Source organism: Diadema antillarum, unplaced genomic scaffold, assembly GCF_040938485.1.
Source record: "Diadema antillarum isolate AM-2024a unplaced genomic scaffold, OU_Dant_1.0 scf00000147, whole genome shotgun sequence".
In the NCBI taxonomy this organism is placed as follows: Eukaryota; Metazoa; Echinodermata; class Echinoidea; order Diadematoida; family Diadematidae; genus Diadema; species Diadema antillarum.
In genome coordinates, this window is record NW_027271036.1 from 549,166 (window position 1) to 693,344 (window position 144,179).

Here is a 144,179-nt window from a genome sequence, read left to right on the forward strand (position 1 = left end):
ATAGGTCAAACTGTGAGGTGCATTGTGGGATATTGGAAGTTATAAACAGAAATCTGGGCCCTGTTGATAAAAGCTGAGAACAAAATGTACAGTTGTAAGTCAGAAAATCAAACATAAGTCTCTGAATATTCAAATCTGATTGCCTGATACCCGACTTACAAATGTACATTTGACTTTCTGATTTATGTTTGATTGCCTTGTTTGATACAAGTAGGGGACCCTGGTCTCACCATCCTTGGTATTTTTGTGTCACAAAGAATCTATGTCAATACAATGAGCACTTCATGAAGTTCAATAAACAAAAAGAAGAAAAGATTAAAGAAGAAAATCATGGTTTATCCTTTGTTAACCCGTTCCATACGGGAACCTGGTGGCCTGTGTATTAAGTCTATGGGGATTTCAGATTTTAGAATGGAACAGGTTAAGCTTACACGATGTCCCTGTTTATCTGAGCTGGAAAATTGTCTAACAAGACCTCATGCATGCACATGAACAATAATAGGATGGACTACTTTAGGAATGATATTATCAAGATGTGGAATGTAGGATTGTACAATGTACATCACTTCTTGACAAATCTCACGCTTCACTCTCTTGCATAATGATGCTACACATAAAGAACTATGAATCACATTTTGACACTCACAAACCACTGCTACCGAAAGTTGCAGTTTTTGTGCTGTTTTTTGTTTAACCTGTTCAGTGCATGACTGTCAACTAGAGGCAAAACTTTAGCTTTCCAAATGTAATTCACTTCACAAGGCAAAACTAATATGATATGATTACCTCATTAAATTCTTTTTTGAATGCTACAATTTGTACAAGTGTTAATGTTGCAAAACGATAAAATGTCTCATTTTTTTTAATGAAAACAAAAAGATCATAGGTTTTTGGACTCTTACTGAAATGCTCATATACAGTACTACGAAACACAAAGCTGTGTTACAATGTGTAGAGTCAGTTCACACACTTCCCCCGAAAATGGTGTGATGTATACACCACCTCTACTGACTACCTGAAATTCTACACACAGAAATTAAACCAGTTTGGGAAAATTCAGGTAATGCTGGACAATATGTATAGTTAAAAGAAATGGTGAGCTAGAACATGAAATTGTTTAATTCCAGCCAAGATTTGAGAGTGCAAGTGCCAAATGTGAGTTTATTAAGTTTTAATGAGCACATGAATACAAACTCCTCTCATAGAGCAGCTGTCTTGTACAGTTTGTCTTTTTGTGCTTGTTCACATTGTCCACTCATCAAAAAAAAAAAAAAGTTGACAAGACCGTACGAGCAACAATCATGCCATTCCAGCTGTTTGGTCTTTTGAGGAGTGCCTAAGTCTGTCTTTGGTGCCCTGGTATTCCACCACCTGTTCTTGGGCCCAATTGGCCCACAGCAGCAGGTGTCCAATCTGGCCAGTCTGGCCCATGCTGCCCTCGGCAGAGTGGCATGCAACCACCCTGTCGCGCCCAACCCGATGCAGTTCTCGGACCTTGCCAAAGTCTTTGTTGACCATGGAGCTGGAGTTTAGCACCGTCACCACCTCGCCAAAGTCGAAGCGTGAAGCATCGCTCGGAGTGCCAGCTCCATTTTCAATGTTCACCAGCAGGATGTCACCACTTGACCTCCCCACCCACAGAAGCCGGTCCACGGCCAGCAGTGATGTCATTTGGACACCCTGGGACTTGGCGCATGGGTGTGAATACACAATGCTCTGGATGTTGCGACGATTTCTCCTCGTGTTTTTGCTCCTCTGCATGCTAAGAGTTGTCTGTGAGGGTGATGCGAGGATAGAAGCCTTGAAGTGATCATCCACAATACTGAGTTCCTCCTGAAACTCCTTCTCACCCTTTGTAATGAACCTTCCATCCCTGTTGCTATTGGCCTCGCAGACAGCCGTAGCATGGGCCAGCTCCTGCGCCTTCTCCTTCTCCTCCCAGCTCTTACGTAGCTCCTGCCTCTCCTCTGCCTCCAGAGTGAGAAGAGCCCTGGGGCTGATGATCTTCTCACGCACGTCGAGGATGGCCATGCAGTGCCTGGTCTCGACGTCGTACTGGTATATGTGGTGCGCACTGGACGTGGAGCACCAGATGCTTCCGTGGCCCAGCACCAACTTCTCCACTGACCCGTCCACCCCTGCCGCAACGCGGATGACATCGGGTTCAAGCGACAGGCTTGGCAGGGAGATGATGCAGATGGTGGGACCGCATCCCACCCAGATCTCTTGTCTGTGTCCTTCTCTCCTATTGCATTCTGATCTCTCCCCATTGGGTTGTCCATTTGTTTCATCGATAGACCTATGTCCTTCCGTCACCTCCTTCTCCTCAGTGTCAGACCCCATGCCGGGGACGCTGCTCTCAAACTGCCCCCTCAGCCGGGAGACGGAACGACCTCTTCGCTTGGTTACCACCTCCACCAGACTGGTGGTCGGGAGAACATGCTTGGTGAGTTGCAATCTCGCCAACAGTCTCAGTTTGTCTACCTCGTGGTTTTGGGTTTCCTCTTTTTGGTGGCTGAAGATGGTCACCATCCCATTGACCTGACCCACTAGAAGGATGGGGTCCTCTTGGCCGGTGGGCTTTGGGTATAAGCAGAGAATAAAAACATAAGACAGGACATTACGGGGATTTTTTTTCATAGCATTTATGACATGTTTGCACTCTACCGTTTTCTCTTAAACAAGCCCTGTACAATTTAGATTACACATGAAAGTTTCTCATAATTTCTCTGCCATATACAAAACGTATTAGTCTATTAATTAGGACACATTTTGTGAGGTAATATAACTTGTCCTCATGTCGGCACTCTTTCCTGACAAGTACCAATACGGTATTCCAAATCTGGTAATCTAATCTTGTGATTATAGGAAAGTTCATGACTGTGGTAATGCTCCAAATCTACTTGGGTTGTGTGTCTATTCTCCGTAAGTTTTGGGAATGTGTACTTTTTTCAAAAAATGAAAGTTCATGGATTTCTCTTCACATTTTCCTTACATCATTCGAAGCATGTACTGTAGTAGTCTTCTCATCCAGCCGTGACAGCACAGAAAATTCATAACTTTTGAATGGATTGTGCGATTTTCCACAAACTTTCACTGATGTGTTCTACTGATATTGCTACATTCACTTGCACCACATGTACAGTGTATGTTAAGGTGAAGTCGTCCTAAAGATCAGAAAATGAAAAGATAAGTACAATGCAATTTGTCTGTAGTCCAGACTAGTGTAACCCACCTGTTGAAGATAGAGTAAAGATGTTGGTTGGGCGGAGACTTTGCACTCTTGAAGGAGGCTGGGGTAGGATGATTGAGACCTGGGGAGGTGGTACAGCTGGACAAAGTCACCCTGTGGGTATATTCAAGAGATGTTCAGAATGTGACACATTTAAAGCTCATCAACTGGCACAGAAAGAGATGAACACATAACACGACAATTATCTTTATTAATCTATCAAAATTTGATGACTGCATTTTTTTTTCTATTGCTAAGAGACATAATGATAATACCATATCATGTCACTGGAAAAAGAGGTCACAATTTTGTGCTTGCTGCAACAGCTAGACTGGCTCAGCTGACATCATTCTCCCTGGTTTATGCAATATGTGGCCGATCTGCAAATCTACCTAAATGAGCAATCTGTAGGTGAATGAGTTCGCTCTTCCCATCACATTTGGATAGAAAAAAGCATTGTTTAATGTCTAAATTTACAGATCATTCATTGGCTTGCATTATTTCTGTAAATATGTAGGGTTGCTGAGCAATGTACAGTGAGACATGCAGAATTTTGCTACAAAATGCAATCACTCACTGGCAATAACATGTACAGCATGTACCACAGTATATACAAATGGGGGACGCATATATACGTTTGGTCATAAAAAAAGCCACTCTTTTATTCAACCAATTATCTTAAAATAACCCCATGTATATGTATTCAATAATATGTCATATATTCTTCATATGAAGTTATGTTCATATACCAAATGCAAAAAAAAAAAAGAAAAAAAAATCAATATATCAAAATGTTCAGATACTCTAGGGGACGATGACAGAATGAAACTCTGGTGTTTCTGGAAAATGCACAGCAAACATATCTTCTTCAAACAGATTTGAACCAAATGGACACACCATTTAATACAATCCAGAAATTATCATCATCAGCACAACTGCCTGCTGGCAGAGTAAATACAGACACTATTATACATCAGAATATGAGAATGGGCAACAGACTGAAATATAGTGATACAGGAATGGAGCATAGGAATATATAAAATTAGACAAAAGAACCAATTCTAGATCCTGTAGGAGACTTAATTCTCACCATTGTTCCAACTATGAGATTTGTGCCGCACGGAGTTGAAGTGGCAGTCGTAATTATGGGGCACCGAAGGTCGTTTTGGCAGCTGGACTTGTATGACCCATCCTCATTGACATAGAATGACCTCAGTGAGGTACCTTGACCAGTCTCTGCTATCAGATGTATGACATTCTCCTAGAGGGAGGGAGATAGGGTAACCACAAATTATTTGGCTAAAAATCATGAACTTTTAATGATGTGTGTTATCCATTTTCAAATACTGTAAAAGTAGTTATCTTCGCGCCACTTATTTTTCGTGCTCAGACGGGTAAGAAGAGTTTTGCATGTTTTTAATTCCACAGAATCAAGACATCACGTACTGGAACGTATGGCAAGCAAAAATATCTGCATTCTTTTATCGCAAAATGCACGAAAATTTCAACACTGCGAAAATTTCCACTTTTGCAGTACGATGAAATACCTTTGATTTGATTTGATTTGATTTAAACTTTGTGTTCACAGGAACAAAAAACAAGCATAACTGAGTTAATACAATGATCATAAAATAACAATTTGTCTATTTGACATACATGTACAAGAAATAATCAGGACACATATTTTGATAACATATTCAGTACATTTGCAACGATTGATAAATAAACAGTAATCATAAGAACCAAAGTGGGGGAGCCTAAATCAAAAGCACAGCTTGTATTACTTACAACAACAACAAAAAATAAAAAATAAATCACATCGTAACAAACCATCAATCAAATATACAACAACAACAATATATATACCAAAATGGTATAAAAAACTTACAACTGAAACTGAAGTTCCACATGATGACAGAAAGATGGGATGAGAGGATACGAAACAGAAGGAATAGAGGAAGCAAGTTGAGAGGGGAAAGAAGTGTTGTACACAGTACACTCCTCATCGAGTCCAAGCTGTGTATCAGTACACTGTTGATTGTAACAGTGCACACACAAAGACAGATCTCACATGAGAGAACTATGGTGCTGCTTGGTAGAACAATGTCAAGGGATGCATCCAATCTGCGTCTGTAACAATTCACCTTCTAATCATCTTAATGTATCTCATCTTTGGAAGCCACGATGTATGCAATAATGTTTCCCACTTCACTAGATGAAATGGGTTGATCAATTCAAGCCCAAATTTTCACTCTGACATATTCTGTATAATGCAGGGTAACTCTCAATAAGATCTTCACATCTTGTGACCACATAAAGCCCAGAAATTTTGAGCATGACTGAACTCAACAGTAATCTCAAGCCAGTGCAAATCTGCAGATGGACTTTTGTGAAAAAAAAAAAAAGATGGAGAATTTGGCTGGGGAAGAATTCAAACATGAAAATATCAGATGTCATAATAGCAGGATTTACAGCCCGTTTACCTCATCCCTCTCCCCAACACTAACGGCAGTGGTGACCTCACTGTCCTCCACCTCCACCACCCTGCGCAGGCACAGGAAACTGGGCTCGTGCAGGAGGTACTCGATGGTCCTGCCGTGAGGGCGCTTTCCGGGGTGGTCCTGCCAGCACGCCTCCATCAGTGCGCCCATGGCGGGGAACACCTGCTGAGGGGGCATGGAGTAGTCCTGGAAGTGGAAGGCGGGCTTGCGCCCCTCGTTGACGGCCAGTTGGATCTCCAGGCGGCTGTGCTTGTCGTAGTAGGGGCACAGGCCAGTTAGTAGGTGGTACAGGAACATCCCGTACGAGAACCAGTCAACCTAATATGATATGTACAAAGAGTTCATCAGTGTCACTAGAGGTATTAACCCATTGAGGAGGAGTCCCGAGTATACTCGGGCAGGGGTCCATGGGAAATGCACGTTGTAGCAAAATTAGCCCATCCGCAGTGGGTTTAAACCATCAAAAGTATGACTGACACTCTACACAACATCTCTGTTCTTCCTGTTTTCTTGCTATTTTTTTTTTCTTTGTTTTACCCTGATCATCCTGCAGAAAGCCGAGTTGGAATGGATAGGAGCAGGAAACCCTTAAGATACCTTCAACTATTATGTGAACATTCATCGTTTACCCACATCTTATATTTCATGAACAGACAGTGATGAATCAAACTAAGCATTTGGTAATTTGAAGAGTGAAAAGAAAAATGCATATAATATCATTATAGTGCATCCACAGAAAGCCCTCTCTAGTACCTTCTCATCAAACACCAGCCCCTGGAGGATTTCTGGAGCACAGAATCCGGGTGGTCCTGCTAGTCCCATGGCCCCCATGAGGTCATACGTCCTGGAGATGCCATAATCTGTCAGCTTAATGTTGACATCTGCATTCTCGTCCACAGAAAAGAGGAGAATGTTGTCAGTCTTGAGGTCGCAGTAAATGATGTCCTTGCCGTGCAGATATCGGATGGCCGAGGCGACTTGCTGTGCAATCCTGTGCGTGAGAGTCCTGCTCAGTACTGGCTCCAGGGCAATCTTGCTCTTCAGGAAGAAGGGGAGGGCATTGCGCTGCTCAGAATACAAGTAGCTCTGGAGGTCCCCAAGCGGGGCGAAGTCCATCGCGAAGCACAAGTGCTGTATCGACACCCCTACCAGTCGCACGATGCAGGGGTGGTTCAACCTGGACATGATGGCAACCTCACTGCGCAGCTTGTGGAAGCTGTCCATCAGCATGGACGCCTCTGTGTCGGGGTAGAGGTTGTCGTGTGACGACGTGGAATCATTGCGCTCCAGCGACAACGTAGAAACTGACGATGCGCCCGATCCGTATCCTTCGCTCTGGAAGGAGATGGAGCTGAGGAACCGCGATGACAGCGTTGTCTTGGCAGCCACCGTTTCTTTGAGATACTTGGCCTTGAAGACTTCACCGAAGCCACCCTGGCCAAGAGAGTGTTTGGACACCATGTGCAGCTCAAAGTCTTCCTCTCTGAGGTGCCTCACAGGGAGGTCTTTCATGAACATGTCCGGGATCAGCATGTCAATGGGAATCAGCTTCTCCTGTGAGTTGGCGCAGGCCGGGAGCTGAGTTTCGCCACGGACCAAGCGGTGCACCAGTTCCTCCACCGTGTAGCAGTGGGGCAGTGTTTCAGTGGCTGCTTCGCACAGCACATCGTCCATGCCATGACTGAGACATACGGGACATGGTACAAGCCTCTGGATCCTGGGAACGTTGGTGTCACAGGACGACGAGCACAGTCCTGGCATAATCATGTGAGAAGAAGTATTGTTGTTAAAATGTGGGGAACTCACTGTGATCTTTAATAAGGCATTAGCACTACTTCACAAAAAGCTCATAATACTTGCATTTGTAGATATAAGAAATACATTTGCATTCTCCTCCAGAGCAGATATAGGGCAACAAGTTACAGTATTTAGCATATCATTAGAATGAGCACATTTATGTCATTCTTCAGAGGAAAATTGTGATTGAAAATTGATTTCAGAAATGGCTTGGAGCTTTACGCTGCCATCAGACAGATTCTTTAACATCAGTTTCTGCTACTACTGCGCAGTCTTTATCACAAACCAAACTGGAAACAGAAATTATAATGCATCTTGTTTTACCAGATTATACTTCGCTGACCAAAAGAATTCATAAACTGGTAGTATGTGAAGATACAATGGAAAGATTCAAATGTTAATCAAACTGATTACGCACATACATTGTACACACAAACATATACAAGTGTACCTACACATACAACACACAGATGTAGGGCCCATGGACGGTCATGAATACATGAGCACAATAAGGGAGTTCATGGTTAGCGCGTGTCTCATTTGACCCCTACACCGCAGACTCTCAAACATGGACATGTGTTGTGATCAAGAATTCCTTGTTGAAGTGTTGATGAATGAATTACTTACACCTGTACGTTCTAATTCAGTCTAAAACACATACATTGTAATGACATAATTCAGATTCCCAGTTGCCCAAGGATTCTATTCATTTTAAAGTCAGTGGCAAATACACAGACAGTCTCATTTGACCTTTGTTTTGCACATGCGCAAATCACAACCGATAACTCCCTTATATCAGACGAACATGCTGACATGTATATATGATACAGGGATTGTGGAACTGGTCAGATACCCCATAAGAACAAACACCAGAGTGACCCCCCTCAAAAAAAAAATAAAGTTATCAATTCCTGGCTAAGAATATGTTCTCTGACTTTAATATCAATGGTTTTTGCCAATAGCTTTCCTCCCACCATTAATCCTTCGTAGAGTTTGACATCCTATCAATATCCTACCTGGATACCAGTCCTTGATGAGTCCCTCGATGTGGTCCACCACACACCCCATGGCAGCGAAATGGCCTTCTTGGCAGCTGATGGAGATGTCGACGCCCGGCGACGGCTCCGACGGCGGGAAAACGGCCGAGCGCACCAGGATGTGACCAGTTCGGTGGCGGAAGGAGACCCCCTCCCGCCAGTATGACAGCACTGTGTCGTGGAACTTGATGCCCCGGTCTACGCTCTTTCTCACCCTTGACGATTATGGAGCGGAGAAGAAAGACGTTTAAAGAGTCCTTTGATCAGAGGTGATAATCTAACACAGAATTGTGACACAAGATATTGGTACTGCCATAATGATGTATAATAATCTTTCTTCTAATGTATGAATAGCGACTGGGAATAAACAAATGGAACAGGTATCGAAATCTCAAAAGTAGAACTGTCGAGATTACTCCATTGTGTCATCAGATGAAACATTTTGTTGGAATTGCTATTTAAGCTTATCCTGTAATAGATGGTACTCAGGTTATGGGTAGGACTCAATGCCTCGGTGATAAGCATGCATTGATATTCAGTGAAACAGACAAAACATAAAAGCACTGTAGATGAAGTATTATAAAATTTAACATAAAGGTTGTATCCTTGAATCATTGACAAATTCACCAATGATACCGATCAGATTGTCCAGTTTATTTGGTCTGTCAGTGGTACTTCTGAAGTGTTTTTGTTTGTTTGCTTTTTGCTTTTTGAAATGAGAATTCACATCTCAATATTTCTCTATTCTAGAGACCTCTCTGAAAACCCCAGCAGTTCTCACGTGTGTCCATGGTGCCTTCTGCTGGTGAGTCGTCTCGGGCTGAGCTTGACCCTGCTGTCGTGCATGTGAAGGTCCGCCATGAGGCGCGAGACCAGTCGGATCCAGAACCCCGGAGGCAGGTAGGGCATCTTGTACACTCTGCGCAGGGAGTGGAATGGGGCGGTGGACGATGCCGGCTTGGTGGACATGATGCCCGGCTTGTCCCTTGGCAACCGGGATGGAACTAGGAACCTTTTGAAATGGGAGGAACAATTACAGACATAAGCAAAGCCAACAAAAACTTGCAATTTAAAGCAACTCATAAAACTAATCAGAATAATTGTACAGCATATTTCTCAGGATTATCAAACAGAATATGATGCAGTTCAAGATTCTTTAGTATGCAAGGAAGCAGTTAATTGTAGTGCTAGAGCAGGTAAGCCATCCTCATGATTGAACTTGTAAATATGTATAATTTGTTTTGTATAATTATGTGTATGTACCTTTCATGCCTCAACTTTAACATACAGTGGTAGAGCAGCCAACTTGTAAATGAATTCTATAGTTTTTGACATAACATATCATTCATGTATATAATTTAATCCAAAATTCTATACTTGTATCATATGTTCTGTTAGCATTGTGTACTTTAGTTTTAGTTTTTTTTTAACTGATTATATCAAAGTCGATGCATTTTATCTCATTTTATGTTACATGTTACTCTGTATATGATTTAAATATGATTTTGTCCATATTCTCATACCCCTAGAGGGAGTAGAAAGAGTAAATAAATAAAGTGAACTCAACCATGAAGAAGGAATTACATTGATTCATATTTCTTACATGTTTCAGCACCATATCATTTCGAGAGGGAGCACACACTTATTGGGTGTGACACTGCTTTGAATTTAAGAGCATTCGGGTTTTGTGTAGGAATTAATGTTTATTAAAGGAAAATGTCATTACTATAAAAACTTTGATGTACCTCCTTTTGGCATTAAGGAGAGTGTGTGTACTTGAGAGGACTTTCATTGTGGTATCTCTATAAGGACTGATATATATTATTGAGACAATGCTTTAACCTGCTGAGGATGAGTCCAGAGTGTACTCAGGCAGGTGTCTACGGGAAATGCGTGTTGTAGCAATATCAGTCCGTCCTCAATGGGTTAAAGTCCTTCAACTCATCACATAATGATCTGATGTACTTCCTTTCTATAGAGGACTATGTAACTTCCTAAGAAAACTTTCATAGCGGTTATGCTCTCATGGTTGATGTTTTGTTGGCACAGTGCTTAAGGATACTTCAACCCTTCTAAAACACTTTTGCTTGACCAAGTTAACTCACATCGATTTGTATTGACAGTATAAATACACTTTACTGACACACAGTGCCAAAGGGTAAGAGATGAGACTGAGATAAGCTAGGGAAAAGAGAAGTGTGGCCAGGCCAATGAATTATCACATCAATGGCATTTAATTCATTTTTACTGCAAGAAACAACATCAGACTTGGGGTTTGGTCAGACCCCAAGCAGCACAGACCGAACATATTAGAAACTCATCGAAAGTCCTCGCACATAGACTGTCAGTCTGCAGACAACACAACAGAGACTTCAATGGAGAGGCAACTGATCCAGAACCGTGATTCAAAGCCACTTCACAATGATTTAATCCAAGTGAGAGAGATAAGGAGAGAAAGAGAGTTTTGCCACGGAAACAGAATGAAAGCTACAAAACTCTATTCTATCCACTGCTCCCATAGTCTGCGCGGATACCAAGGGCAAGTTTTCATGATGCTGCCATTCATTCACCATTGCTAATATACACTCACCAGAACTGAGAGATGGGCACCACGATCTCAAAGCGGGCTAGGAGCTGGAGGTATTGGTCGAAGCGGTTGTCGTGGATGTCGCTCTCACGACTCAGCTCCCGCAGAGTGTCCAGGTGCACCTTGCCATCCTTCATGCGATTGGTGCTGACCATGCTGACCCTCTGCAATGTTCCTGCTAGCCACACGGGGTCTATGAAGTACAGGTCACTCAGACTGCTCATGTGGTCAGTGAAGTGGACGATGCAGCCAATCTCATGCAGAAAGTCCACGGCTTTGGGGTCAGAAAAGGAAACAGGTAGGTCAAAGGAAATAGATGACATAATCACTTCTGACCCACCATCATGTTACTTTAACAAACTTGCAGACTTTAAAGCCAAGAAATGAAGAGGTAACTTGACATATTTTTTTTTTATTCACATTTGCTCACAAGTCAAAATCATGATATCACAATAACAAGCTGTTAAAATTTAAAAGTTTAGAAACAATTTGAACTCAAACATTTTGCTTTCCAAAGAATGCTGCTATTTTGGTGTTAAGAAAACAGAAAGCCATGACTTCCAAGAGTGCTCTGCATTTAGAAAGAGAGAAAAAATCCTGTAGGAAATCAAACTCTCCTTGAAGTATTCCAACAATGCAACAAAAGGCACAAAGCCCCACCTCCTTGTAAGTCTTCAGGCGAATCCAGGAAGCTGTGTGGGATGAGCTGCACAATCTTGGCCAGCTCTGTGGCAGTCATGATGGGCAGGAGAGGTGGGACAGATCGGCGACACACCTCCACCTCCTTCAAGATGCGCTTCTTGAGGTTAAAGTATGACAGCGGGACCTGTTGAGCGACAAGGCAAAAGAGAGAGAGAGAGAGCAAAAAGTCAGGGCAAATTAGGAGAGTGAAATGCAAGTGAGAAGCAATAGTGGGCTTGATAGACCTGGACCCTGTTTCTTGAAGAGTTATCAGTGATTATGTAGTTAATTTCTATGTTAAGTCTATGGCAGCCTGTATAACTGTAGTAAGGAAATTTATAGTCGATTATATCTTTTGATAAAATGAGGCCCTGAGATATTAGATACAGTTAAATGTCAATTAAGTGTCAATCCTCAGACCGCACTCACTACAAAGGATGAGAAATATATTTCTGAGAAAAATCACTAAAAATGCTTGATTTAAAAACAGCATAACCAAAGGAGGCCATGGTTGTTATATCATACAACAGCAGCATGGACACATTGGACACGTTTATCTCTCTCACCTTTCTCCCAATCAGTGGCTCGGTGGACGTCGGCCGCTTGTGGCGAATCTTGATCTGCAGGGCCGTCTCAAAGATGATGCGGCGCAGTTCGGTCATGCCGCAACTGCTGCTGCTCATGGCGTCCACTTCCACGATTCCTGCGACGGGGGGAAACCCCGGCCCCATTTCCAGCATCTCTTGCAGCTGGCTGCGGAGATCGACGGTCTCTAAGGGGGAGCTCTGGAGGCTGTCGGAGTGGGTCCCAATGATGATGATGCCAAAGTCTGATGCTCGTGACTGAACGTAATGAATTATGATAAAAATAAAACATAATCACATGCTCTAATCTATACACATATTAAGTTCACATACATGTGCGAGGAAAGGCTGTGAAGACAATTCAACTCCTCCAGGATTTTCAAAAAGGGAAAGATTCTACTACCACTCACAGTTCTCAATTACAACTGCTTTAAATACAGAAAATGTAAGCATTCAGTGACAGCTTAGAGATGAGCATTGCTCTTTTGAATAAACCAGTGTGTAGGGACCATGCATTGTATGCAGTCAAATGCAAGAAAGAGTACATAGCAGTTGATTTTAGTGATTAATTCACTCTCCCATGCAACCGGAACCGCCCATTCTCAATTTTCTTGGCGCTGGAACAATCCCATTGATCTTATGTTCCTATATACACACAAGGATGTTGAATACCGAAAACAACAGGCAATGGGTGCCACGCCAAAACTTCATATGTCACGGCAGTATAGCAACAATACTTTTGTGGCTGGACAAGTGTGTAAATCAACTCAACCGACTGAACTAATTCTGCAGTGCTGCGGAATGACTAATGTCACTTAAACCAAGCTTGGTGAAAGCAGCGAGTTCGCTCGGTCAGTAACGCATCTGCCTCCAAATCCAAATGACCTGGCTTTGATTCCCAAGTCTAGCTGAGCAATGTTGTGTGTTATATACCATCCCCTCTAGCAAGAGGCAAAACACTCCGTCCCTCGGACAGGAAATAAAATGGAGGTCCCATGCATGAGAGAGCCAGAGCACTCAAGAACCAGCTTTTATTTATTCATCAAAAAAGAGCAACGGGCATAACCCATTGAAGTGGTCAACCTCACATCCAACTGGACCCCATGGAAGACCAGCAAATGCAGCTGAATGGGCTATCCAGCCATCTTCACAGATGGAAAATGAAACAAACAAGCACACTGCCTTGATGCTCAGGTGACATGCATATATACAGATATGGTATTACCGGACAGCATGAAAATTCCAGATGTGCACATTTTTGCATACTAATGACATTCAATACTCGCGGGACTTCATAGATTAGCCTTACAGAGCGTTGTATGGACCGATATCGCAAAAAATGTGACATAAAAATGTAAAAAACAATCAGCTGAGAAATTCACATTTCACCTCAGATTTAGAAGAAGATGATTATTTATCACAAGGTTTTATCTGGGGAACTGTTTGCAATATTCAAGTTAGACCTTTTACCGTAAAATACATAATTTGAGCCTCATTTGCCCATTTTTTCATTGTCGTCCGCTCGGTAAGAATGTGTACAGTGAATCGTGGGTATGAATTGTGATTCTGGTGTAAGGACAAGGTGCGAAAGACGTCGATTATTCCATTACGAAAATCGTGTCCGGAATTATTATGCAATTTTACACTGCGCAAAAAGATAACTTTTTTGAAGAGGGGTATATTTGAAGTCTATTTTCCCAAAAATCGGAGTGAATTGTTATCATAATTTGCCAAATTCGTAATTTTCAGGACTTTGTGAATAACTGATGCTATTTTTGGCCAAAAGTTCATCCTCTGAGTACAGAATTCAGAGCCACAACAAAAAAAAAGCGTCTGGTGATACGATCAATTCTCCTACTACTTACGCTGATATTGAGGAGGAGAGAGGAGAGTTTCTTGGCCCCCTCCAGCCCCTCGGTCATGTTCCACACCAGGAGGTAGAGGGTCTTGGAGGTGAAGAAGCACTGCTGGACGTTCTCATAGAGGTCGCCGCCCTTCATGTCCCACGCAAAGAATGTGATCGACGGCCTCTCAACTACTTCCTTATCCTGTGCATTCTATATACACAAATAGGCAACACATGAATTACTGAAGAGTACATCCACAAACATAGGTTTACCTACAACGTGCACTGTAAAACATGATATATTCGCAGCATGAAATTTTCGCAAATTGGAGCCGACAGCCTTTTTCGTGGCATGAAATTTTCGCGAATTGCTACTGGCATTCAATGCATGTAGTGTAGACAAAAGCTTTCGCGTGCATTTTAATTTCGCGAATTTTGGCGCCCGCGAAATTCGCGAAATTAAAATGCACGCGAAAATTCCTCGTTTTACAGTATATCTTCAAACACAATCACACATCAAAAAACCTTATTTCTTCAGCCATTAACTCACCAAGGATAGAAAATATGTTTACTGTATATATGCCACATATCTAAATGTACCGATACAGAGTCTAATTTTTCTCAAATTTGGATTTCCTGACAATTTCCCAAGTTTTTAAATTTGCCATCGTGGAGTACAGTATACAAATGATGCACAGGTCTGGATGCATCAGTCAGAATTGTGCGAACAAGTTAACAATGGAATGCTCAACCCATGAGACGGATCTGAGTGGGTTTAGGCTAGAGTCCATAGTATGCACACTATTCCTACTGACATATGAAAAGACATGTGCATCATCTGTTTTATAGAACAAGGGACATTTTTGTTTTCTGAATACCAGAAATCCATTTTCTGATCATTATATGTCTCGAAGCAAATTTACATGATGCATTTTCCTTTTGCTTGCCAGAGACAAAAACCATGCATCAAGCACTTCAAAACCATGCATACAGTAATTACTGGATGCATGGCAAATTTACTGGATGCATGGTTTGCTAGCCAATAGACGTCACTTGCTGAGTGCGTGAATGCTTGCCAAGTGTGCGAACTCTTCCTACAAGTGTGGGATAACATGCTTACAATGGCTGTCCTCTGTGAGGCAGTGTGTGGCCAGTAAAAATTAATACACAGCTCTCAACCAATGAGATAGCAGGATTTTCGCTACCCATTCTATGATACTAGTACTGCACATATTTGTAGTGTATTCATGTACTGCGTACAGCATGCCAGCACATTGTACGTGTGTGCATGTTGCATTCATGTCAGGATCAGAGTCGATATTTTCACATGTTCTTGAATTCACAAATAGTACTCCACATGCAAAATTTGCAAAAAATAAAAATAAAATCCTGCAAAATACATGTAGGTCTGCCATGCAACATTCCCACTTTCATATCAGGGAGATTTCGCACAGCAATCAGGGAGATATCTTTGTCTTACATGCATTTCAATGGGCGAAAATAATTCCCAAATCAGGACGATTTTAATATTCTTATTCAGACATGAACAGATTTTGACATTTTAATCAGGGAGACTCCTGCAGAATCAGGGAGACTTGGCAGCTCTGTACATGATGTGACACCACCAAAAAAGGTAAGAAAAAGGATGAGAAAAGGGCAAGACAAACCTTGAGGAAGTTTTTCATAAACTTGTCCGTGAGACTCTGAGTCTTGGTTTCCTCCAAGGGATCGGCCAGCTCCCATTCCGTGACGTGGATTCCCGCGTCGAAGAGACGAGTGTCTTTCACTTTCATCAGGCTGTTCAGGAGGGTCGTCTTGCCGCTTTTCTGGGATTGGCGAGAATGAGGACGAGTCTGGCTTAGTGATTCAGGACGTTGGTCTCATACTACATAAAGGCTGATATCATAGCTGGTTTTTAAGCCCTTGTATGACTATAGAGTCTCCAGGTCAATATCTTGACTGAGCAAGAAGAAAGATATTTTCTTTAATGCTGAAAAAAATGAATATGTTCTGCCATGCAAATAACCCAAAAACCTCACACCTACAAATGTAGCCCTATATCGTAGCTTACTGTATCTGAACTTATAAACACACAAAATGGGCAAATGTCATGTGTGGGTCAAGAAGTGGGACAATTGACATCATTTTCCGGAGGGGGGGGGGGGGGGATGGTTGAGAAGGAGGAGGTAAATTTCAGCAAGTTGTCAGACAGAAGTTTATAGGAGCTTTGTTCCAATGAAAACTTCATCCACACTAATTTTCTCTACCTAGGTACATCAGTAAATACATGTACCTTCTCGGGTATGGATGCAAAATTTATCTGACCCTGGGCATCAGATAGGGGGTACTCCCCCCTGTTGTGGAGATGGTGTACATTAGTGAAGAAGGTTGTCACATGTGACCAAGTCATATTGAAGTATTAAAGATATTTAAAGAACTCAATGAGGTCATGTTCTCAAGTAATCCCCAATATCTTCACCCATTCTTTTTGCATTTGACAATTACACCAAATTCTTCTTATGTGAAAACTTCTATTCATCAAGCAGAAATACACACAAGGAATTGTGAATATGTGCATGAATAACGATATCCATACTATAACATCTTAGTGTATACATCTTTTCCTCTCTCGGTATTGTTGTCTGTCAGTCTGTGCGTCTTTCTGTCCATCCATCTATTCATCTTCATTGTATCTCTCTATTTGTCGACCTATCCATCTATTTATTTATCAGTCTATCAGTCTAAATACCAATCTATTTACCTATCTATCCACCTACAACTATCAATCCATCTAGCTATCCACCTGTCTATCTATCTATCTATCAATCTATCTATTTATCTATCTATCTATTCATTTATCTATTTCTATCTCTCTTTTTACGTATATATGACTAGATAATGATATACTAGCATATGAATATATTTAAAGGACAAGTTCACCTTCACAGACATGTGGGTTGAGTGAATGCAGCAATATTAGTAGAACACAGCAGTGAGAGTTTGAGGAAAATCGGACAATCCGTTCAAGTTATTAATTTGTGAAGTTTCTGCTCAGTCATGGCTGGATGAAAAGACTACTATAGCTTGTGATGTCACATGTGTACAGCGACATAAAGAAAGAATAAAGAAAATCGAACATATTTCCATTTTTCTTGCATAACAAAAGAACACTCAACTTCTCTCTTTCAGAAGGCAGGGGGAATAATATCACCCATATTATACTTCAGTAACAAGTTGAAGAAATGTGCACTTTATTCAAAAGGTAAAGTTTTGTGAAATTCTCTTTTCATTTTCCTTATATCGTTGTACGCATGTGACATCAAACACTGTAGTAGTCTTCTCATCCAGCAGTGACTGCGCGGATACTTAAAAAATTCATAACTTTTGAACGGATTGTCCAATTTTCCTCAATCTTTTACTGATGTGTTCTAATAATATTGCTGCATTCTCTCAATCCTTATGTATATGAAGGTGGACTTGTCCTTTAAATGGTGACTCACTGCAGGACCCATAATCGTGAGTTTCATGCTGTGATATGGCTGACTGTCGAGGAGCTTCTCTCGCAGGATTCTCAGGACGAGACCTGACCTTGACCTCTCATCTGGGGTCAACTGGCTGACCTCCACCGGGCTGGTGATGTCCAGACTGTCTATCTTGAGATGGAAGAGATGTTTGAGGGTGCTGAGTGCTTCAGGGAGGTGATGAAGATCTGGGTTGCTGCAGCATGACAAAAAGACAAGACGTCATATACAGACATTCACACTGACAATTCTTATAAAAAACAACTCTGATATGTAAAGGTACGGTTGCAACCCACATTCTTTTGAGAACCAAGATTCGCAAAATTAAAATGCATGGGAAAGTTCTTGTCTACACTATAATGCATTGGATGCCAGTAGCAATTTTCAAAGATTATATTCTGGGGAAAAAAAAAAGAGGCCTTTGGCTCCAATTCGCAAAATTACATGCTGCCAATATTTCTTGCTTTGTGACAGTACTCCAAAATTAATGAATTTAAGGCATGTTATGGCAGACTACTGTATGCCCCACATATTTCACTGGTTTTATTAATTTCCTGAATTTTGCAAGTTGGGTGCTATTTACAAATTTTACAACACACATAAATATCAACTCTGATCCCGACATGATTGTGACATGCACGTGTACATTTCTCTATCATTTCACTGCACTCCATGATCACAAATTTAACCACTCGTGAAATTTTCAGAAGTCCCAATTTGTGAAAAATTAGACTGGCTAGCTTTATATGTGATTGATCTGATGTAGATTTTTTTTTTTTTAATGCATTTCCATTTTTTGTTCAATACAGAGTAGAAGGATGATCTGATAGGATGATATTGCCTTTACAGGCCTCGAAATAGGATTTTGGAGGGGCAAGGCCAATTTAGACAAGGCAATCGCCAAATTGTGTCTCGCCCATTCGCGCACAAGGAATTAATATTTTTTATAACTCCCAGAAGTTAATTGATCTGCTTATGACCTTTGACTTTGTGGTAACCTTCAACACCCTAAGGGACATTTACCATCCAAGTTTGGTCACAAACGGACAAAGGGATCAAAAGTAACGAGCCATAATCGAAACGTGCCATACAAACTTAACATTGGGCCCTAAAAATTTGTTGACCCCTTTCTGTGACCTTTGACCTTGTGATGACCTTTAACTTCCCAAGGGACATCTACCGTCTAAGTTTGGTCACAAACGGACATAGGGATCAAAAGTTATGAGCCACAATCAAAACGCGCCCTAAAAACATAACATTGGGCCCTTAAACTTTATTGACCCCTGTCTGTGACCTTTGACCTTGTGACGACCTTCACCTCCCCAAGGGACATGTATCTTCCATCCAAGTTTGGTCACAAACGGACAAAGGAATCAAAAGTTATGAGCCATAAACGAAATGCGCCCTAAAAACTTAACATTGGGCCCTAAAAGTTCGTTGACCCCTGTCTGTAACCTTTGACCTTGTGGTTACCTTCAACTTCCCAAGAGACATCTACCATCACCCAAGTTTGATTGCCATTGTAGCAACATGTGCTGAGTTACGTGTGATAAGAGAGTCTTGCAAGTAAACTTTAACGTATGACCTCAAATGACCTTTGACCTTATCATGTGACCTCTTACGGCACCATAACATGAAGGTAACCCCAGTGCATCCATCACCCAAGTTTGACTGCCATTGTAGCAACATGTGTCGAGTTACATGTGATAAGAGAGTCTTGCAAGTAAACTTTAACGTATGACCTCAAATGACCTTTGACCTTATCCTGTGACCTCCAACGGCACCATAACATGAAGGTACCCCCAGTGCATCTATGACCCAAGTAGGTTGTAATCCAAGCAATTTATGTGAAGTTATTTGTCAAAAGAGAGTCTTGCAGATAAACTTTAACATAGAAAAGAGAGTCTTGCACATACTCTTTAATATATGACCTCAAATGACCTTTGACATCATCACATGACCTCTGACAACACCATAACATGAACATACCCCTAGTGCTTCTATAACCCAAGTGTGGCTGCCATTGCTGTAACAGTTGCCAAGTTATGCATCATAAGAGAGTCTTGCAGGTAAACTTTAACATTTGTGACGGACGACGGATGGACGACGGACGGACGACGGACGACGGATGGACGACGGACGGACGACGGACGGACGACGGACGGACGACGGACGACGGACGGACGCCATTTGGATCCCTTAGTCTCGCCTTCACCTCCGGGGGGCGAGACAAAAAGGGCACTTTTTCCAAGAGGCCAGGGCACTTAAGTCAGTCAGAGGGGCACCAAGGCCACATTGGAAAGGGCATGTTTGGTGTTTATGAAAAAAGAAATAAGAAAAACAAACCGAGAAAAACAAACAAACACACACACACACACACACACACACACAAAGTGCAACACACAACAAAAACCTCTTCCCTACAGCTGTAACACATTCCCGATCTCCGCGTTTTCTATCAGGTGAAACGACATTTTTTAAAACAGGAATAAAACAACAGTAGGTATTGATTGAAACTCGACACCCTTTCAGGCCAGCCAGGCCAGGCTGCCATGAAACTTCAAAGCACATTCCGACAGCTGGCTGGCAAAACCACAAGGCAAAGGAATTTGCGCGCGTGTAGATTGCTATGATTAGTCTGTGACAGACAGTTCATGACCTCCAAGAATGCGCCAGTACGCGCGGTTTCTTATGTTGATTGGTCTCTCTCTCTCTCCACCCCTCCCCATTCCCCAGTCTGGCACACCTTGGCATCGTGGGATTTTTCTTTTTTTCTTGGTGAACTTGCAGTTCACTCTTTACTACTCTGAGTATGCGCTGCCTAGCTAGTACATACTCGCGGCCGCTGCGCTGCAGAGGCAGTCGGGACGGTAAAAGCCGGTCGGGCGTACATGTACGTCCACGTCGTCTCGTATCACGGAAAGATACTTTGAGTTTGAATCAGATATATCGGGACGCGAGTGAAGTGAAGGTATGATATTTGAGATCAGGAAAGTTGTTCAAGCTTATTAAAGAGACTTTGAGAAAGGGCATATCATACGTCATAAATAATAACTTTCATTCTAAAAGGGCACCACGGCCCCAAGAAAAAGGGCACATTTTTTTTGGCCGTAACTTTGATCAAAAAACAAAAGGCATTGCGGCCAACGAGAGGGGCACCGACGGCCATGGCCGTCGGTGGCCGTCGGTTAATTCGAGGCCTGCCTTTACCAGTCAAATATTAATTATAAAAGTAAATTGTGTGTGATTTTTTCCTCAGAGTAAACAGACATAAGTCTAAAAAGATGCAAAGGAGTCATATTTACCTATCAAAGACTACGAGCCGCTGTGTGTAGATGTTTGCATGTTTTTAAAAGATCAAGGTAATTTAAGATAGTAAAGAGGCTAATGACAAGACAAGCAATCAAAACAATAAAATATAATCGAGCAAATGTTAAAACACCCATGTCGCCACTTGTAGCATTCTTTATCCACAATGAAGTGCAGCATTTAGTCACAAGAATAACTACTGGAGAGCAATCTTGAAATGCATGCCATTTTTATAGGGGGCTGGAAACCAACTCCTCCTTCCACTCATATCAACAATTTAATTATAATACACTTGTATATACATTTAATCGGGCCCAAATACAGTAGAATGATTGACACATATGCCATAAAAAGGCTTCAACTCTTGGGTTGGCAAATTGAACGCGTTCACATTACTTGCTAACTTTGTATGTTTATTCTCATTTTATGTTTCCTTGACTGCGGTTCAGTCATAAGCCTAGCTTGGTCTACCGGAAATTGTGCTTGTCAATCAAAACACTGTAAATAAACTGTGTGCATTTTTTTTCTTTTTTTTTGGGGGGGGGGAGGGGGGTGGGGTAAAAGTAGAAAGCATGCCTGGTGTAATATTGGGTTTCTGATTGTTTCTTCGTTTGTTTGTTTGTTTGTTAGCAGGAGGGGGAAAAGATTGGGGAAGGTAAGAAAAAACACCACATGGAATGGGCCGATAAGAACACTGCAATCAAACTGAATGCAATATACAGACTAAATGATCAAAACATCACGAGAGATCAGTCATCTGGCAACACGTGACATGATTTCTACCTGCTGAGATCCAGGTCGTACAAAGTCTCCATCTTGCAGATGCTCGGTGGCACGTCCTCCAGTTCGTTGTGGGAGAGTTTCAGCACGTACAGGCTCTGGGCGAAGCTGTCGGGCAACTCGATCCGCTCCCACAGCATGGGGCCCCTGTCGGTCACGGTTGGCGGTGTGGCATAGAAGACGCTCCTGCTGTGGGCATCGATAATCTTCGATGGGGATTTGGCTGCCTGACCCCTGATCTTTGTGCAGAATGCATTGCTTGTCCGGGGTGCTGGTGCCTTGGAATCGAGCAGTGGTGGATCGCTACCTCTTTTCTTCTTCACTGGGCTTCTAGGTCTGTTTGATACAAAAAGAAAAAGATGATTTGGGGAAACAAATGTAATTGATACAGCAGTATGACATATCACAGTTTTCAACGTGCATCCAGGAACACTTCAACCAAGATCCAAGCACATCTGTTCATATCTGCCTGCTAGTACTGTAAATGCAGAAATTTTCGCGGTTCATTAGTTTTCGCGCATTTGATGCTACTTCTGGCTGGTGCAAATTCTAGAACCAGCAAAAATATCTTCACTATATTCTTTGCACATTTTGAATGGCTTGACAATTGTGCACCGCAAACTTACGAACCCGCAAATATGTTTTTGAGCTGCTCAATACGAAAAATTAGTCCCACAAAAATATTGACGTTCACAGTTTTCCTTCACAAATTCATCTTCGTAATCCCTGGACAGAATGCAAGGTAAAGTGATATTTCATGAATTGGTGGTGATGCTGGAATCAAATGTCATCCAAACCCTGATGAAGTCACAGGACACAGATTTCCTGATTTTGAAAATAATTATTTTAATTTTGTAGACTCTTATCTAATTCAATTCTTTACACTCTTATTTGATTTAATTCTTTAGACTCTGTTTTGTATCATTTGGATATGGAAACAAACAAATAAATGAAATGAAATGAAAGACGTCCAGTGTTAGATATATTTTTTTCCACTTCAATATCAAAAACTATCACTGTAGTTTTAGGGAGAGCAGCCATATCGGTTCATTGCATGCACGAGATTCGACTCAAATCATGTCATCACAATCATATACTCCAAACCCGAACAGCTTTTAATTTACAATTTATTCATAGAATTTGTAGTTTCAAAACGAGGCAAAGAATTATCACATTTTTTCTACTTGTGAATAATTATCAAATTTCTTCTTTAATTGCAAGTCATATCTCCTATTCTTGCATCTTGCCTGGCTTTGGTGTCTCTGACTTGTCAGGGAACATTGTAACAGGTTAACCTGTAAAGGATGGACTGATTTTGCTACGACACACATTTCCCATAGACCCCTGCCCGAGTATACTCGGGACTCGTCCTCAACGGGTTAATATATGACATACATGTATACAGCATTCCTTCCACAAAGTACAGTCCTTTACTCACAAGTCTGTCCTAGTTGTTGGCTGCTCCTTCTGGACCTCTCGGTGCATTAGCTGATTATAAGACAGGTTCAGGTGCTGGAGGCGGCGAATATCCCATGCCTGGGGTAGCGGGAAGCTGCGCAGAAAGTTCCGCGACAGATCCAGTTCGGACAGACTGCCCAGGCGGCACACCGAAGGCGGAATTTCTGTCAGCCGGTTGTTGCTCAGGTTCAAGAAGCGCAGAGAACGCCGCCAGAACTTGGGGAGATCTGGCGGGGCTGACTGAACCTTATTCTTTGAGATGTTGAGGACTTCCTGTGATATTGAAAGCACACCAATCAAAATTATTGCAAATCAGAGATTAGCAAGTTCTTACATCAAACTTTAACATTTGATACAATACCAATAGCGACAGGATACTCCCTACATTTCTCAGTGTACTTCTAACCACATCATCTCCATCAGTGTAAATTCTCATCCCCGAAACAAAGGATATTGGACCGCTACTGTCATTTGCTTCAATTTGACCTCTGACCCCAAAGTACAAGATCTGTACCATGACCACAATCAAGGCGACAGTGTCCAGATGCAAAAGATTTTAAACTTGTCTTGGCCTTGAAATTTCAAATCATGGCCATTCATGGATTTAAATTAGGCACTGACAAAATGATTATTCATGTGTAAACAAATCTAATAATATGCTTGGAAGACGTAGAAAAAAAACAGGGTGCTAAAATGTATGACTTTTTTTTTTTAAACAAAGGCTAGATGTCTGTGAAGGCTGTTTTGCTGACACATGTTTTCCAGTTGCAGTAGGTATACACACTGTTACCATGGTAATGCTTGCCTTCATGATGAATTTCCCACGGAAGGAAGATGACATGATCTAGCATTTCTTAATCCACGTACTTCATGATATTTGAGTTTAAAGAGGTGTTTTGTTGTTTGTCTTTTCTTTAAAGCCTGAAAGAAACAGGATACCAGAATGATGTCATTAGCTTACCAGTGGACACGCCCATGGGTGGGGCACCTCCTCAAACTTGTTGTCAGACAAGTTGAGGGTGAGCAGTGCGGTGCAGGCGTCAATCTCCGTTGGCAGGCTGGAGAGTGAGTTCTGTGAGAGATCCAGGTTACCCAGGGAGATACACCGCCATATCCTGGTGTTGTCGTCTTGGTGGCATAAAACATTCATCAAAATCAATTTATTGAAATCAAGAGAAGCCAAGTCTTATACTCTCTCAAATGATGACAAAAATAACAAATTTTATGGGAAAATAGTCTCTCTTAGGGAATCTACAAAACATTGCGTGAGACATACCACTTTCCAATACCACATATTGTTCTGAATTTGCCCAGGTAACATTCTGTCAGGGGGGTTAACATATCATTTAGAGCAAAACGATGCATCTTGTTTATTTATTATCTATTCATTTATTTTTATTTTTATTATTTATTTTTTTTTTATCTATTTATTTATTTATTTATTTATTTTTTTTTTTTTTTTTGGGGGGGGGGGGGGAACTGTTGATAGATCTGGGAGCCACACAATGCTGCCCCTGCTAAAAGTGCTGTCCAAGTAAATGCAGAATTAGACTCACCTCCACCTGTTCCTTTGGTGTGCTGGATAAGGTCGGTGATACAGTTGCGGGCAAGGGAGAGAAATTCCAGCGCTGGCAACATGAAAACCTCCACTGGCACAGAGTCTAGTTGGTTTTGGTAAAGACTGAGGGAAGCCAGGCTGAATGGGATGGGAAACAACAGAATGGATGCTGATCTAGACACACTTATAAAATGGTTATAATGGATCCTAATCAAACAAATAACTGGCAGAGAGCAACCACGTAACCAGTCTTTCATGTTGCCTAATGGTTTTACCAGTGACCACAGACTAATGACCACTCGGAGATATGTGCGTGACTGAGGCTTAATTACTGTAATCATGCTCAATGACGTCACAATTGCATACTTTAGTAATGCCGACTGAGTCATGCAGTGACATGCGCATATTTTTGGTTTTGGGGGTTTTCTATGCGCATTCACAAGACGCAGCTTATCCTCAAAGGTAGCTTATCCACAATTAAGGATAACCATCTGAACATACTTGTAACTACATGTAATGTTTTCTAAACTCTGCTGCAAGATTACTGACCAACACAAGGAATACTGTTCACATCACACCAGTGTTACATCCTCTCCACAGACTTCCCATTGAAAAAAAATGAATTATCTTCAAATTTGCTCTTTTTGTTCATCATGTATGTCACTCAATTGCACGAAGACTATCTCAGAATTCTTAGTATTGTTATAACACTCCACGCAAGCTTCAATCATCCAGACAGTTCTTTTGTATTTCATATGCTATGTACCTAAAGTTAAGCATTCATGGAGAACTCGTTCGTTTTCCCACATTGGACCAAACATTTGGAATAATAGCCCTGTCACTGTTTGCCAGTATACCCTCAGTGGAATCATTTAAAACTTGTCTACAAACATATTTGTTTGATATGCCATAGGGAAAAAAATCCTATCACATACTCTTCTCTTCTTTCTTTCTTTTTTCCCTGTCTTTTCTAAAACCACTGTAGACATCTCTTTCATGGATTGCTGTGCCACAGAAGTGTTCACTAGTATTACCATTTATATCTACCTAACCTTAGTGCAATAAAATGCAAAGCCTATTCATTAAAAAGTGCTACAACAAATGAGATAAGAGCATAACTATGCAAATGAAGGAGAACAAAAATGAAACCAAAACAAATAAATAGAAAAGGTGAAAGAAATATATTGTCTAATCCTAAACTAGTCCCAATAAATGTGTCATGTAATTGGATCTGAAAATTCCAGTTTGGCTATTTCTCATGTTATATATGATAACATATATATTTTTTCTATTCCAAAGAGATATCCAGCACATGCAAGCAATTGACTGCTTCCCCAAAGTTCAACTGAGACTGTAATGGACTGTATATCATCACATAGTCTGTGCATTTACAAACTTATATCAATCACACTGCTGCATATTGTAGTCTTTGTAACCTCGTTATTTTGCGGCTGGCATAACTGTATAAAATTTGTCTCACAAAAACCACTCCAGCGAAGATGAAACTTTGAAAGTATGAATGATTATCAATTGGCAGATAGCACATACGTTGCAAAATATTTGATTTAAAAATGAATGATATGTGGGCTGATACTAATGCGAGTTATTTGCCCAGCTACTATTTAAAAAAAAAATCAAAGCATTCATGTACCAGTACCTACTAATACATTAACCTTGCTATATATTCTCTATCAATTACCTGTTATTAGCCCATTATTCCATCAATTCAGTTATAAAATCACTTAGCCATTCAATAGATCAATCAATCAAGCAACTAATCTAAAAACCATGCTTCCTTTCTTCCTTCCCTATTTCCTTCCTTCGTTCATTCATTGCTCACTTAAAAATTACCTACCGATACTCCTGCAAGTTTCGGTGGCTCTTTGGCGCCGGAAGTCTGCACAGAGCATTCTGGGATAGGTTGAGCCGCCGCAGGTTGGGCATCCCCCAGAGCAGCCCCTCGGGGACAGAGAAGAGGGAATTCTGGGATAGGTTGATGGTCGACAGGACCTGGTGAGAGGAATCCTGGAAGTCCCTCAGCCACGCAGGGTCAAAGGTGTTCAGCTGTTTGTGGTGCCAATTTGCAACGAGCTCCTGTAAATAAAAAAATGAAGTCCTAGTGGTCATTATATCATTTAAAGGGATCGTACAGTTCTGGTTGAGACCTAATTTCAGGTTTCTAACAGTTTTAGGTGAGATAATGAGAAATCTCATATGAAATATGAAAGAGCATGCAATTTCATGAGGAATTCAACATTTATTTGATAAAAATTGGTTTTGAAATGGCTGAGATGTCCAAAAAAGAACGATTCTAATAAAGTGTGGGACCCACACTTTGTAACGATCGCCTTGTTTTACTTTGTTTTTGGATGTTTCAGTTATTCCAAACCCGATTTTCATCAAATAAACTTTGAATTCCTCTTAAAATGGTATGCTCTGTGCTATATCATAAGTGTTTTCTTGGTATCTTGCAAAAATTCGAAAGCCTATTTCTCATCTCAACCAAAACTGTACTATCCCTTTAATCTGTTCCGTACAGGAACCTGGTGGCATGTATATTACGTCTATGGGCATTTTAGAATCCAGTATGGAATGGGTTAAAGAGACAGTGCATTTTGGAGCAGTGATTTTAAAAATTTTTGAGTTATCACATTTAATGCATATGTGGAGGTCAGTTGTATCACAAAACATCCTATCATATGAAAATGTTGCAATAAAATCTAAAAATAGGTAGATATCACTGTTTTTCTCATTAAATCATAACTGTAGACGGTTTAGTCTGGAAACAATGTTATTATATCTATTGTTCACATTTTGTATATTCAACAGTACTTATCATCGATTATACGGATTCAAATTTTTACAGTGCTTGTTTCTATCCCTATCTCACATTTTAGAACTATTTTGAAGCACTAATGCTGGGATTTTGTTTCATCTGCAATGGTAAATTATGCCTTTAAACTCTCTCCCTTGTACATCTCGAAATGCTTTTGACATTGTGTGAAGAAGAATTTTCTGATGGTGATGACTGCATTGGGTCTTTACATCTGCCAACAATATTCAAGCGCAATTAGGGCCTTCACGAATATCAATATCAAAATTCTTCATGGTAAAAATAGCACACAGATCGAATCACTGTTGTGTGATTGGCCCCCAATGTTATAGGGATGGTACAGTAGTGAAGATAAAAAATGAGCCTTCAACTTTTTGCGAGAAATCAAGAAATCACTTGTGAAATGGTACGGAGCATACAATTCCAGGAGGAATTCAAAGTTTAGTTGATGAAAATTGGTTTTGGAATGGCGGAGACATCCGAAAACAAAGTAAAACAAAGCAGTCTGAACAAAAGGTGGGTCCCACCTTTTATTAGGATTGCTCTGGTTTGGGTATCTCAGCCATTTCAAAACCAATTTTCATCAAATAAACGCTGAATTTCACTTCGAGTTACATGCTCCTTCATATTTCATGAGAGGTTTCTTACTATCTCACCCAAAAATGTTAGAAACCTGAACTTAGGCCTCAACCAAAACTATACAATCCCTGTATGCTGAACTGAAGTTACTATTAAAAGAAATGACATCTGTATAGATTTGTGATCAATGTCAAATTCTTTCTGTACATTTCATACAGGAGAACCAAAAAAAAAAATGGAATGCATACATGTGACCTTTTGGCACTATCCATTTCATGATGGAAAAAAACTAATTAGTCACTAATCGAGCAGACAGTTCCACCCTTCCTAAAAGGAGATGATGGTAGTGATTAGAAACATAATATATCAACATCGATGATTTTTACTTCATTGAAAAAAAAAGTGAAGGTTGGGAGTATCTGCGTAAAAACATCAAAACTGCCATCAAATAAACTAAGATTTCTCAGAACTATATCAACAAACACACAAACACTCACACGCAAGAAACCCAACCATTTCTTTTTTTGTTTCTGTGTGCTGTAATTACAATTACCACTTTTAAATCAAAGTAATAAATGTGCATGACTGTCCTTTGCCATCTGTTTGGAGTTTGGGTAACATAGACCTATAACTCAAGTGATTATTAATGGCAAAGTTAGGATGGAATATAGTAACACACAGATGTTTGTGCAGACTACTAGTATTATATCTCCTAATCAAGAATGTGTGATCATGTTTCGAAGGACATTAGTCAAATATGGATGGAGGCATACAGATCGAGAGCTTTCTCTCCATGGCATTACAGTAAACACTGCAGATCTTCACCCAAACATAAAGAACAGCTCAAATAAGATTAGGCACGGCTTTCGCTTTTCAAATTATGTCTGAAGAGAGCAATCACTGGAATGAGACACCTTACTATTTAAACTGATTGCAACCTCCATGTAGCATTTCTATTAAACGCTCATGCAAACAAGGAACAAACATATAAAGAACATCTCAAACAAGATTAGGCATGGCTTTCGCTTTCCAATTCAAGGCTGAAGAGAGTGATCAATGGAATGAGATGCCTTGTGTTATGGATACATGTGCATTGTATTATCATTTCTGGGCACTTCATCGTTCCGCGGAGGAATATGTAAATAAAGGAGTTCGACAAGATGACCGAGATCGACCAAACACCTTGTTTGAGAGTCTGGGTATTTTTGGTGGTTATGATGGTTCGTTAAGCCAAGTTAACCTCCCGTAACAAATGATAGTCTAAATTGATTGCAACCTCCATGTACGCTGTCTGGGCAATATGGCCATCGTTTCCTGCACAGAATTGCTCTGAGGTGGTAGACACACATACACACACACACACACACACACACACACACACACACACACAGACACAGACACACACACACACACACACACACACACACACACACACACACACACACACACACACACACACACACATCTTCTTCGGTACATTTATATCATGAAATCATTGTGTTCTGCAGCTGTCTTGAAAAATGTGTACAAATACACTTGTATAAATTTAAAAAAAATTAAGAAAAAATCTTTTCTGGATGAATACACTATACAAATATACCATGCCTGAGAATTCACGCAGTTCTGGTTAAAACAATGTGCAGGAGTACATGACTTTAATCGCACTATTTTCTGAGGGGCACAGCCCCAAAGAAAATAGTACTATTGAAGTCACCAAAGGCACACAGTTTAAACTGGTGCCTTGAACAATGGCCTGGTATATTTGTTTTACAGGCCCAGCGATACGGTGCAATTAACTTCACGATGGGAGGTGAAAGCTTTTGAATTGAGTGTGTGCATGACATTAACTACTGGAACATTTGGCACGCAAAAATATTCACATGCTTTTATTTTAGTGCTAGTTTCTAGTCGAAATTTCCACATCACACAATTTCCACTTTTGCAGTATTAGTCGATTGAGTCTGTTTAAAGTAATCTAGATAAACTATTTCACCACTAAAACAGAGTGTAGATGAGTGTAGATGTCTTTTGAGAATGAATAAAATGAGTGATATTTCAAAACAAAACAGTGTTAACAGGACATTGTCTTCTGATGAAAAATAAACTGACGGATATTCAAATAAACAAAGCAAGATAGGCGAGTTGATTTAACGACCCATCACAGTCCCATGACCACAAATACTCTGACCCACTGAGTGCTTTTTATTGGCTTCCGATATCATGTAGTCATAACTTCCTGCTACGTTTTTGTAGTTGTCTGATTTTATCAAAACTGGTCAGACACTATTATTGTTTCCTCTTATTCACACACTGTGTGTACATTTGAAATAGTCTCCTTCAAGTCTCCATGCATCATTTTAAAATTCAGTCACCTCTGGCACACAGTGAGGCAGGATGAAAGCTAACATTGATAAACCAAACGGGATACTTTATTAGTGAGAGTGCACTTCACCAACATTTTTCTTTTAAATCAAAAGTCCTGTGGAAGATTAGCACCATGCCGAATAGCCACATTGTATTATTCCTCTTTGGCATGTATTTGAAGTGTACTTTTCCAACTTCAAAAGCTATCAGGCTTTGTACTCATTCATAATACTGAAAGCCTTTGTGTGTGTGTGTGTGTGTGTGTGTGTGTGTGTGTATGTGTGTGTGTGTGTGTGTGTGTGTGTGTATGTGTGTGTGTGTGTGTGTGTTTGGTGGAATGTACAATTTTCAGATCTTGGGAGATGGTTAAGACCCACAGATTTACATGAATATTGCTTGCCAGTTATCTAACAATACCAGATAATATGCACTATTCAAACAGCTTGATGTTACTTGTGCTCTTGATAGCATGCAGTGGTACATACAAATGTACATGTAGGCCTTCTCTTCGGCAAATGTCGCATGATGAGCAGTTGGGTGTCAAGATTCTTCTTTAAGTGCGCCATCAGACATTTTTATTGATTGAAGTGTATTAGTTTTTCTGGAGTTCATTGAGCTGCTGAGAATCATTCCTACTTTCACTGTTGTTGGAGACAAAATTTTGCAGTCCTTCAAATTTTAGCCTCTCAGGGGCCTTTCTCTTGTTCACATGCCTGACAAGCTTTTTTTTCACAACTCTTAACCCGTTGAGGACGGTTTGATTTTGCTACAACACGCATTTCCCATAGACGCTTGCCCGAGTATACTCGGGACTCGTCCTAGCTAAACAAACAAACAAACAACAACTCAATGAATAGCTATTCAAAGACCAAAAAGTCACATTTTGGGGACAAACCTACTGTTTTTTTCAGAATAAATAAAAATATCGCATTAGTATATTTGGTAACATGTATATATTAAAGGACAAGTTCACCTTCATAAACATAAGGATTGAGAGAATGTAGCAATATAAGTAGAACACATCATTGAAAGTTTGAGGAAAATCAGACAATCCGTTCAAAAGTTTTGAATTTTTGAAGTTTTTGTGCAGTACCCGCTGGATGAGAAGACTACTGCAGTGTATGAATAACTTAGATGTCACATGCGTACAACAATTATAAGGAAAATATAAAGAGAATTTCACAAAATTCCATCTTTTGAAAAAAGTACACATTCCCCTGACTCGTTACCGATAAATGTTATGGGTAATATTATTCTCCCTGCCTTTAGAAAGAGGCAAGTCAATTGCTCTTTCATTATGTGAAAAAAGTGAAAATATGTTGAATTTTCTTTTATATTTTCTTTATACTGTTGTACGCATATGACTCACAAGCTGTAGTAGTCTCCTCATCCAGCGGTTCCAACACAAAAATTTAAAAAATTCATAACTTTTGCATCGATTGTCCAATTTTCCTCAAACTTTCACTGATGTGTTCTACTAATATTGTTGCATTTTCTCAATCCTTATGTTTATGAAGGTGAACTTGTCCTTTAACATATTTATATATTACAGATATGATTATCATACTAGTACGCCCCTGCAGGCCCATAACTAGGATTTTGATGGGGCGTTCAGAATAAGAAAAAGTGGGCCTTTCTAATTCAACTTTATGTTCAGTTCTGTTGGTTTACATATACCACGCAATACCAAGGAGCAAACTGGGGGGGGGGGGGGGGGGTCCGCAGAACCCCCTGAACCTCTCTATAAATTATAGTTGCAGAGACTCCAACTCTCCCGTTTTCGACGGGAGATCTCCCGCCGAAAGCCCATTTTTGCACAATCTCCCGTTCTCCCGTTTGAGATTTGATTTCTCCCGCCCTGGCTCTGTGGCTCCCGGTGGAAAGGATTTCTTACTTATTTCTATCGTATGTTGAAAAAATAAGCCTTTATAGCACCAGAGAACATCTAGAATCCTAGGAACTTCGCGCTTCTCACACATCAACTTGGAGTCTCCCGTTTGCTAGGGGTTTCGGGCGGGAGAATCTCCAGATCAGAAGGTGCTTGGGGTTGGAGTCTCTGTAGTTGTGGGCCTGGCCTGTCATGGGAGAGTGAATACCTCCCTCCCTCGTTCAGTCATGCTCCTCCCTAAAGCAGTACCAACACACTGCAAAATTTCACACCCACCTGCCGCTCCATTGATTTCTGACCTTGGCATCTGGAATGACTAGTATGTGGGAAGGTTGTAATTGTCACACTGTGTTCAAGTTGATTCCAATACACAGAGTAAAATAAGATGCACAGAATGACTGCACTTTTGTCAAATTCAGACATGAAGTAAAGCCATGGAAATTGTATGTATGCTACCCGTGTCTTCATATTGGGTAAACATGCAAAATAGAAGGGGCAACACAGTCATCACCTCACAATTTTCCCCGCAGTTTGTTCATACAATTTTGTAAAAGTCATGTTTTGGTTGATCATTCAGCACTTGCAAGTTCTTTCTCCCCAAAAGTTGAAATTTTTATGTGATAACAAGACCACAATGATTTCATTATCTTATTCCTATTGCTTTCATGTCAAATGATGTCTGTGACATACTTCAAGGCTGTGAGGTGTACGAAGCAAATTTAGTGAAGATTGCACATAGGTCAAAGAGACATATGAGTGATAAATTATATCCATCTGCATACATGCAGTTGCAACTAGTATTCCTGATTGGCAAAAAAACCCAAACAAACAAACAAACAAAAACAAATAAACAAACAAACACACACACACACACACAAACACAGGACATTTCGAGATTCCATTTAAAGTTTTTTTTTTGTGTGTGTGTCCAATTTTGATAAAACCTCAAAACATTTTCATTCATCTGATTTTGCTCTTTTTGTCAAAGCCAAGTTCAATATGGTGTAGAATATTGCATTTAATAAACACTGTGACTACATTTGTGACCCGCTACAACAAAAGGATCCTAAAGTCGCTGACGGGCGAGCCAATCATGGCCCAGAAAAATGCTATTTTCAGGCCTTTCCTTTGATCATTTAGCTTCGAAATTTCGGCAGATGATAGAAGACACATTAGACTACAAAATTATGTTAAAAACAGAAATCCAAACGTTTTGACAGATTTTGGTGATCTGACTTCAAACTCGATTTTCTCGGCTCACCCGTCAGCGACTTTAGGATCCTTTTGTTGTAGCGGGTCACATTTGTTTGTTTACTGCACAATGGCATTTTGAGGTAGCAGTCTGTAAAGGGTTCATACTGACATATCAGTGCTTGAAAAGCTAGAGTTGAAGGGGTAAAATACTGCAGTATATTTAGGTAAGAGAGTTATGCAGACAATATGATGGGTTCACAGTTTAAGTCACCTGGCACAGACCAAAACAAGGAAAACCTTCTTAAGACTCATTTCCCCAGCTGCCTTTGACTCAGGAAGTCCAGTGCTGAGGAAGTTATTCCACTAATTAACAACACCTATCAAGTGGAAGAAAGTCCTCCCATGAAAACAAGCATAGATTGACTCTTTGTTACACCAAACCAGCTCTATTTTCACTCCTTAGAACAATTTGAGGCTCGAGAGTTGTGATCCATCTTTTATTCTTTGTTTCTACGTTGGAATATTTACTGAAAATCAACAGTCTATATTTAAGCATTCGATTGAATTCAAGAAAAATGGACATCAATTCATTTGATGTGTTCTAAGGCCATGTGTGACAACAATGATTGGAGATAAAATCTTGAAATTTAGCAATTGGGGTCTATTTGTTTGTTTGTTGGGGGGGGGGTTGATGGGATAATTTTGATCTAGGTATGATGAAGCCAATCAAACTGAGACTGGTAGCATTTAATCCAAGGCTAATCTCATGAACATGGCAAAAATGCTATTTAAAAAAAAAGAATGTGAGAGTTCACACAAAATAAAAATAATACCTCGTTTGGATTTATGTAAAGATAGTATAAGGGAATATTATGATAAGGAAAAATTTATTGTAAGAAATAATCATAAATTGCACGCGTTTCAGAAAAAATGGTGTCTGTTTAGATGCCTGTTCTCTTGATATGTATACTCTGAGTCACAATATTTCATTGCCTGTTTCTTAAAGTATTTTATTTGAAATATTACGATGTATTATGTGTTCAGATGAATATATGTTTGATGTAAAATAATATCCCAGTGGGGGAAAAAGTAGAAACATATATGACAGAGCTAGCCAGTAAATGAACATGAAGTGTCGTGTGAAAAAGATTAAAAGCATCTAAGGGATAATAAGTCCATTGCAGATATGATTTCACAAACATCTGAAGAGACATCTGGCTTGTGATGAGAATAGCAGGTCAGTGAAAATACAGCATCTGTCAGTCAAAGCATGTGCAGGGATCAAAGATCACAGAGAGTAATTAACGAAACACCAATTTACTTACAAGGAGAAAATCCAAACACATGCAGACTTGACAGATGATGAAGATTTGACTATAAAGTAAACAGGGACAGACCAGAAGCATAATTATCTCTCAGCATCATAATGTCAAAGCTCACTTCCTGATTCTTTTTTTCTCTTTTTTTTTTTTGTTGCTGTTGCAAGTAGCAAGATTTATGATGTCTCCTTGAGGAAAGCTGCCTGTTATGTTGTATATGATTATATGTATCAACCTCTTACACTTTGTGTTTTGACAATGTGTGATTATTACTATCGTATCAGTGTCGCAACCAAAAAAAAAAACCACCCCAAGAGTACATGGTTCTATTTATAGCTCACATTATCAAACCATCACAGACAGGAACGTTCTCCCTTCTTTATAGTCAAAAGCAATAACATTGATTGCAGTCCACACTTCTGCAGATATAAACTACTACAGGATTGTGTACTTAGCGATATGATACCAACTGATTGTCAGGTACATTCATACTTGTTGGGTGTCACACTTTTCATAGCCCTTGATATTTACAAAGCTCATGCAGGAGATTAGACTACAAAACAGACAAAACTAAACCAAATTTACTCACTACAATATATGCGCTATTAACTACTCAATCGATCTATCAATCAATCAATCAATCAATCAATCGATCAATCAATCAATCAAACAAACAAACAAACAAACCATCAATCATCTAATTACATTAGATGCTCAATCTGTCCCATAGCAATTTGCCTAATTTCATGTTTAAGAAACATGTTTTTTTTTTTCATCTCATCATGATATGACATGATATGATTCTTTACATGTTTAAAGGGATCATATAGTTTTGGTTGAGACCTAATTTCAGGTTTCTAACATTTTTGGGTGAGATAATGAGAAACCTCTTATGAAACATGAAAGAGCATGTAATTCTATGAGGAATTCAACGTTCATTAGATGAAAATTGGTTTTGAAATGGCTGAGATATCCAAAAAAGAGCGATTCTAATAAAGTGTGGGACCAACACTTTATTGCAATCGCTTTGTTTTACTTTGTTTTTGGATGTTTCAGTCATTCCAAGCCTGATTTTCATCAAATAAACTTTGAATTCCTCTTAAAATGGTATGCTCTGTACTATATCATTTATTATTACCTATACAAGGGAATTTTGCAAGGCAATTCAAGTTGTTATTTTGCAGGGTTAAAGGTCAGGAGTTGTTATTTTGCAGGGTTAGAGGTCAGCAGTCAATATGCTTTTTCACCACGTCGCTGCGTGTCGGTTACACACACCGCACCGTACACAAAACAATGTGTGCAAACAGTGCAGTCTTCCGGATTGGGGAGGTTGGAAGAGAGAGAGAGAGAGAGAGAGAGTGGAATCTCTCTCCCCACCTCCCTGCTTTAAACGTAAACATTCCGATCGACCACGAAAAGAAAACTTTCCGGTGTCAGTTACACCATGGAGCTACAAGTAGCTCCATGGTTACACCATGGTTACACTCACCGCAGAAGAACGCTGATAAATCAACTCATACAAGGTCGACCACTTACAGCAGCACTAGGCAATGACTAGTCCATTTGTGCTCAGTAATTGCACAGAGACCATCAGTTTTACAACTCTCCAACTCCAAACAGAGAAGTAAAAATAAAGTGTAACTGTACTGTAAGAGCATTCAGAAGTTTGAAGTTTGCCTGTTACAACTTCATATGTATCTTTGAAGTTGGAGTTGAATGATATACATTGATGAACAATTTTGCAATTATTCAACATGTTGATGGTCTACAGGTAGTCAAATGTGGCTTGATCTGTATCAGTGTATAGCCGTATTCACATATTTTCTTAATTTACCTAAGGGATAGGTAATAATTATGATATTGGCTGGCCTTTCTTTCGGGAGGTACCAGATAAATATTGCCCGCACTGAAAACATATTGCCCTCGTCTTCGACTCGGGCAATATGCTTTCAGTTTGGGCAATATTTTCTGGTACCTCCCTCAGGGCCAGTCAATATTATATAAGTGTTTTCTTGGTATCTCGCAAAAAGTTAAAAGCCAAATTCTCATCTCCACCAATACTGTACTATCCCTTTAAGTTCAGTGAACTTTTAATAAGCTACTGTAAACGTCAATATTTTCGCGCGATTAATTTTTCGCGCTGAGCGGCTCGAAAACATATTCGCGGGTTCTTAAATTCGCGCTCGGCAGCGGGTTAATACACAGTTGCTGTCTTCATCCAGCGATGCCAGCGTACGATAAGCGACGTAGCGAGTGGCGCGAGTGCGAGTACAAGCGCTCAACTACGTAGTACATGTATTTTACTCGATACATGTTCTGTAGGACTAGTACTGTAGTCGCGGGGATGTAGCACACCAATCGGCCGTGGGCTCGGTGCGTGCGGTGCGTGCGATGATACTGCTATATGCGTAAACATGTCTGTACTACGTAGCAGTATCGACGAAGTGCACCAGGCCGTTCAAAATGTGCATAGAAAATTGCGAAGATATATTCGCGCGTTTTTGAATTCGCGCTAGCCGAACGTAGCGCGAAATCCGCGAAAATTAATGTACCGCGAAAATTTCCACGTTTACAGTATTGCGTCGGGACTGCAAACCTCTGTGAACAAAAAGAAATCTATGTACTATACAGAGTTTAAAAAAAGAATAAATATATATATAAAACAAACACAAGACAACATAGCCCAAACAGAGAAAATATTTTGGTTAAAAATGGCAAAATGTACTTTAGAGAATGAATAAAGTGTCAGACAAGGAATAAGCAACATATTTTCACTTTAAAATCATGCATGTCTTTTCTTACACTGGATGAAAAAATAAATCACAGACTGATATAGTATAACATGCAGTTTCACAGCTCTGTGGTTTGTTTCCATGATGCAATGTTTTTGATGTACTTTGTAAAGTGCAACTTCAATCATCAGTCATCCCCAGTACAATTCCCTAGATAGTTATTGGCTTTTGAATGCAGATGGTGTTGAAAGTGAGCTTGGACAGTGCAGGTATGAGTGTGTGTGTGTGTGTGTGTGTGTGTGTGTGTGTGTGTGTGTGTGTGTGTGTGTGTGTGTGTGTGTGTGTGTGTGTGTGTGTGTGTGTGTCATCACTGCATTTTCCCAGCTGAGAGGATTCAACATGTAAAGGTCCTAATTACCTTTGGGAGCAGTGATTTAAAATATGTTCACTTTTGATGCGGGTATGTAGGTCAGTTGTATCACAAAACATCCTACCATATAAAACTTTTTGCAACAAAGCCTAAGATATAAGGAGATATCACTGTTTTTCTCATTTAACCATAACTGTAGACGGTTTAGTCTGGAAATATTTTTATTACAACTACTGTTCACATTTTGTATATTTAACAATACTTAACATCGATTATACTGGTTCAAATTTTAACATTGGTTGTTTCTATCCCTAACTCACATTTTAAAACCATTTTGAAGCACTAAATGCTGGGTTTTTGTTTCATCTGCAAATGGTAAATTATGCCTGTAAGGTTGTAGCTGGTCCTGATTGGACCAATTTCAAGTTCAGTGAGTTAGGAGCTGCTATCAGTGGCATTGACACACTTACTGGCAGAGGAGAAACTTTTCCTGGCAGACCTTCATCAAATTTCCTCTCTCCTCCATCGTCACAATGACCTCTTCCTCTTTTTTTTTTCCTACGATGGTGTTTCATCGCTCCCTATTTAACAGCCTTACTGTCATGTTATAATGATGATGTTCCATATGATACAGAGTGGAATATACCTGCGATGTGTGTTAGGGGTATAGCCTTTAAATTAAGATTAATCTGACAAAACAAAGATTTGGCATGCATCTTTGTTCTACATATTTCCCGCATCAAATTCCTGTTAGGTACTGTATTTGCCCTGCGTTCTTTTTTTTTTACTTAAGTGGTGGAAATACTGAGAGTAGTTTTCTTCTTTTTTTTAAAGCAGAATTAGTTGTGGGTGTTCATTCATATCAAGTAGCAGTTGACTTTTCAGAAAATGTCAATAGTCCCTGGTGAACGAATAATGTTAAGCAACTACTAAATGTATCTATGAAATAACTTATTAAGTGAGTGATTTAGGCCATCGTAAGCTTATCCATTACTCCATAATCATCAACATTTATCACTACTTAGACTATTATGTATATAATGCTTCATTTTGTTGATTGTCAACTGTAATACGTTGTTATATCATATCCTTGTGTGATTTCATATTCATTTACACAAATTATACAATTCATACCATTCATGCACTCATGTACAAGTTTGTCTTTTTTATCAAAGTATAACATTGTGATAACAAAAATAAAAGTAAGTATGCTGATAATATCTTCAACACGCAGATATTTCAAGTAGTCTGCTATCTCAATAGAGCCTTAAGATACTGACTTTTGATTTCGTGATAGATACACACAGCGAGGCAGATAGGCTGCATGTTATTTCAGCAGTAGCACGAAGTGCCATCAACAAGGTTTGTATTATACTGTACAAGCTGAAATTTTCGCGTACATTTATTTTCGCGAATTGCTACTTGGAGGACATGTTGTTAATTTCGCAGTTGCGAGGGTCTAACTGAACTTAGTTATTCGCACGTTGACATTTTCGATATTTTGGCGGTTCAAAGGTGATTCGCGAAAAATAAAACCACCGTGAAAATTTCAATTCGTACAGTAGTCTCACAGACCTATTTGGTTCACTGTAACTTATATCAGCCAAAATGTTGGGGGGGGGGGGGGGAGGGGCTTCAAAAATAATAAGAAAAAATGATTCAATTAATCATGCAATTAGTCAGGTCCATTGCTATATCAGCGCATAAATCAACTAGCTGATCAACTATCAACAAACCCCCCCCCCCCCCCCATTCAAAACAGCACCCAAACCAAGCAGGCCTACATGTCATTTCCTGTCGAGAGTGAATCACATGGTATCTACACGTACCCTTTTGTGTGTATGTGTGTGTGTATATGTGTGTGTGTTTTATTTTCAGAATAAAAAACAATTCAAGCCTTACTTTCCCATCATTTTCACTTTTGATCCACACTGCTTTAACATAATAATAATAATAATAACAATAATAATAATAATCATCACAATACTGATGATAATAAAATGCACATTCATGACAGAGAAAGTCAATTTACATTCCATTAACATTCATTATGAACATGAAAGGAGTTACTACATCACTGGTCATTCCACCTGCTGACCTTTCTTGGGGCATCTCAAGCCTTTTGTAAAATTATAGCGCAAAATGAAGAGTTCCCTCATCTTCAATTCAACTTCCAAAAGTTCTGCTACCGTGAAATCACACTCATATGTACAGACCAAGGTAGATTAAATAAAGCAACGGGTTGATGCCATTGCCTAACATGTCTCCAATTAGCTTGCACCCAATTCTCACGAACATCTCCTTTGTTGACAATCATGGGGAATTTTAATAAAAGAAAGGAAAAGGCGTTCTTCAAACAGGAACAGGATTATATTTGGTCTTTGTTTACTGACAGTGACCTTGACTGCATCGATCTGAGCCAATCAGCAGAGCAAGCAGGCCAGTGCTGGTAGGTGCCGATCAGCATGAAGCACACTGTCTGTGCCATCTACTGTAAAAGTGGATATTTTTGGACGAGTAATTCTTCATGCTCGGTCGGGTAAGATGATTTTCGCATTTTTTTGATTCCGCGGAATCCAGACATGAACAACTGGACCACACAACAAGCAAAGATATTTGCATTCTTATGTTTCCACGCTGGTTTCTGGTTGCGCAAAATGCGCACAAATTTCAACACCTTGAAAATTTCCACTTTAACAGTAATTCCAGTTTCTGCACTGAATTGAAAATTTTACTGTTGTTGACTTAGTATACACTTCTAGAAAGAAAAGAAAAGTGACCATGCACTCACTGTCTCATTGTTGTTGTTGTTTTTGCTGGTATCCTCCTCCTGTTCCACCCATGTCTTGAGGAGGGGTAGCATGTCTCCCCCCAGCATCTTGGTCACTTCCTCATCCAGTCGGACCACTCTCGTTTCAATCAGGTACGCCGCGATGCTGTAATGGAGCCCTGCAGAGAAGAGCATGTATATCTTACGTAATCACTACATTCTATAAAAGAACATTCTGTCCTGAAATCTGCCTTTTGTATGGGCAGTCCAACACACTGTAAAACAAGGAATGTTCGCGTGCATTTTAATTTCGCAAATTTAGCTAGCGCGAACATTCGCGAAAATTTCATGCCACGAGAAAGGCCGCCGGCTCCAATTCGCTAAATTATCATACCGCGAATATATCGTGTTTTACAGTAATTGTCACATTCCTGCATGCAGTGCAGACCTGGGGTCTCTTTTTTTAGCTGTCAATGTGAAAATAAGTACAGCTTCCTGGCATGGACCCTACTACTAAAAAAACAACAACAAAGAGTCGCCAGACATGGATTTTTAGTTAAGATGAGCAGATTCTGAAAAGAGGAAACTATTGAGCTTTAAAATGATACATAACTCAATACAAACAGAATCTCCTAACCTATCTAAATATTAGAAAGAAAGTACACATGCTGGAAAAGTGTGTACTGAGAAAAAGGCTCTAAAGTATTGGGTCTATGATAGCGATTAATCTGGCTGTGAGCCGTGCTGTGTGCAATGAATAGGACCAAAAAGAAAAAGAAAACTTCTTAGCAACAACAATGAAGGAATTATCTGAAAGCGATCATGCCCTATCAACACCTTAGTCAATACGTGCCGAGATACCATTACCAATTTTTTGTTGTTGTAACTCAGGCCATTTTGATTAGGGGGAACTACTTTTTTTGTGTTTGTGTATAATTGTAATATGATAGCAATAACAATAATTCATAATACAACATTAATCTCACGAATTAATAAACAACTTAATGATATACACAAGTACATAAACACAATTTAACGCACTGAAGATGAGTCCTGAATATATTCGGGCAAGCGTCTATATGGGAAATGCGTGTTGTAGCAAAAGCAAACCGTCCTCAATGGGTTCTAAACAACAAAGAAAAGTGATATATATTAATATACATATATTCTTTTTAACCAACTCACACTACGAATCAGGAAAGCTTGAAATACTTGCACAATATCGCAGTCTTCTATTTGAGCAGGTGTAATATTTTATATAACTTGCATGGAAATTAGGATTATTACATCCACGTACTTCTGCCTGCAAAATAAAGCGCAGGAGATTCTGTCTACACTAGGTGTCACTTCCATTCAAACAACATCTTGTCCATGCATTATAGTCTCGATGTGATATTCGTGTCTACTTTTGGTTTCAGGGGCAAACCCCACAGTAGTTGTGCAGATACTGACAGACTTCACAACACACTGACTTTTTATTTTCATTCTATTGTTTTGGTTTTTTTTTTTTTTTTTTTGGTCTGCATTCATCTGTTAGATTTGACACATACAAAAAAAAGACACCAGATGTAGAAATACTAGGGTCAAATACACTGGGGTTGAATGTACTGCTGGGGAAGGCAGAGAGCAATCCAAATGAAGTCACACACCTTACACTTGAATGAATTTCATTCAGAGTGTATTTCAGTATGCAAGATCAGAACAAGGAGCTACTATATAGCTCCATGGTCAAACACATTGGGGGCTCCATTGTCCTTACTAATATCTAAGTTCTGACCTTTTTTTTTTCTTTTTCTTTTTCTTTTTCTTTTTTGGTTGCTTTACTTAGAAAAAAAAATTTTACAAAGATAACGATATCCCCTTGAAGCTGTTATCCCAGTAAAGCAAACTGCTCTAGTACTGATAATGGTCTCCTCCATCTGTACCTTACCCCATTCCTTGAGAAAACCCGGCAGCATCAACTCATATCTGGGAACCCGGTACACAAGAGTGTGCATTTGTGACCTAAATTCATGCTTCTAAATTTGTGTTATGCTGACCAGAAATAGGACTTTGATCAAAAGATTCAAGTTTCTTCTGTCAATATCTGTTCTTTTTCCGTATCAAAACTGAGTGTATTTTTGTTTACTTTACCTTCTCAAAAGAAGCATTTGCTTTGCTATTTCCTATGAAACTTGTATGATGATGTAGGGAACAATCAAGGCAGAGCTCACAAGATTTTTTTACTTTCACTGACCCCTTTCAGGTGCCCTTATAGTGTATAACAAAGAGTTTACAAGCTTGTCAATGCATCCTCTATACCTCATGACCTATCAATATTTTGCATTGTTCAATGGCACATGCAGTTGACCATGGAAAGGGAAAACATGTACAGCCTGACTTTTGCACAGGTAGATTACCAACCTGTCCATTCTTTGTCGACGAGCAAACAAATCTCCTTTGGGGGCATTGAAGGTTCGCAAAGAATTAATGCAGAAGGAATGGGTTAAAATATGATATCTTTTCTTGTACACACGTAATTACATCCATTCCTTTAAGAACTTTGGCTGATATTTGATGAGAACATAAATGTTGATTTGTCATATGATTATTTGTAGAAGTGGAAAAATTAAACAAACTGAAACTGAAACATAATATATCTTCAGGATGCTGGATATAACAGGCCTGTATTATTATGATCAACATGCCTGACTTTTGATACAGTTTTTATATCCTGGTGAGAATTTTTACGTCAGTGACTGAGAGTTTCAATGTGAACACCAGTAGGTTTACAGTGCTCAGTTGTCCGAAATCAAGATCATACTCAAAGTCTAGTGTGAACAAAGACGTCACAAGGTGTATTCTCATTAGAATTTAATACTACAGTATGAAATACCATTTGTTTTGTTTGATTTGTTGTTTCCATTCTCACTGGAAAAATATGATGGTGTAATACTGTATAAGCTGTTATTTTCGTGAGGGTTTAAATTTCACTAATCGGGCGAATCACACTTGGATTGCAAATCTAACAACATGCGAAATGTTGCCACGCCTGAGAATAATAATGCATGTCTGTACGCGAAAATAACAGCTTACAGAGTAGATACCTACATGGCACATGTAGGTCTCATTCACAAAATAATGTGGCATTGTGTATGCGCATATCTCCAGTGCAAAAAAAAAACGAAGTATGTAGGGTCACATGAGAAATACACCGCTGTACGATTAGTGGTATTTCGTGAAATGATTCACACTCAAATCTCACATATATTTTTTTGTGCAAAGTTTGAATTACCACCCTAAATACCACAGTGTATTGCAATGTATTTGCATAGTATTTGCATTCACATTACAAAATCTCATGAGAAATTCACATCATTTCATAATCACTGTCAATGCGCCCATGTTCACATGATAGTCCAGCTTGTGGAATGAACTCTTGACAAGGGAGAGGGGGTAGCTACGAAGGATACTAGCATCTCTTTAATAGGTAGTGAATATGCTAGTATGCATGCATTTTAATACAAAGGCATAAAACAAGTAAAACAGTTGGTCTAGCTACCTCCTCCCGCTCAGGGTTCCCTCACAGACGTGGAAAGTAATTATTATGTGAACACAACAAGGGACTGCAACTTACTACCACGGGCAAGGAGCTTGTTGAACCATTACTTCCACTCGACAAAAATCCACAAGAAGAAGAAGCTGTCTAGTTGATTATATCCTGTGAGAGCCAAAAACTACCGGCAGTTTGAAATGGGACCAAACCATACAAGAGACCATCACACCCAGTGCGCAGACTCATCAGTATTTAGCCTGCCAGAAGGTGGAACGACCACACAATCTGGAGGCACCCTTTACACGCATGCACAAAGTTGGCTCTGCTTGTTGTTGTTGTGTTTTTAAACGAGTATTACCAAATTGCCTCCGAGAGGGAGTTATGTCCCATATATTCACTGCACGGCACACCAGTTTGCCGAGGGAAATGGGTTAATACAAAGAGGAGGCAATCATTTGCACCATTCAGACTCTCTTCACCTCTAATAGGCTTATCCTCATTGTCGTACGAGGAAGAAGGGAAAACCCCTTAACAGGCAGTGGGAACTCCCTTGGAGCTCCTAGGAGGGCCACTCCTCTTCCATAGGATGGGCAATAGACCTGTTGTCCTCCACTCTTTACATACCAATTGCTTGTTTACAGGTAGTGAGTGATAAAACAGGCTGCTAAATGTCTCCCCCCACCCTCACCCCCCCCCCCCCCTTCCTTCCTTTATTTTTTCTCTGTCTCTCTGTCTCATTTTCTTCTTAACCCGTTAAGGACGAGTCCCGAGTATACCCAGCCAGGAGTCTATGGGAAATGCATGTTGTAGCAAAATCAGTCCATCCTCAACGGGTTAATCTCTTTGTCTTTCTACATTTCTCTATTTCACCTATCATTTTTCTCCCTCTCTTGTTCTCTTCCCATTCATATCTCTAATTATTTTCAATCTTCTATCACTCTTTACATACCCATTCATTTTTCTTTTCATCTAGGTATTTCTCTTTCTCACACACACATACATGATACACATTCACTTCAACTGTGGATATGATAATTTGCTTGAGGTAACCAGACCTATTCCATTATGTTTATCTAAAAATATATATCTATTTTTCTCTTTTTGACTAATTGACTAATTGGAATGGCAAACCACAAAAAGAATATTACTTAAAGTTAAATTCAGTTTATGAAAGCACAAATTCGGGCTTCATGTCATGTATAAGTACATACACAAGATCGAAGACACAATGTTCAAATTTCCCCATTTGAATAACTAGTGTGAAAAACTATTCCGCTACATACAGGTCCTAAATATGTAGAAAAGCAGGTGTATTATATACATATTTATACACCCTAAGGTATACCCTTAGGGCCTTAAAAGGGTGCTTTTTAATTTGTTCTAAATACTCTGAACAAACATACATATGCTCAGTGTGAAATACATCCCCAGTTGCCTGGAGTGAAATACTATTATTCCTGGTGGAAGCCATTGATGAGAACACACACACACACACACACACACACACACACACACACACACACACACACACACACACACACACACATACACACACACACAAACACACACACACACACACACACACACACACACACACACACACACACACTCACACTCATGCACATTCTCTGTTCCACTTCCCCTTTCCTCCTTACTGGCTCAACAATGCAATAATGACTTCTGAATATTAGCAGATCATTCACCAAAACTACCGATATGAGAGACATTCTGAGGCTACTTTTGCACTCATGAAATTCCCCATCCTGTGTTTGATTGCTCCAAAGTCAGTCCTACATCCTCATTTTCATGCCCTTTTGATAACTCTACTGAGTAATTATCACGTTTTGCAGCAACAAAATATATGCAGACAATGTAGATGATTCCTTGCATAATGTCACATAAAATTGGGCTAGCAAAAATTTTAATCATGAACCCTTTCTGTCCCAATGAGTTTAATGAGCACAAATTCCACAGACATAACAATGGACATTACATTAATATCCGCATTCACATGTACAAACAGTTGGATGGCGAGCTTGATTCTAATCTCAAAAGATTTGTTTGCAAGCGTTCACACGCTAGGAATTAATAGGATAGCACAGTGATGTTTAAAGTTTTTCAAGTAGAAGAGTCAGAAATGAAAAAGAGTGAAATCAAAAATACAAAAAAAAAATTCTGTATAGATTATACATGAAAATGAAAGCAATTGTTCATGTCAAAATCTCTTTGATTATTTTTCTAGGAAATATGTCTTTTTTTAGACAAACAAATGTGAAAGTTTTAACTGCGCTAAAACTTTTACAACTCTAGCATTCTGGTTTTTTTTTTTCTTTAAAATTCTGTTTCTTAGGATGACAACCTGCATATTGTGCATTTCCCAAGTCACAAGTTTTAAATACCAATGATATCAAGCAAAATACACACCAATCATAATCATAATCACAAATATAACACAGCTCAGGGAAAGATTTTCCAACCCAAATTTGATTAGTGATTTTGCCTGATGAATATTCTAATAGCATTCTGTGTACACTCCTACAAAAGAAATCTTGCTACACAAAAGATAGTATGTGTTACAGTGGGGAAAAAAACAACAACCCAGAATGCATCCCAAATTGTGATGCGATATCAGGAAACTTATCCCTTGCATTGACGGTTTTGCAGTTTCCACCAATCCTGTAGCCTTTTGTCAAGGCCCTCCGCTGTATGGTGAAGAGAGCCCAGCTGAGTGGGGTTGCGCGAGGGCCTTTTGAGATCTGCTTCTCATCCTTTTGTTAGCCCTTTGAATTACCAACTTTTGCTCCCCGATTTCGGGAGCAAAAGTCGACCAATCAACGTGTCTGTCTGCTCGAGCCCGATTTGAATAGAGCGAATGCACGCCGCAGACTTCAAGGAACTCCACACACTGAGTGTGTAGAGTTCTGTGGCAGACCTCTGCGGGTGGTCAATGATGCATGCGAACAGGCATGACAACACCAAGACTGAGGATGCGGGGAGCGCGCCATTCCATTGGTCGACCAGAACCCGTTAAAATGAGTATTCAGAAGGGTTCACGTGTCATGAATAATAATGTGTGAAGCAGATCTCAAAAGGCCCTCACACTGGCGCTCTCGGCTAGGCTCGCTTCGCTCACCCAGTACAGCGAGAGGGCCTTGACAAAAGGCTACCAATCTTGCTGACACATAACCTTTTGCAAGAGCTTCAAAATATTGCAAACATTAACACATTGACACACACAATAATAATGGAAATGGTGAAGACATATGTATGCAGAATGACAGGTGTCCCCTCTTTAAGATGACATTATACATGCATTTGAACAAGATATTGTTGTCAAATGGTTAGACATTTAAAGGGAAAATCGTGTGTCGTCATGCCAACAGCTAAGCAGAGATCACTATAAAGTGATGCAATATAGAAGCATCTCATGAAATATATCACATCTCTTCTAAAAGCTCTCTAAATTTCTTGCCCATCTGAATATGAAATTTCTGAACTGAAAAGGATATTTGATTTTCAAACCACCAAAGGGTAAAGCAGTAGGATTGGAAAAAAATACTCTGAAACTGTTCTCCACATTTCATTTAATCCTGCTGTCTCTGTGTGAACCTGTCCTGACTCTCTTAATACTTGTTACTATTTTCGGTTTCTTTTATACCCAATGATTTTTTTTTTCCAGTAAGTTTTGTGTTTAGGATGTGGCATGGCCAGCAGGAAGCAAAATGATCAATGGATTTCCTTTGGGAATACCTGTGAAAGTGGGAATACCAGTGAATGCTGGAATTCCACTCACCTTTATATCACTGGCACACCACTAGCATAAAAGAAAGTTAAAAAAAAAAAAAACCCTGGATGCAATCCAAAATATCTGTAGTGACTGCTGCATTAGGTTGAATACATCACAGTTCATGTTGTCATAATACCAAATAGTCTCAAGAAAACTTGACTGAATTTTCAGTTCGGAGTGGTTGGAAAACCTATAAATAGCCAAATCTATCCATTACGTTGAACTAGCAGAATTGAAAGAAAAGTGACTGTAATACATCAAATTAATAACTTTTTTGAAAGATCATGCACAAACCATTCATCCCTTTAACAACTCTCAAGATATATGGTTATGAAACTAGTATAACCATATAATATGTGACCGTGCACCTCAAAACGAACATAAAGTCGCACACACTGATTTTGCGTGAGGACTGAAAATAAGTGAAGTGGGTCAACCTAGCCAAACTTGACTTTTTCATATTTTCTGAAAGAGCGGGTCTTCTTTTACATTATGCTAAAATTTGGTATCATAAAACGGGCAGGAAAGTGTGTTTTTTTAGCAGTTTATCTCGAACATTTTTGGTAGAATAGTGTGATTAGGTGTGTCTTTAGAATCCCTTTTTCATTTCTGAAAAACCTTGTCCACACTCTTCATTTTCAACTCTAATAACTTTTGAAAGGATAGTTCTACTGCTTTGAAAGTTGGTATTAATTATGGATAGAATGTGTTAATGAGGCATGCTTAATTTCATTTTAATCTGATAATCCCTTTATTGTTGTTACTCTGGTGGTTTACTTCCTGTTTTTTGTCCCATTCATCCCAGCGCCAGCACAGTTTGGTAAAGATTAAGCGCTTGAATAGACACTGTACTTCAGAGCCTCTTTTCTCAGTTCACACTTTTCCTGAGTTTGTGCTTTCTTTCCAATATTTAGATAGGTTAGGAGAGTCCATTCGATTTGAGTTATACATCATTTTAAAGCTTAAAGTGTGCTTTTTCAGAATATGGTCTTAATTAAAAATTCATGTCTCGCGACTTTTTGTTTGTTTTGAGGTGCAGGGTCACATATATAATTTTATTGTAAACATAGTTTTGATGAGTCATTCCCTTGTCATAACCTCGCTTGCACAATTGTTTTCATTGGTGTCCATCTACACAATGACTGCGGCTATGACATGACTGTGCGTAAGAGATCTGCAGTATTTTTCTCTCTTTTTTAGGTAATTTTAGGAGTCAAATTTTCTTCTCATGGCGACCACTTGTAAATAAAGGCAACCTGTGTATAAAGACCAATGAAGCTACTGACACATTAATGAACCTGTCTATAAAGACCTCTGAAGCTATTGACATGTTCATGAACATGCTATTCAAGCACTTAATCTTACCAAGCCGTGCTTTGTGCAGTAAATGGGGGAAAAAACAGGATGTAAAACTCCACAGCATCAACAATGAATGGAATATCGGATTAAGCTGAAATCAAGCATGCTTGATTAATATATTCTGTTCAAGACTTATACCAACTTCCAAAGCAGTGACACCATCCATTCAAAAGTTACAGGAGTTGGAATTGAGGAGTATGTTAAGGGTTTTTAAGAAATGAAATGGGTACTCACACTATTCTACAAAAAAGTGTTCTAGAAAAATGCTAAAAACATAATATCTCACCCCAAACTTTAAAGTAATATAGAAAAACTGCCCTTTCAAGAAGTATGAAAAACTCAAGATTGACTAGGCTGACCCATTTAACCTATTCACCTATTTTGAGTCCTCCTGTTTATTCAGGGTGTGCAACTTTTTGATGGTCTTGTGATGCACTGTCACATATATATGTATATATCTTAAAGGACAACTTCACCTTCATAGACATGTGGGTTGAGTGAATGCAGCAATATTAGTAGAGCACATCATTCAGAGTTTGAGGAAAATTGGACAATCCGTTAAAAAGTTATGAATTCTTTAAGTTTCTGATCAGTCACGGCTGGATGAAAAGACTACTATAGCTTGTGATGTCACATGAGTACAACGATATAAAGAAAGAATAAAGAAAATTCAACATATTTCCATTTTTCTTGCATAACAAAAGAACACTTGACTTCTCTCTTTTAGAAGGCAGGGGGAATAATATTACCCTTAACATACGTCAGTACCATACGTCAGCAGCAAGTCGAAGAAATGTGCACTTTATTCAAAAAGTAAAGTTTTGTGAAATTCTCTTTTCATTTTACTTATATCGTTGTACGCATGTGACATCAAACACTGTAGTAGTCTTCTCATCCAGCAGTGACTGCGCGGATACTTCAAAAATTCATAACTTTTGAATGGATTGTCCGATTTTCCCCAAACTTTCACTGATGTGTTCTACTAATATTGCTGCATTCTCTCAATCCTTATGTACATGAAGGTGGACTTGTCCTTTAAATCACATTTCCCAGAGGTACAGTAAGTACTGCCAGTGCTACTTTTGCACCCATATATGTTTGGCAGTAGTACAACATCCTCCCACATAGTACAAAATGCAGGAAACACAGGTCCGAAGTTACACTGTCACACTGCATTTCCAGGAGCTGATGTCACGATTTTGCAGGAACCCACGAGAAAAGCTATTAAAAGAATGGCAGATCCCTTGCCACTCAGAAGGTTCTCACTGTTAAGCTGCTATCACAATATTTTACAAGGACCTTGGTGACTATTTAGAAACAACTGAATGTTTTGAGCAATAGTGGACTTTATGACACAAGGGCCTTTAGTTTTCTTCTCCTCAAATGAAGAAGTGGTTGATCTTTGAGCAACTTTGGTATCATGAGAGATTTTACAAATGAAGAGTCTTTCACTGGTGAAATGTCATACTGAGTTGCATTTAAAGTCATTTTACCTTTAGGATCGCCCCTCCACCCCACTACCCCCCCCCCCCCCCCCCTCCCTAACACACACAAGTACACATATACATGGTTTGGCACAAGTAGGGCTTCCATCTTCAAAATGAACACCACAACCTAAAACCATCATTATCAACGTCATCATCAATCCGCTGATTATAAATACATCATTTGTAGCTGCATTATTGTTACTTTTATTCCCTATCTTCACTTCTTTGATAAAGAAACATAAACTATTAACCAGAGAGGTGTCTCACCTCCCTGTATTAACCCACTGAAACACCAAGACACCAATACTGAGAGGGCACTGAATGAACTTGAAATGTGTTGTCCAAGAAATTAAATGTCATCGTGTGTGTTGTGTACATTGCATAATGGTGAAGGGAAAGGAAGGAAAGAAAGGAAAGGGCTAACGAATCCTTACGCCCAATGGGTTTTCCTTCCATCTTTCATGAAATGCACACAGAGTGTTGATAGCCCATCCCCTTACATATTCCACTAGCATAATGTCAAAAAAAAAAGAAGAAAAACAAGAGACCCGCGGGTCTAGCGCTCACCTGAGTATCGCAAGTTCACCTTTCACGCAGTCACTAATCTAAATTATTCACAGCTCTACCAAAATTTGACCAGGCATTCTCAAGTAGAAGATGAAAATGTACAATAAGGGCCCAATTTTTTTAAGATTCCTTAATTTGGGGGGATTGGGGCCCCCTGGGGCCCTCTGGGTGGGGCATGGTGCCCATTTTGATAAATTGAGATCCTGACCTCCTAGGGATGCTACCTGCCAAGTTTGACAAAAATCCATCATGAGGTTTTCAGGAAGAAGATGAAAATGTACAATTCAGGCCCCCATTTGGACCCTTCCAACCACCACCCCCCCCCCCCCCCCCTACCCAAGAGGGGCACCCCTGGATCTCCTATGAACAAACTTGAAACTACAGTCATTAATGTACTCACTCATAGTATTATCTCAGCTCTATATATAACTTCTGATTCTAGAGAAGATTTATAAAGATTCCTTCATTTGGGGGATTTGGGACCCCTGGGGGCCCCCTGGGTGGGGCATGGTGCCCATTTTAACAAATTGAGATCCTAACCCCCTAGGGATGCTACCTGCCAAGTTTGGTGAAAATAGGTCATGGGGTTCTCAAGAAGAAGATAAAAATGTACAATTTAGGCCCATTAGGACCCCTCCTCACCCCCTCCCCTGGGTCCCAAGGGGGGCACCCCTGATTCTGCCATGAACAAACTTGAAACTACAGTCATCAATGTACTAACTCATAGTATTAACTTAGCTCTATCACTTCTGGTTCTAGAGAAGAAGATTTTTGCAGATATTCCTTAATTTTGGGGGGTTGGGGCCCCCTGGGGGCCCCCTGGGTGGGGCATGGTGCCCATTTTCACAAATTGATTTCCTAACCCCCTAGGGATGCTACCTACCAAGTTTGGTGAAAATGGGTCATGGGGTTCTCAAGAAGACAATGAAAATGTACAATTTAGGCCCCATTAGAACCCTTCCCCACCCCCCTCCCCTGGGTCCCAAGGGGGGCACCCCTGATTCTGCCATGAACAAACTTGAAACTACAGTCATCAATGTACTAACTCATAGTATTAACTTAGCTCTATCACTTCTGGTTCTAGAGAAGAAGATTTTTACAGATTCCTTAATTTTGGGGGGTTTGGGCCCCCCTGGGGGCCCCCTGGGTGGGGCATGGTGCCCATTTTAACAAATTGAGTTCCTAACCCCCTAGGGATGCTACCTGCCAAGTTTGATGAAAATCGGTCTTGGGGTTTTCAAGAAGAAGATGAAAATGTAAAAAGTTTACGCACGACGCACGACGGACGACGGACGACGGACGACGCACGACGCACGACGCACGACGGACGCCGGACGAAGGGCGATCGCAATAGCTCACTTGAGCCTTTGGCTCAGGTGAGCTAAAAACCAAAAACTCATGGTACAAATGAGGTAATGCTGCAAGTTTTTTAATACTTTGAGAGATCTGCTCTGAGAATGAAAAGTTTAACCCCTTTTCTGCAGAAGTAAAAGAAGTAATATCTAAATCAATTTTGAAGGATTCATCTACTTCCCTATTGAATCTGATGAATGGGCAAAAATATCCCCTACTAAGAGAAATACTTGCATCAGCATTACCATAAATTTCAAGAGCCACTCATATCTTTGTCATTATCACTGTGATCACTGCATCATCAATGCAACAAAAACTGTCATTCAAACATGTGCTCGTGTTGCAAAAACATTGTTGTTGGCACTCACCTGAAGATGTCTGGCAGGTATACTTGTAGATCCCACTATATACAACTGAGGGAAATCACCTGCACATCCACAATTAACCCAATGTTGTCAAATCCAGAAAATTGTTAACACGAAGCTAGAGTTACTGTAGAGCCACCACAGCAAACTCTCTCGAAGGCACTACTAGATGACAAAGTAATCCTACAAGATTACACTTTGTTCCTGACATACATTCATCCCGGTTTGAATTACGCTGAATTATATGCCTGTGCAGCAACACTCAATTTGGTCACCAGGCATTGAAGAAGAGGTAACTGAAGCTACCAATGACACACAACTCAGTCGAATGTCTGAGATTCATGAACAGACTGCTGTCTTTTCATGGCGGGCCACCTGTCAGGAAAAATGCTATTGAAGTGAGAGAAGTGTGCGGATGCGTTTGTTTGGCAGTTGGTCGATCCTACACCAGCCTAGAGGAGGAATATCACCGATGTGATCTGGATCCAAATCATGACATACAATAACAGAGAGATCTCTGATGATGTAGAAGGCTCAGGTTACTCAAACCGATAGCGGAAGCTCACTCAGGATGTGAACAGGAAACTGTTGGCCTACGACCACTCAGCACTGTGAAACCACATTGGGCGGATTGGGACTTGGCTGTGCAACATCCTCTGTGTTCCTACCCCTGCCTCTTGACCCACAACCCCACACCCTCTGCCCTTCCCTCCCCCCCCCCCACAAAAAAAAATAATGAATAAATAAAATGTAAAAACATATTGGTGTACCCAAAAAAAAAAAAAAATGAACATGAATTAATAACATACTGATATGACAAGTGAATTGAGACTTAGGACTGAAGAGTTATACCTAGAGGAATTACTTTTGGCTGAATATTGTTAACTTCAGACCATTCACCTTTCACCCCTGCCATTTCAGCCATTTAATTGCCGTGCAATAACTCTGACTTCAGCATGGAAAAGTTTGGCAAATATCTCATCATCAAGTCTATTGTGCCATTCTCACTGCACTAAAAATAATGTTTGTTTGTTTTTTTGTTGTTGAGATCAGGATCATGACTTAAATCTCGAAATTTTTATGGGGAGAATGCCAACGTTTTTTTTTGTTTTTTTTTCAATCCAAATCACACAAATTAGCATGAATTTTCGCAAAAAGACGCAGTGAGAACAGTAACTGCAAACAATGTTGCATTTGTACATACCACAATGCATCACGTATGTTGTGCTTTGCTATCTTTACCAGCTGTGGCATGTGCAGTATCTTGACCTGGCATTAATTGTGACATCTTGAGAATACTATTAATAACATGCATGGGTCAGCTCTTCACAAATAACCGTGACCCAAAAAGTTTTGATAATCTTTTACAGTGAGAATGCTGTATCAAAAAAACACGACTCTAACTCTAAACCAAATTTTGAAATTTTTGCAATGAGAGAGGCATTTAAACCTCATGTCAGATACCTGGACCAAGAACCAAGAAAATCTATCGGCAGTTTTTGTTTTTGTTTTTGTTTTTTGTTTTTTGTTTTTTGTTTTTTGGTAATCTTTTTTCTACCGTGCCATAAGAATGGGATGACAGAAGGACAATCGGACAAATGAATAAATGGATGGGCGAACAACCCCAAAACATAATGTGCCATCGCCCTTTGGGGTAGAATACATTTAAACAAAAATATGATATCCAACTTAACATGCAAAAAAAGAAAGGAGAAAAAAAAACTCCTTCACGTAAATGTACTGTTACTTAAAAAGGAAAGCCATTCTAAACTCCATTCCATGTTCAAATTGACAGAGCCTAATAGAGTTATGTCAAACAGAACAAAGAATATTTCATGCAATTGAACAAATACAAGACGGACTTGTAGAATTGTCAATTGGAGGTTATTTTCAACTTCTTGTCACCCTTTTTCATTTGTTTTTCCAATCATCGCAAATCATTTGCAAATAATTTGATTACGTTTGTGATATGATTCAATAAAACATACAATTAAAATAGTTTCACAAGTTTCAGCCAAACATAGCTGTTGATCATACAATCATGGATGTAAATTAGAAGAGGTGATAATGTCCTTGCCTCATAAATCTCACAGTATTGCTGGCACACAGATCTTCACTCTTTGAATTACATCAAGAGGAAAGAAAATGCAATCACTGCATAAGATTATTAGACAATTGTACTGTCTTGTGAACTTTGTTACAATGAGAGTCACCTGTACTAGTCCAAAAATAACAGCACACAAAAATTTTATCTTCCTACAAGTAATACTAGTTCACATTCTGATTTCACAGCATTAAAAATTCACAAAATTCACTTTACCTGGCCAATCGCAAACAATCATGCAAAAATATCTTCTTTTACAGTACACGGAGTGACACAATTAAGTGTGCTGAGTAGTGTGACTAACTTATCATAACCTTGCGGTCCTGTTTCTATTGCGCTGGTACACATGCACTGCCTGTTATTCCAATATTCAATAATGTGCATATAAATGGAAACCAAGATGTCATTCTATACCCTCTTGAGAACAATCAAAGCAATTCACGCAAGGACTCTTCAGTTATCTGTCTCTCCTTCTCTCTCTCCCTCTCTCTCCCTCTCTCTTTTGTTTTTGTTTTTCTTCTCTTTTTCTCTCCCCCCCTTCTGTCTATTGCCAACTCTCTATAGGGCTTTTTACACTTGTAAATTTTTGCTTAGTCCCGTACCAACGGTGGGGCTAAGGGGGGGGGGGGGGGGGGGGGCCTTAGCCCCATCGTTGGTACGGGACTATCCTAGCTTAGCCCACTTTCTGTTTACACTCATTTTTGCCAAAGTGGGCTAGCCCCACCGATAATCCCGTACTATCTGGCCCTGCAAAATAGCAGGGTTAGCACCACAATTGCGGTGCCAAGCAAGTGAGTGTAAACAGAACGAAAAAATAATCCTGGGCTAAGCGACGGAGACGAAGTCCGACCCTCACTGACCAATCAGAAATGAGGTAATCAAGTGCTGCCGGTGCGTGCGTGTACGTGTACAGCACACAGCATAATCATGAATATTCATGTGGGTTGGAAAGTACCGGACTAAGAAATACGAGTGTAAAAAGGTCAATTTTCTCCTTAGCCCCGGACAAGAGCTTAGTACGGGTCTAATTGGCGAGTGTAAAAAGCTGAAAAAATTGGTACGGGACTAACGATAGTCCTGGGTCAGAGAAAGTCCGGGGTTAAGAAACACAAGTGTAAAAAGGGCTTATTTCACATTTGCATTTTAAAACCATTGTTCATAGAGACCCAACATGCCATACAGTAAAACTGGATAAAATTTACCATATTTGGGTTGTAGTGGGTTAAGAATAAGTGACTAATGTTAGTCTCAAGTTCTCACACAGATAATTAGGTGATCCGAGTATCCTCTCGGATCACCTTCTGTATCTGTACTGATTCTTTATTCTTCTTTCTTTATTTCTTTATTTCTCCGCAAAAGTTGTGCAAGAGTTAGCTCAGAAAGTGCATTGCCTATCAATGTCAAACTTATACCATATATGTATCATGTCCCAAAGACGACAGATCAAGTGAGATCATAGTAATCAGTCGACCGTGACGTCACTATGACGTCATTATATGAAAACACATTTTCATGCATATCTCATTAATGGAATGGAATTTTTCAATGAAATTTACGTCACATATATTTCAAGTCAAGCGGGTTCTACTCATGTTCTCAAAATTCATATTTATCTTAAAACGCGCGCGTACGCGCGCGTTGAAATATTTGTATGCTCAAATCGAGCTCAATTTTTTTTTGCATACGTTTCAGATCATTTGGAGCATTTTTTGAAAAATTGAAAAAATTGGACGGACGCGTACGCGCGCGCACATATTCGCACGCACAGCTTATATGCAATAGAAATTTTCAGTTTTTTCACACGGATCGGATGTCCAAAATGTCAAGGAATATTTCTACCAAGTTTCAAGTCAATCTGACTTAATATGACGTCATACGGGCACGTCAAACTCAAAATTCCGCGCGTGCGTCAATGGGGATACGCAGTGCAACTATGCCAAAAAACCGTCAATTTTAAATCGGATTTAACTCGTCAGGATGAACGGTGACCCCCCTTTTTCTTGGCATATTCTGAAAGCTGATGAGTTGTTCATGTTATTTCATGGGCTGGCTATGCTGACAAAATGATTAAAAGATATCAAATTTCTTAATAAAGTAAAAAAAGTAAATTTTCAAAATGACGTCATCAAATTTCAAGTTTACTCGAGCATATCTCACTTATCCTTTGCCAATTTTCACCCAAATTTCAATATAATGTAGCTTATTTAATCATCTTTCAGTCATAGAATTACAAAATTTTGATTGGATGACGGCATCACTTCGTAAAAATGGATTGAAAGTAACCTTGTCAAATTTGACCAGTTTACGTGTAATCTCTATGGGAGTGCAATTTTTATGGAAATGAAAACTGACATGACTATCTTCATCGAGCACTAGCTCACTTATGCTTCGGTGAATTTCTCCAAGATTTTAATATGTTGTAGCTGAGACTTTGGGCTATTGTAAGTGTGCCCTTCGTTTTTTCATACGATGTCGGGATCACGTCAAAAAACTTGCTTGAAATTAAAGCTTATCTTCGATGTATTGAAATATTTCTTTCTTTCTGCAACTTTCTGTGCAATAACTCAAGAAAAACATACCCTATCACTTCCATATTTTGCACATGTTTAGTTCATGTCACGTGAATTATTTCATAAAATAACAACTACTTGATCGGACACCATCTTGGGTATGTAAATTAGGGTCAAAGGTCATAAGTGTTTCACCCTGTATCTTAGTGAATACATGTCTTATCTTTCCCATATTTTGCACACGTAAGGACTATGTTACAAGGATCATTTCACAAAATAACTACTTTTTACTCAGATGCCATCTTGGGTGTGCAAATTGAGGTCAAAGGTCATATGTACTTCTTTTTGTATCTTCGTTATGACGTGTTATCTCTATGGGAGGGTTTTTTTTTATGTGAAAATTGACATGATTGTCTTTATCGAGCACTAGCTCACTTACCCTTCAGTGAATTTCTCCCAGATTTTAATATGTTGTAGCTGAGACTTTGCGCTATCGTTTTCATGCCTTCGTTTTTTCATACAATGTCGGGATTACGATAAAAATCTTGGTTGAAATTAAAGCTTATCTTCTATGTATTGAGATATTTCTTTCTTTCTGCAACTTTCTTTGCAATAACTCAAGAAAAACACGCCCTATCACCCCCATATTTTGCACATGTTTAGTTCATGTCTCGTACATTATTTCATAAAATAACAACTACTAGATCGGACAACATCTTGGGTGTGTAAATTAGGGTCAAAGGTCATAAATGTTTCATCCTGTATCTTAGTGAATACCTGTCCTATCTTTCCCATATTTTTCACACGTATAGACAATGTCGCGAGAATCATTTCACAAAATAACCACTATTTCATCAGATGCAATCTTGGGAGTGCAAAGGTGGGTCAAAGGTCATATGTACTTGTTGCTGTTTTTTCGTTATAGTGTATACAGAATTTTGTACCTAACATGGCAGATATGACTCCCTTTGCTAAATGAGAATGCAAACATCACACGGCCAATGTCTCTAAACACAGATGAAACTTGTATGGTCATGCCTATTGCGATCAGGACTCGAATCATTGATAAAAAAAAATCGGATCACCTTAATTTGTCAGTGATGACAAATTACAATCTCTAGTTTTGCATTGGGCTTGTAAGAATCTTTCTTTCATTCTTTGATTTTATTGTCTTTTCTTTCTTTTTTCATCATTCGTGTTATAAAATGGGCCCTTAAATTCATGAAATGCTGGGTTTTTTTTACCATCAGGTATCCAGGGCACCTACAACAAAATACAAAATCCCATTTGCATGCCTTAAATGAAGAGTTGTATAAATACAGTGGTATGTAGAAGAGAATATCATTTTAGAAACTCCCATAAAGTATTGAAAGTGGAAGGTAACATTTAGTACATTTTTTTGACGGTTAGATTTTGAATTGAATTGTTTTCGGGGCTCACCGTAAATTCCAGTACATTACTAGGCTACCTTCGCAGACCCATGTACTGCATGTGTGTTCATCATGTATATTTTGTGAAGAAAGTTCGTCAACACTTACAAACATTTCTATATACATTCTTACCACACACTCTATATGTTATTACATCAACTCTAGTACTTTTAGATTTGTGTTTATAGATCACAAATACAGAAGAATGCAACAAAAAGGCTTAAGTGTGGCTGACACACAGAACTACTGAGTAGTTGAGTTTTGTGCATTATTCAAATTTTAGATAACGGTTGACTTCCAAATTTCTAAGCAGTGGCCTAAGCAAGTCCCCTGAGGTTCATATTTAATGTTTTGCTGCATTTTGGGAGGTCTGTAAAAGGTATCCCCTACCTTTAAGCCATGCGTTCAGATTTTACCAGATGCATAGCTCAGTGTGGATCAGTAAAAATCAATGCATGACAGTTGACCAATCAGATTGCAAAGATTCTAAAGCCCATTTTATAACAGTAAATAGGTTGAATGAAATTTGCGTTGTGATTGGTTGGATAGCATCACGTGATTGTGGGAAAATGCCGGTATAGTGGCGCGACCGTAATGTGCCACTATATCGAACGCTTACAACGCGTGCCTACGCTTCATGTACGCAGAGATTCGCGCAGGGAGGGATGTAGTAGGACAAGGCCAAGCATTTCAACGTATGCGCGCGTAGAGCACTGGACGCAGAATGTAGGAGTTTATACGCGAGTCTGCTCTGTGATGTACAATACGCATACACGGCTGTACTAGCGTCACGCGCTGTGTACGTAAACTACAGTACAGTAGGGTGTGCAAGAGGTTATGAAACTCTGCGTGCAAGAAATCAGTGCCGGTATGGTGAGTCTAATGTTAGATCTAGGGCCTAGACCTACGGAAAATACATTTAGATTGAGGGACCTATTTACTATAACAATTAGTGCATGTTCTATTGATGCACCAGTACTGGACTATAGAACTCCAAATACTAAATTATCCCTCGTGCAGTTCTATTCACGTCGGCCTGCGGCCTCGGTGAAACAAAACAGCACTCGGAATATTTTTGGATTTGTCGTTCTCTAATCCAGTATAGTGCATCATAGAGCATGCAATATTTGTATTTAAATATTAAATAATAGTCACTATTCAGGTTATCATGATGCGCACATACATTTCAAAATGCTCCTAATGACTTAGAGATCATTTTGAATACATTGCAGGCCATTTTCAACATTTCAAAATTTTGCAAGCGTGCATCATTAAGACCTATATGGGCGTACGTAAAGCAAAAATGATATATTTTTTTAAAGGAATCGCTTCGTAATTTTGTTGAGCATATGTTTGCCAAGTTTCAGGTCAATTCGAATTAATATCATATCATATGAGCCCGTCAAAGTTGAAATATTGCATGTGCATCAATGATGATATATTTTTAAAGGTCAACCTTATTCTGATAATGGCCTGATTTCAAGGAGCATAGAAAATATTCTGTAATATTACCACAGATATATATTTCGCAAAATTGGGATTACAAAAAAAAACTCTTGTTACACATGTACTTCTGCAGAGCACACATATGCACAGAATTTTAATCATTATTGTTTCTTGTGGACTTTACTAGACTTAATTTGTTTATTGCATTGCATGACAGGTTATTAAACACCAAATCTAATCTTCAATCCATGGCAAAATCCATTGCATTTCAGTATAGTATGAGCACTCAGTATCTGACAATGAAAGAAACATACATATTCAGGTCTATTTTTCTTGCATGTTCTTGTCATTATGCAGACTGTCTAACAAAGCAGCTTTTACATGAAACAAGGCAGCATGCTACTTGCTGAGAGATGATGCTGATAACATACGACCTACGTTCATACTTCTCTTGAGGTCTACGAGAAATAACATCTAGAATTGATATTTTCGCATATGTTCATGAACAGCATCCAACTAACAAAATTTGTAAAAAAAAAACTTTGCAAAATATATGCATGTCATACACAGTGTATGTGTAAGTAGTCTTACAAGAAAGAATAAAATATTACAAGTTCAACGGTAAAATTTTGATCAAAATCAGGTGAAAAATAAGGAAGTTATGACATTTTGAAGATTCACCAATCTTTCTGGAAACAGTTCTTGAATGGGAAATATGAATATGCAAATGGGGAAGTGAGCATGTCATACCCTCCAACTTGCCATATAGTTTGTACATAACATTTTGAAATTTCCAGTTTTTCATCCAAACGCAATTATGCCTGCGGCTCAAATCTTGGTATATCCTACTGATCACTATTCTGAAGTTATTCAACCAGGAATAACATCATGTTTGAAACATCGAATTTTTGTCATTTTTTGTACACGATCAGTGGAAAATTGTGAGGTTATGACATGGCCAGCTCACTCATTTGCACATTCATATCCACTGTACAAGAATTGTTTTGCAGAAATAAGCAAAACTTCAAAACTTCATAACTTCCGTATTTTCCATCCGATTTCCGTCAAATTTTTAATCGTTGAATTCGCAAGATTTTACTCTTTTCTATCAGACTAATTTATTTTGGGATTGCATTTTCCCTTTAAGGGAGCTGGGGTGCTGACAGTCTTGGGGGGGGGGGGGGGGTTCAGCGTGAAAAGGGTATTAGGGAGACCTTAGAAAACCTACAGGTGTTTGTAATTAAGAGCACCAGTGAACTGGTCCCAAGAAGATGGTGTTGACAGTGTTTGGTAAGCAACAGGATGACCCTGTGACCCTAGAAGTCACAATTGAATGAGGATGGGAAGTGGTCACTTCCCTGCTCTGATCCTTCTATGCCAAACAAAAACAAACCACGGCACAGAATTGCGGTCGTTCCAAGTGCAACAGACTGATTGTTCAGAAATCTGCTGCAGTATTTATCATTTTATCCTCTTTAAAATTGGTAACTCTGCTTTACACTATGTATTTTATATGGAAAAAAGATAAAGTGGGACTGGCTAACTTTATCAAATCTGTGCAAAATCAGACAGAAGTCTACACAAAGAATATGTCCATTTAAGGGAAAAGCAGGAACATTAATCTTCTAAAAATGACTAGCAACTTAAGAATCTGTTTTTCACTAATTTAGAAATTAATGAAGAGGCTTTTGATATTTTCCAACTAAATAATTTTTTATGGTTTATAGAGGACTTGTATAAAAGAGATTTTTTCACTCTACATTATAAATTACTTACATGACTAAAAAAAGTCATGCTGAAAAGAAACTACACCAAGCAAAAGCAAAAAAAAAAAAAATGGGTGAAAGCTAAGACTTTCCTTGCATGTAGCATGAACAATATGATTTAATAATCTGTGAGAAGGGCATGAAAAATGTCAAATATTTAAAGGAAAAATTATTTCCATCCTCGAGTTGACTGTAATGAGAATCTCCTACTACAATCCAACAGACCAAAGATAGAAAATTTCGGTAGAAATGGACAAAAAGACAGGAGAGTTTGGAAATTCTACAAATTCACCTATTTGCACAGAATACCAATCATAAGAACATATAGATGAGGTACATACATCATTGAGTAAAAAGTCTCCACTGTGGTTGATATGTAAAAACACTGTGAATTGATTTTTTAGGTCAATGACAAGCCAGCCACGGCTTCCCTCATCGAAATTACTGCTTCGTCATTGCAACCTCTAGATTAATACAACTTCCTGTTTACGATTCACTGAAAAATAATCTTAGCAAACAATTGCATGCAAGCCAGAGGGAGGGTTAAAAATGGCTGTTTCTTCAACAATAACAAAATAACTAAATAAATGAAAATTAGCCTGCTTATACTCTTTCTATTCAAATGAATGTAGAATGGAATTTCTCCTTGTTATTTGGTAAGGTTGTACATGTTAAAATGTTGTAAAAATTGTGGTTTTGAATTATAATTTGACATATGCTACCATCCAGATCCTTACAGGCACTATTTTGCTGATTTATTACAACTCTCCAAAAATTTCCTGGGAATGGATAATACTTAGTCTGTTTGATAACTGTACAACTTGAATATGCTGATCTTGAAATACTGTAAAACAAGCTATTTTTTCATGTGCATGAAACTTTTGCACAGTTTGAAAGGAGCCTGGATTTGTGAAATTAAACTGCATGCACGAGTTCTTGTCTACTGAATGTATTGAATGCCAGTGGCAATACATGAATGTTTTGAGCTGCAAAAAAAAAGGCAGTTGGCTCAAATTCGTGAAAGTTTCATGCTGCAAACTTTTCTGGTTTTACAGTACACACAGAGCATACATGTACATATATGTACTACTGTATATGCCGAATATTTCGCAAGGTTTTTATTTTCGCGAATTTCGCCAGTCAGCTGCTATTTGCGAAATTAAAAACACATGAAAATATTGACTCTAATGCCGATATGAATGTGACGTACATGTATACATTTTCTCTGTTCAGTACAGGACTCCACGGTCGTGAATTTAACCACTTGCGAAATTTTTGGGAAGTCCCGATTCGTGAAAATTTAGACTCCCGAAATATATGGCATATACAGTATGTGATGTGAGTGGGTCTGAAAAGACAGTGGACAGGTCTATGTATCTCATAGATGCAACTTTAAAGGTCTATATACACCTGCTTTATTAAAATACACATAATGCAGCGCTGTTATTTACAGACATATCACCTAGAAGAATGATAATATCAGCATACTACATGTTTGTACACATATATGTATCTTCTGCAAATATGATACTACCACGTGCACACATCATAATACCTTGCGCAAACATGAATAATCCTATACAAGCATGACCATGCAAAGTTTCAGGTACATTGGTCATCAAAGCACAAATAATTAAAGGTTGCCTTATGAACTACACAATTATTGTACAATATTCATAAAAAGATATGTCATATAGTTGCATATCAATTTCATGTCTTCTGCTTTCCAACATTAACACCAATACAATAACCTTGTGTAGACTATAGCAAACAAAAAATAAACAAAACAATCCTGTTTAAGAAGACCTAATAAACATTATAATAATCTTGAAATGGTAATCTCAGCAAGAGAGGAAATAAATATTTGATTTAATTTTTGTGTTAAAATGCTGACAGAATTTGATATTACCTGTCACAACAACAAAAACCAGCTGATCACTATAGTCTACAATGGTGTTCACAGCTCAACAGTATGATATCCACTAGCAGTAACAGACTACAGCTGGCTTTCATTGACGGCAGTGGAGTATGTAATGGCTCTATTACTTCAAATGGTGGGCATAGAATTGCTGTGCATATTTCTCATACAAGCAGAGGGTAAAGTCCAAGTGTATGAATAAGTTTTATCAGTCACAAATTTTGTATTTCCTATTAATGATGTACATAGAAGAAAAAACAAACAAACCAATAATCAAAAGTAAATTGTTGCAATTTCACGAACACATTTTGGAATGAGTTCCTCAAACAGAAAGGTGTGAAGTCATAGTTATGATCTGTAAATTGTACTCACATCCGTGACCTCAAAGAAAGGGTCACCGTGAAATCAAGTTGTGTTCAACCTGTGTCAAAGAATGGGGAAGTGTTAGGGAGATTTAGACCTAAACCATACACACAGGGAATACAATAATGAATAGCTCATATTGACACTATAGGGTAGTGTTTGTGATTGTATGATGTGGACATTTCCTGCAAGGTCAAAATTTGATCTACAACTTATCCGTTCATTCTAAGAATCAAATTCAATTAATCTGGCCTACCATTTCTTTACTGGAGTATAAGATGGCTAGTATTTACCTTATCACATATAAATGTGCACATATTTCATCGTGAGCAGCCGGGTTCATATGCTAGACATCACCATACGTGCAAATGAATGAGGTTTCAATTAATATCTAATCCACATCAGAGATCAAATGGGGTTAAAACACTTTCACAGTTTCAGTGTTGACTTGTGCACTTCCGATAATCTGGAGTTACTGTACATCAGGTACCGGCAGACATATAATGCCGTAACTACATCTTAGTTTTCCCTTTTTGTGATGACTAAACTAATGTTGTCACTCCACAACAGAAATGTATCTTCAGAGCTTAGTTATAGCATGATATTTCTTTTACCAACACATAATGATTTGTTTTGTTTTGTTTGTTTTATTTATTTAAACACGGGTAAAAATACTTGCACTCAGCCGTTAGGCTGTCCGTTTGATATACACTGTACAAAAAACATAATGTGGTACAATCAACGTATAGGATAATACATAGACAATAATCGGTATAACGAAACAAATAGATTAGAGAAAAAATACATATATACACAACACTCTTTACAAAACAGTCAGACAGTAGAATGTAGTATGAAGAGAGAAAAAACAAGGAAAAGTAGAAATTACGCGGTGCGTAATATATATGTCCCCGCCGGAAGTAGCATTTAGTAGCAAAATGTACAATATAGGTAAAAAGATCAAGGTCAAAGGTCAAAGAAGTCAAAGGTCAAAATTCTATGTAGAAGTTTTGAAGCCCTCACCTAGTGACATCACATAAAGCAAACGGAATCGAAATCGGGTTAGAAATGGCGAAGGAGTAGCATTTTGTAGCAAATGTACAATATAGGCAAAAAATCAAGGTCAAAGGTCAAAGAAGTCAAAGGTCAAAATTCTGTGTAGAAGTTTTGAAGCCCTAACCTAGTGCCATTACAAAAAGCAAACGGAATCGAAATCGGGTTAGAAATGGCGAAGGAGTAGCATTTGGTAGCAAAATGTACAATACAGGTCAAAAATCAAGGTCAGAGGTCAAAGAAGTCAAAGGTCAAAATTCTGTGTAGAAGTTTTGAAGCCCTCACCTAGTGCCATCACTTAAAGCAAATGGAATTGAAATCGGGTTACAAATGGCGAAGGAGTACCATTTTGTAGCAAAATGTACAATATAGGTCAAAAATCAAGGTCAAAGGTGAAAGAAGTCAAAGGTCAAAATTCTGTGTAGAAGTTTTGAAGCCCTCACCTAGTGCCATCACATAAAGCAAACAGAATCGAAATCGGGTTAGAAATGGCGAAGGAGTAGCATTTTGTAGGCAATGTACAATATAGGTCAAAAATCAAGGTCAAAGGTCAAAGAAGTCAAAGGTCAAAATTCTGTGTAGAAGTTTTGAAGCCCTCACCTAGTGCCATCATATAAAGCAAACGGAAGCAAAATCAGGTTAGAAATGGCGAAGGAGTAGCATTTTGAAGCAAAATGTACAATTTAGGTCAAAGGTCACAACTGAAATTCTGTATAGAAGTTTCAAAGCTCCTATGTAGTGCTATCATATAAAGCAAACAAAATCAAAATCGGGTTAGAAATGGCGAAGGAGTAGCATTTTGAACATTTTGATCACACACGGACGCACGGACGGACAGACGGACAGACGGACACACACACGTACGGAGCCCGTTTCATAGTCCCTGCTCGAACTCGTTCGGCGGGGACAAAAATCTCGGAAAGGAAGTGATAAAAAAAATATATTACTAAGAAATAGAAAAACTCATAAATCAAGTTAGAAAACAGAATCGATATCCTTCAGAAATTGTGCTAACCTTGTACATGTTCTCGTGGCTTCCGGTAATTGATTGAATAATTGAGCTGCTATGTAAACAGTACCACTTTTGCAGAAATTGGTCTTTGGTTTTGGTAACAATACTTTAAATGCCGAGTTCCTCAGATTGTAGTTAGATACTTTTACGTTCACTTGATAAGTCAAAAAATCAGGCAAAAGGTTATTTAAAACTTTGCTGAGAAAATCTACAAAACTATGCTGAAGGGGTGAATCTGTGCTATTGAAGATTTTGAAGGAAACCAAAGCCCAAAGAGAAATGTGGATTGAGTGAAAGCAGCAACATTACTGGCACACATCAGTGAAAGTTTGAGGAAAATCGGACAATTGATGCAAAAGCTATGAATTTTTGAATTTATGAAGTTTTGGTGTTGGAACCGCTGGATGAAGAGACTAACAGAGGTTATGGTGTCAGATGTGGAAAACAATATAAAGAAAATATAAAGGGAATTCCACAAAAATTTAATTTTTCATGACAATTACACATTCCATCAACTTGATACTGATATTGTTGCCCACACATGATGTCATTACCTGCAGTAGTCTCCTCATCCAGCGGTTCCATACCAAAACTTTAAAAAGTCATAACCTTTGCATCGATTGTCCAATTTTCCTCAAACTTTCACTGATGTGTTCTGCTAATGTTGCTGCTTTCACTCAATCCACATTTCTCTTGGGATCTTGGTTTCCTTTACTCATACACTGTTTTCCTCTGAGTCAGTACAAATGTGAATTCTCTTCCTAAGCCAGCAAGAAAGCAGACTTGTGCACCACTCCTTCTAAATACTTCAGCATTTGATAATTCAATTGGTCACTATGACAAAGATGGAATCACTAGATTTCCCTGTCAGTACTCAGAGCAAAATGTATCATGTGGAAGCGCAAGCAGACCTTGGCTGATTGGTTGTGATTTCTGGTATCGAAGCCTGATAGCGAAATTCAGCAATTCAAAAGATGTAAGTCACAGAATTCTGGCAGGTCTTCTAACTTGGGTTTGCCTTTAAGCATGCTTGACTCTGCCTCAATGTGAGAACCCTCTGGTTTGCTCCTCTCACCATATGAAATTCAGCAGAAGTCTTTTGACAAAGACTAGGCCCAATCCAGCAGGGCTGATAAAGGATAGATCCTGGACCCCATTTCATAAAAAGTTGATATAATAGCAACTCTTGCTGGAATGGTAATTGTCATGGCAATGAATGACAAGAACCCAGCTTCCTGATTGGCTGTTGCTATGGGAAGTTGCCATTCCCGCAAGAGTTGCTATCCTAACATCTTTCATACAATATAATTTATAATGGGGCCCTGGACCCGATCTTTTTGTGTATCATGCAGGCGAGTAAGATGTGTACTGGCTATTTCTTGACAGTGCATTTGAATGGGTATGGAGAGGGCCAGAAGTTTCAACCCTATCATGGCCCCTGGCGTCATCAGCCCCAATATGACAGATATAATTCTTCTTCTCCACTCAATATCAATTGAGGTGCATGTCTATAAAATGGTATTGTAGGACCCTACTGCTACTATTTGAACAGGTCTGTACATTGTCTTGGTGCTGTAGTCAGCTTAGTTAAATACATATTTTCTATACACCTTGTCTCTGTATTCTCTGTCACTTCCATTAATAATCACTGTCTGACCAGTAGACCTCCAACCCTTTTATATTCCCCTGCCATATATGTTCCCTTTTGTATTTGTTCATTTCAGATAATGATCCACATTCCTTTCCTGTTGTAATCAAACTCTCTTCCCTACACTGATTTACAGCATATTTATTCTGGTTGTATTAGACAGCATTAGCATAAGCATGAAAGCCTATAATACTCCAGTGAAAAAGGAAGTATTGCATTTTACAGATGTGGATGTGGAAGCTCAGTGAATGATGTAAAGTGCTTTGACATTATACATACATGTGTAGCATAGCAAAATGTGGTGACACTATACTGTATACGCCATATATACTTAGCAATTCTAAATTTTCACAAATTGGGACTTCCCAACAATTTCTCAAGTGGTTAAATTCGCGATCGTGGAGTACAGTACTGAATGGAGAAATGTATACGTGCACGTCACATTCATATCAGGATCAGAGTTAATATTTTCGCATGTCTTTAAAGGGACTGTACAGTACTGGTCGAGGTAGGGATTCATGTTTTGAACATTCCTAAGTGAGATAATGAAAAGCCTCTTATGAATTATGAAAGAGCATGTAATTTTAAGAAGGATTCAACGTTTATTTGATGAAAATTGGTTTTCAAATGGCTGAAATATAAAAAAAAAGTGATAATGATAAAAGGCGACATGCCACAACTTTATTAGGATCTCTTTGATTCACCTTGTTTTTGGATATCTCAGCCATTTCAAAACCGATTTTCGTCGAATAAACTTTTGATACCCCTTAGAACTGCATGCTCTTTGACATCTCATAGAGTGGTTTCTGAATATCTCGCAAAACATTAAAAGCTAAATCTACATCTCGACCAGAACGGTACACACCCTTTAAATTCACAAATAGCACCTAACTTCAAAAATTTGTGAAAATAAAAACCTCGCTACATATTTGGCATATACATTAGGGCCTATATATATCAAAAATTGATTTATGTATTACCATGAACGTCAGAAAAGACACAACTATATACAGACTTTAGGATAATAATGCCAGAATCAACTAGTTTCTTAAAAAATCTTAGGGTATCAAAATGTCCAAAACAGAGCTTGCACTACAAAATGACAGGGATCCAGATGTTGATGGTATTTGACAGCATTCAAATTTGCACTTTGAACATAGTGAACCAGACTGCCATTTTTGGGTTTGGAACATCACAACTGACTGCCAATGGCTCTTAGAACAAATAAACAGTCATAAAATGCTATGAACAAATGCTATATATGGTGTAAATGTCTATTTACACATCATAACAGACCATTAGTGTGAGACAAATAAAGCAGATACTGCACATTGGATTTACTGAGTCCAACATCCTCAGCTTTCAACAACCAATTGTAATAGATTGGTATTGTGATTTACACATATGATATGGCACTGCGTGAATATTGAAAGGGTGATTGAATTGACATGAATAAACTGCAGGTCACAGTGTGAAGGATGATCAGCCCATAGTGTGCTGTCATTGGTCAACTGACAGAATCCTCTCGGGCCAAATTCTTGACCAACTAGCATGGATGTCTGGAAAGCAATTTTCACTCATATCAGCCACAGTAACACGGGCAAAAGATCGTGATCTTTAAGATCTCAAAGTTTTGCCAGTGTAACCACAAACTTCCCATTAACTTTCTCAGAAAACTTCTCATCCCAACTAGGGATATTTGAAAGCTCGGTACAACTGAAACTTTGCAAAGTTTGTCACATGACATGTCCACCGACTGTTTACAGCATCAATCAATGGATTTCGGGTGGTGCCTCGAATCGCTGGGAAGCACCTGTGTGAATTGTTATGTCACAATCAATGGTGAGTTGGCTCAGTGGTGGTGAGTTGGCTCAGTCGCTAGCGCATTTGCCCCACGATCCCAAGGACCCGGGTTCGAACCCGAGTCTGGACTGAGCAATGTCGTGTGTAATCATACCACCCCCTCTAGCAAGAGGCAAAACACTCTGTCCCTCGGATAGGACATAAAATGGAGGTACCATGTATGAGAGAGAGAGTCATAACTCATGCACGTAAAAGATCCCGCTTCATTCATTCATCGCAAGGAGCAGGATGTTTAACCTGGTGAAGTGGTCCCACCTTACATCCAACTGGACCCCATGGAAGACCAGCTTAGCGTAGCTGATCACATATGGGTTATCCAGCCATCTTCTCAGATGGAAATGAACAAACAAACAAACAAACAAACAAACAAACAATTGTTAGCTGTCAGACAGCACCCTCTATCTTCTTTCTTGCACAAAGTTCAAAGTTCAAATCTATTTTCATTTCCATCAAATAGACAGAGAAAATTATATACAATGTATATAAAGCAGAACATATTTGCAATAATTGCAAAAACGGAAATTAGCAAAATACATGTGATGATGAGTAACAAAATGAAGAAAACACATGCACAGTACAAATTAAATACGGAGGGGAATGGAAATAGAGATTCCCACTAAAAAGCAAAGCTTGTACGATATGGGACCCCGATACGATATGGGACCCTCACTAGGGCTCAAGTGCACAAGTGACCCAAACTTCTTGACCTTTTAAATCGAGGAATTTGCGTTGGCTGCCAGTGTGACTGGATGACCAAAGACTGTGAATACTTTGTGATCTTAACTCCTCAATCTTTTGCCAGTGTGACTGCAGATGGACTGCATCGAAGGCCATACGGACACTACAGTACAGGGTAGTGGGGGATTAGGTACTCCCTATTATGGGACTGAGCAATTGCTATGCCCCTCTTGGGTTTTGGCAGTTAAGGGCAATCAAACAACTTTCTGTTTTTTTTTTTTTATGGGGGGGGGGGCCTTATTTGACGCTTTTTATACAAATGGCAAAAAAAAAAAAAAAAAATGAAAACAAAATCGCATCTGGCTTCCAGATGGAAGTGCACATCAAACAATGACTGGAAAATGACTTCCCTGATTGACAAAGATGTCTGGAAACTAATTGTCAATGAAGAGACATTTCCTTAATCCTTTTATCCTCTTTGTGTCACCACGGCCTTCCTGTTGGACTGAGGCACACTGCTACACCCTTAGTGGGCTTGCTTACTTTACAACAGGGTTTAGGTTCAATGGATTACTATACTCAATGCTGGTGAGAAAACTTTGAAAAAAGAAAAAAAAAAGAAAAAAAAATTAGCTCAGTGCCTGGGCACATGGTGAGACAACGGTTTAGCATGGTCTAAGCCAAGACTTTCAGGTATAGGTTAGTTCCACTGTGAAAGGGTAAAAAGACATTGAGGGATTAAAGAGATGGTCTAGTACTGGCTGAGGTAAGGATTCAGCTTTTCAACTTTTTGTGAGCATGGCGGGGGTCGGGAGGGTCGTACGACCCCCCCCCCCCCCCCCCCCCCCAAAAAAAAAAAAAAAAAAATTCAGAAGGTCCACTTTTTGTAAAAGACATTTTTGTTTTTTTAGGGGTTTTTACCCTATATACAACAGGAAAAAAAGTGACCAGGTGGTGTTCCAGCAAATTGTCAAAAACCTCGTAAATTTCATAACTTAGTTTAATATGCCACACCTTATTTCTAAGCCGCACTGCCATGCCGAAAAAGTCACTTTTGTATGCACCAAATGGCCCCATTTTAAGATATAAAATTCAAAAACTCCCTACCGTGGGAGGGGGGACACCCCCCTTCCACACCCTCCCTCGCAAAGGTAAAGGTCCAACAATTTTGATTACGACCCCCCCCCCCCCAGAAAAAATCCTGGATACACCCCTGGTGAGATACTAAGAAACCACTTTATGAAATGCTACAGTAGGCCTATATCATTCAAATAGGAATTCATAGTTTATTTGAGGAAGACTGATTTTGAAATGGCAGAGATATCAAAAAACAAAGTAAAACAAAGCAATTTTAATAAAAGGTGGGTCCCACCTTTGCTTTTGATAGTGTCAATTTGTTTTGATATCTCTGCCATTTCAAAACCAATTTTCATCAAATAAACTTTGAATGCCTCTGAGAATTATATTCTCTTTTATACTTCGTAAGAGGTTTCTTGCTACATGTATCTCATAAAGTAAAGCTGGAAACCTTAAGTCCCACCTCAACCAAAACTATACCATCCCTTTAACCCGTTGATGACGAATCCCGTCCCTTTAACCCGTTGATGACGAATCCCGAGTATACTCAGGCAGGTGTCTATGAGAAATGCGTGTTGTAGCAATGGGTTAAGAAACCGGAGAATTACCTTTGCAAGCAGAGACCAGTGGGTGATGGCCATCCTGCAGTGCATCCACCACCATTCCCTGGCCCAGGGGGTCCTGCTTGGACCTCAGATGGCCCAACCAGTAGTCTACCATCTCCTTCTGTCCAGACTCACAGGCACAACATAGCAGGCGGATTAAATCTTCTGTGTCATCAGCACAGCCTGACAGAAGGGAGATAAATGCGCATAAAATAGTAACTGAACACATTAAGGTCAAAGGTAACTAGAATTTGGCCGAATAGTAATTTCCAAATGTCCAATAGGACAATAATTTGGTCATGAGAGAATAAGAAAATTATCATCTAATGTATGTGCAATACCACTGGTGAATAATCATTGTACTTTGGCTAGACTAAAGTTTTTTAGCCATAACTTCAGCTAGTTATGCTCAGTGGTGATATAATCATAAGCAGGATTGTAATACAAAAACATTTATTTGGTTTATTTAGTGATAAGGGTACATCTCCGAAGCTGAGGGTCAAAGGTCAATTGAGTGTACTATGGTTAAAAACATTACAATCTAGTCATAACTTCAGCTAGTAATGTCCAGTGTTAGGTTGGATAGAGAGAATGGTTGGAAGGAAAAAAGGAAAATTAAAACAATATTGTTTGGTTGAAATGAAAGTGTAGAGGTTAAAAGGTCAACATCAAGGGTGATTGAGCTTTAGTTAAAACCTGCCACTGTCCAGTCATGACCCTGGCTAATGAAGTCCAATGAGGTGCAAGTTTCATATGATGGACAGAAAAAATATGGGAAATATTCCCTCTGTGCCACAAGCGTATAAAAGATCAATCCTCTAGGTCAGTGTTTATGATGAAGAAACTTCCCTTACAAGGTACATATGGAGGGTCACCGTTGTGGTGGAATAGAGCAATGATTGTAGTGGAAAGGAGAGGGATCTCAGTTTAGATCAGTTGCCTGCACTAATTAAATAAATGGTTCATCTTCAATTAGATGTCTATGATGGTTATTAATGCACAGAAACTCTTTTTCACTTTTTTTTCATGTGTTATAGTAAAAGTGGAAATTTTTGAGGAGTGCAAGTTTCATGCACTTTGCGCAACATGAAATTAGCATCAAAATGAAGGCATCAGAATTTAGAATGCCAACCAGTTATCATTTACCCTACTATATGTACTTTCAAAGCCCTTCAAAGATGTTTGAAGGCTTGCTTAATTGTCATGACTGTCTGCGAGTTTCAAAACAAGCGAAACTCATCTTACCAGACTGAGCGCAAAAAATTCAATCTCCTAAAAATGTTTACTTTCACAGTAATTTGTTTGCGAGACTTGCAGGGTACTTTAACCTGTCAAGTCCCAGAGTTTGCTGCAGGAATTATCAATTTATCATCCTTTAATTGACATCTTTGAATTTCAGTGCATAGTACTTCCTGGAGTAAGCCTAGAGGGAATTAGTCAAAATCATAAAATCTGCAATCTAAGTTTAGAAGAAATCTTTTTTTTTTTTAATCAACAATTTGAGAGAAAAACAAAACACCTTCATCTTCTCAAATATGTTGCCAATCTGATGAACAGTTAAACAATTACCGACCATGGTTTGTTTGTTTTTTTTTTTAAATAATTTTGCAAGCAAAATGAACAATGGCATACAACCCAAAGAAAATTTTAGTTTTTCATTTTATTAACTTTAATACCGATCTTACCTAATCTTTTTATCTTTCTAAATGACAATAGATATTAATAATGCATGACAAAAACCTACAATAAAATCATAACATCAGAAACCAAAGAAATGCAAATTCTGGGGTTTACTGAGTTCATGGAAATAAGGTAGATTCCCTGAAAGGGTGATCATAAAGTGAAAAGTATTGCCCGATGCCAGGCAAAAACCTACCTTCTATTGAAGTCATAAGTTTGGTAACAAGACTCATGTGACCATGAAGGGTAGCAATTTCTAGTCCAGTTTTGCTCTGGAAAATATAATTATGGAAAGTGCAGGAAACAGAATTAAGGACTTACAGAATAATCCCACATGTCCGGCAGCAAACGTTTTTATGTGCAAAAATAATACTAAAAGTAGAATTCAGTCAGATGACTCACATGAAAGACTAAATATGCCACAGATTTGATGTACACTAACACCATGATAAAGTCAAAGAATACATCCGTGTGAATGGGCACTAAATCTTATCTTGCTCTCACTCAGTATTTCAGAAGCTGTTCAAAATTGCATCACACTACCCAGACCTTCACACAAAACTTCAAAGTGAAAATGTTATATGATAGCTATCATATGATTGTTCAAATTGTGATGCATTACCTTTCACTTTAAACTTTGATGAATGAATTTCTATCTTTATAAAAAGAAGGATGTAAGAAAATTGACTAATGAAAAATGACGATGGGAAGCTGCTTCTTGTTTTTGTGTTTTGGTTGGGTGCTTTTTTTTAAATGCTTTGCCTTTTCTTGTAGAGGTTGAGTCATCTAATTGATCGCCTCACAAAAAGGGAAAGGCATGTAATTCAATGTCCAACTCGATAGAGGAATTGACACGTACACAAATTAGCGGGTTACAAAACTGAGTTTTGTAACCCCCTAGAAAACTCGAGTTTTTTGCACGTGTGGACACAAAAACCCCACAAATTAGCACGATCAGCAGTGCGATGCTTAACCCAAGAAATTTTGCTCTTATTTCTGAATTAGCGCACTAATTTGCCTTGTGGTCATGTGTGAAGGGTGGGCAAATAAACTCCAGATTTTTTATCCCATCATTCAAAGCAAACGCTACAACAGCATGCGCTCGACACCACTGTGAGGCACAAGAACAATAGTTTCTATTGATCAGCAATTAGCGGGTTATTTCCGAACATGCGTGTGTGAACAGTTGCAAAAACACTTGAGTTTCCAAGCACAATTGCTAACCCGCTAATTTGGAGCATGTGAACAGTTGCGAGTTTTCGAGTGCGCTCGGTAACCCACTATTTTGTACGTGTGAATGCCTCTAAACGTCAAATCTTGGCCATAAATTCTAAGGTTAAAACACCAAATTTTGGCATCTATAGATGTGAGGAATATGGCATGGCACACATTCCATGCTATTGTTTGTTTGCCTTTTTGACATTGATGGTACATTGCAACCGACAGACTGAAACTGAAGAATAAACCTAATCAACAAAATGCAACAATCCCATAAAACCAGGAGACTGCACCATATACATTGTAGAGATGCATTGAGATATATGGAGTGTACTGTAAAACGAGGAATGTTCGTGTGCATTTTAATATCGTGAATTTCGCGAGCGCCAAGATTCATGAAATTAAAATGCACGCAAAAATTCTTGTCTACACTATATGCATTGAATGCCAGTGGCATTTCGCGAAACTTTCATGCCGCAAAAAAAGCCGTCGGCTCCAATTCGCGAAAAATTCATGCCGCGAATATATCATGTTTTACAGTATTCACTCCAACCAGCTACTGTAACATGCATTCCACAGTCAAATGCAATTATAATATGCATATATACATATATATATATATATATATATATATATACATGTATGTGAAATTTATGTGAAATCCCTTTGAGGCTGCAATGATCAGTGATTGCAATATCCGATGTATGGAATTAATGACTCGAGTTTGATTGACATAATATGACACTCACAAAGCCTTCAACAACATGATTGCCTTAACATACATGTACATGTAGACTTAGGGGCATTTTGTCCAGCAAATTTGTCAGATAAATTTGCTCTCAGCCAATCAGATGCAAGGGTTTCAGTAGCTTTTAACAATTTGTCAGAAAAAAAAAATCAGACAAAATGCTTCATGAAATGCTCTCCTGGAAGGAAACAAAAATTGACACACTTGAGTATAATTATAGTCACACGTATACAGTATCTTTCAAGACAATGTGAAATCGAGGTTCACTAAAAGTTTCTAGTATTCAACCTGTCTAATCATGTCAGTGGTGTTTGTAAAGCTACATTTTTAACTTTTTTTTTGTGCATTACACAAAATAGGTAGAATATGACCCTTTCTCAATTTGATGAAGTCTATGTACAGAAAAAAAAAACTTGTAGGGTCCTACATGTCCTTCTGTCCTTTCCCTTCAACCATAGTGCACATAGGGCTGAAATGTATTTCTAGATTGTGAATATATAATATGCACTTTAAAAACATTGCTGGCACAACAGTATAAGGCTATTAAATCAGTTCGGTTGTTTTGCTTATAAATACAACCTTGCTCTACTTTGTATGGGTGAAACCAAACAGACCAACTTTCTTTGAATCTTTCTCTGCAAAAAAAAAAAAACACACACAACACACATAGAGAGTATAAACATTAGAGTCATCAGAATCATATGACAATTAAAATATATACAGTATATAAAAATTTTCATTAATACATTTGACACTTTCAATTCCATATGGGCAGACACTGAAATTGCTCCCCCCCCCCCCCCCCAATGTGAATAGAAAGTGGCAATTTTTGTCAACTAACGTGGAAGTGTGTGGGCACACTTTATATTTCTAACAAGTTTCATTATAGCAGGATATACATGTACCAGTTTGACCTGTAAACATGAAAATGTGTGAAGTAAAATGTTTACGGAACCCGAGCAGTGTTCCAGGTCTAGTACTATACTATAAAAGCATGATGTACCTCTTACAACAGTGTGCAAGTGTGAGCAGTTCCTGTTCCATAATAAGCACATAATGTAAGTGGGGGTGGAATCCCACTAGAGGTGGAACATCACATGAACACTGACAATAAGAATTAGTTGTGACATCTGAACCTTTTTGTTGCTGCATCCCTTCAACTTACTGGATAGGAAACTCAAGGATATGAAAATTGTTATCCCCAAGTTCCCCCTTCCAACAAATCAAAACAAAACATTGAGCCTCTGTATCTGTGTTAATATTCTATCACCTTTATCTTCTCTCATCTCCTATCTAGTTGGTAGATTGGTTCATGTTCATAATACTATTCATGCTATATTTTCTCTCTTTTGTAGGCATTTTCTTCACAACCTTTCTACTACAAAATTTTTCAAATTTGTACAAGAATATGTTCCTCCAGTGCATATTGAAAAAAAAAAAGTTTAATTTCAATTTCAATGTGTACATTTGCTCATCCAGTAAACTGTTACACAATATCAAAAAACTTTCATCAGTTGGGGATTATTGTACAACCTGAGCTGTAGCTCAACATGCCTCCAAAACGGGACACAATACTAGTCTTTGAAAGGAATTTTGGCCAAGAAAGATGATAAGAGTCCATCTTGACTAAAAGAATCATTAAACCCCATCTTCATGCCGCACTTTGCAGGGGCGGATCCAAGAATTCCATAAAGGGGAGGCGCCTTTACAAAATTAAAGAGGGCGCACAAGCCCCCCTTTTTTCTTTTTATTTCTTTTGTTTTAACAAAAAAAATAAAGAGGGGGCGCGTGTCCGGTGCACCCCCTCAGGATCTGCCACTGCTTTGTCACCAATCTTCAGTTCAACAATTGGAGGACAAGTAGACGTCAAAGAGCTATGGCAGAGTGTCATTACTCAGCTTGAGAAAGTCCATAGGAGTGGGTGAAAGCTCAAAAAAAAGAAAGAAAAAAAAACTATAAAGTTTGGTAGAAGCCATAACCTCCTGTTGTATTAGACAATTTTGTTTGCTGGAAATAGATGGCCGTTGAGTAGTCATTTGACCCTCTGAATACCACACTAATTACCTGTCCACAGGTTCTTGTCTGAAATTTGAGCACATTTGGCTAATTGGCACCACAAGGGTTAATGAACAGTACACAGTTACTAATATTTCCATTCACTTTGATAATTGGGAGCATTAAGAAAGAAAACAGCAACAACAACTCTTACCTCAAGATTTTTACCCAGTGGATCCACTCCCCAGCATATTAGCACCATAGCAGCGGGAATATCTCCTCTGCGGCAGGCAGTGTGAAAGAAACCGTACCTCCGGTGGAGTTCCTCAGGACGACTGACCGCCTCTGAGTTGGCGGCACCTACGGTCATCTGGACTGACTTCCCCTCCTGGACTGGAAACCCATATGGGCAGTAGAGGGGAAACAGGTGATTCTGGACGTCCTGTTCAGACATGGTCTGCATGAAGCGATACACAGCCCTGACAGTGTCCGTGTGCCTCTCAAGAATGTCCAAGATGGCCTTGCAAACATCTTGTCAAGAAAGAAAGAAAGAAAGAATTACTGCAAAAAGATTGTGGGACATTGGGCTTTATGTGGACAATGTTATTGAGAGGACTCCTGCAGAATTAAACTCTTCTCCCTGGTCCAAAATGAACTAAGTCCCTTTTTTATCATTTTAGCTGCTGATGCAATAAAACACCTGATATCAATGAACAGAATGGACCAGTCAATATTTGACAGATTTACCCCACGCACATCTTCCTCATTTCTGTTGCCATGATCTGAAAACAAAAAATGGTTGATTAGCAAACTGATGCATAATTATTTGAAACAGCATAAGAAGAGTCAAAATGTTGTTGCTGTCGATGTTGTTGTTGTTGTTGTTGTTATTGTTGTTGTTGTTGTTGTTGTTGTTCATGATGTTGTTGTTGTTGTTGTTGTTATATCACTGTTTAATGACTGGGGTATACCACTGGTATTCATATGTGATGACTTATATATAAAATGAAATACAACTGGTTGTACACTCGCCATGACTCAGCTTGATTTTAATACTTTGAATCAATGCCACAGTGTTCTCTGCAAACCTTTCCTATCTATCGGTAAAATCTAAAGCATGGATATAAGAAGTCAATATTTACTCAGCATTTTGATGTAATTTTGTGCTCCCTCCAAGAAACTAGATTAGATTCTGAGAAGGACAGTTATTTACTAATGTGTGATGCGCAATTTTATTTCTTGAAGTTAACTAGTTGTAGAATGCTACAATATGTCACTCTACAAATTTGCCACTGTTTACATTTTAAGAGTGGATATGACTCCTTTCTATTGTCATAAGCTGTAAGATATGATAAGATGCATATCTTCCAGGGTTTAACAGGAAAACAAAGCAAAACAAATACGCACCTGGGAGAGTTTCATGACATTAATGTTTTCATGAATCAAACTTTGAACACATTTCCTATTCATAATCAATTGATTGCCTTGTCTCTTAATACATTGCCACAGTTTTGATTGTGATTGTAATCAAATATCTCTGCCATTTGATGATAATAGAATAAAAATAATATGTTGTACCAGGCACTGATGGGCCATATCAGCTATCCTCTCTCTCAGCATCACAAACAAATGAATATTGCACGTATCACAAAATCTCAATTCATTGACCTCTTGTATCATGTTCTAGACTTGTCACTTCCACTAATTTCAATTCGTCATTTGCATTTCAGTTCTTGGGTGGTTTTTTTTTTTCGACAGTTTGAAGACTGATTGTAAGACTCCACGAAATTTCAATGCATATGGTAGAATAAAGACTAAATGACATCTATTATCACAATCTCATGAATAAATGTGCTTTTCATGCCATATTTTGCAGAAGTTACCTGTCATAAAAACAATTAGAAGATGAGGATGACCAATTAAGTTCTCCAACTGCATTTCTTTGGATTGCTTATACATCTATAGATTTTGATTTTTGTTTTCATTTTTTCAACTATTCATTGTTACTTTAAAATCTCTTTTTCCCTCTTAGGTAAAAGTATGAAGCATTCTCTTTTATTTGACATCTTTGTTGTCTGTTGATATTGAATGGTTTGCATTAGATGCAGAATTTTCAAAAGCCATTTAGTTGCTAAAAAGTTATGATGCAAAAAAATCATGTGTATGTTGGAAACATAACTGAGAAGATAGAAGTTCTTGCATGTTCCTCTCTAAAATGTATATTTTAAAATTTTTTTGATGAATCCACGTAACCAGTTCCATCTACGTTTAGACCTAATATTTCTTAAATCATCAAGACAGTGAAATTAAAAGGTGTTAGTTTAGTGCTGAAAAGATGATAATTTTTGCTGCAAAACTTTTTTTTCAACTTGATGAGTAAATGAGGATTTATTCTCATGACAAACTAGATTTTTTTTTTTTCTGTTTCAATTTCGGCAGTATAGATCTTCAAATAGATATGAAGTGGACTCTGAACACATCACATACAGTAAACAGCGATTAGCTTTTCTTTGCCAATGTACGCCATGTTCTTCACATATTGACTAAAAAAGAGCATGATGTGACACTAATGATTAACACTTCTTCCGAGAAAATAAATCAGTACCTCGAGCAACCTGGTCAACAAACAGAAACTTATGATGCAATGCATGCATTTTATCTTCACTCCCATCATTTTCCAATAGGGGTTGCAAATATAATCCCTCCTTCAAACGCTGACTAAGTAGGCTACTACTAAAAGTGCACACTTTGGCGGTATGGAAATTTTAACGCATTTTGTGTGACCAGAAGCTGGCGCAAAAAGAAATGCATCCAGGACATATTTCTGCTTGTTGCTACTATGTACCACTATGTAATGCCTTGATTACACAAAATCATTAAAAAAATGAATAATGTGAAATTCATCTTACTCGGTAGAGTGAGAAAATATCCAAGTATGCTTTAAAAGTTAAAGATAAACTGCAATAGTTTTGTCTGTCCATGTTGTACATACATTACACACTAACTCTATAAATGGTATAAAACACAATGGCCAATTAAATTTTAAAGCTGTTATCATATTTTTAAACAATATTAGGCCATTCATATAAAAAAAAAGTTTCAATGAGTATTCATTACTTGACCTACTTTTTTTAGTACATAGATGTCTGTCCAGCATTGCTCACATGACCCCCAAATTTTCATTATGGCAAAAATTCTAATGGACTGCTTCTTTGAAGCAATTTTGGGCAAAGTTAATTATCTCTCATTAAAGTGTTCTAAAAGATGGCATTGGATGGGGGGTAATACACATTGGAAACAGAAAATAAAGCCATATCTCTGAAATGTGCCATTTTACTGTGGAAATGCCTATGAGGAAATAATCTATCTTGAATTGCACTTCGATCATTACTAGTAAAATGCAGCATTACAAAGCCCCCAAACTTGAGTGTTGGAGAAACAATTAATTTTAGAGCTGTTCATCACAAACTTCACTTTTCAGGGATCCATTCCAGCGTGTAATATGTCCACAGAGAACAGAAAGAGTTGTGACAAAAGATTAAAATCATTTTATGTTATGTTTGTTTAAAGGGGAAGGCTAGTAACTGATCAGTGGGAATCAGTGGAAATGCTGGGAGATGATTGCTCCAGTCCTTATGGGATTCATTCAAGAGTTCATTGTATATCTATTGTTGTGTGAAAATGATTTGCTTCAGAATGGTCTCATATTCAAGTAATGTGCAGTTTAATGCTTCCAGGTTAGCGTCCCTGGTCAGTGATGGAGCATTAATCTGCACATTACTTGAATATGAGACCGTTCTGAAACAAATCATTTTCACACAACAATAGATATACAATGAACTCTTGAATGAATCCCATAAGGATTGGAACAATCATCTCCCAGCATTTCCACTGATTCCCACTGATCAGTTACTAGCCTTCCCCTTTAAATTTCAAAGGAAATGTAAAGCCTCTTAAGACCGGGCGTCCATTAGGGCGCAGACAAGATGCAGAAAGCAACTTAAGTAATTCTGCACTCATTCGCCAACCCCTCCGCACGTTCTTGAAAAAGTCTGTTCACTGTCCTGAACATGACCGGGCGTTTCCGCACCTTCGGGAGAGAGACAAAATTTCCGCATCCAAATTTTGATGGAGACCAAAATTTGGACGTGGAACTGAACTTCCTGACACCTTTGGCAACTTGTCGTGAGGACATCGCAAGGACATCCCCACGACTGTTCCATAACACTTCTGCCCCTTCCGTTAGAATCCTGCGGTGCTGGCAGTTTCATGAATGAAAGCGGAGGACACTCGGAACGTTTTAGTACAGTGCAGTGCTGATGCCTGAAGAAAAATGCAAGTGCATGAAGCGACTGCGGACATTGTAGTTGAGACACAAAAGAGTCAACAAATTCTTACGAGCAAAAGGATTTTGAAGGTGAAAAATTGATACAGTATTATGCCTATGAAACATAAAAACACAATGAAGGGGGAGGGGTAACGTCCCAATCGTAACCCGGCAGCCTAACCGTCTTCCTCTGATGACGAACAGGTAAATGTCAGCATTTCCCAGCGACCAATGAAGAAGGCAGAACAGAAGACAGTGGATACTTTGTCAACAGTAACTATGAAGAAGAGAAAGCAGCCCCCTCCACTCTGAGTAAACTTTTTTGTTGGTTTCGTTCTTTTCAGAATTCATTTTCATTTGAGGGATTTGCCATTGCACAGTACATTGTTTTATTCATTTCAAATGTGACTGCCCAGCTCAAAGCCCACAAAGTGGAACTACGTCAAATTTTTTTTTTAATCTTTAAACTTACGAAGTTCTAAGCTTGTAAAACTATTCAACTTGTTAGAATTTGACCATCCTAACCCATTCAAAGGGGACCACGATGAGTGTGCTACCCGAGCATCTCTCACAGCTTGAGGCAAAGTAAATTTCGGCTGGTGTGACCTCCATGATGGCTAGCAGTCAAATGAGAAAAATCGAAAGTCAGCTCCCAATTTAGAACCTTGCCCCACTTCCTTATACTGTCCGCATATCTGTTGTCGGCAAGTATCCTGATTGTCCTCGTTCATGATTTTACCACTCCTGGTGTAATCCTAGATGTGTCCGCGCTGTCCGCCTACGATCGAGTACGATGTGCATTATATTCCGGGGTATTTTGCGCTCTTCCTGAGTGATTCCTAGGACACTCCTACACCTAGTACCTAGGAATGTCTGCAGTCAGTCCGCAGAGATTCCTGGGAATGTCCCAAGACAAGCTGATTTGCACACTTTTTACGCATCTGATGCGGACAGGATGTTGAAATGACAGACAGAATTTGCTTCTGCAACCCTTCCTAGGCTAGGCTTATCCGCTCCCTAGTGGACGTCAGCCTTATCTAAAGTGCTTGAATTAAAGAAGTCCTAGAATGACTGGCTGTGGCATTTATGCTACTTTAATAGTACATGTATGCATGCTGGAACATTGGCCTGAAACTTTGCAGTCCATGGCAATATTTTGAATAGAAATCACAGTAGAGTGGAGGAGGAAGTAGAAACAACTAGAATTGTAAAACAGAAAGTCCTGCATTAATATCTGGCCCAGCTGGGTCCATGCCCAGCTAAGTGATTGATAGGCCTACATCAGTACAGGCCTATCTGTGGACAAGGTGCATATTTATAATAACTTCCATATTTTCCCTCCCTTATTTTAATACTTTTTACCAAACTGCACTACCTTGACCCTAGCTCAAGAGCTAGGCCTAATTATTTATATACAGTGCACTCCCGCTACAACGAACACGGTAATAACGAAGTAAAACTTCTGGTCCCAAAATTAACACCACTACAGCCTATGGTACAAAATTCGCTTATAACGAACACGGTTATAGCGAAATTTTCGTTACACGAAGTCTTTTCTGAGCGCCACTGACAAAGAGAAACAAAAGAAATGTGCTCCGTTATAACGAAATGCGAATTGCTTTCGAAAAAACGTAGCGGAACAAGCATTTATTTTAGCGTCTCTGCACGGGCGAACGCTCCACATCACTGTGTGTTCGCTCCTTGCGTCACACACAGTTTTTGAGGGGAACTGGCGTTTAATATTGTAATACAATAATCATCCCATTTCACATAGCTTTCCAGTGTATGATGAGTATTCAGCAAACAGAATATGATATGTATGCATGGTTTCCTTGTTTTCGTTGTATATTGTAGTTGTTCGGTTATAACGAAATTTCGGCTCGTTATAACGAAATTTCGTTATAACGAAAGAAAACTGCCGGTCCCGAGCATTTCGTTATAACGGGAGTGCACTGTATTGAATATTTGACAATCCTGCGATAAAAATGGCAGGGCCACCTGGAAAAGCACTGAAGCAGTTTTTAATGCTGAGTAAAAGGTTGTTCAGTTGATAAGATATTAAACAAAAAAAAAAAAAAGGAGGCTACTTTTTTGTGCAATTCAGACAGCAAAAAATCAATAACAATATCTAGGTGAATTACTACTACAGTGATTTCCGACAGTTCTGCTCAGATGTAGATTACGTACCATGCCATTTGTCATTGCTTACATCCATTTGCGCTTTTACAGTTAGGGTTCTCCTTCCTCGCAGAGATGAAATCTGTGATGATGCGAATTGATGACTTTCCGGACAGGAGAGAACTCTTTCATCGTCCCGACTTCGGCCGCCGTGGCGGTCTACTGTACTAGACCGGAAAAATACTGGTCAAAGCGATTTTAATGAAGCTGCATTCATCATTATCTCACTCTGTCTTTGTTCATCTGTCGAAGACTGATTGGGGAGCTTGAAAGAAATGAAATACAGTGGGATATTTTTGCGAACTGCAGCAGAAGAGGAAGTCGCGTACAAACAGCGATCGACGCGGCGACTTGATCTTTCGGTGTGGATGCTGTCTATGGAAGCATCCCCGCCGCACCTTGACGGCGAAACGGTTTTCAGAGGATACGTGCGTTGCGGGTCGGTGAACTCGGATCTGTTAGCTGGCTTGCTAGCTGTCTGCGCCTTCTTCCCTCGAAGTTGTACTTGCAGTTGTTCAAAGCTGATTTATATTTTCTCGTCACTGGGATAAACAGGCATAAAATGGAAAACCAGATATTGCGGTTTGAAACTGACGTTGTTTCATCTGTCGAGTCAACAGCTCATGCAGGCTTTTATAGTAGAATACCACTGCTACGACAAAGTACGCCAAACTACAACGACGTTGGTTACTGCGCGAGCAGGCCATGTAGTACAGTAGCTGATCAATCGTGCGACCACCAGTGGACTCGTATGACTGTGCTACCAACTTGCTCGTAGTCTTGGAGTAAGAATCACTGAAGACTGCAACCACCTTGCGTTCCCTGTTCTCGAACTGATAACCACGAACACTTGAGCGCGTCCTGTGATCTCTACCTCCTTCTCTCCCTAAACAGGAAGTACTCGGTAGATTTGCAAGACGCCCGTAATGCCCAAGATACAAAGTGTTTTCCACCCGACAGCTACATTTTGCTTTCACTTGTCTACCAAAATCGGTAGCAACGTCCCCTGAGAAGCAGCACAAAAAACTCCTATTTTCTGCACACACAAAAAAAAGACAAAAAAGTTGGGGCCACAAAAGTCAGACCTTTTCGTCATCTTCTGTGGAAATCATCTCTCTCCCCCCCCCCCCCCCCCCCCCCGTTGCACCGGCACTGCTTCCTCAGAAACCATCTTTCCTTCTGCTCATTTGTCAGAATTGTAGCCATATACTCACTATACTTTATTCATGTCCTGTTCAATAATAACCCCCTCACCGACACAATTAACTGACGAGAAAAACAAAACTGACACACACACAACAAACACACGATGTCAACCCCTTCAAAACACACGCGATGGGTTTTTCTATACAAAGATAGTAGCCTATATGGGCGGGATAACTTTATGATTTACAAACACAGACAATTACTAGTTAGCAGTGTAAAGCATGCAAAGGATGCATTACGTAATACTAAGTAGATTCTAGATCTGCTAGAAACGTGAGTTGAATGGGCACTAGGATTTTAGCCCGGAGTCCAAAGCAGAAAACGTAGTATTAGTATCAATGGGAGAAGTTATAGTGTCAGCAACATTATTTGTTTTAATAGCTTCAGCAGTACATTTCTGGGCATCGTCATTCGATAAAATATGTAGTTTGTCTGGAGATTTTTGATGCCCAAGCAATATTTGTTTTAATTGTTTAACCCTCTTCTCAGTGGGACCTACTATTGTATACGCATTTCCATCATGTACTCTTTGACAACGTAAGTTTTTGAAATAAATGTAGTGTGGACAGTATTGCAGTTCATTATGACAGTTTGACCTAAAAATCTAGTAACATTAAAATAGATTAACATTACACGTATTAACTATAATAAGGCAATCGATTTCTAATGCTGCAACCGTGGTACTCATGTATAGTGTCCTGAGGCAAAGACTATGCCAACGAGCTCTCTTTCGTTGTGCGAAGAGAAAAACGGGAGGGGAATCCCCAAGTAAATCTCCGCGCCTGCGCAGAAGAACCTCTATTCAACAACAAGAGTTCGTGAACGGTGGTTTGACCACAGGGAGGTAGAAGAGCTCTTCCACCTCCGTAGTTTGACCAAGGAGGTTAAGAGATGGAGTTCCAACTGACTGTAATTATTCAAACAGCTGTCATTTCTATTGATGCACAAAAGAATTCCACAGGTGCTCTTGTGCCTTTGGTGACCGGGGTTCCATGCCGCCGTCTTTTTGAGCAATCTGAAGATTCATTTTAAACTCTAACTTAATATCGACTATATTCTGTTTATTTGTTAAATAGAATGAATATTTACTTAATGATAAAGCATATAAAACAAAAGTAAATCCCGCCCAGGATTATGTGCAAAATTGTAAACCTGAGCTGCATGTCGTGAAAATATTTGACACTGTACCCTCACTACAAAGCCGATTTTATCATCTTTCCGATCACCTCCGACAAATGAAACTGAAATGGAATAATTTTCGAATATAGTTATTTATTTATATGTAAGTTTAGTGCAAAGTCATGTAAATTTGAGTAATTTTGATGTTTATTTCATCAATTTTTGAACAATTTTCATTCGCAAATCCCCGTGTGTGTACATATTAATGTATCGCTTAATTTTGTAAGAAGGGACGGCGAAAAGTAATTACCATCATAAAGACATATCTTCCTTTGAGAGTGACTAGTCATGATGCAATGACATATGAATCAATTGTCTTCCTATTTTGTGGGGCAGCTCCAGTTTAGCACACACTTCAAATAATTCTGAGTGGCGGCATGAAACATGGGATCAAAGGGAATGAGACTGTTGTTACTCCATGACGCACACGATATATCATGCTTGTTGAAGCTACAAGTAGGGCCTATTACTGCAAGCTATCCCCATTCATTATCTTACTACAGACAAAGAAAATTTGATGAATATTCCTTGGAAAAACGCACTTGAACATCTCACCGAATGAACATTCTACAGGACCCTTGTTGTAGTTATTCCGCCTAAGATATTTTAGCTGGTTTTGTCACAAGTTTCTCGATATTACTTAATTACCTTAAAAGCTTTGGTTCTTTCACTCATGTGAAGAAATTGTCATGTATTATTAACCTATGCATGGATCAATGCGTGTACTATAGAAATTAATTTCCATGGTTTGAAATGCAAATTGATGATATCAATCATGGAACTGTCTTGCCCCGATCGATATGTATTACGGTGTTAAATATGAACTATAAATTTCTATTTAATTCAATCTTCTAGCTATATTTAATTCTATTCTGTTCACATATCAAAATCAAATAAGATTTTTTTTTCTTTAATCTAATGTACGTCACTTAGATTTGGTGTTTGTTTTTCTGCAGGGTGTCACAAACTTGATGAATATCACCGGAATGATTTGAATGTAACGTCTCTTACTTCTCAAACTTTTCCAACCCTAGGCCCACTTTGGCTCCTACTTAAAACAAACAAACAAACAAACAAACAAACAAACAAACGAACGAACGAGCAAACGAACAAACAAACAAACAAACAAACGGTTAGATCACAAACATATCAATATTTTTCATTTATTTTTCCCCTCACTGGGATATTTATTATTCTCTTTCATCTGTACACATAATACATCATAATTATTTCAAATAACATACTTTTTTTGCATTCAATACAATATGATATACATATACATATACATATACATATACATATACATATACATATACAAATACATATACATATACATACATTTTTCTTTTTTTTAAATATACATATACATATACATACATTTTTCATTTGTTATCATTTTTTTTTTTTTTTTTTTTTTTTTTTTTTTTTTTTTTTTTTTTTTTGGCCGGCATTGCTGCTCACCCATGGGAGCTTTGTGTCACTGGTTGAGAAGCGCAGCCCTAGATCATGTCCAATTTCGTAGCGCCCTCTTTTGTGGGAAACCGGATTAAAAGTCGGATACTAGTCAGGCTTATAGTAATGCATAGTCTAGCGGGCGACGTATTTTTAGCCTAAATCAGTGATTGGCAGTCAATAGAGGGCGCGACGATGTGGAAATCAAGTTGGCTAAAAATCCGTCTAGTAAGAAACCTCCGAATAGAGGCGTGGAACCGGGTGTGGCAAGACAGTTGTCAGTCGTCAACTCTCGAAGTTTTATTGGCTGAGCATCGGATGTCAATCAAAACACGTCGCAGAGCCCGAAGAAATGCTAGTCTACTCTCCTAGGTATACTACAGATAATCTTTCAATAAAAATACAGTTTGCCTGTCTCTTTCAGCTTACTACAGTATTTTTCATTCTTCTCCATTCTTTTTAAGGTGTATTACATCTTACCTTACTTCAAATAGAAAAGAATAATGGTATTCAGTGCAACTGACTTCAGTTGTAAATCTATGAGGGTTTTTCAAGTGGAAACTACACCCAAACTACTGCCGAATGCAAACCTTCAATTATTGGAGTAAAGTCTACTTGATATTTACTTCAATTGTATGTTTCGGAAATGTATTTGATATCGCCACTCCCCTTTATCATTTTTAACCTTGAGTTGCCATATATTTTTGTATTAAACTTTGAATGATTTTTGCTGAACATGAATAAAGCTGCCGTCAATACATCAACCCCTATATCGGAGCAACGTAGACTTTAAACAGGCATTTTCTGTCGTGTTCACGCATGATCACACTGTCACGGAAGAACTCGTCCGCGGTAACATGGGCGTCCAAGGAGAAAACAAAGAGGAGCTGCGACACAAAAAGATTCCTGCAAAGCCAAAGGCACAGGTGGAATATGGTGCATTCTTTGCAATCATGAAATTACGAGATGCCATCTACGTGGTCCTGGCAACAAGTAATGATAAACCGATTGAATCTGATTCACATTTCATTACAAATGCATATGAGGACATCTTTGTGGCCATTCTGTATGCATACGTATGGCTAAATTGAGTATCATCAACAAGCGAACAACTGTGGTAAAATACACATACAAACACGTGTGGCTCTGCTAAATAGTCTTGTACCATTTTCGCCAGGAACCTCTCGTTAAGAGGTGAGGCGTGGTTGTTGTAATAACACTCACTTGATTCGATCTGTCAGAAATAAATTACACTCGTATTTTCTGACAAGATTTTAGAAATGATTATGTTCCTTCATGTCCTTTCTGGGATTCATCATTCCAAGGATCGTTAATCTGATAATAGAATCAGTTTCGTTATTCCGAAAACGAAATATTCTTCTTTTAGTTACAAAATACGTTGATGTGACAGCAATAATAAAAAGGCTGAATATTATGCTGTAAAAATTGAATGAAAACACGCACACGTACTCATGCCTACACACGTGCACACACACGCATTGACACACACAAAGACAAGCATAATGACAAACATACACAAACTAAAAAGGTCAAAAATAAAGCACTCGTGTATGTGCTGATAATCCCCTTTGAAATACGGCCCAAATCATAGATCAGCCCCTTCCCACTCTCATAACTTAAATGCATCAGACATGCAGTTGTAAACCAAGGACGACAGAAAAAGGCAGCAACGGCGACGAAATTAAATCAGCCCACAATGTGCTTAGCTAATACCTCAACTTATTTTCCACTTAGAGTTTAGAGTAGCACGCTTCTGAATGTGCTTTATCAAGACGTTTTATCCAAGACACACGTGCTTTTGATTGCAGGGGTCAAATACCTCAGACAGTTGTAGATAAGGGGTGACGAAAGAAGGCGGCAACGGTAACGAAATCGATTCAGCCACAATATTCTTAAATAATCCATCAACTCGTAATTCAACATTGCTGAGAGTTGCATGCTTCTCAACGAGCCAAATCAAGACATTTTATCCAAGAGACGTGCCCTTTGGATGAGAGGCTCAAATACTTGAAGACGTTGTAAATACAGGATGACGAAATATGGCAGCAGGGTTACAAAATCGATTCAGCCAACAATATGCTGAGCGAAGATATCAAATCATTCTGCCACTTTGATTAGAATTGTATGCTTCTCAATTTGCTGTATCAAGAATTTCTCTCCAAGTGGCATGAGCTTTGAATTAGAGGGCTGAAATGCATCAGACAAGTAGACAGAAAGGGTGACGAAAAAAGGCAGCAACGTGACAAAATCGAATCAACCTACAATGTGCTATGGTAATACAGTATAATACCAATTTGCTAAGGGTTACATGCCTCTCAATGTACTATATCAAAAATATTCTTTTTTTTCAGGATACATGTGATTTGGATTAGAGGGCTAATATACATGATGAGGTTGTACAGTAAATAAAGGGCGAAGAAAAGAGAAAAGGAGAATGCTGACGAAATCGATTCAGGCAAACAATACGCTTGAATAATACATCAAATCGTTTTACGACTATGATCGGAGTTGCATGCTTCTCAGTGTGCTTTACAGTGCATTAAGAAGTTTTCCCCCAGTGACGTGTGCTTTGCATTCTAGGGCTCAAATACATGTACATGAAACTAATTGTACATGAAGGGTGGTGAAATAAGGCAGCAATGGTGTCTAAATCGATTCAGTCCACGATACGATTAGCTAATACGTCGAATTGTTCATTTTGTTCAGAGTTGCATGTATCCCAATGAGCTTTTGATATGGGGACTCAAATGCATCAGAAAGTTATACATAAAGGACGAAGATAAAGGCAGCAACTGTGAGAAAATTTAACTAATCCTAAATGCGGTTAGGCAGTATATCAACTCGTCATACGACTTTGCTGAGAGTTGCATGGTTCTCATTGTGCTACAGCAAGACGTTTTCTCCAAGAGGTATGTGCTTTAGATTAGAGGGCTCAATTGTATCAGGAAGATGAAAATAAAGAGTGACGAAAACAGACAGCAACGGTGACGAAATCGATTTGGACCAAAATTTACTCAAGTCCTACTCCTCTTTATACCTTTCTACAGAGAGCCGAATGGTTCGTATCATGCTTTATCGATGCGTTTTTATCCAAGAAGAATGTACTTTGGATTACAGGGCTGCATGCTTCTCAATATGCTATATCAAGAAATTTATAAAAGAGACGTGTTTATATTAGAGGGGTCGAAAATACATGATGAGGTTGTAAATAAAGGTTGACGAAGAAGGCTATCAGGGTAACGGAAGCAAACAATGTGTCTAAATGATGCTTCAAATTGTTATACCAAACTACTTAGTGTTCCATGCTTCTCAATGTGCTACATCAAGACATTTTCTCCCAGAGACATGCTCTTTGCATTCGAGGTCTTAAATACATGATGCCGCTGTACACGAAGGGTTACGAAAAAGGCGACAACAGCGACGAAATCGATTTAGTCCAGGATATGATTAGCTAATTCATCAAATTGTTATACCAATTTTTTACAGTTGTATATCACAATGTACTTTATCAATATTCTTTTCAAGTGGCATGACCTTTGGATTAGACAACTGAAATGCATCAGAAAGCTGTACATAAAGGTTGACGAAAAATTCTCCCAGAGACATGCTCTTTGCATTCGAGGTCTTAAATACACGATGCCGTTGTACGCGAAGGGTTACGAAAAAGGCGACAACAGCGACGAAATCGATTTAGTCCAGGATATGATTAGCTAATTCATCAAATTGTTATACCATTTTTTTTACAGTTTTATATCACAATGTACTTTATCAATATTCTTTTCAAGTGGCATGAGCTTTGGATTAGACAACTGAAATGCATCAGAAAGCTGTACGTAAAGGTTGACGAAAAATTCACCAGCTATGACGAAATCAAATAAGATCAAAATGTGGTTACGTGATGTATCAACTCGTCACGCCACTTTCTTGGGAGTTGCATGGTCTCAGTTTGCTAAATCAATACGTTTTATCCAAGAGACGTGTGCTTTGGATTAGAGGGCTTAAATGTATCAGACAGTTGTAAATAAATAGTGACAAAAACAGGCAGCAACAGTGACGAAATCGAATCAGCCCACATTTTGCTCAAACAATAAATCCACTCGTCATATCACTTCATTGAGATATGCATGCTTCTCAATGTGCTTTGTCGAGATGTTATATCCAAGAGATGTGTCCTTTGGATCAGAGGGCTCAAATGCATCAGTCATTTGCAGATAAAGGGTGACGGAAACAGGCAACAGCGGTGACGGAATCGAATCAGCCCACATTTTGCTCAAGTAATGAATCAACTCGTCATATCACTTTACTGAGAGCTGTGTGCTTCTTATTGTGCTTTATGAAGACATTTTATGCAAGACATGTGGGCTTGGATTAGAGGGCTCAAACGCATCAGATAGTTGTAAATAACGGGTGACGAAAACAGGCAGCAGCGGTGACGGAATCGAATCAGCCAACAATGTTCTTTATTACTTGTACATCAACTCGTTATACCGCTTTACTGAGACTTGTATACTTCTCAACGTGCGATATCAAGACGTTATATCAAAGAGAAAAGTGTTTTGGAAATATGGCTCAAGTACATCAAAGAGTTGACAGACAGGGGAAAACCCCACAACGAAGAGCTGTACGGTTCATATGCAGTGACTACATTTTCCGCGATCCAGACTGTACAACGTGCATGAGGGAGAAACTGAACTTGCCAACTCTTACCTTGGGATGCCAGGTCCGGAGATTAAAATCATTCTTCAAAGTGGTAGAGGGGTTGGTCCCAGCCCTACATTCTGGAATTGTTTTCACTAAAGTAAGACCCAAGCGAAATATTACAGCAAAGAAATATAAAGAATGTAACGTAAGAAAAAAAATGTCGAAAATTACGTTACAAATCAAACTACATGTAAATGTTACACAGTAAGGCACTGTAACACATCAGTATACCGACCGAGTTTCACTCTTTTTTTTTTGTGAAACCGATCCTGGTTTGGAATTAACTTCCAGCTGAAGTCGTTAACAGTATATTCAGGAGGTTTTCAAAGCAAAGATTGAGCAAAGTCTTCTTCACTTTGACTACCAACGCTCCCAACGTGCCCTCTCTCACCCGGTGCCTTATACCGCAAGGTCCTGCACCGTACTACATCCAGAACCAGACAGGATGACGAAAAAAGGCAGTAACGGTGATGAAATTTAATCAAGCCCCGATGTGTAGGTAATGCATCAACTCGTAATACCACTTTGCTTAGAGTTGCAGGCTTCCAAATGCTCTACATCAATATGTTTTCTCCAAGAGACAAGTGTTCTAGATTATAGGCTCAAATACATGATGACGAAGTGAATAAAGGGTGACGAAAAAGGGCAACAGCGGTGACGAAATGGATTAAACCAACAATAAGCTAAAATATTACATCAAATCGTTACACCAAGTTGTTTAGACAGACATGATTCTCAATGAACTATTTCAAAACGTTTTTGTCGCAGAGATATATGCTTTGCATTCGAGTTCTTCAAGGACAAGTTCACCTTGCTAGACATGTAGATTGAGTAAATGCATTTCTATTTATGTATAATATTATTTAAGCATATTGTTGCCTCAGTCGATTTTGTCACCTCTGCTGCTTATTTTCGTCACCCTTTACTTACACCTCATCATGTCTCTTGGAGAAAACGTCTTGATATAGCGTATTGGAAACCAGGCACCTCTCAACAAAATGATACAACGATTTGATGCATTACCCAACCTCATTAATTCATTGATAAACACTGCAATTTTGTCACTGTTGCCTCTCATTTTCGTCACCCTATAGGTCTATGTACAACTGTCTCATGTATTTAAAGGACAAGTTCACCTTCATAGACATGAGGGTTAAGTGAATGCAACAATATTAGTAGAACACATCAGTGAAAATTTGAGGAAATCTTGACAATCCGTCTAAAAGTTATGAATTTGTAAAGTATCTGCACAATCACTGCTACATGAGAAGACTATGATGTCATATGCATAGAACCATAATTATGACGAAAATAAAAACAGAATTTCATAAAACTTCGCTTCTTGAATAAAGTGCATATTTTCTGGGCTTGTTACTGACGTATGTTATATGAGTAACACTATCCCCCTCGCCTCTAAAATAGAGAAGTCGATTGTTCTTTTGTTATGCGAGAAAAGTGGAAATATGTTTGATTTTCTTTATACTTTTTTATATTGCTGTACACATGTGACATCACAAGCCATAGTAGTCTTGTCATCCAGCCATGACTGAGCAGAAACTTCAAAAATTCATAACTTTTGAACGGATTGTCCGGTTTTCCCCAAATTATCACTAATGTGCTCTGCTAATATTGCTGCATTCACTTAACCCACATGTCTGTGAAGGTGAACTTGTCCTTTGAATACACAAGACAGTTGTACATATAGGGTGACGAAAATGAGAGGCAACAGTGACAAAATCGATTCAGCCAACAATATGCTTAAATGATCCACTAAATCGTTATGTATAAAAGTTTTCTCCAAATTACAAATGCTTTGGATTTGAAGGACACGCATGAGATAGTTGTAAATAAAGGGTGGCCAAAAAGGCGGCACGGTGACGGAATTGAATAAGCCGACATTATGCAAAAACTAAGCATCAAATCACTATGTAACTTTTTGGAGAGTTTCATGCTTCTCAATGTGCTACAAGAAGTTTTCTCCCAGAGATATATATTATGCTTTGCATTCGAGAGATCCAAAACAAGAGAAACTTGTATATAAAGGGTGACGAAAGAGACGACTACGGTGAAGAAATCGATTCTGCAAACGATATGCTTACATACATCGCATTATTATATCACAGTATTTAGAGGTGCATGGATCTCAATGAGCGTATCAAGAATTATTCTCAAAGTGACATGTGCTTTAGATAAGAGGACTCAAGGGCATAAGACAGTTGTACATAAAAGGTTTAAGTAAAAGAATAAGAAGAAGGAGAAGAGGCTCAACACCTTTCACCTCCGTTGCCTCAGACGACTCCTGCACATAAAATGGCAGGATAGGATGACAAATGCAGAGGTCCTCCAGCGTGCCGGCATTCTCAGCATGTTTTCACTCCTCAGCCAGAGACGCCTGAAGTGGTTGGGTCATGTGCGTCGAATGGAACCAGGTCGCATCCCGAAGGACATGCTGTATGGAGAGCTAAGCGAGGGGTCTCGTCCCATGAGAAGGCCGCATCTTCGCTTCAAAGATGTGTGCAAACGTGACATGAAGACGATGTACATCAACACCAACACATGGGAAGGTGTAGCTGAAGATCGTCCGCTATGGAGAGGCACCGTCAGGGAGGGCGTTCAGAGAGCTGAAGCTGTAAGGCACGTACAGCAGACCGACAGGAGAGCTAAGAGAAAGGCACGGGCAGTCTTAGTATTGGCCCCAACAGACTTCATCTGCTGCAAGTGCTCTAAGGATTGCCACTCAAGAGTGGGGCTTTACAGCCACTCAAGGCAGTGCAAACTTCTTGCCTAGCTAGTGCTACGCCATCGTTTCTCGAGACGAATGGATGCCAACCAACCAACCAACATAAAAGGTTACGACAGTGGCGTATCTAGGGAAAACGGCGCCCGGGGCAAGCGCGAAAATTGCGCCCCTAATTTCTGAAAAAGTGTTCAACCCTATACCCATCCCGGTAGGGACTTTATTTGTTTGTTTGTTTGTTTGTTTTTATTTCCGTCTTCATATAAAAATACACACATTACAAGCGTTTTAGTTACATATACATTGCATATACGTACAGAAGAAACGGGGGATTGCCTGTTCAGTCATATTTTCAAAATATGTCTGTTCTTCCACATGGTCCCGATATAATACGCTTTAAACAAAGTCCATAGATATGCTTTTTCAAGCACTTAAAAGGGGTCTTTTCAGGGTGATTCAAATGTAATGAATTTTGATATGTTGTGGCGAGCGAGCGCAGCGAGCGAGCCAAAAATTTTTGCATTTCAGCTTACAAAACATGGAATACTTGACATGTTTTGCTAATCATAATTATCTTACAATATTTCCGCGTCATCATCACGTTTTGTTATTATCTCTCTTTTTTTTGGTAAATTTTGGCGAGCGAGCGCAGCGAGCGAGCCAAAAATTTTTGCATTTCAGCTTACAAAACATGGAATTCTTGTCATTTTTTGCTAATCATAATTATCTTACAATATTTCCGCGTCATCATCACGTTTTGTTATTATCTCTTCTTTTTTTTTTGGTAAATTTTGGCGAGCGAGCGCAGCGAGCGAGCCGGAAAATTTTGTATTTCAGCTTACAAAACTTGGAATTCTTGTCATTTTTTGCTTATCAAATCTTACAATTCTAATCAAGCTATAGTGACGACCTTATAGATAACGATTTATACTAACAAACTGAGGACTTGAAAAAATACTCTAAATTAGTACGAGCGAGTGAGCCGAAATTTGTATATTTCCGCGTCATCATTACGTTATGTTCTTATCTTTTTTATTTGTTTTTTTTCCGCCCCCCCCCCCCCACGTATGTTCGAAACCGTTGGCGTCCTCTTTTGATCCAATCGGCGATCGCTTCAGAACGAATGAAATTGCAGCCGCTGCTCCGTGTAACATTTTTCCTGCTAAATATAAAATGACACGTGTGAACACGATAGACATTGTCATTTTGTCCGCGTCATCGTCACGTTTTGTTCTTATCTTTCTCTTCCTTTTTTTTTTTTTTGGATAAATTTTGGCGAGCGAGCGTAGCGAGCGAGCTGAAAATTTTTGTATTTCAGCTTACAAAACAGGGAACTCTTGTCATTTTTTGCGTATTAAATCTTACAATTCTAATCAAGATATAGTGACGACCTTATAGATGACAATTTATGCCAACAAACTGAAGACTTGAAAAAATACTCTAAATTAGTACGAGCGAGTGAGCCGAAGTTTGTATATTTCCACGTCATCATTAAGTTTTGTTATTATCTTGTTTGATTTGTTGTTGTTTTTTTGCCCCCCCCCCCCCCGTATGTTCGAAACCGTTGGCGCCTTCTTTTGATCCAATTGGCTATCGCTTCAGAACGAAAGAAATTGCAGCGTGCTCCGTGAAACATTTTGCCTGCTAAATATAAAATGACATGAATGAACACAATAGACATTGTCATTTTAACCACGTTATCATCACGTTTTGTTCTTACCTTCTTTTTTTATATAAATTTTGGCGAGCGAACGCAGCGAGCGAGCCGAAAATGTTTGTATTTCAGCTTACAGAACATGGAATTCTTGTGTAAACACAATAAACATTGTCATTTTGTCCGCGTCATCATCATGTTTTGTTTTTATCTTGTTTGATTTGGTTTTCTGCCCCCCCCCCCCCCACCATTCTCCCTCCCTTTCCGGGCGATTTTTTTTTTTCTTCTTCTTCTTTTCTTTTCTTTTTTCTTTTTTTTTCTTCTTCTTCATTTTTTTCTTTTTTTTCTTCTTCTTCTTCTTCGTTTTTTTTTTCATTTTTTGCGCCCCCAAGGAGTGGCGCCCGGGGCACGTGCCCCCCTTGCCCCCCCCCCCCCCCCCCCCTAGATACGCCACTGGGTTACGAAAAACGCAGCAACGGTGACGAAATTGCAGTGTTTATCAATGAATCAATGAGGTTGGGTAATACATCAAACCGTTGTACTGTATCACTTTGCTGAGAGGTGCCTGGTTTCCAATACGCTATATCAAGACTTTTTCTCCAAGAGACATGTGCTGTGGATTAGAGGCTGTACTACATGATGAGGTGCAAGTAAAGGGTGACGAAAATAAGCAGCAGAGGTGACGAAATCGATTGAAGCAACAATAATAATATGCTTAAATAATAAATCAAATCGTTATACCACTTTGCTTAAAGTGGCATGCTCCTTAGTGTGCTTTAGCATAAAGTTTTCTCCCAGAGACATGTACTTTACATTTGAGTTCTCAAATTCATCAGTCAGCTGTAAATAAAATACATGGTGACGAAAAAAAAAAAAAAGCATCAACGTTGACAAAATCTATTCGGCCCACAATCTGCTGAAGTTACACGTCAACTCTTCGTACCACTTTGCTGAGGGCTGCATACTTCTTACAGTGCTTAATCAAGACGTTTACTCAAAGAGATAGGTGCTTTTAGAAAATTGGATTAGACGGTTCAAATACATGATGAGGTTGTCAATAAAGAGTGAAGAGAAAAGACAGCCACGATGACGAAATCGATTCAGTCAACAATATGCCTAAATAACAAATTAAATCGTTAAATACCACTTTTCCAAGAGTTACATCCGTCTCAATTTGTTATATCAAGAAGGTTTCTCCTAGAGACATGTGCTTGCATTTGAGGGCTCAAATACACCATACAGAGGTAAATAAAACAACCTCAAACCCTTTTGGAGATATATTTTATTGAAACGTCAGGACAGAACCAGCATCCCCATTCAAACAAATAGGAAGACCGAATTCATGACAGCAAAACTAAGGCTCAGATGTTACTTAAAGAGTTCAAGTCCTTCTTCACGAGAGTGTCTTATCTGATACCAGACATAGTTACTCCACCCTCCATGAACAGCACACCGCTACACAGTCAACGGTGTGGAAACCCTGTTCGGGAGAATAGAGGTTTCGAAGCCACAGGTCTCGACCCATTACCTAACACAGTGCAAAAAGAGTGTGCAAAGGAGCTGGCTCCAGTGCTGGGGAATATCTTTCTCTTCAGTTGTCAGTAGATACAGGCAACTTGTCATCTAACTGGATGTCTGCTCATGTCACACCAGTGTCGAGGAAAGGAGATACACATCAACCAGGAAATTACAGAACTGTTTCCCTGACATCCGTGATGTGTTCAAAACATGAGCAGATGATATGTAAGCATTCTTGCAACATTTGGAGAATCACAACATCCCGTCGCCCTTTAATTATGGTTTTAGAATAGTGATTGAACAATTGCCCAGCTCCTCACAACAGTGTATGATCTTTTTCTTGCCCATGGCAAGAAGATCCAGACTGACACCACCTTTTCGGGTCTCCAAAGCTTTCGATACATTACCGAACAGTTCTCAGGCGGTTACTATTTTTGTGCTAAATAAACGACCTACCAAATACCCTCAAGTCCCGACTCATTACGCCTTTTGGTAGATGACTACCAATTTAAAAAATAAGTCAAATCTCAGCGCGATTATCTCAATTAAAAGATTTATTTCAACTGAAAAAAATGGGCATCCGACTGGGGAATGAGGCTCAATGGTGACAAATGCCAAGTTGTGAGCACTGACGACAAATCCTCATACTTGCCCCAGGCCACCATAGACAAAATTATCACTGAATGCAATGTACATATGACCAAGAATGAATTTCTCAGGAGGTATCACTTTTCATGTGCTCATATAGCGAAGTATACATGGACACCTCATTACACTTGTCTGGGAAGAAGTGAAACTGAGCTTTTATCAACAGAGTACATTGAACTTGATGATCTCACGTCTGAAGATGGCTCAGATGTTTGGCCTATGAACGAGTATGCTGATGCACAAAAGGGAATAGTGACAGTGATGATGATTAGATACGGGAGTAGATCAAGTTCAAGAAACTTTACTGAATTAAAGGCATTATTTACCATGTGCAGATGAAACAAAAACCCAGCATAAGTGCTTCAAAATAGTTCTAAAATTTGGATTAAGGATAGAAACGACAAATGTAAAAATTAAGTTCTATACTACTATGTATTGTTGAATATACAAATTGGGTACGTTATGATAAAAAATTTAGCTAAGTTATAGTTTATTGAGAAAGGCTTTATTGGTTGGGGCTTTTTTATACAATGCATCAAAATTGACATGATAATTCGAACATTTTTAAATCACTACTCCCAATGGTAAACAATGTCTTTAATAATCTGCATCGCCTCGTTAAATGTTTTTTACTGCTACTAATAAGTATTTCGTCTTGTGCACAACATCCATCTCTTTGTCTTGGATACACAGCATTTCGATAACATTTTCTATAGTTTTGAGGACTCCTTCCAAATCATCTGTTCTTATCGTCAGGGTTTGCTCGCATCTTAATAAAAACCACGTTTAATTGGTCTTCTTGTTTTTGAAGGGAATATAAGCAACATTATTATGAATTATGATCAGTGCATTTCAATACACAAGGCCAGCGCACTTGAGCAAACTGCAACCCACTGGTAGAATTAAAACTAACTAATCACATTGTTATATGTACTATGACTGAACTGCAAACCGAATTTGGTTCACGTGAGTGAACATGTTTTGCACATTATAGGCCTATTTGAAAATGTAGGCCTATTGGCATAAATTTCCAGTTTAGAAAATATGAGCAAAAATAGCAAGATTGAACAACCTTATTGCTTTTCTCAAAGCCAACATAACTTTAATCCCCTTTGCTTTCTAATATAAATGCTATCTCGACTATATCATGGCCATTTGAGATGAAATATTGGTTGTATGGATGATTAGACTGTAGTCCTATTATTATTATACTGACCCATTCGTCTTGCACGTTATGGTAGTACAATACAGAAAGCGTTTCAGCGCCTCTGTCACAAATTTCCATCATTTATCCATAAATTACAAATATATTCATCTCCCAAATTCATATGTTATAATGATTATCATAGATTTAAGTCATTTTCACCATGATCATAGAAATCGTTGACGCTATTTCTCCATAGTCATTAAACGACTCTTGGCGTTTTATGACAGCATGTTTTACAGCATAGTCCATGGGCCAAGACCCGAAAAATGGGTTGTTGGTACCATCTGAGGTGGCACAACCTTTTTGGTGTCAGTTTGTTCGTCGGGCATAGGTATGCTTATCAAGCTATGATAGCATTTCCAAATGAGTAGCTTAGTCATAATAAATGAATTTTTAACCAATTTGGTCTCGTTTTTATATCCCTATACTTCTGAATCGAAACTAAACCGCTATACAAAGAAGAGCACTGCCTTCTGTATGTCCACAGGTGTTCTGTTGTAAACGCGGTGCGCTTAGTCTTTATTCAAGGCAGCGAAGGGAATATCCAAAGGGTTATGATGTCCACAGCTGTCACGCGGTGCGCTTAGTCTTTATCTAGACCAATGTACCGTTATCATATCTAAAGATCCTCATAAAAGGGATTATCTATACTGTTTTTATACTACCCTATCAACAAATACATCAGTTTTAAACAAAAATCACTCTGTTCATTTACAATATCATTAATTATAATGTATCGTAGTGTACCGGTACATTGTTTTTGCATTATCTTATATTGCTGGAGGGAAATAAAGCGACATTGGCGTGGTATAAGCGTTTTCACCGTAGCGTTTTCGCCGGAAAATGATAAATAATTGAAAGATACGGTAAAATTCACGAGGAATTGCTTTTGTTGTTGTTGTTGTTTTTAGATAAAAGGATATACACTGTATCATACGCTTTGGATATTCCCTTCGCCGTCGAGAATAAAGACTAAGCGCTGTGGACATCATAACCTTTGGATATTCCCTTCGTTGCCTTGAATAAAGACTAAGCGCACCGCATTTACAACAGAACACCTGTGAACATACCATTTTACAGCTCTATGGAACATACAGAAGACAGTGCTCTTCTTTGTATAGCGGTTAGTTTCGATTCAGAAGTATAGGGATATAACAACGAGACCAAATTGGTTAAAAATTCATTTACTATGACTAAGCTACTCATTTGGAAATGCTATCATAGCTTGATAAGCATATCTATGCCCGACAAACAAAATGACACCAAAAAGGTTTTGCCACCTCAGATGGTACCAATATCTGGCCTGGCCCATGGACTAGTAGTCGTTGAGATAAGTTGTCGGCCTATTTGCACACATATAGAATGCAAGGTTTCACTTCATATCTATTACTCGATAAGTCATTACTCTATTGAGGCACTTCCATCATGACTGGTGATGTATGTGTCGCTGGACAGAACCTATAGCTTTAAAGAGGATCGCATTTCCATGTTTCGCTATTCGAACAAAGTCACTTTCTTTGTCAGCTGAATTGGACATTGTGAAAAGTGTCTTTTTTCAGGCAAACGTATATCAAAGCAATGGAAATTCTGGTTTTCTTGCGCTGACCACTAACGCAAGTTATTTATACAGATATTTGGTTGAATAGATGCAGAAAATCATGGTGGATAAAGATTGATAAGAAAACTATAACAGTGTGCTGATAAAAGAGATAACAGGGGTTTTCACGAAGCGTAAAAGCGGTATCGTGTTTAACATCTTCTACGGAGTGAGAATGGTGAATCTCCACATGCAAGCGAAGCTTCTATCTGAAATCGTTCGTCACTGCATTCAGAGCAACAATTTTGAAAATTCCAATTCAGATGTCCTCATGCTCACTCGAGGTGCATCCATATTTAAAGAGTATGTTTTACCCATTTACGCCTATACTTCCTAGTCATATTTTACACTTTCAACAAAAATATAAAAAAATACCGCTGGCGCTCGCTCATTTCCAAACATTTACCTAATGTTTATACTTTGTGATGCCACGTTGACCTGTTGTACACCTGGAAATATAACTTTAACTTCTCAACCAATGTATAACGTCCCTCGAAGCACTTTCTGAGATATGAAAACCAGGAAAATAAGGAATATGAATTACCATGAGCTACCAGCTATATAAGCATGTAAAAAAATTATTCGTGGATGTTTGATTTGACAACCGTGAAATTGGATAAAAAATGACCATCACTTGTCTTTTCCGGCGCTTTGGCCATGGTCACATATCGTGCCTGTTATGCTTCAGTTTCGTAAAGTAGGTCGTGCTTTCTTTTTTCTTCCTTTGCGTGTGTGTGTATATGCATCAGCCACATTGGTTAGCTTAATTTGCTGCATTGGCATGCATTCGAAGTGGTCAAAAAGATGTCATCATTTGCATTTGTAAAGAAATGTGAATCAGATTGAATCGGTTTCTCCTTACTTGTTGCCAGGACCACATAGATTGCATCTCGTAATTTCATGATTGCAAAGAATGCACCATATTCCACCTGTGCCTTTGGCTTTGCAGGAATCTTTTTGTGTCGCAGCTCCTCTTTGTTTTCTCCTTGGACGCCCATGTACCGCGGACGAGTTCTTCCGTGACAGTGTGATCACGCGTGAACACGACAGAAAATGCCTGTTTAAAGTCTACGTTGCTCCGATATAGATATAGATGTCTTGACGGCACCTTTATTCATGTTAAGCAAATATTATACAAAGTTTAATACAAAAATATATGGTAACTCAAGGTAAAAAATGATAAAGGGAAGTGGTGATATCAAATACACTTCCGAAACATACAATTGAAGTAAATATCAAGTAGACTTTACTCCAATAATTGAAGGTTTGCATTCGGCAGTAATTTGGGCGTAGTTTCCACGTGCAAAACCCTCATAGATTTACAACTGAAGTCAGTTGCACTGAATACTATTAGTCTTTTCTATTTGAAGTAAGGTAAGATGTAATACACCTTAAAAAGAATGGAGAAGAGTGAAAAAAACTGTAGTAAGCTGAAAGAGACAGGCAAACTGTATTTTTATTGAAAGATTATCTGTAGTATACCTAGGAGAGTAGACTAGCATTTCTTCGGGCTCTGCGATGTGTTTTGATTGACATCTGTTGCTCAGCCAATAAAACTTCGAGAGTTGACGACTGACAACTGTCTTGCCACACCCGGTTCCACGCCTCTATTCGGAGGTTTCTTACTAGACGGATTTTTAGCCAACTTGATTTCCACATCGTCGCGGCCTCTATTGACAGCCAATCACTGATTTAGGCTAAAAATACGTCGCCCACTAGATAGTCTGGTTTCCAGACCCTTTGCCAACTGGACTCCGCGGCGACGAAGTCGCCGCCTTTGCCGAAGGCATCTAGAAAATCAACTTAAACTATACTAGTTTTCGACGTTGAGGGCGTCAATATCATGGATAGCGAAATAGTATGGGCAGAGGGTCTGGAAGCCAGACTACCCACTAGACTAAGTAATGCAGGGCTACCTATTTTGCGTAATGGTGTGTATGCCACAGCATGCGTGAAAGAGCGAGTGAAAGTTTGTGTGAGAGAGGTGGAAGGAGAGCGAATACCGGAGTTAGCTGGTTACCTGTGTTTTTGTTGTGATGTACTGTTTTAAGGAACAGTTTACGGTTTGGCCAGTCTATAGGCCTACATGTCCTGTTATAAGACCTCGTACATAATATTATTACTTGTTTCTTTTGTATGAATACTTGTTTTGTAATCCTTGTCTTTTCTTTTACGATATAATTCTTTGTGCAATTCAGTCTCATGACCACGAGACGTGAATACCTCGATAGAATGCCATCTATCTATTTATCTAAATTATTATTACGACGTTTAATTGCTAATTTGTAATTTTGAGACTTTATGCAAGCCTATATGAGGCCCTATTCTTTTTACAAAACTAATGGACATTTGAGATTTTGACACTTGCGATGTGAATAAAAACAAAATCTGCTGATTTATGATATATCTTAACCGTGTATAGGGCCACTCCACTTCTGAGAGAGCTACACCGGCTTTCAATTCGCCAACGAATTTCATGTAAGATGTTGTTGATTGTATATGCAAAACACTCTTTGGTCAAGCCCCTGAAATCTGTTAAAATACACTCAAACAAAATGTAAAAGAAATAATATGAGCCCGAGCATTTACCTGTGCAGTTCTCAAATTGTTGAATATCTTTCCAATATAAACCAGAAAACCCCCAATCGTACACTGTTTAAATCAAGACTCAAAACACTTAAAAAAGAAAAACATTTAACTGTGCAGAAGCCCTTGCAACGCAAAAGAATATAATACATAGATTCTGTGCCCTACAAATTGATATTGTCACTATTATTGTTATAATTTTTCCATCTGCACACCAAATTTTCTTCAAATGTGGTCCACGATATCACAATGACGTCACGAAAGCTACCATGCAAACAATGTCAAGTGTGACACTGTAGACCTATTCCCATGAACAAGACGACTTTCACAGCAGCAACACAGCTTGAGCTACAATCAGTGCCGTACAATAGTGCTAGCGCCCTCTTCAGTAAAAAGCTGGATCAATCGTTGCAAATTCGTGACGTCCGTGCATGGTTACACCTCCTTGTTGCAAGTCTCAGATACTGAACACAATTACTCAGTTACAAAGTTGAGATAAGCGAGACAGTAAAAGTTTCGTACGTGACACGTCACGCGTCCCAGCCTTTGTGTGTGGACAGTCCCATACTTCTTTATCATCCTCAACGTCGTCACTCAGCTCTGCGATTTGCTTTGCTTGACACTCATAACTTTCTCATATTTCACAGCGATACTTCTATACTTATCATGGGTAAGTTAAGCTGTTCAGTTTTATCGTTAACTTTGTGATCGAAATATGCCTTTATATAACTCTCTCCCTCCCTCCCCCTCTCTCTGATACATAGAATTTTTTTTTTTCATTGTAATGTAAACAGCCTGATCTATGAAACAAGAAATAGTGTAATATCAGTTGCATACACCGTCAAACTAGTGTGCATAAAGTCATTGATGTCTTAATCAACATGTCTGTGCGCAGGATTGTTCTCTCGTATCACTGTGACATCAGGGGGAATAATTAAATTCATCATACTGTTTGCGTGTTAGTCAGAGACTTAGTCACGGTCGGCTTTCTCGATGACTGTTATTGTTTTAGTTTGTTTGCGAACTAATATCTTATCCACGGTCTTTAGCTCCTCTTTAATTCTCTGAATGTTTTGCGAGAATAGAAAGTTCGTTTGATCTTGTGAGAGAATATACTTGCTTGATTTTACGAATGGACAAAAATAATGTTGTTTGAACTATCATTATTATTATTATTTTTTTTTTTTTGCATAAACAGACAATCCATGTCTACGACCGAGGGCATCGGTATCTAGAACACCCTTCTATACAACTTGAACACAAAAATACACCTGTCATTAAAAGTCGTCAGGGGCATATACTTCATCATTGTCTATACTTAGCTAGATGTCTTGGATCTTGAATGTTAGAGGCACATACATAAGTTGTCCTTGCGGGTATAAAGAATAAAGTAGTCTGCATTCGATATGTTTGTGTATGTTGCAAAATTATTACAAAGGTCTCAATGCAAAACAAACAGTCATCTAAACAATTAAGTGAAATGACCGTTTGACGAAACAAGCAACGACAAGTGAACGGGCAGGGTCGAAACTTGGGAAAAGTTGCGGAGTAATTCAACATGGCGGAATAAGTCATCATGGCGGAGTGTTGTGTCACTGCGTTCACGTATAAGCGGCCCTTCCTCCTCAGTACAGGCAAAAAATCTGATCAGAAGTAGAAGCGGAAGTTTGTACTGACGAGTTTCGGGGCAGGAGGGGGAGTCATGGGGAGGGGGACGAGTGAAAAAGGCTCCAGCAAAGGCAAAAGTCGCTGCCCCAAAGAGTTAGGGGTAACAGTAGAAGAGGATTACTCCGAGATGGGCAGCGATCGTAACGTAGACCGAGGGTTAAGGTCTCGTCCTACTTTCTTTTTCCCATTCGGAACAGCTTGGCGGGAAGCCTATGCCATAGTAGGAAGGGGTAGATGATATGACAAGAAGACTCTTTGAGATTTAAACAGAACTTCTAGTCCACCCTTGCTAAAAAGAGTTTAAAGAACTCGGTGTTAAAAAAATTCTGCATGTTGCTGGATTGGAATCGTGGAGTGGGAATTTACTACTTCCCTTGTACCACTATTAACCTAGAACTTGCTAACCGTTTATTTCCCATAAACAGGGTTCTACTCTATAGGAGTCATTAGTCTAAGCTTGAGTAGCAGTCTTCGGTTCAATCAATGGGATACTGGGCTCGCTTAGAACACCTCCTCTATACAAGCCACACAGACAAAAAAGCAAATGCGGCTGGTTGCTATAAGGGAAGTTAGGGTGGAGCACCCGCAGCCATACATTAATGATTATACGAAAGCGGCCCATAATCATCACAATCGATATAAGATACTCGCGTGCTTATCGATACTTCCGTTCATCAACTGAGATGAAGAATACATACAAAAGTAATGAGAAAGAGAACCGGAATATGGACGAAATGAAATACTTATAATATCATCAGAGGACAGCATAATACTTCTCAAAACGGCCTGGAACACATAGACTAAATTTCTCTCCAAAGTTGCGGGAACAGTCAATTTCAAAGCTATATCATAGATTTCACCATCTCAGTTTTCAATCTGTGACATTCTTATATCACTTGACGATTTATGATACATTCTAATTGGATCATCGCCTCATTCTCTCTCTCTCTCTCTCTCTCTCTCTCTCTTTTACAGTCACATTTAATTTGAATCAGGGTCTAAACCAGTCATTTAAAACATAAGTTTAACTTTGCACATGTGACATTGTAGCACCCTTGTGGGTGCAACTTTGCACTTTTCGGAACATGCAGCACCTTTAAAAGTGCGGCTTTGACTGCTTACATGTGTTTTCACGCAACTTGAAAGAAAGAGATAGACCACGAATAGAAGAAAAGAGAGAATTAGTGATTGGAGGAGATCAAAGCAAACGAAGTTTTACCAAGGAGATAATAGGCGAGCCCCGTTCATTTAATATGAATTATTATATTTGTCGAAATTTCTGCAACTGCAACCTCTCTCCCTTTTAAAGTCGACGTCATTGCTAAATCATTGCTGAGACCCTGGAAAAATTAGATGGGAAGGATTTGCCTTCCCTCTCTTCTGTCACAGAAGAAAAAATTTTACGTTAAAGCGAACTGAAAACTTGTCAGACCAATATTCTGAAACTTTATCTAATTTGATTGAATGACTTTTCTGGTCCGCAAAGGTGCTACACAGTATTGTGTTACACGTATCGGTGCAAAGTTGAACCTATTTTTCTTGGAGCATGCGTTTATACGAGTCTGGAAGGCGGCATAATTAGCCCTATAGATTATCCATGGCATAACGCCGACTTTACTTTCTTCATATTAAAAAGAGGTAGAAAATCCAGCAGCTCGCAATGTTGTACGTCCGAAAAGTAAGATAAAGTAAGATAAATTACATTGTGGAATATCATAATCATTTATGTTAAGGGCTCAATTTTTGTACTTCCAGAGATGTGCCACAGCATTTTCAAATTGATCCATGCTACTTAATTGTGTAGATATAAATAAGTATAGGCCTATACTGATCATTTCACTTTACATACAAATTCGTTCTGGTGATAAAGTCAAAGAGAATATAGGAACTTTTTTCAAATATCAAAATCGAGGGTGATGAGCCAAGTTCTTTGGGCAAGATATTCCATGCCACTGGCCCGCAAAATGAGAAACTACGCTCATCAGCCTTAGTTTTTTTTCACATGGTATCTGGAGGACAACTATAGTATCCATGGCAAAGCGCAATTTTACAGGCTGAACGGTATGGTGCAAAAGCTGTGATAAGTAATAAGGAACAGAATTGTGTAGGCAATTAAAAACCCACAAACATTGTTTTGTATGTGACTCTCTTGTCAACAGGCAACCAATGTAATTGGTATTGTAATAAATTTATTGGTGGTACAACGTAATTGTATATTTGCTGGAAATAATGTCATTGAACCAACCATTGCACCATTTAATGTTTATATATTAGGTATACTCCGCCCAACGGATTAAAAACAAATCTTGCATCTATATGATATAATATAATCTTCTAAACGACCTTTTCTTTAATGTCGGATAAACCAGTTTTTGTTTGTGCTTTACGTGTACTATAACTGTGCGAGACAGTCATGTATAAAGAGATAACAAAAAGTCGTGCGTGAAAGGCTTATCAAGAAGGCACAGCTCTTGCAGCGGATGTTATTTAATATTGTGCGTTCAGGTATAGCAACCATCGGCATGACTAACACTTTCTAGGGGAAGGTAACAGGTAGCCCCCATTTAAAAGGTTGGACTCGTCGGTCTGCTGTATAGGCCTACATGTACTATGTATGTCATTAACTGTTAACGTGCATAGCCACACAGTGTTCTATAGCAACTTCAGTGGCGGATCCAGAGGGGGGGGGGGGGGGGGGCGCACCGGGCGTGCTTCCCATCTTTATTTTTGGTTAAAACACAAGAAATAAAAAGAAAAAAATGGGGGAGGGGAAGGGGGTGCACCCCCTTTAATTTGCAAAGGCGCCTCCCCTTTACGAATTCCTGGATCCGCCCCTGAACTTGTACATAAAATTATACACAACTTTAAAAGTCTATTATATCAAACAGAAGGGTAAAGATTTTATCGAAATCTTATACATCACTCCAGAGAAAGTTGTGGACGTCAGCTGTGTGATATTTATTATATTAACAAAACTGTGACATGGTTCCAACAGCAAATAATGTTATACAAATTAGAGTTGGTTTCACATAAGTATAAACACAAACATGTCATAACAAGGCCCTATATCATGTTTGTTATTTTCTCATGATATAGCACCTATACAACCCTCTGCACCCTAAACAGCATTTTACCATTCACAAATTGATGTAGGGCCTATGCTAACCAACTAAGGAACAAGAACATTTCTTTTTTTGTGTTGGTGACGTGATGACGTCATCATCTTGTCTAACAATTTTATGGTTTCAATTTACGTCATTGTTTCGGGAAAGTATTATACAACTTTACAAAAATCTATTTTAAACGATATTATTCAAATCCGATTTGAATCCAAGTGGTATAGACCTACATCTCTGTATCAAATTCTCGTTTCACTCGATCTTTATGAAAGCGGGGGTCTCACCTCCCTGATGAAAGTAATTGAAACATGGGTTGAGTGGCACTTTAATCACGCTTGGCAATTGAGCACCAGATGCCAGGAATCAGATTGACTCCTATCACACGTGTACATGCTAGCAAGCTGTTCTTGGCACACAGCACCGAAATGAGACATAGTCTCAACCTCGGTTCATATGAGAAGGTCTGTCAGCCAGCACGTTGGCAACCAATAACCCCTTTTGTGCGAATACAACTCCGTTTAAAGTGCTTAACAATTTTAAGTCGTGCATCCTAGACCTTAAAGGGATCGTATAGTTTTGGTGGAGACCTAATTTCAGGTTTCTAACTTTTTTGGTGAGATAATGAGAAACCTCTTGTGAAATATGAAAGAGCATGTAATTCCATGAGGAATTCAACGTTTATTTGATGAAAATTGGTTTTGAAATGGCTGAGATATCCAAAACAGAGCGATTCTAATAAAGTGTGGGACCCACCTTTTGTTTGTTTTACTTTGTTTTACTTTGTTTTTGGATGTTTCCGTCATTCAAAAACCCGATTTTCATCAAATAAACTTTGAATTCCTCTTAAAATGGTATATGCTCTGTAATATTTCATACGTGTTTTCTTGGTATCACGCAAAAAGCCCAATTCTCATCTCCACCAATACTGTACCATCCCTTTAAATAAAACCTTTAAGGTTTATATATGACGAACTTTTTACTTCTTGAGTTTGATCAGCCATAATAAGCTATCATTTTTAGCAGTAAAACAACAGTAACATCAACATGTAAAGCATTAACGTTATATCGGCTATGATTTTTAACTTGGTTGTGTAAAATCTATTCACAATGAAATAATTAACATGGAAATGGATTAACAATAAATGATAAATTTCAAAGTCATGTTTGCACTTAATTCTTCGGTCCACTTTACATATCAAAGATATGAGGATGACATTTTCATAGCGTTGGTAGGAAAGTTGTACGTATTTCAATGATTTTCAATCATTTACAGACACAAACCTAATCCAGCCACATTTGATCAATCAATAATGTCAATGCTTCATTGCTTCGATACTTTGAATTCGTGTAATTATGCTTCACATGCTTCCGTACGATAAACTATCAGAAAACCGCCAAGTTAAATTTCCTTTATCTGTTCTCTTTGTTTTCACACTTTATAGCAAGCCTAGGGCATGCAGTCATCCTTTCCACGCTGGCTATCTTCTGCTTTGGCTCTGGTAAGTATTTCTGTAATTTTTACTTATTATTATTTATTCGGCAATTCAATACAATATACAATACAAGCTGACATAAAATACAAACAGAAAATCGTAAATACACGATATAAGAATTGTGGTGGTTCCAGGTGCATGCTGCTGGTTGCCAGGGGAGGAAAAGGCAAACTTAATCACCGAGGCTCGAGACCTTCCTCCCCGACCAGTGCATGCACCCAGAATCAGCTATATCAATGTAAAACATATGGAAGAGATAGGACATGTATTCACTAAGATACAGAATGAAACATTTATAACCTTTGACCCTAGTTTATATACCCAAAATAGTGTCTAATCAAAAAGTTGTTGTTTTATGAAATAATGTGTGTAACATGAACTAAGCATGTGCAAAATTTGAGGGTGATAAAAACTGTTTTTCTTGAGTTATTGCAAAGAAAGTTGCAGAAAGAAAGAAACATCTCAATAAGTCTCATCTCATCAAGTATTTCATATACCTAGATCAACCAATAGAACGAAAGCCCTTATTGAACAAACACACGGTCACATGGTGTGGTTTACGTGAAAATTTAACTTAGTTTCATTTTTCTCACAATGAGAGGGCACTTCACTTACCTCTTGACAGGGGTATATCATTATGTTAGTAATAAGTCGATGGTGTACGTTTCATGAAAATAAACAGTTGTGGAATGCTACTTATATTTTTGTTTTTGTATATGCTGCTGTCCATACATGCCTTCTTTACTCCAGCAGTGACAGCATCGAAACTTTAAAAAATTCATACCTTTTGAATCATTGTCCGATTTTCCTAATACTTTCACTGATGATAATGCCTCACGAATATTCATTCGCTGCTTTCACTTCATTCACATTCATATTTTTGCTTCGTTAAAAAAAAAACGGTGCTCGCGGGGAAGGCACATTCACTGCTCAAGTTGACTTTGGGAAAAATGAAATGTCAAACTATCAGAAGAAAGGAGTAGCATTAAAATTCCCAACACACACTGACAAAGAGAGCGAAAAAAATATGGAAGTTTGACCTTTCTGATGAAGTAACGGAGTTGACCACAAACATAATTTATGTGCATAATAAATACGTGATAGTGGCAGTGCCTCACAACTCCTCTTTAGCCTATTAATAACACTTATAATGGAGACAAATATTGCTGTCCACCACCAATCAATCACAACTTCTCCTTAGAAATTCATTGGTGTTAAAACATTACACCTTACCAGAGAGATTCGATATAAAACGTCTTTTAACATCTTTTATTTTCTATCTATTCGGAATGACAAATAATTTGAGCGAAACATTGTGAATTAAGACAGCGGGGAACGACGTCACCGTAATAGCATGAATAGAGCGTGATGTGCGTTATTCGTTATTCCCAAGGTTCGTTAAGCAGAAAAATGAAATAAGGTTTGTTATTCCGACGCTTCGTTGCTCCGAAACACACAAATTCCCTATACCTAAAATTCGTTAATCCAAAAATGAAAAACGGTTTGTTAATATAAGAACATTCCGAAGGTTCGATAATCCGAAAATGAAATAGGATTCCTTATTCTGAAGGTTCGTCAATGAAAATGAATTAGAGCTCGTTATTCCGAAGTTTTGCTTATTAGAAAATGAAATAGGCCTACGGATCGTTGTTCCGAAGGTTTGTTAATCTTAAAATGAGGAAAAAAAGATCGTTACTAGGAAGGTCCGTTATTCAGAAGGTTCCTTAATCCGAATATTGAAAAATCTATGACAGAGACTGGCTCATCCAGAGGGGGAAGGGTGGCACACGGAGGAGGACGAGGGGGAGGACGACGACGAGAAATGCTTCTTTTGTCATTAAAAGCAATTCAGCACTCATTTACATGAAGTACGACATGTATGCATTTTATTTGAACATTGAGACTAATGGTAACGACGACAACCACTGTGTGTGATTAAGTCTTTTAGCTATCATGAACTTTAGCTGTAAACGTTAGCTTTAAATGTACTTTTAGATGAAATGTAATTATCTCGCTTGTTTAAATCAAATAATATGAGTCCATAAAGAATTGAGTTCTTATCAAACTTTATTATAGCAAATGTATAGACATTCGTCAGCACACAAAAACTGTAATCAAAATCATACTTTTAAGTTGTTTATTGAAACACGAAATGCAGTACAACTTTGTAACACTTTGTAAATGTTGTAAATAACTTTACGACTGATGTCATATTTGACAGCAGATGTTTTCTGTTTTCATTGCAATCACAGAGGCACTTTTGAAAGTAAGCAGACATTAAACTAAATAAAAGATGTAAAAGATCATCTGATTTGTTTTCGATCTGTCATTAAATGCCGTTAACTCCAGGAGCAATTAAGCATTGTAAAATGTAACAATAATTCCTCAATTAAAATACCCGAAGATTTTAGCTTTGCATGATAACTTAACAAAAGTTTTAAATGTACTTACAACATCAACTTTATTCGTTGCGTGAAATTAAACTGCTGAACCAATTAAGGAAATAAATCCTACTGAATCCTTGTTAAAAGTATACACAAGTAACACAACTATAGACCTTTGGCATGAGAGGCATGTATATACTTTGAAGTTAGACGTTAAAAATATTTCTGTTCTATTATTTTTCTGTCGATTACATCTTTAGTCTGCAATATCATAATTTTCACATTCATATTCACCATCAATATGAAATCCAAATGTGGTAAGAAAAGAAACTCCGTTGATTTTCATGTGCATTGACATATTCAAATGATTCATGAACTGATACTGCGTGTCATGATCTTTTTCGTTATTTTGTGTCGTATAACTTGTCGAAATGAAAGTAACATCTAGAAACATGAACCAAACCTACCAACAAATTTGTTTTGCTTTTAACAAACACGACGACGACATCGAACGGTAACATATGAATCAAGATTCTATGAAAGAATCACATTCAAATTTCTTTCCTGCATAAGGGTATTTCTGTGTTGTGATTTCACAATTGCATGCATTAGTTGTGAACCTATTACTAGGTTTTATCCGAGAAAGGGAGTGATTTTATCCCGTTCAGTACTGGATTCTGAAACCCCCATAAACTTAATACACAGGTCACCAGGTTCCTGTACGAAATGGGTTAAGCAGTGTGGTCGAGTAGATACGTGTATTGTGTGTATATAGACACTGTAGACACGTGCAGACACGGTGTGCTGCATGAAGACCACACGATGACACCTCCGCTTAGTCACTAGATAGTCAACCCAATCCCAGGGGCCAATGACCAAACGCACATGGGTCAATACAAGTTGTCACAGATGTAGAATATGTATAGCTCACACTGCACACTTACGGGAAGGGTGAGCGAAAAGTGATGAGCAAGTTAACGTCTCCGTAAATCAACAGAAAGAAAACTGTACCCTTCACCATCTATCAGACCCCATTTAATTTCCTCCCGTAACACTTTGCTGCATAAGACTCTATTGTGAAATTGGGATTGTATCAAAATTGGCACATAGTTCCGAAGACATGCTACAATGGACAAACACCCAGCAGTACGTCATCGGCAGCGGGAGCTGTTAGTCACGGCGCTCAGGGCTATCCAATCCTGTCCACGAGAACCATGCCGAATGCTCTCGAGAGCCGATAGTTGATCAAAAGGTGTTCACAGTAAAGTTGTATGGCATTCTGTCGTCGAGAGGAGAACCCTGTTTGTTTATTTATTTATTTATTTATTTATTTATTTATTTATTTATTTATTTATTCATTCATTTATTCATTTATTTATTTATTTATCTATTTATTAATTGCGAATCTTTATACAGAGTGGCCTGATCAGCATAAAATATATAAACAGCATAAGATGGACAAACAAGTTTCAAAACGACATAAAGTAGACACACATCAAGTAGTCAAGATTAAATAAAATTATACAATCATGCAGATTTAAAATAGACTAGCTGCCGGTCTTCCTCAGGGCTCTGTTGTTGGTTAAAAATCCATTGAACATGAACAAAAGCAACAAAAGCAACAACAACAACAACAACAACAACAACATGAAATCAATTTGTTTAAAGATAAATAATCATTCGTGACAAATTAACAACGGGACATATAATACAGCTAAATATAAAAATTATGTGAACGTACATGTACGAATATCTGGAAATACGATAAAACAAAGTAAATGAAAGTATTATAGAAACATCATAGGAAAAAAACGATCCCCTGTCCATTCATGCAGCTCAATACGCATTGATGAAACGGTTAACATTTGAATAATCATATTTGGCAAAGTGTCTTTGAATGTTTGGCCTTTTTCCAAGGAGTTCTCTTACATACACACACATACACACACATACACACACACACACACACACACACACACACACACACACACGCACACACTCACACACACATACACACACCCTTCTTGGTGTTATATACTTAATCAATTTCTGCGGAATAGCAAAGAGCAAGTCAAAGAGCCCGGAATATGGTGATATTTTATGAACCTGCGAGTACTGTCATGAAAATACTATAACCACATACAATACTGCAAATTGGCATCTATTAAAATGTTACTTCGGTATAGATAGGTGTATTGGCAGGACTTCATGAAGCTCGGCTCGATCATCGCGCATTCGATTCACGCTGCAATTTGCTTGCTGATGTCCCACCCCCCCCCCCAAAAAAAAAAAAAAAAAAAAAATCACTGTCAATGCAACCCGATGCCTACACAAATCTAGTTGCTTCCTTCCAAGATTTCTAAGTGCGTGGATATGAATATACATCTTTCTAGCATAGGTTAAGCCAGTTTAGCCAGGGATTTGGCTATCAAGTTTGCAAACTCATCGGTGATTTGAGGGAAGAGGGAGGATATCACATGCGACAATGTTTGCACGTTCGTCACTAATCAAGTATAGTTTACAACAAGGTTTAAAATCTATACAGTGAAAACTATACGATAATTCACCTCTACCATGGCATTAGGCCTATATATATAGTAACTCGCATTCGCTCTTTGCTGCTCTCCCTTCTTATTCAAGTCATACATTAATCATAATGGCATTATCTAATTGTATTGAGGAAAAAGGAGAAAATCGAAGATTAATGTGGCTACATTTTATCAAGCATAAAATTATGAGATACGTTTTCTGTATAAAGAAAAACGAGTCTCTACAGCAGGACAAGAAGATACTTTCTGCTCCAGTATGATTTATTTTGGCTCGAGTGAACTAAAGTTATGGCGAAAGTATTAGGCGTCGGATAGTGTTTGATCAAAAAACAAAAAACAAACTTGTTAATAATCATAGTAATTTACTGAAGGTGATAACGATAAGGTTTAAAACTTGCGCAGATATAAAAAAAACACTCCCTCTAGCAAGAATTGCAAAATCAGGGCCCCGCTTTATCAAAAGATATAATCGACTATAAATTTCCTTACCACACAGACTGCCATAGACGTTGAATAGAAATCAACTATATAATCATTTTTATAAATTATAACTCTTCATAAAACAGGGCCCAGATTGTATAGACATTTCGTTGTTGTTATTCCTTTCTTTTTTCCTCTTTTTTTTTTTTTTTTTTTTGGTCTCCTTTCCGCCTTGAAATCCATTTGGAATGAAGTTCAAACAGTGATGACGCATCACGTGACACGACTTGAAGAGGATATCTGTGCACTTTTGTAGCATGTCACATTCGTCGGGTGCCTGTGCATTGGCCGTTAACGCAATACAAATTGTATTGCGTTAACGGCCAATGCACAGGCACCTGACGATAGTCATGTTTCTCTGCATGTTTCTGACAACGTCGGCACATCAGAATGATAGAGCTCACAATATATATGGCATGATATTCACGTGCGATAATGCGAAGGAGCGACGGACCGTGCATGTGGGTGCCTCACATAAAGGAGCCCCTGAAAACTTGTATCGCGGATTTTGTCTCCACCGTGCTGCTCCCCTTCTCGTTCCCTCCCCTCCCCCCCCCCCTCCCCACCCGCACGCATCAACTTCCTGAGATGATGAGTCAGACAGCTCTTAAAGGGGTGCTCTATCCCACATAATTTCCTTCTCTTCACTGATGTATAAAAAGCGCGATCCTTTTTTTTTACACTTCCTTATTCTCTTTAAGTATTTCTTTTAGACCCTTATCGCAAAATCCCAATACAACTAGACTATAGTATTTTAGATTTGTAATTTTTTTCGTATATAGTACGAAAAGATTATTCGAATCTTAACAGTCAATTTAACTCAACAAATAAAGACCCTCTTGAGTTCAAAATTTACAGGAGATTTCCAAATATATCTACCTATATGCCCCCTAAGCAAAAAACAGATAACAAAAAAAAAAAAACGTTCTTTCTCATACTCCGCTTGTAAAATGTTCAATTCATTACCAATATTCCTTTCAATCATCCCCTTCATTACAAATTTAAAGAAATTCCTCCGGCTTCACCAGTCTATCCTTTGATTTAGTTATCATTTCGTATGACCACCACTTGTATTATGTTGTATAAAATTTCATATGTTTTCGTTTTATTTTCCATTTGTATATATGTTACTCGATATTATTTGTAATTGTATTTGATTTTGTAACCTTTGTATTTGATCCAGGGCTCCCTTGCAAAGCAGGCCATTGCGGTTCTGAACGGAACAACCCTGCTTTTAAAGAAAACATGAATAAATAAATTAAAAAAAGACAGGTTTATATAAATCAAATTTCGGCGTAATAGCTGTACACTGTATCATTCTATATTTTATACGATTCTACAACTGATTTTATTTTGAATGATCTTCTGAGTTTATCTCTGTACTTCTAGATAAAATGTAGCATTACCAAGAGTCCAACCAAGAAAAATTACACATCAAACAGATCATATACTGTATGTTGAATTAAAGCTTACTAATGAACAAAAACAGTTAATTTGTAAATTGTTAGATTAAAACATATAAGAAAGAAACGCGGGAGACCGTCATCATAAACGAAAGCTTGACTTTCGTGTAGACCTCTTTTGACACTCAACAGAAGCCGGCATCAAAGACCGATATCCGTTGACAAAAAAAAGGAAACAAAAACAAAACAAAACAAATCAACATGATACAAAGCAAAACGAAAGTCCCCTAAAAAAACAACAGTATAAAGACAATCATGCCTGTATGTTAAAACATTCATCATACAACATGATATTATAAATGATTGATGTCAAAATTTTCTTCTTGTTTGGTAAAAATCCATGTTATTGTTTTCATTATAACGATCACTGATATATTGTGTCTGGCATATATTCTCTCTCTCTCTCTCTCTCTCTCTCTCTCTCTCTATATATATATATATATATATATATATATATATATTGTGCCTCGCATATATTGTACGTTTTGTTTTCATTGAATTTGTGCGCCAACAAATATGTGTTATTTGAATTGAATTGAATATCTTTTTTAAGTCGGTTTTTTTTTTTTTGGGGGGGGGGTCAAAAACAAAGATTCAGGAATGGGATCGTCTAAGAAGGTATGAAACTCCTTTTGGAAGGGACGCAATTTCTTTGGCCAAATCGGGGCAGAAGAAGCAAATGAGAATGCGAACGTCATTGTTAACCCCATTCGCCAGTTCACGATTGGTGTATATCCAAAATGACCCATGCACCGCAGACTTCCTAAACATGAAAAGGTCTCGTGAAGAAGCATTCATTTTTTTCCGGATTAATGCGCTTAGAAACATCAAGTGTTATTCATTATCATTATCATTATGCGATCTTTATAATCGTTGTATAGACGAAATGCATAGAGAGCTTTCGTTAAACATTATTGATGAATCACTTCACCTGTATATATTCCAGTGCAACACGTATAGATTAACATTCTGGATAGATCTTGCCTGAGAACATTTTTCTGTTTTATCAAGTCAATAGCAAATTTACAAACATTCTCAAATTGCCCTCGTTTTACGGCACATAATTATGCAAAACACATCCTTGAACTGGCTTATTCCAGGCTGAATAGACTATGTATATACAAAAGCAATTGCACGTTTAAACAGTAATGATATCGAGCGTTAAAATCTTTCCAACTTTTGTTGTTGTTGTTTCTGTATGCCAAATCGTATTCTACAGTGGCGGCACAGACTAAGTGCTACCAGTGCTTCGGACTCGGCGCTAAGAACCCTCTACTCGCCCAGGCCGCCAGCCAGTATCCCATCTCCAGCTGTTACGACATTGGAGCTCGCACTAACAAGGTGGACTGTACCGGCAAGTGCTACGTCCAGAACTTCACTGTGAACTACGCTTTCCAGCAACGTAAGTTCCCTGGTCTTTCTACGAATAAAAGGCATGCATACATCAAATTGTGATGGCATATAACTTTGCTCCAATACACTTAGTGTTGAGCACTAAATAGCGTGCACAAACATAGGACAAAAAAGCAAACAAAACGGGATAGGTCAAGTTTTGTTTGTTTGTTTGTTTGTTTGAGTCATTTTTCTTCCAAAATAATTTCATACATAAATCAAGATTATTTTCAGTAATATTATCAGTATACAGGTTACAATATACATGATTCGAAGAAAAAAACAACAAATGTGTAAATTGATTCCATTAAGCTGCGTTTACACCATGTTCCCGGCGGCCACGGCAGCCCCATTTGCCCGAAGCGCAGTGCGTCGTGGGTAGATGAGACATTTTCCTGTCCCCCCTCCCCCTTCGCATTCTAGTCTTGTTCGTTGCAGTCCTCGCTCCGGTAAACATTTTTATAGCTATCAGACGTTGTCAATATTTTCCGTCGCTTCCAAGTTTTGTTACGCTCTACACGTGCCGCCGTGTTTCGTTGCATTCACTCTGTTTTATCATGGCGTACAAAATTCCTCAGTAGCACCGGGAGTGCCGTGGCAATTTTTTTGACAGTTTAAAAATCTGACACGGCATCCACGGCAATCACGGCCTGTCATGTTTGACAATCCAGTCTCACCGCGTTGTTTCACGTCCATCCCGTTTGTTTTTTTTGTTTTTTTTTTGTTTTTTTTTTTGTTTTTTTTTTCCATGGTGACCTGAAACGGGGCTATGCCGTGGTTGCCGGGAACATGGTGTAAACGCAGCTTTAACAATGTTAATACCAAGTTTTAAGAGTATTAATGTTGTAACATTTCTGATATCATTCATGTTACCCAATGTAACATTTTGTAATTATACGTCAGAAACCCGATCATAAGAAAAGTAAACGTTCCGCTTCGTACTCACGTGGGAAGATCAAGTATACCAATGCTATTGTAATGATTCTACAGAGAGAAATGTGTATCAAACCTTGTGTACAATAGAATTATGACATTTTAATTTTTTTTTAATGACTTCAACGCTCTCTCGTACAGCAAATATGCCAAATATTGAAGTGGACTATGTCAACATGGGCTGCGGGGGGACCGCCCGGAGAAACGGCTGCCAAGATTTCTCCACCTTGCCCAACATCGACGAAGTCCGGCAGCAAGCCACCAATGTCGTCGCCCCCTACGGCGGTCGAGTCAACACCATGAGAGGCGAGGCGTGCTTCTGCGCGCAGAATTTGTGCAACTCCGCGACGACTTGTGCAAAGACTAGCTTCGTACTGTTAGTTGCTTGTCTGGCTTTGTCTATGGTGTTTAAGTCAATACAATAACGGAGTAAACTTCGAAAGAGGAAGGAAAAAAGTTGGAGAGAGGGAGAGAGAGCGAGACGGTATGAAGACGAAGGAGAGGAAGGAGGATTTGGGTATGGAGTGATAAAAGAAAGCGAGAAAAATAGTATAACACGAATACAATAATTTGTCTTAGTATAAATACGTTAGTATTTTAACAGGGCTTTGTTCCGGTGATAACAATACTATTTGTAACTTGCAAAATAATTATGCAGCCAGTATATGGCAACGCTAAAACAGCCTAAATCTCTTCACACTAGTTGTAGTCCAAGTCCTTGTGAATTAGTCGGCCAGGTATGCGGGGTGGGGGCGAGCAGTGGGAAGATGGCTTGTTTGTATATTATGACGTCGACGTGTATGTCTTTAAATAGTTTGAGTTGGGGACATAACCCATCACTGTCATGATTCAGGAGACTCGCCATGATATTTCCGCGTTTTTAAATCTCTCTTATAAGATATAATAGCTTGTTTTTGTTTTTTCGTCTGTTCTAAAAACGTAGCCTTATAGTAAATGAAGAAATATATCATGTATTGTATCGGCTATTGAAGAGTTATGTGAAGTTGATCATACCTATAACCCATACTTTATGACTGATTGTATAATATACTATGGCTTACTGCCTGTCATAATGAAGATTATTGCAATATCTACATTTTCTGTAGATAGATCGGCTTGTGTTTTTGCTTATATTCGACTGTGAACACAGTGAAGGTATAGAAGTTTGTGATTCTAATAATCTGAATTTGCGTTATCATTTCTTATATTATGAAATGCTTCGTGTATAATAAACATGCAGTTTATCATGAATCCTTCAGCATTATAGTATTTTGTTCCCAGCACCAATGTAGATACACATATAGAGACTCTTGTATTATCTTCAGAGCTAAGGTATATAGGTTATCGATTTCGTTTAACCTTCACATAACCAGCAGAACTAATGACTATTATTCATGACCTCTTATATGATAACAATATTCCTCTTTCATTATACTTCTCCAAGAGAACTTCATTGTTTGAGGACACAATCGATAGGGTTGTCAAAATGTTATTGCTTTCTGTCATGTGAAAGTGGTGACAAGAAACATGTATTTAAGGAACAGCCCTGAAGATGAAGATCACTTGCTTTAAAAAAATCCGTACACTCTCTTTTTCACTCCCAAACTTGCCAAGGCATCAACATTTTCTAATGAGCTAGCTCAGAACGTGCTTGTAATAATTTTGTGAGTCCTGACTTGTCAATCTAATGAAAAGGGAGTTCACATTCAGAATTATACCCTGTAGAGGAAACAAAATAGGCCATTTCCGGCGTAATGAACTCTCACAAGACATGAGGTTAAATGATTTATAACTTGACTTGCTCTCTGTGATAAAAAGATGCATGATTATGACTCGCAATGGCTGAATGACGCTCTTCTGAATTCGCGTAAAGTCCAACGATCACTTTTCGACTCGATCAATTAACCTGAATCTTTGCACAAGTTTAGAGGGAAAGAGGGCGAAAGAATAGTGTTGTCATAATGATTATGATGACTGATATTTGAATTCTCTTCATTTTGATTTTGCCCAGTTGATGTATCAAACGATTAAGAGTTGTTTGAATGCGTCGCTTAAAGGACAAGTTCACCTTACTAGACATGTGGGTTGAGTGAACACAGCAATATTAGTAGAACACATCAGTGAGAGTTTGAGCAAAATCGGACAATCCGTTAAAAAGTTATGAATTTTTGAAGTTTCTGCTCAGTCACGGCTGGATGAAAAGACTACTATAGCTTGTGATGTCACATGAGTACAACGATATAAAGAAAGAATAAAGAAAATTCAACATATTCCCATTTTTCTCACATAACAAAAGAACACTCGACTTATCTCTTTCAGAAGGCAGGGGGGAATAATATTACCCTTAACATACGTCAGTAGCAAGTCGAAGAACTGTGCACTTTATTCAAAAAGTAAAGTTTTGTGAAATTCTCTTTTTATTTTCCTTATATAGTTGTACGCATGTGACATCATACACTGTAGTAGTCTTCTCTTCCAGCAGTGACTGCGCAGATCCTTAAAATATTCGTAACTTTTGAACGGATTGTCCAATTTTCCTCAAACTTTCACTGATGTGTTCTACTAATATTGCTGCATCTTCTCAATCCTTATGTATATGAAGGTGGACTTGTCCTTTAACTGTTGCTTGTATACAGTGCATTGCCTTTGGCTGGCCTAAATGGGATTGAAAAGTAATCGACTTCACTATACAAAATGCAGAGTGGTCATTTTCGCGAATTCTCTGAGTAGACAGTTCATTTTATTCACTCTATCATCTTGTGTGAAGTCATTTTCACATCTTTTTTTAAAGCAGATGTCGAGTCTTTCACAGGTACAAGAAGATTAAAAAGATAATATTACTGTTTTGATGCAGAACCAGTATAGCATTTCCTTCTCAATGATGCTAGATATATAGTTAGATGGTACAAGTAAATACGAGGATCTTCGTTGCAAGTATTAATGTTTAACTGCCTCTGTTTATCAAGACAACTCTATTGTTCCCATAATAACATACCGCAGAAAAAAAGAAAAAGATAATTGATGTTTGTGAGTTGAATACTTATGATATCAAACATTTATACGAAATTACTCGTTGTGCATAGCAATTGAACAAGCAATAAGACAAGCAATGAGAATAAAACAACTTTTTCATTGAAACAACATTGTCTAACGAGTGTTTTGTGAACATACGTTTTCGTCTGCGCCGTCCTCGGTAGCCTGGTTTGATGAATCGTTTGAAGCGTATCAGAGAGAAGCGTCCTGGATGTATGACAGGTCTTTCATCTGACAAGTGGGAAGTTAGTCTTTATAAGTTAAAGGGACATTCCAGACGATTTTCATAATTTCACATCGTGTAGTACCTAAATCGACAACTCCATGTATAGATTTGTGGAATTTATTGTGGTTTTTGATCAGAGAAACAACACTTTGAAAAACCTTAAACAAATTACACTGAACAAGGATGATGACATAGGAGGTTCACATATTTCAGAAATGTAGCAGTGTAATTCTTTTACGATACCGCTTGCTCTCGGGTTCATCTGTGTACAATCTATGCATGCCTTCTTCTTTTGTTCTGCTTCCTTGAGCCCCAACTCATGCATACTTTATGGTGACTCTGCCATGTCATCATCCTTGTTCATTGCAATTTGTTCTAAATTTTGAAAATATTCTTATTCTTCATCCCAGTCATCATAAAATCTGAAACTCTGTACTCACTATAACTAATCTATAGTTATTCAAATGCAAAAATCTGAAAATCATCCGGAGGTCTCCTTTAAGGCCACTTTTCTCTTTATCGCAACAAAGATAATGATCTAAGTAATGTGAATATTATATACACACTTTTTATCATAGGAACACAGTACCATGAAGCCATTCAGCTGGAAACTTGAATTGAATTTCACCGTTTTCGTTTGTTCGTTTTTGACGGAGCATTAATCCCATCACGCCGTTATACTGAGTAGGCTTATATGACAGTCACTGTTTCCCCGCATTACTGCTCCATCAATCATCAAAACAGCCAAACCAGTTTCCTCTTGGTTTGTAGGCCTACGCAAAATTCTCTGTATTTCTGTGTTATATCAAAAGACAATATCCCGAATTTTTCGTGTCGTGTTACCTTTTAGTTTTCAGACTGCTTTACGTTTAATTTGCAATTCTATGCAATTGTAATATATATATATATATATGTATATATATATATATATATATATATATATATATATATAAATATATATATATATATATATGTGTATGTATGTATATATATATATACATATATACATATACATATATATATATATATATACATATATATATATATATATATATATATATATATATATACATATTATATAACACAAAATACATCTACGAATCATTATGAAACCGGGATGGAGTTCCCATGAGTGTCAAATCACTGAGACTTTCAGTCACGTGAAGGCTACTCCAGTAACTCCACGTGTGCGTAGCAAAGAAAAAAAAAGTAATATTGATAATAGAAGAAGAAGATGACGATAAAGGTAAGAAATGTGGCAGGTTGTCCTACATGACGTGACATGAAGTTTGTAACTTCGGCTAAATTATAGATCACTTCAACTTTAGATAATGATAAGACTTAAACATTTTCACTTGACCTTTAACCCTTGACCTTTGACCCCCATCAACTTTCTTCAAATATTCACTATGTGGTAACATTCAATTTTCATGAAAATGCTTCGATTTATTTTCAAAATATGGGCAAATGTTCACATTTTCACTCAACCGTAGACCCATTGGCCCAAATCTTTCTCTGTGGAATCATGGAGTAGTAATGCATGTCCTATAGGCACTCTATACCTAATTTGATTTAGTGTATGCATTGCGTAATCTTCAAGGCATGGAGAGAATAGTAGCACCGATTAGTGGAATTTTAGCACTAATCTGATCCATGACTTTTGACCCCATGGCCCTAACATGCCCAAGAGAATCGCAGTTGTATGCATAGTTATATTCCGTATAGGGTTTAGTTTCATGAAGATATCTTGAGCCATTTCCGAGATATGAAGAAAAAAAGGTGACATCTTAGCATTTTCTCTTGACCTTTCGTGACGTTTGAACCCCCTGGGACAAAACGTTCCCTGGAGAATCTGCTCTTTTTTTTCTTCTGGTACAGGTCTCAACATACTATAGGTTTCAAGAAAATACTTTCAGGTGTTGCATATAGATTAATGACGGAAATATTGTAAGAATTTAATCTTGAGCTTTCCCCTTGACATTGTGCATCCAAAAGGTGATAGGCTAACTTCGTTCCCTATAAATATACATACATTTGCCGAGTTTCATATGGATACTTCGAATAGCTTACGCTGTCCACGTATTGATTGCGGACTGGAAGAGGGACCCGGGGACGGACGGGACAATCAGAAAATATACACTCCGACGACACTTCGTGTCGGAGTTAAAGGACAAGTCCACTTTCGCATGCGGATTGAGAAAATTCAGCAATATCAGTAAAACACATATAGGTAAAGTTTGAGGAAAATTGGATAATCCGTTCAAAAATTGTGAATTTCCGAAGATTCAGTTCGTGATCACTGGGTGTGAAGGCTACTACAGCTTGTGATGTCATATGTGTATTATACAACCACATAAAGAAAATATATTAAAAAAATCAACATATTTTCCCCTTTCTTGCATAAAAGAACAACACATGACTAGCCCCTTTTAGAAGGCAGGGAGAGATATAATTACCCTCAATATTATTATGTCAGATACAAGCTGAGGGAATGCATACTTTTTTTTTCAAAAAATGAAATTTCATGCCAATTCTCTTTATCGAATGGAATATATATATTTTCCTTATATCGTTCTACGCATATGTAGTAGTCCTCTCGTCCAGCAGTGACTGCAAAGAAACTTCAAAAATTAATAACTCTTGAACGGATTATCCAATTTTCCTCAAACTTTCACCGATGTGTTCTTCTAATATTGCTGCATTATCTCAATCCACATGTACATGAACGTGAACTTATCCTTTGAAAACATCATCGAATCAACTCAAAGTAACTGGAAAGCCCTTCTCCCTTCCTTCTCCCCCCCCCCCTCCCCTTTCCCTCTCTCTCTCTCCATATGCACACATCAACCTTATTTTACACACGTATTGCACTATTTATGAGCATCCTTTTGCCAAACACCGGGGAAGCCCCTCGTCCAAGTCAAACTATCAAAATCAATAATATAAGTGTCAGGCGCTCCGCAAAAATTAAAAGAAACATAAATTGATAGGTACTAAAGTATAGGTGAATGCAAAACGAGTAATGAAAAACTCAGTCATGCTGGTATCTAGCCTATATCGGGGTCGCGGTACAGTGGTGTACGTGCATAATAATGTTGTTTACGAGCTGATTTTCAAACTGACCTTTACCATGTAGCGAGCAATCCACATACCCAAGCCTTCTTCCTACTGCTTGGTATATATACTGTTCGCTATATATACTCGAAAAGCAATTTCGCCCATTGCGCTGTTTAATACTGCTAGTGTGTGCATCGTATATGCAGGGGCACTACTCTTTCGTCAGGCGGATTGGAAGGGCAGAGAAAAGAAAGTGTAAAAGTTCACTCGTGGTATGTATCATAAAAACAAAATCACGGCATGTTTCTAGAGATAATAATTATCTCAGTATATGCTACACGTCTAGCTACATTATAGGCCTATAAATATAGTACTCATTCTCAGGTGCAGAACCTCCAAAGTTTGAAGGGGGTATGGCTGGACTTTGCAGCTTGTTCACTAAAGTACTCATCATGCCCTATTCAAACCACCCGACCCGAACGCATCACCCGATGAAACGAAGTAAGCCTCTAAGAGAGATCGGAAGAAATTTTGAACTGTTTTTTTTTTTTCAATTTTTTCCCGATCTGAAAATAAAGAATGTCCGCTCCCACCCCTTCCTCCAAACGCTGCTTTCCCGACCTGCTAGTTCGGGATAGATCGGGGTCAAGATCATGATGGTGGAACGGGGGATTACCCAGAGTAGTCGTCTAGCTTATAGACTTTCAGTGTGTATGATAAGCTTTGGGGACATCGTTCCGAGTATTATGTTCCACCGTGGTTCCACACAGGCTACATCTGGATTCACCGTTCACGGAATCCATCCCCTATTGAGAAATATTATTAGTATCATACATTACTCCTCCGGACAGACAGATTTTCCTGTCTTTATAGTTTGCCACTTGAAGGAACAGTATAAATTTGGGAGGGGTAGATGATTATCTTATGTTATGTGCATTAAGTGTATGTAAATGGCAAAGATGGATATATATACATAGATGGAGAGGTAGATAATTATTTTGTGTTGTGTACAGAAAGTGTATACAACAGTTGAAATATGGATACAGGTAGATAGGCAGAAAGCGAGACAAACAGACAGATAGTACAGTATAGAGATGTATATGTGTTTATATAGGGCTATAGCTAGGTTTTAGGGGATATATAAGTCGGCATAGCCCTAAACTGTGACCAGTTTGAACGTTTAAAAAGGAATGGTTTTTTGAAAGAAAGACGTTCATTTCTGGGAATCCCCGGGGAATGTGCATTATGAGATCATGTAACCTTGTATTGTGCCTATGAATATCCTGGTTGAAATTTATCACATTGGTGGAGCACATTGACATCTAACAACTTTGATAACTTTGGCTCTCGATATGGAATCAGCATGAGCACTATAGTGCCACCCAGATAATATCCTGATTCTCTTTTTCTGCTGGTACAATGTATACAAACAGTTTCTGTAAGCGTGACAGGTATGTTTAAAACCCCATATTACATTACATTTGGTAACGACAAAAAGCAACAATTACTCCCTTGAATGGCCAAAACCACTTGCCCTTTTTAAGATAGTTTTATACTTTACCATTTTTTTTTCATGACGCCTAGACTATAATTATAATTATGTCATTTCAGAGAGGTCACTCAGTCAACAGAAGTATGTCAGAATTACTTCTGTGACACACCATTTTCGTGATAAAGTCTTATTAGGCTTTCAAATAAACACAACTTGTAATATAGACAAAAATAAACATTCAGAGAGCTATTTTACTTCATTTAGAAAGTTGTTGAAATGAGGGCAATATTGTTGTACCTTCTAGGGAACCGTAGACCGCTATTTACAGAATATCAGTTGCTATTGATCAATTGACTTTGTATGTTTGATTGTTTTTGTTTCAGCAGATCTCTATCATGGCTGAGTCAGGGGCTAAGGAAGAAACTAGCGAGGCGTTTGCAAACAGGTTCAGCACCATCCTAACACATGGCTTCGTCGCTTTGGCCGTGTCACTTGGGGTTGACACAGGCATCTTTGATGCCTTGGTACACTTGAAGGACAGAGAGAGCACAGCACAGGAGATCGCTGATGCTGCAGGACTCAAGGAACGGTATGATGGGGCATGTAATAATACTGTATAGCTAATACACTGTACACCTGTACTAGTCATCTAAAATGAAACCATTTGCCATGCTGGCAAACACCATTGTGTTCTAATTTAATATCTTCGTGCAGCATACACTGTCAGAAAATGCCTAAAACCTCAACTCGTCCTTGACCCAGTGTATATACATCTGCATGTATATCAAATATACATGTGCTGGAAAATTAATTATGTGTCCTTTTGTGAGTTTGATGAAGTAAAGCTGTTATGCGGTTGGTGATTTAAATACTTAGTATTAATATACGTGTAGTGTCATTTATATTCCACATACTAAGAATCTTAATATAGGATAAGTCTAAATGCTGATCATGTGATAAAGCGTATAGGTTTGCCCATCACATCACCTGAGAAGGAAACCTGCACTGTGGCCTAAGAGATTTTTCTCCTCCCCACCACAAATGCGTACGCTATCTTTTCTCAGCTGCGCTTAGGAAAGTTAGCTATGTATACATCCAGATCGCCTTGGAAGTGATAGTTTGTCCCATCACCTTCACCAATGTTGATTATTTGCTTAATAGGGTTAGGGTCAAAGGTCAAGGGTCAAAGGCCAAGCTAAAATGCTAATGTTCTACTATTTGATACTGAAATCATACTTTTCTCTATACCTTGAAAATTACTCAGTGCATAGACTTATAAAAGGGTCGAAAGTCAGGTAAAGATACATGTACCTGCATTGTTAGACAATTAATAGCAAACCTAGTTCAAGGAAAGGGAACATTCAACATATTTGTGAAAAAAAAACAGTCATTTCAATATTTTGCCAGTTATGTGAAACTGTCACACACATTGCCAAGACATTGTACTATACGCAGACCTATTAAAGCCATGCGTTATGGCTGAGGCATACCAGTCGCCATAGCTGCATTGGGGGGGGGGGGGGGAGATTGTAATAAATTGCCACATTTTTCACGGTTGGTGTGATGTTCCTTTCGATGTTGTTGATTGTATACATGCATATAATATATCATATTCTTCTGTTTATCTTGCAAATGTGATGTATTCTTTTTAGCGTGTGAAGTTGAGCTTTGAATGGGGAAAAAAAGAAGAAAGAAACGTGGGCAAAGTCAAGATGGCAATGTTTGATTCTTTTCTTTTAAACTTCAGGTACGTGAAAGAATGGCTCGGCTGCATGTCAGTTGCCCGATTGGTCGATATCAACCCTGAGACAGAGAAGTACCGCCTGCCAGAGCACCGTGCACCCTTCTTCACGAGAGGGACTGATGCACATAGCCTCGCCGTGCTCTCTACTGAATTGCCCATGCTGTCTGAGGTATACAGCAAACTGGCGGATTGCCTCAAGAAAGATGGGCCGTCTGGTGAGGCATGCTGGGAAGGCTGACAGAGAAGGGGATTGAGTATAGATCTATAATCATCTATTTATCTGGGTTTTTCCTCGCTGTTTGTGTGTGTGTTTATGTGTGTTTGTAAAATATATATTACCCCTTTATAGAGAGAAGTTTCATACCAAATCGCAATGTTGCATTTGGCATGGCATGTGTAGGGCCCACCAGATATCCTGCAAGGAATCACAAAAATGGTGCATGAGAAAACTTCTGTATCATGATATTATGCAAATTTACAAGAAAGAGAGAGAGAGAGAAAAAAAAAATAAAAGAAGCAAGAGATGTCTCCCTGTGGCAGATGTTGTATGTTTGTCAGTATGGTTTCCAGAACCTTTGCCAACATACTCCGCGGAAAATCCACCTAAACCTACTCCAGTTAAGGACGTCAATGTCCTGTATAGCGAAATAGTACTAGCAGAGGGTTTGGATGTGAGACTACAATGATCCTTATGTGTATTTGAAAATACATAACCTGCCATGGTTTAATTAGAACTCTGATATGCGCAAGAATACATGTACATCATGTTGACGGAATGATATCGCTGCAACATTTGCAGGGCACATTTTTATACTTCTTCCACTTTATGGCACAAGTTTGACTTTGGTAATGAAACACTAACAGGATTTTTTTTTTTCAGATACATGTATTCAAGCAAAGTGTGAACTTTGTGTAAAGTTTGACTTTCTGAAAAAAAACCAAAAAACAGGTACAACAAAGTGAATCCCTTACCGGCAAAAGAAACAGTGTTTGCAAAGGAATATTCATCAGTTGCAAAGGCAGTGAGGGACAGTGAACCATAATTTATCATTTTAGACTATTGACAAACATGCTGTTATTTACATTTGATCATGTCAATTCATGTCAAATGTTTGTCACAGAATCGAGAGGTTAATTAACATGGCATGCATTTGCAATGAAAAAAAAAAAACCCTCACAAATATTGTCGGGTTATTTCATGCTTTTCTTCAGGTTTACCATACTCTGACTACTCACTCTTCCACTCCTTCATGGCATCCTTGAGTGGGAGATGGGTTCGCAACCACCTTGTTCAAGACTTTATACCATCGATGCCGAAAATAGAGGAGAAACTAAGTAAGCTGTATTCTTCTTCGGCTTGTGTGCTCTGTTTTTTCTTTTCTTTTGTTTTCTTTTTCTCCAGGGTCTTGAGATTAGGGTGAGGGCTGTGATCGGGTTTCAGATTCAGTTTGATATGAGGATTAGGATTAGGATTAGGGTAAGGGTTAGGCCTATGTTTTTGGATGGACTTTATGCTTGGCTTACCTTGCATATATTTCATGGGAGCAATTGTTGCAGGAGCAAGTGTCATGGAACCTCCATAACTTATGATTTCAGATGTGAATAGGTACCACCCATGTCTCTCTGAACTTGTTAAAAAAATCATGATAATTTGCACTGCGTACAACTTTGGAAAGTGACTTCTGTTCCAGGTCGTACCATATACAAGGCAAACCATTCCAAACTTTGTGCAACGGTTTGAACTGTGGGAACATCTTCTGTTCTATAATCAAGGACTATGTTTTATGATTTGCTCCCATTCCTTGCAGAATCAGGAGTAAAGGTGCTGGACCTTGGTTGTGGTCGCGGTGTCGCCACATTGCTCTTTGCGGAAAACTATCCAAACAGCTCGGTCATCGGCCTTGAGATATCTGAGGAGTGTGTCAGCTTCGCTAGGGAGCAAGCCGAGAAAAAGAAGCTTACCAACGTGGAATTCGTTCAGTGCGATGCTGCAGAGCTTCCAAGTGACTGGTCCAATTCAGTGGACTATGTCTATGTTTACGACGTTATTCATGACCTTGCCCAAGCAGACAAAGTTTTGAAAGAGATTCACCGCATCCTCAAACCCGGGGGTGTCTTTTCCATGATTGAACCGGACTGCGAGACGAAGCAGTCGCGCAATGTTGGACTCGACAGGTTGTCTCTGTTGTACACAGTTAGTCTCTTTCACTGTCTGCCAATTTCTTTGTATTTTGATGGGAGCGTTGGGTTGGGCACAGCGTGGGGCCGTGACAAAGCCAAGGAATACATCAGTAATGCAGGTCTAAGTACAGATGCTGTAGTGAAGCTTCCAGCTAGTATTCATGCTCATTTCATATGCTCCAAACCAAACTGACAGTGATATAAAATGACCACTAGACTTGTCAAAATGAATGGGCGCGAAAATTATGTGATTTCTTTGAAGCAGTTGTACTTGACTTCAGCATAACTGTCAGGAAACGAAATAGTCTTGTACAGATTAACTCTCTATACAAGAACCATGATCACATACCCAACTTGGTCTACGGCTTATGCCAACTGTGCATATTTTGCTCAAAGGCACAGTGGCGTGCACCCATACAAACGACTACTAAATCACATATTATGCCACAGTTATAGCATCATTTTGCAATTCCATTCTTTACATACATTATATACGCGCCAGCTTGCGGTACGTAACGACTGAATAGCTGTGCTTCATATAGGAATTTTCAAAGAAATTTTGATGTTCTGTAAAGGTTTTGTCTTCAGAAGTCATGCTACTCATGGAATTTTGTGTAATATGACCTAGAATACATTCGTTTTTGTTTGTTTGTTTGTTTGTTCTTGTTGTTTTTTTTTTTTTTGGGGGGGGGGTTGTGTTCTGAATACAGTGTACTGGCCATTTATAGGAGAAAAATAGCAATAGCTTTGTCTTAGAATTTACATCAAAATAAGGCTTTCAAATTTTGTCTACAACTTTGCTTTTCTATAATCCTAGCATAGACTCTTGACTAAAAAGCCACCTGGCTTTGAAAAACATGCAGTGTTTCCCAAAAGCGCTTGTATTGTAGTCTTAGAATAATGTGGCACACAGGGGGTAATTGACACCATGGCACAGTAGCGTGAAAGCAGTGAGGTTGAAGGAGGCATATTGTAAGTATGTTGCAACTTTGCTACTTCTTGATTGAAGGTGAACATGTTAACTTACTGTTGAAGATCCATCGTATATATTTCACTCTCAAAACGATGACCTATACTAGTATTTAGGCCATGGGTTAGTGTCGGTCAACCTGCACTCCATCTAGACCAGTCCTAACATTTATTTTTGTTTCCATGTAGCCCTTGCTCTGGATGGTCAGAAAAGTGATGTTAACACACACACACAAAAGTTGGGTCTAAGACCCGCCCCGAGACGGTTTGTGACGTCACTTCCGGAACGACCTTTTAGCGAATACCAGGTATGGGGAAAATGATTTGGGTAATATTCTAATAAAGTGTCCCCGTGCCTTTATTTTTCAAATATGACCAATCATTTTGGTATTCTATTAGATTTCTCCGAATATGGGAAATTATGATGCAAAGTAAAGTTTGGCAATAATAAGCCCTCAGATTGCCGTCATCGACAACGAAATGGGCAATGATGTGGACAACATTTTGAACAAAATTTGACCAAATTTGTGCAATTTTTCAAATTTAAGCCTTTGACTTTGTATCTTTTTGTGAAAAATTAGTTGGATGACTTGAAATTCGGTAGATATCAAATAGATATCCGTTTTTATAAAAAAGGGAAGATTTTGGTCTAATTGTAATCCTGTCGTCTTCTGTAGACAGTTAAGTGCGCATGCGCAGTGTCTAGAAATAAGAAATAAGGAGGAAATGATATTTTGAAAATTCATATTTTTTTTCAATGAACATTTCCTGACCAATCCTTATGAATATTCAAATGAGCGGGTTGATGATGTCATACCCTCACAATTTTTAATGTACACTCAGCAAAAAAAAAAGAAAGAAAAGAAAGTAAACGCTTTTTCAAGTGTATATTTCTCATAGAATATTTGGCTATTAACCTGGTATGTCAGCAAAAAGGGAAACTTCATGCATGAGTGAACACCTTTGTTTTTCTCTTCCAGGGCACAAATTTTTCAAATTAGGAAATTGTAAATAATGTTTGGTTCTTGAATTGTCTCATGACTTCTTAAATCAGTAGATTAAAAGAAATAATTTAAAGAAATTCTGCTCATTTGATCATCTTTATGCTTATTATTCCCTATGTCATTTGAAGTTTGACTTGACAGAAAATTCTTATTTTCCCCTTTAGTTTCCCTCGTTGCTTTTCTTAGAGGTTATAAAGAGATAAAGAGAACGAAAGCTTATTTTTGCTATTCCATTTATGTCCCTCATTGTGTTTAACTTGTCTTTTGTTGTCGATGTTATCGTGAAGGGCATTTGCAAATGAGAGAGAACATGTCAATTTTTGCAATTTTTACAAACGAATGTGCTCACTCATGCGTAAAGTTTTCTTTTTAATCAATCTATTAGCTTAACAGCCAATTAAATTACCTTTAATTTGGTATAATGCAATGATTTTCATCAAAATCTTCTATGAAAAATATGACCTCGAAAAGGTGTTTACTTTCTTTTTTTGCCGAGTGTATGTTATTTTGTTACAAATGACATTCTCATGAGAAGTTGTAATTTTTAGCTAGTACAAGTAAAAGCTTGCATTTTCTCATACCAAGATATATCTGAATTAACATTTTGTTCTTTTCATTTTGTGTGGTTATATTAAGACAAGTTTTATTTCCGCACACCTGAAATATGATATATTTCTATACAGCTGAAATATGATATTTATATTTGTCACTTCTGTATATTAAAATCAATTGATAAGATAATTATGATATGTGTTTAATTTACGAATATGTGGGGCGTGCTTGTGGGAAGATCTTGTTTAACATCTCTGCTTTAAAGGACAAATCATCGATGAATCATCTGCGTGATTGAAAAGCGAGAATGTAAGGAAAAATCTGATTTTTCAGCACACTGCCAAGTGTTTTGTAAATCAGTTAGAAAGGCAAAACAGTTCATTAAAAAAAGACACCTATGTTATGACCATAAATATGTATGTTATAGTCATTGTTATCGCGACGAATAATTTGAAAAGAAGGAAATCATTTTCCTAATAATTCATTTGTGGAGTAGTAACAGCTGTAATGGCCATGTTCAGGCTGTCAATCAATGGACAGAAAGGAGTTTCTATTCATTTGAAGAGTGTTTTTGAAAGTAAATTGTGTACTTTATGAGATGCTGAAAGCATAATGTGTTTATGAGTGGGCAAATTTCCGAATGATTATGAACAAATTCTTCATTAGAAATGGAAACCTGAGGTTTTTGCGGTCAGTTTTTTGAAAATAAATTGTGTAATTTATAAGATGCTGAAAGCGTAATGTGTTATTAGTGGGCGAATTTTCAAATGATTGTGAATAAATTCTCCAAGAAAAAGAATAATGGAAACATGAGGTTTTTGCTTTCAGTTAATGAATCGACAATGGAACGTGTCCCTACTCTCTAAAAAAAATCGAGGGAAAATATTCACTCTTAAAGGAGTGAATACGAAAAAGAGTGAATTTAGAGTGAAATTGGAGTGAATTTTGAGTGAAAATGTTAATTTTCACTCATTTTGGAGTGACCTCAGGGATCACTCGAAGATTTTGGAGTGATCCCTGAGGTCACTCCAAAACGAGTGAAAATGAACATTTTCATTCAAAATTCACTCGAAATTCACTTGAAATTCACTCTTTTTTGTATTCACTCCTTTAAGAGTGAATAATTATCTTCACTCGATTTTTTTAGAGAGTATGTCTTTTCATTTATATGCCATGATAGTGGGTTGTTTGTTCATTTGCAAAATTTGTTGACTGATATTCATAAAGATATAAACACTGAAAATGTTGCGATACATGTATACATTATCACCATGGTTAGACATACTAGCAGTCACCGGCGTATAAATCCGAGCGATATGCATCACATGCAATCACGATTACAAACCCATAACAGGACCGGCGCAACCGTGATATATTGTTTTGTTTTTAGTTTTTAGTTTTTAGTTTTTAGTTTTTTTTTTTTAGTTTTTTTTTTTTTTTTTTTTGATTTTGCATTGTCAGGCCTGAAATTCGGCGATCTGATGCACACTTTCGGTAAAAGTTTTGGATTTTTTTTTCTATCACAAAAAGTAAGAAAAATATAGATACCTGTACATGTATTCACAGATAATCGAATGACTGAATCATGGTATCTCAGCTCTTGTTCCGCGTGTGCGACATCACTGTGTAGGCTTACTGGGTGGGGGGGGGGGGGAGGGAAAGGTGTATGCATAATAATGGTGCATGCAGTGTATTATTATGTGTACGAGTGTCGATGTCCGTGTGTTTCTGTGTTTGATTCATTTATATAGGTGACAGTTACCTTCCTCAATATGTTAGATTTTTTTTTTTAATGTCACTATGACGACTGGTAGGGCCTATGGTATGCCTCCACCATATCGCATGGTTCTCCCAATAGGTCTGTACGTTTTGAAATGTCAGGAGACAAATTCACATGATTGGAAAAAAAAATGAAATGACACGTACAACTTCGACAACAACGAAATCCCAAATGTGTTGAGCGTTTATTCTTTGAACCATAGGTTTCATTTTGGAAGGCTAATAAGAAATTGTTTCAAAGAGCAAGTATTCTAGTATTTTCACTGAACCTTTGACCTCCCCGATGGTCATTTACTTCTTGGTAATTCACAACAATACTTTGAGTTGTATTCAAAATATGGAAGACATTGAGATTTGAACTTTTTCACTCAATCTTTGACCCATTGGCTCACATCTTTCTCTACAAAATCATTATGCAGTAATGTCTGATGTACAAAGTATAGGCCCTACTTACCTATATGCCTAATTTAATTTAGTGTATTCATTGCGTAATCTCCGATAAGGTATGGAGAAAATAGTGTAATTTTACCCTCACCACACTTAGTGTGAGGGGGGTATATAGGAATCATCGCGATGTTGGTCGGGCGGTCGGGCGGTCGGGCGGGCAGGCAGTCGGGCGGGCGGGCAATCGGTCGGTCTGTTGCAAAATCTTGCGTCGCGAACTCGTCCTACAGTTTTGAAGCAATTTAAATGAAACTTAGGGTAAATGATGATACTGAGGTATAGATGTGCAAGACATGTTTTTGTATTTGTTGGACAATGCGTTGCCATGGTAACCATAATTTTACCAAAACCTTGTGGATTGAATAACTTCCATAGTATTTAAGCAATCAATTTCAAAATTGGTATCTATGATGATCTATAGGTGTATGATAGTTATGCAAGACACTCTTTGTGTTTGTACTTGACAAAGCGTTGCCATGGTAGCCGCATGTTTTCTTCGAAATCTTGTGGAGTGAACAACTTCCCACAGTTTTGAAGCAATTGAAATCAGATTTGGTAGGCATGATGATATTGAGGTATAGATGTGCAAGATATGGTTTTTGTGTTTGTCGGACAATGCGTTGCCAGGGTAACCATAATTTTACCAAAACCTTGTAGATTGAATAACTTCCATAGTGTTTAAGTATTCAGTTTCAAAATTGACAGCTCGTTATTCCGAAGGTTCGTTATTCCGAATATTCGTTATTCCGAAGGGTCGTTAATCCGAAAATGAAATAAGATTCGTTATTCCGAAGGAAGGTTCATTAATCCGAAAATGAAATAAGGTCTGCTATTCCGAAGGTTCGTTAATCCGAAAACGAAATAAGGTACGTTAATCCGAAAATGTAATAGGGTTCGTTATTCCGAAGGTTCGTTCATCCGAAAACGAAATAGGGTTCGTAATTCCGAAGGTACGTTAATCCGAAAATGAAATAAGGTTCGTAATTCCGAAGGTCCGTTGATCCGAAAATAATAATAGGATCGTTATTCCAAAGGATCGTTAATCCGAAAATGAAACAAGGCTCGTTATTCCGAAGGTTCGTTGATCTCTTTCAAAGTCTATATATACAAGACGTCATTTGATACTGGTACAAAAAAAAAAAAAAAAAAAAACATGTACGTATAGATGTTGCCGATTATATTGGTCGTTATCATACGACCAATCATAATCATGATTCTGAGTGCTAAAAATAACCATTATGAAGGTGGACGATGTGAGCTCATAATGAACCGCTGCATGTCGAAGATCCCGACTACAGTATGGGGAAGGTGGGACATGGAATGGAGCACTTAATTTCAAACTTACAAAATGATGTCCTCATTGACAGTAAAATAATTAACAGTTTGAGATACACGTTGTATGAACTTTATTATGCAAACGAAAACACGACAAATCCACTGTAAAATTTCAGGAAACTCGAAGCAAATTTTACAAAAGTAATATCAAACTTGCCCCATCTCTGGGGATAATGGCACTTAAAGGGCTTACTCGCCAGTTTTTACTCGTGAACGGACGTAGTACGCCGTGGAGTCCATCGGCGGCCATTATAGTATGTAAACCGCTGTGAAGGAAATTCTTCCTCCCTTTCAGCTTTTTTCAGTTTTAAGGTGAAAAATGGATGTGTTGAAAACCTCATGATGTCATAGGTAAGTTTTATTTCGGCTTGTTACTATAAAAAATTAAGAAATTAACCTTTATTTTCCCATTTTTAGTCCCTCATAATTCGTGCTAACGAGAACGCGCTCTTCTCCCCCCCCCCCCCCCCTCTCCTGCCAACATAATGAACAAGTTTTTCAATCTGTGTAAAAGCACCACATTCGGCTTATAATATTCAAACAGATTTTGCTAATGAGCCTATCTGAAATCTGGCGTCTTCTCCCATTGCCATGGCAACATTAAAAAAATCGCGTGTTTCCAATGATATACCATTGTTCAAGAAAAGTGGCTCACTTCATAGTACTGGAATTATTGCGATAAAAGTCCAAAATATTCCCTTATTTCTTCTCATGTTGCCATGATAACACATTGTTTTTGAAAAAAAAATACACCTTTACTCATTTTACAGTAGCAAAGGTGCCAAAAGTAACTAAATATTCATGGACTTACAGCCACCTGTTCAAATGCAATCGAAATGGGGATGATGCCATGGTAACACTTAAAAGTTCCGGAAACTACCACACTGCAAAAAATGCGGTGTTAAAAGTGTAACACCAACCGGGTGTCAAACTGTGGGTGTTAAATTTGGTGTTAAATTGACACAATTTGACACCCTTCGGTGTTAATTTAACACCAACATTCTCTCATTCATTGGGTGTTAGATTCTCGGTGTTAAAATGACACCCAAGTGGTGTTATAGTTTTGTCATGAAAAGGGGGTTTTCACTAATAACACCGTATCGGTGTTAGTTGTCCAACAGAGAAAGTCACGTGTTCGCAGTCCGATGATCTCATTGGTTACACATGCCAATGCCTGGAATTTGTTGCTGTGGCGCGGAGTCGTCAACGTCTGTCATCGCGATAGTCAGGTTTTCGATGTCGTCTGGGGCTAAAAATGACATTGAATCTATGATGGTGACTTTGCTAAGTCTGTCAGCGGGGATAAGTATCTTTTAAGGTAATTATTTCCTGTACCAGTTATTTTCTATCATAAACGATGTGCATGATTTTCACGGATTTCATCGCATATTATAGACAACTTTGTCTTTGCACACACATAATACTATAGTATGCTATGTAGCGCAGCATACTAAGTACATGTAGCCTATAGTGTTTGCCATACATAATAGGCCATAACACCAACGCGGTGCATTGAGTCCGAATTTCGCTGAGGGTTCCTTTGTCCAATAATTGCATTTTAAAAATATCATCAAATTTTAAATATAAAAGGTTCCGTGGCATTTTGTATTGTTATTGATGTAGTTTTCTTACCTCTGAGGCTCTGGTGCGGATCTTTGTTAGCGCGCAAATCATTACCCGCTACTGACGTGCACGAAGACGAAGTTCGAACAATGTTTGTGTGTACATGTTCGTAGGTTTACATGTTCGTAGGTATACTGGTAGGCCCCTAGGCCTACTATATTTTTTGTAGGGCCTACTGTAACTGTTCTAGGTCCAAACTTAGGTTTAAATTAGTACTAGGTACTAGTAGCAAATATCGCTCTAAAAAGAGCGTAAATACCCGATTAAAGGGGCTGGGTGGGGGGTTCTCCCGACCCGATTTTTGTTTATCACAACAGGTTACGTGATGTTTTCAGTAGCTACACGTAGGAACGTAGGGGCCTATATAGGACGCTAGTGTTTGCGCGTGGATCTTACGTTAGAATCTACTAACTAGTTTCTAATATGAGTACTACTATTTATGAGTTTGCTAACCGCTTACAAATTTACATTATATAAGAATATGCTCTTATAAAGTTGATGACGTCACATGTATGTAAAACCGGTATTTCCACCGAGTCCATGTTAAGACTCTAGACTCTAGATCTAATTGTAAGGTGCGAGTTCAAGGGTAGCGAGAAACAGAATCACAGCCCATATTAATAACTGGCAGTTGTTCTCTGTCTGAGAACTGATCCTAAATTTCACAAATGAGTCAAAATGGAATACATGTATCATCGCTTTTTTCATGATTCAGGTGAGGGAATATACGTCTACTTTGATGGTAGTATTTGTTGAAATAATCTCTTGGAAAAAAAAATCCCTTCTGAAATATCCCTTTTCTCCATACTTATGTTATTGCCACACTTAATGATATTGGCAATAGTGCACTTGAGAATCTTGAAAATGACAGAATTGCAAAAAGACCTTTTATTATCTATCTAAAAAACCTTGAAAATGAGAGTAGATCAATTGCAAAATGGCATTTGATTTTCCATTTCTCCTCAAATAATATTTGCATAAATGTACACTGCATAAAGATGATGAATACCTGGAAGCAGGATATTATTGCCCCCCCCCCCCCCCCTGGTGGCTAATTAAAACGAACTTGAAATTATGAGCATATCTCAAGTAGGTATATATAATAGAATCACCGACTGAATTAATCTGAAGCCACCTGAACAAAACCCTTTGTTTTCTGCAGTTCTGATCAAATCTTTCATGCACACCAGATAAATCTGTTTCATGCACTTGTATACAGTAAATACACTAGTGCAGTTATGTGGATGTTCAGTACTTTGAATCCTAAGCCAGTGCATCACACCTTGCGCACCAGTTTGACAGTTTGCGGACTTGTAGCCACTTGATAATTATGTATGTTCATGGTCCTTACACTTGCAGGTTGAACAGTACTTCTCACTCCTTCTCCCAGGCAACGATGCCAAGCTTTTTTGAGTAGTGGCCAGTTTTTGGTGGAAGGTCTTGTCAAGCTAGCAAGAGGAAAGCCTTCAGAAACCACAGTCAAGCTGTTGAGTTTGCTGGGAGAACACATGCGGAAAACTGATGTGGATTCATGAGACTTGGAGCAATCATCAAATAGTGTACCACCAGACCTGGTAGCAGTCAGGGTATGAAAGCCCCTTTTTTATGTTCTAGATGTCTATCCATCCAATATCGTTTCTTGTGTATCATGCCGCAAGTTGAAAACAATCATCTGTGAATAAAACTTGTTAAGGATATGTAAATCCAGGGGGCGTTCCACAAAACTTGTCATTGGTGACAACTGTTATAAGTAACTGAAATCTTTGCATCTGACAATACATTTTATCAAACGTTTCCCTGGAGTCGATGAGGGTCATGAGGTCAATAATCAAGGGTCAGGAGCCCTTCATTATGAAAAAAAAATGCAGGAAATATCTTGTGACTTTGATTTTTCAAAGGCAGATGAATGGATTTCACCAAACTCAATTGTTATATAAAAGTTCACAGTCACAAATCAATATGTAATGTAATTTTGTTATTTTGGAGATGCTGATGAAATAAAGAAGAGTTTTTTTTTCTTGTTTTTTTTTAAAGAAGTCACACAACAACCCATGGGTTCATCCTACATGAAGGATCATATGTTTTACTTAATGCTCCCTGATTATGCAGTGCAATTCACTGATAATTTCTGTTGATACCTGGATACTTTATTAATGAGTCGTAGAATATATTGTATATAACATGCATTTCTTACAACACAGCATAGAATGTAAGTAACCTGCAAATCCTTCTTGTACTCTATCTGCTTCCACCTGTGAACCAGGGCGCAAGGATTGTGCAAGATTGCTGTGGCTTTGGCTATAGACTACCTTATCCGATTTCAAAAGGTAAGTCTACATGACTAAAAGGTTTGTTCAAATATGATGCGACAAACCCCCTGACATTTTTAGTGTTCAGATATGGTGCGCCGAACCACGCCACTTTCATTATGTTAATGAATGCACATGACTAAAAAAAAAAAAATAAGATAAAGATAAACTCATGACATTATATCTTCACTTACTTTTGAGCTTGATTGCACCATAACTTCTTGCCACTGTGTGGCAAAATATATTCTTCTTGCCTCAGTGTTTTTGTTTTGTTTTGTTGCATTTTGATCTGTTTATTTGTTTGTTTTTTACCATCTCATATCGCATTGATTTGTGCACTAAAATGTTGCCGGAGTTTGACTCATCATATCTGAACAAGCCTTTATGAGTCATTTTGGACAGGCAATTAGAACTCACAGTACTTTGGTATTCTGAAAATGAAATTGATTTTTACGAGTTTACTTGATTTTGCATTTTCTACTTTCTATGATCTGTTTTTGTATTAGAAAAGAAATTAGAGGTCAAGGGAAATTTTCTGGGGTTTTTTTGTGTTGTTGGACTATGTAATTTATTAAGATCACTTGCTTTTCAAAGTTTCACAGGTTAACTTTTTTTTTTGGATGTTGTGAATATTTTTGCGCACTTGCCTTTGTCAGGGTTATGTCCTGATGTCGACGAGAACTTTACTCGTGAATGCTTCAAAGTCGATCCTTGAACTTTAAAGATTGTCTTCCCCATATGTAGGCTAAAAATTTTGAAGTTGCTTTTTGATCAGTCACAAATAAGAGAAAAGTGATAAATTTCAAAGCTTCTTTAAGAAAAAATAGGTATAAGTGAGTTTTAATTGTGAAATTATAGTGATCTTTAAGTAAAATGGAATAAGATCCATTTATTATCCTCTGCCAAGAAGTGGTGCCTGAATTGTTATGGTTTTGAGTAGTCCATCCCTCCGTGTGTGTGATAGCTTGAAATCTGTTAAAATAATCATAAATGTGAATAAAATGTGTTAAGCCTATGTATGACTGAGTCTATCAAATTGCATTATGGAATCGAAATAAAGGTCACAGTCAAATTTGTCTAGTTTTTATTGTAATAGATTCATACAATGTCTGTTTGTTTTTCATTGTTTCCTTACATTTTCAGCCTGATGCTAGTTTTGATCACCACTTGAAGAGGGAAAGCAGAAGAAGATGCAGCTCTTGATGCAGCTTGCTTGCTTGAAGATCAGAAGATGCAGCTTGCTTGACAGAGGACGTCAGAAGGATAACATACATGTGTACCAATATTACTTCATTGTTGACCACTTGGTACTACCCTGCCCTGGTGATATCATTCAGAGTGCCTTCGACACATTGTTCAAAGCACATTAAATATGTGTTTTGTCTACGGTATGCAAAACCTCTCATCAACCTTTGGACATTTGGAATTACCC

The 144,179-nt window shown here is 38.5% G+C and overlaps 3 protein-coding genes across 3 annotated transcripts; 2 read left to right on the plus strand and 1 right to left on the minus strand.

Moving 5' to 3' along the window:
• Positions 1 to 1,299: 1,299 nt before the first annotated feature.
• LOC139721679 (leucine-rich repeat serine/threonine-protein kinase 1-like) lies at positions 1,300 to 85,225 on the minus strand. The gene is made up of 23 exons (XM_071633009.1): positions 85,022 to 85,225; positions 78,722 to 79,038; positions 74,743 to 74,818; positions 72,870 to 73,049; positions 40,962 to 41,119; positions 26,747 to 26,985; positions 24,890 to 25,029; positions 24,295 to 24,461; positions 23,314 to 23,606; positions 21,879 to 22,211; positions 17,766 to 17,982; positions 15,933 to 16,091; positions 14,285 to 14,467; positions 12,402 to 12,677; positions 11,815 to 11,980; positions 11,158 to 11,428; positions 9,349 to 9,579; positions 8,547 to 8,782; positions 6,487 to 7,487; positions 5,716 to 6,051; positions 4,323 to 4,493; positions 3,236 to 3,346; positions 1,300 to 2,580 (listed from the first exon to the last, which is right to left on the minus strand). The coding sequence occupies exons 1-23, from the start codon at positions 85,047 to 85,049 to the stop codon at positions 1,300 to 1,302; spliced, it is 6,570 nt and encodes a 2,189-aa protein (XP_071489110.1). The 5' UTR covers positions 85,050 to 85,225.
• A 33,110-nt stretch (positions 85,226 to 118,335) lies between these two features.
• LOC139721681 (uncharacterized) lies at positions 118,336 to 121,424 on the plus strand. Its single transcript, XM_071633010.1, has 3 exons — positions 118,336 to 118,360; positions 119,894 to 120,076; positions 121,141 to 121,424. The coding sequence occupies exons 1-3, from the start codon at positions 118,336 to 118,338 to the stop codon at positions 121,422 to 121,424; spliced, it is 492 nt and encodes a 163-aa protein (XP_071489111.1).
• A 6,068-nt stretch (positions 121,425 to 127,492) lies between these two features.
• LOC139721695 (S-adenosylmethionine-dependent methyltransferase Rv2258c-like) lies at positions 127,493 to 133,264 on the plus strand. Its single transcript, XM_071633025.1, has 5 exons — positions 127,493 to 127,587; positions 129,194 to 129,396; positions 130,555 to 130,766; positions 131,764 to 131,886; positions 132,360 to 133,264. The coding sequence occupies exons 1-5, from the start codon at positions 127,516 to 127,518 to the stop codon at positions 132,923 to 132,925; spliced, it is 1,176 nt and encodes a 391-aa protein (XP_071489126.1). The 5' UTR covers positions 127,493 to 127,515; the 3' UTR covers positions 132,926 to 133,264.
• Positions 133,265 to 144,179: the final 10,915 nt, after the last annotated feature.

Bases quoted from the DNA above. Each gene is read 5' to 3' on its own strand.
- LOC139721695 (XM_071633025.1), top strand. From the start codon at position 127,516: ATGCAGGGGCACTACTCTTTCGTCAGGCGGATTGGAAGGGCAGAGAAA. The intron at 127,588-129,193 runs GTATGTATCATA...TTGTTTCAGCAG, and splicing joins AGTGTAAAAGTTCACTCGTG to ATCTCTATCATGGCTGAGTC. The intron at 131,887-132,359 runs GTAAGCTGTATT...CATTCCTTGCAG, and splicing joins GAAAATAGAGGAGAAACTAA to AATCAGGAGTAAAGGTGCTG.
- LOC139721681 (XM_071633010.1), top strand. From the start codon at position 118,336: ATGTTACTCGATATTATTTGTAATT. The intron at 118,361-119,893 runs GTATTTGATTTT...CGTATTCTACAG, and splicing joins ACTCGATATTATTTGTAATT to TGGCGGCACAGACTAAGTGC. The intron at 120,077-121,140 runs GTAAGTTCCCTG...TCTCTCGTACAG, and splicing joins GAACTACGCTTTCCAGCAAC to CAAATATGCCAAATATTGAA.
- LOC139721679 (XM_071633009.1), bottom strand. From the start codon at position 85,049: ATGGATGTAAGCAATGACAAATGGCATG. The intron at 14,468-15,932 runs GTTTGTCTTGCC...TAGAATGCACAG, and splicing joins TTATGAAAAACTTCCTCAAG to GATAAGGAAGTAGTTGAGAG. The intron at 6,052-6,486 runs GTACTAGAGAGG...ATATCATATTAG, and splicing joins GGCTGGTGTTTGATGAGAAG to GTTGACTGGTTCTCGTACGG.